At 58.1% G+C, this 121,896-nt stretch overlaps 6 protein-coding genes and 2 long non-coding RNA genes across 29 annotated transcripts; 3 read left to right on the top strand and 5 right to left on the bottom strand.

Moving 5' to 3' along the window:
• Nucleotides 1-1,252: 1,252 nt before the first annotated feature.
• On the top strand, nt 1,253-12,036 carry TLE5 (TLE family member 5, transcriptional modulator). 2 transcript variants are annotated; one of them, XM_054050044.1, is made up of 7 exons: nt 1,253-1,430; nt 4,295-4,392; nt 5,949-6,012; nt 8,609-8,653; nt 10,274-10,336; nt 11,089-11,163; nt 11,788-12,036. In XM_054050044.1, exons 1-7 carry the CDS (start codon nt 1,404-1,406, stop codon nt 12,004-12,006), a joined length of 591 nt encoding a protein of 196 aa, XP_053906019.1. In that variant the 5' UTR covers nt 1,253-1,403; the 3' UTR covers nt 12,007-12,036. The 2 variants fall into 2 exon arrangements, with proteins under 2 accessions (XP_053906019.1, XP_053906018.1); XM_054050043.1 differs by having other exon boundaries at nt 1,256-1,430; nt 11,785-12,036.
• A 5,328-nt stretch (nt 12,037-17,364) lies between these two features.
• Nucleotides 17,365-19,026, bottom strand: LOC128849242 (uncharacterized). The gene is made up of 3 exons (XR_008447261.1): nt 18,883-19,026; nt 17,643-17,992; nt 17,365-17,492 (listed from the first exon to the last, which is right to left on the bottom strand). It is a non-coding gene; the product is annotated as an uncharacterized LOC128849242 (long non-coding RNA).
• On the top strand, nt 17,375-19,001 carry LOC128849241 (uncharacterized). Its single transcript, XR_008447260.1, has 3 exons — nt 17,375-17,499; nt 17,862-18,019; nt 18,462-19,001. It is a non-coding gene; the product is annotated as an uncharacterized LOC128849241 (long non-coding RNA).
• Nucleotides 19,027-22,223: 3,197 nt separating the features above from the next.
• On the top strand, nt 22,224-43,085 carry LOC104056947 (transducin-like enhancer protein 2). Of its 7 annotated transcripts, XM_054049920.1 has the most exons (21): nt 22,806-22,942; nt 23,024-23,100; nt 24,195-24,258; nt 24,820-24,975; nt 25,255-25,299; nt 27,331-27,393; nt 27,675-27,749; nt 28,747-28,939; nt 31,737-31,753; nt 34,913-35,014; nt 35,296-35,340; nt 37,296-37,424; nt 38,448-38,589; nt 39,439-39,599; nt 39,934-40,010; nt 40,770-41,019; nt 41,203-41,450; nt 41,550-41,697; nt 41,773-41,923; nt 42,303-42,379; nt 42,472-43,081. In XM_054049920.1, the coding sequence occupies exons 5-21, from the start codon at nt 25,264-25,266 to the stop codon at nt 42,577-42,579; spliced, it is 2,022 nt and encodes a 673-aa protein (XP_053905895.1). In that variant the 5' UTR covers nt 22,806-22,942; nt 23,024-23,100; nt 24,195-24,258; nt 24,820-24,975; nt 25,255-25,263; the 3' UTR covers nt 42,580-43,081. The 7 variants fall into 7 exon arrangements, 6 of the variants coding, with proteins under 6 accessions (XP_053905893.1, XP_053905891.1, XP_053905892.1 ...); XR_008447249.1 differs by lacking the exon at nt 24,820-24,975 and having other exon boundaries at nt 22,224-22,942; nt 23,021-23,100; nt 41,554-41,697; nt 42,472-43,085; XM_054049918.1 differs by lacking the exon at nt 24,820-24,975 and having other exon boundaries at nt 22,227-22,942; nt 23,021-23,100; nt 28,819-28,939; nt 42,472-43,082.
• Nucleotides 43,086-44,148: 1,063 nt separating this feature from the next.
• LOC104067729 (transducin-like enhancer protein 1) lies at nt 44,149-61,206 on the bottom strand. Of its 5 annotated transcripts, none has more exons than XM_054049923.1 (21): nt 60,843-61,206; nt 59,705-59,830; nt 59,068-59,216; nt 57,877-57,940; nt 57,349-57,393; nt 53,677-53,739; nt 52,457-52,531; nt 50,938-51,133; nt 50,463-50,479; nt 50,015-50,119; nt 49,826-49,870; nt 49,192-49,347; nt 48,454-48,583; nt 48,174-48,358; nt 48,024-48,100; nt 47,433-47,682; nt 46,353-46,600; nt 45,979-46,126; nt 45,753-45,903; nt 45,297-45,373; nt 44,149-44,644 (listed from the first exon to the last, which is right to left on the bottom strand). In XM_054049923.1, the coding sequence occupies exons 2-21, from the start codon at nt 59,726-59,728 to the stop codon at nt 44,537-44,539; spliced, it is 2,313 nt and encodes a 770-aa protein (XP_053905898.1). In that variant the 5' UTR covers nt 59,729-59,830; nt 60,843-61,206; the 3' UTR covers nt 44,149-44,536. The 5 variants fall into 5 exon arrangements, 4 of the variants coding, with proteins under 4 accessions (XP_053905898.1, XP_053905900.1, XP_053905896.1 ...); XM_054049925.1 differs by having other exon boundaries at nt 52,490-52,531; XM_054049921.1 differs by lacking the exons at nt 59,068-59,216; nt 59,705-59,830; nt 60,843-61,206 and having other exon boundaries at nt 57,877-58,487.
• Nucleotides 61,207-64,958: 3,752 nt separating this feature from the next.
• LOC128849298 (phospholipid phosphatase 2-like) lies at nt 64,959-66,431 on the bottom strand. The gene is made up of 3 exons (XM_054050573.1): nt 66,377-66,431; nt 65,818-65,975; nt 64,959-65,489 (listed from the first exon to the last, which is right to left on the bottom strand). Exons 1-3 carry the CDS (start codon nt 66,429-66,431, stop codon nt 65,301-65,303), a joined length of 402 nt encoding a protein of 133 aa, XP_053906548.1. The 3' UTR covers nt 64,959-65,300.
• A 5,975-nt stretch (nt 66,432-72,406) lies between these two features.
• Nucleotides 72,407-79,527, bottom strand: LOC104067713 (phospholipid phosphatase 2). The gene is made up of 6 exons (XM_054050032.1): nt 79,362-79,527; nt 75,091-75,242; nt 74,484-74,761; nt 74,263-74,320; nt 73,944-74,120; nt 72,407-73,482 (listed from the first exon to the last, which is right to left on the bottom strand). Exons 1-6 carry the CDS (start codon nt 79,411-79,413, stop codon nt 73,345-73,347), a joined length of 855 nt encoding a protein of 284 aa, XP_053906007.1. The 5' UTR covers nt 79,414-79,527; the 3' UTR covers nt 72,407-73,344.
• A 4,121-nt stretch (nt 79,528-83,648) lies between these two features.
• Nucleotides 83,649-101,192, bottom strand: MIER2 (MIER family member 2). Of its 11 annotated transcripts, none has more exons than XM_054049959.1 (14): nt 99,840-101,014; nt 99,655-99,754; nt 96,662-96,749; nt 95,801-95,949; nt 94,922-95,107; nt 93,758-93,881; nt 93,000-93,109; nt 92,289-92,358; nt 90,922-91,088; nt 90,094-90,175; nt 89,899-89,993; nt 88,966-89,093; nt 87,571-87,707; nt 83,650-86,753 (listed from the first exon to the last, which is right to left on the bottom strand). In XM_054049959.1, exons 2-14 carry the CDS (start codon nt 99,661-99,663, stop codon nt 86,278-86,280), a joined length of 1,821 nt encoding a protein of 606 aa, XP_053905934.1. In that variant the 5' UTR covers nt 99,664-99,754; nt 99,840-101,014; the 3' UTR covers nt 83,650-86,277. The 11 variants fall into 11 exon arrangements, with proteins under 11 accessions (XP_053905933.1, XP_053905934.1, XP_053905938.1 ...); XM_054049963.1 differs by lacking the exon at nt 99,655-99,754 and having other exon boundaries at nt 99,840-99,926; nt 100,079-101,014; XM_054049964.1 differs by lacking the exon at nt 99,655-99,754 and having other exon boundaries at nt 99,840-99,926; nt 100,306-101,014.
• Between the last annotated feature and the right edge of the window lie 20,704 nt (nt 101,193-121,896).

Here is a 121,896-nt window from a genome sequence, read left to right as displayed (position 1 = left end):
CACAAAGCCTGGAGCATGGAGTGCATCCTGTGCACGGGGCACAGGATTTGGGGTGCAGGGAGCCTGGGATGCGGGGAGTGAGCACAGGATTTGGGGTGTAGGGAGTGGGCACAGAGCCTGGGATGCGGGGAGTGAGCACAGGATTTGGGGTGCAGGGAGTAGACACAGAGCCTGGGATGCGGGGAGCGAACACAGGATTTGGGGTGCAGGGAGTGGGCAGAGAGCCTGGGATGCAGGGAGCACAGGATTTGGGGTGCAGGGAGTGGGCACAGAGCCTGGGATGTGGGGAGCGAGCACAGGATTTGGGGTGCAGGGAGTGGGCAGAGAGCCTGGGATGCAGGGAGCACAGGATTTGGGGTGCAGGGAGTGGGCACAGAACCTGGGATGCGGGGAGCGAGCACAGGATTTGGGGTGCAGGGAGTAGACACAGAGCCTGGGATGCGGGGAGCGAACACAGGATTTGGGGTGCAGGGAGTGGGAAGAGAGCCTGGGATGCAGGGAGCACAGGATTTGGGGTGCAGGGAGTGGGCACAGGATCTATGGTGCCAGCACAGAAATCAGAGTGCAGGGAGCAGGCATAGGGTCTGGGGTGCAGGCGGAGAACTTGGGGTGCAAGGAGAGGGCACATGGCTCCGGGTGCGGGCACAGAAATTGGGGTGTGGGCACAGAGCTCGGGGTGTGGGCACAGAATTCGGGGTGCATGTACAGAACTCGGGGTGCAGGCACAGAACTTGGGGTGTGGGCACAGGGCTTGGGGTGCACGTACAGAACTCGGGGTGCAGGGAGAGGGCAGAGGGCTTAGGGTGCAGGCACAGAACTCGGGGTGTGGGCACAGAATTCGGGGTGCACATACAGAACTTGGGGTGCAGGCACAGGGCGCGGGGTGTGGGCACAGAACTTGGGGTGTGGGCACAGGGCTTGGGGTGCACGTACAGAACTTGGGGTGCAGGGAGAGGGCACAGGGCTCTGGGTGCGGGCACAGAACTCGGGGTGTGGGCACAGAACTCGGGGTGCGGCACAGGATCACGGCTGCCGGCACCGAATTCGGGGTGCGGGCACAGAGTGCCGTGTGTACCCCCCCCCCGTCCTCTCCCCTCCGTCCCCTCCGCCGTTTCGCCGCCCGCCCCCGCTGGCGGCTGCCCGGTTCCCGGTTCCCCGTTCCCCGCAGCCCGGGGGGCTCTGCCCGGTTCCCCGCAGCCCGGGGCGGGCGGGGCGGCAGCGGCGGGGGCGGGGGCGGCCGTGGTCCCGCCCGTCCCGGGGCGGCGGCGGCAGGTGGTGCCGAGCAGCCGCAGGACGGAGCCGGGGCCGCCATTAGACAATAGGCGGCGGCGCGGGGCGAGCGGGGCCGGGGCGGCCGAGCACCGGGGGCTCCGGGCAGCGGCGGCGCCGAGCCGCGGCCTGACATGATGTTTCCACAAAGCCGACACTCGGTACGGGCCGGGAGGGGCCGGGAACGGGGGAGAGAGCGGAGGGAACCGGGGAGAGAGCGGAACGGGGACGGGAGAGACCAGAGGGAACAGGGGAGAGCCTTCAGGAACGGGAGAGACCTGAACAGGAACGGAAGAGACCGGAACGGGAACGGGAGAGAGACCAGAGGGAATGGGGGAGAGACCAGAGGGAATGGAATGGGGGAGAGCCAACGGGAACGGGAGAGAGACCGGAATGGGAATGGGAGAGACCGGAATGGGAACGGGAGAGACCAGAGGGAACGGGGAGAGAGACCGGAGAGAACGGGGGAGAGCCTTCGGTAACGGGAGAGACCTGAACAGGAACGGGAGAGACCAGAGGGAATGGGAGAGAGCCAACGGGAACAGGAGAGAGTGGAACGGGAACAGGAGAGAGACCGGAACAGGAGAGACCAGAGGGAATGGGGGAGAGCCAACAGGAACGGGGAGAGAGACCAGAGAGAACCGGGGAGAGCCTTCGGTAACGGGAGAGACCTGAACAGGAATGGGGGAGACCAGAGGGAACGTGAGGGAGCTGAACGGGAGAGAGTGGAACGGGGACGGGAGAGAGACCGGAACAGGAGAGACCAGAGGGAACGGGGGAGAGCCAACGGGAACAGGAGAGAGACCGGAATGGGAATGGGAGAGACCAGAGGGAATGGGAGAGAGACCAGAGGGAATGGGAGAGAGACCAGAGGGAACGGAGAGCCCAGAGGGAACGGGAGAGACCCAAACGGGAACTGGAGAGAGACCAGAGGGAACGGGAGAGAGCCCAGCAGGAACAGGAGAGATCAGCGGGAATGGGAGAGAGCCCAGCGGGGAATGGGAGAGGGCCCAACGGGAATGGGAGAGACCCAAATGGGAACGGGAGAGAGCCAAACAGGGAACGGGGAAACAGAAGAAACCTGAACAGGAATGGGGAAACGGGAGAGACTCGAACGGGAATGGGAGAGACCCAAATGGGAATGGGAGAGACGCAAACAGGAACGGGGAAACAGGAGAGAGCCCAACGGGAATGGGAGGGACCTGAATGGGAGTGGAAGAGACCCGAATGGAAACCGGAGAGACCCAAACGGGAGTGCGAGAGACCCGAATGGGAATGGAAGAGACCCAAACGGGGAAACGGGAGAGACCTGAATGGGAATGGGAGAGGCCCGAATGGGAGAGACTCAAACAGGGAAACGGGAGAGACCCGCATGGGGAAGTGGGAGAGACCGGAACGGGAGAGACCTGAACAGGAACGGGGAACACTGGGATGAACCTGCCACAAACGGTACCAGGGAATCGGGGACACCAAGAGCGACCTGAATGGGAAGAGGGGAAATGGGAGAGACCCCAACGAGAAAGGGGAAACGGGAGAGACCAGAATGGGGATGGGGAACACCGGGATGAACCCGTCTCAAACGGTACCGGGGGACGAGGGACACTGGGAGTGACCCAAACGGGAACAGGGAAACGGGAGCAACCCAAACGGAAATGGGAGAGACCCGAACGGAAACAGGGGAAACGGGAGAGACTTGAAGAGGAGGAGGGAAATGGGGGACACAGGGATGCAGTCGCCCTGGCCATTACCAGGGGGACTGAGAGACCCTGGGATCAACCCAGCCAGTACCGGGGGAGTGGGAACACCAGGATCAACCTGAACGGGAACAGTGGAGTAGGGACACTAGGATGCACCTGCTCTGACCGGTACCGGGGAACAGGGGGCATTGGGAGGCAGCCGCTCCGACCAGTACTGGGGAATAGGGGACACCGGGATCGCCCTGGCTGGTACTGGGGAAATGGGGGACAGTGGGATGCAGCCTCTCTGGCTGGTACGGGGGAGACCAAGAGCTCCTGGGATCAATCCAACCGGTACTGGGGGAACTGAGAGACCCTGGAATGCACTCGCTTCAGCCGGTAATAGGGGAGAATGGGGACACCGGGATGCACCCACCCTGCCCAGTACCAGGGAATGGGGGACACTGGGATTGCCCTGACCACTATTGGGGAAATGGGGGACACTCTGACCAGTACTGGGGGAAATAGGGGACACTGGGATGCACCTGCTCCAACTGGTACTGGGGACACCAAGAGACCCCAGGATCCCCCCAACCAGTACTGGGGAGACGGAGAGACCCCAGGATCTCCCCAACCAGTACCAGGGGGACCAAGGGAACCTGGGATGCACCTGCTCTGACCGGTACGGGGGGGAAGTGGGGAGCTCCGGGATACACCTGCTCTGACTGGTATTGGGGAGACCCAGAGACCCTGGGACTGCTACCAGGGTCACCAAGGGACCCGGGGTTTGCCCCCACAGATGTCAGGGGGCTGGGGTGACTGAGAGCCCCTGGGATCACCCCAACTGGTACTGTAGAGTTGGGGTGACTTGAGAGCCCCTGGGATCACCCTGACCGGTGCTGTGGCGCTGGGGTGACCACAGCACCCTGAGATGCAGCCATCCCAACTGGTGCCGAGGGGCCTGGGGTGATGGAGAGACCTTGGGATCACCCCAACTGGTACCGAGGGGCTGGGGTGACCGAGAGTCCCCGGGGTCACCCTGACCAGTGCTAGGGTGACCGAGAGACGCGGTGATCTCCCTAGCCTGGAGCCACCCCAGCTGGGGCTGAGGCTCCCCGTGGTGCAGCATCTCCCACCACCACTGCCTGGGATCCCTCTGCCCCAGCTGATGCCAAGGGATGGAGAGGCCAGGGAAGCAGCACCCAGGAAGCATCAGTGACCTTGGGCGCATCCCAAGACAGAGAACCGGGGTGTCCCGCTTGCTCCTGGGCTGCGCTGGCCGAGGCTCAGCCTAGCGTGGGGCGGGCAGGCTCCCTGCTGGCACCCAGCGCTGTCTCCTCTCCATCCAGGGCTCCTCTCACCTGCCGCAGCAGCTGAAGTTCACCACCTCCGACTCCTGCGACCGCATCAAGGATGAGTTCCAGCTCCTGCAAGCCCAGTACCACAGGTACATACTCTGGTGGTCCCAACTTGGGGCTGTCCCACTCTTCCCGTGGCATGACCCCAAAAAATCATTCCGAATGGGAATGCTGAGCGCAGGACCCGGTTGCATAGCTTGGGTCACCTTTGGCTGTGGGTGAGGACCTAAGGCAGGGCATTAATCACATCCACTTGGGAGCCCAGCAAGGAGAATGTGTGGCTTCCCTCTCCAAGCCAAGGTCTTTCCTCTGAGCGCTGCTCAGCCAGGACTGCGCGGAGGTTTGCCAGGCCTCCCATGTCTGGCTGGGAGTGTTCCTCGGTTCTTCTCGCTGGCTGCCATTCTTTTCTTGGACGGCAAATGCTGTAGGGAGCACTCCAATCCAACAGCTTCCGCTTTTCTCTGTGTGAGTGTGTGTGTCTGTGTGGAAATAGTTCTGCTGACCCCAAAGCTGGCTTGTCATGCTCTGTTGCCTTGGCAAGGAGGGGTGTGGCTGAAATAAATGTGAAGCTTTCGGATTAAATCAGCTGGGTGATGCCCTCTGCCGTGGCCTGGCAAGCTGTGAGGTGCCGGATGTGGCGCTTGCCTCGGTGTCGTGCGGCTGCGAGGTGCCTGTCTGCCTTCTCCCAGCCCTGTCTGCCTTCCCCAGCGTGGGCTCTGCTGGGTCACAGGTTTGCCGTGCTGTCGTTCTGGCAGGAGCAGGCAGAAAAACTGCTGGGAAATGGCCATTTCCCGATGTCCCGTGTCTCTAGGCAGTGCCAGCGAGGGAGCAGGGGAGCCCAGGAGAGGGAAGCTTGCCCCTCACCCCCCTTCCACTCCCTTGAACTTAATCTGCTGGAGGAGAAGCAGGTTTTGTGTAGGTGAAGCTGTTTCTTCTTTGAAACATAAAACCACAGCACATGCCGGCTGCAGTTGCTCGGCTGGTGAGTTGGAGTCTCATAAAACACTGAGAGCAGCGGCACTTTCCCTGAAGGGTGTGAAGAACCTGTGAGAGAGGAAAAATCCTTTCTTCTGGAGGGATGTGCTACACTTGAGCCTCCTCCCCACCATCCAGAAATGGAGCTGGCTTTGATTTTGAAGCTGTATTGGAGCATCTTGAGTGCTGCTGACAGGCCTGGGCTAGAAGCTGTCCCCAACTGCCAGTCATCGGCTGAGGAAAGGCAAAAACCCCTCCCTGGGCAGCCCCGTTGGCTTCTGCCCAGCTTTCTGCTTCCCACCAAATCTAGATCCACTAGATCTGGATCCCAGCCTGATCTAGTGGGATGTCCCTACCCATGGTGGGGGAGTTGGAATTAGGTGATCTTTTAAGGTCTCTTCCAACCCAAACTCTTCTATAATTGTATGGTTGCCTGGAGCAGGTCGGTGTCCAGCCTTGTGCTGCTTCTCCTGAACGTGTTGATGGGATTCTGTCTGGGAAAGTGGGAGCAGGCATTGTGGTTCTTGTGGCATGACCCAACTCCAACCCCTTGGAGTCTGGATGGTGGTGTCCTCAAAACCAGCCTGGCTGGGCTTGGAGCAGCTGCTCCATGACGATCAACTCTCTCACCTCCTGTTTGTGGTTTTCTTACTGTTTTCTGGCTTTTCAGCTTGAAGTTGGAATGTGACAAACTAGCCAGCGAGAAATCGGAGATGCAGCGTCACTACGTGATGGTAAGGACCGGCCCCGGCAGCCAAGAGCGCGTGGGTGGTTGTGTGGGTGCAGACGCCAGCGGGGAGCAGGGGTCTGGGTTCTCCTGGCAGGAAGTTTTCTCCCCGTGGAGCTGTAGGTCTCCAGGCAAGGCTGGCGTTGGCTTTTCTGAGTGTAAGGATGCCTTTATATTTTGTGTTGTCTACACGCAGTGGATTGTTGGAATGTGGCAAAGTGGGACGTAGAAAAGCCTGGTGATGGGCTGCCCGCTGGGTGGTGATGGGGTCCTTGGTTTTGCTGCTGTTTAACCTCATTCCCTGCGCCCTGGGTGAAGCAACAGCTTTCACAAACCCAAGAAGGAGCTGCAAGGTGCTGTTGTGCAGTGTCTGGGACTCCAGGAGAGCCATGGCCAGTGAAGGACAAAGCAGAGCTTTGAGAAGTCATGAAGCTGGGAAACCCCACAGCCTGGTGGGAGCTGGGAGCTGGAAGCTGAAGCTGCTGCTGTGCGAGATTTGAACCCTCTGGTGCCACCAGCAGCTTTGCAGAGCCATGGTGCAAAGTGCTGGCACCTCTCACCGATGCATGTGTCCCAGCGCAAAGTGTGCAAATCCCAGGGCACAGCCTGGCAAAGGCAGGAGACGCGGTGCCAGATGCGGGCAGCAGGCTGAGCTGGAACTCTTTGAAGAGAAATCTGCCAAGAAACAGCCATGTTCTTGTAGGCAGGGTGACAGTTTGCCTGCCAGGTAATGCCTCTGTCTTCCCACGCGTGGAAGAGCCCTTGTGGCAGAGATGCCAGGCAAAGCCGTGGGCTGTGCCTTTCCTCTCAAGGAGTTAACAGGAGGTGGTGGTGCTCTCCATAAAGATGAGCCGGTGCCTGCTTGCCAGCTGCCGCACCTGCCCTGGAAAAAAAAAATGAGAGATAAGATGTAGACATTAATACAGCAGCTCTTCAGAAGAGAGCTGGGACTTTAAAATCGGAAATAAGGGAGGTGGCCCCTTCATCCTCGCAATCTGCCTGTGTGTCCAGACTCTGAGGCTGTTTGGGGCTGGGATCAAGGGGAAGAGGTCGCAGCTTTCCTTATGTATTAGTGGGGAAGCTTGCCCTGCTCCCGCGGATAAATGATTGCTTCCAGAGCCTTGCAGCCTGCGTGGAGACTCATCTCCAGGTGTGGCTGAGATGGATTTTTTTTTTTTCCCCTTAATGCTGACAGTCACCAGAATTGATTCAGGTTACCGGCGGTGGCAGAGGGGAAGGGCCATCGCTTGTTGTGCAGCACTCGAGGCTTTGCAGGCGCAGCAGCTCCTGCCTCATCTGCATGGCTGAGCTGGAGTCGCACCGAGCTGCTGTCGCTCCCACAGCAAAGTCACGGGGAAGCGAAGAGGAGAGGCTTTCTGTGAATGTGCAAAGCTGCTCCAGCTGCTCCGATTTTTTGAATAAGTCACAATTAGCAGCTCAGGGGTCGGGCTCCCGCTTCCTGCTCAGTCTTCAGAATGCAAAGAAGCCTCGAGAGCCAGCGGCGGCGTCAGAGCAGACTGAAATCATGGCGATACTGAGATGGGCGCTTTGCAGACTTGTGGCGTCAGTACTGAAACACCAGTGATCTTCTCCTTGAATTAAATGAGCGCAGATGTGGATTTTGCTTTCCCTTCGGAAGGATCAGGATTGCAGCCTGCAAGCTGAGGTTTCTAAACTCTCAAACATCAGCCATCAAACGGCTTCTTCCAGGGAGCAGGAATTAGCTTCTCCTGCCAATAGATTGCTGCTGTGCAGGGCTTTTCTGGGTGGGTTTTTGGGTGGGTTTTTTTTGTTCCGCACAGCTTCTCCCCAAACAGCTGGAGCTGTGTGCAGCTGGATGCGTTCCTTACTAGATGAAGCCCAGTTGTAATCTCTTCCATTTGCTGCCGAGGCAGCCACGTGGGCTTTAGGATATTCGCCAGGCAAAGCTTGTGGAGTCAGGCTGCCTCTTTTGGCTGTGGATATATGGAAGGCTTTGGAGCCTTTTCCCAGGTTTGAAGCTGCATCATTCGCTCTCACCTTAACACAGACTGAATGGTGTCTGCGAGGGGTGTTGCGTGGGGCCCAGTTGCCAAGTTCTTAGGTCTTCGTATGAAGCAGTGTGAGGCCAGAGCAGGGAGTGCCTGCGCTCAGAGCCTCTGTCTTACACCTAAAGAGGGTCTCTGTGTTTGCCTCCTGCTGTCTTTGTTTCCCCTGTAGAAGACCTCGCTAGGTCCTGTAGAAGACCTTGCCTCTTCTCCCAAGGGACAGGGGACAGGACAAGGGGGAATGGCCTAAAGCTCCACCAGGGGAGGGTCAGGGTGGATATCAGAAAAAAATTCTTCACGGAAAGAGTCATGGGGCACTGGAACAGCTGCCCAGGGAGGGGGTCGAGTCGCCTTCCCTGGAGGTGTTTAAGGAACGGGTGGATGAAGTGCTGAGGGACATGGTTTAGGGAGTGTTAGGAATGGTTGGACTCGATGATCCAGTGGGTCCTTTCCAACCTGGTGATTCTATGATTCTATGAAAGCAGTAGTAGTTCCCAGCACTGCTGGATGGAGCCTCTTGACCTCTTGGGGACTTGACTTACAATTTCTTTTGTTCTCTTCTCCCTTGCTCTACAGTATTATGAGATGTCCTACGGGCTGAATATTGAAATGCACAAACAGGTAGGGAGAAGGCATTTCCCAGGGCTCTAATTCCTGGGGAGGGTTGGTTGTCTGCTCTGCTTTGCCCTGTGTCACTTCAGTGGTATTTGGGGAACTAGAAATGCCACGAGTCTGTCAAATGTCAGAGCTGCCTTTGAAGTGCCGGGACCCCCAGCCTCTCGGGACCACAGTGCCGGACTGAGGGCTTCCACCCTGGGCTCTCCTTCTCCCCAGGGCCTAAGCAGGTAGTTAAGAACCAGACAAGGCAGTGCAGGCAGGGTATAGAGCTGCGGAGTCAGTCAGCAGATGTGAACCTGGTGTGGAGGGCAGGAGATGGCTTCCAACCCCTTCTCTCAGGTGCTGGGTGGGTTCCTGGCCCTGCTGCCTTTCCTGGGGTCTAGAAAAGGTTGTTGTGATTGCCCTGACATGAGAAACACCAAGAGGGCTTGTTGTGATCACCCTGACGTGAGAAATGCCTTTGGCTCCTGCCGGGCTCTTGCTGCAGTCAGACCAGCGAGCGCTTCTCTGGGGCTGTGGTTAGGGACAGCCGTGGCAGACCTTCTAAGAAAGCTTCCTTGTGATGGAGAGGCTGCTGCAGCCCGGATAAGTTTGTTCATTACCCTCACTGGTGGTTAAGTTGGTAATTATCCCCTGTGGCTAATTACCTGTGCTCTTAACAATGTGAGCCTCCTCTGAGCCTGACTCTGTCTGGCTTCAGCTTTCAGTCGCAGTCGTCTGTGTGCCGTAGCTCAGTTATAAGCCTCTTAGCACAGTTCTGCTTCCCCACGAAGGCGTTTGGTGCCTCCGATCCCATCACCCTTGTTGGTAAGCCCTCAAGACTGGCTTCCCTGGGAAAACCTGCTTTTTGGTAAAGGATCTGAGCCACGAATCCTTGTTGCCATCCCATTTGTGTCTCCCAGCCCAGTCTGCTGTGGTGCTGGTGGAGCCCTTTTGGCTGGTTTCAGTACATGCCTAAACCTTGTGGCTCTGTATTTCTTTTGACTCCCTTGGAAAGCGATTTTCAAAGGGCTGGGAGCTTTACTCTTTCCCAGGAGAAAAGCATTTAACACCCCAGATTTTGCCACTGGCTTTTAGGAGGCTCATAAAGAAGCTGCCCAGTGCCTGGGGTCCCCCTGAATATCCCCCCGAGTCCTGCAGCGTGGCCATGGGAAGGCTGACAGTGGGCAAGCGCTTGCCTTTGGGGAGGGGGAAGCTGAAGAGCTGCTCTCTGCGGCAGAGCTGGGCTCTCGGCGGTGGCAGCACATCTGTCTGTCTGTGTCCGCACGGCAGATGGAATTCAACACATCCCCACCTGGGTCTATAATAAAATTTCCGCTCTGGTTGCTCCCAGTTTCTTAAATGAGTATCAGAGACCTGGAGAGGGAAGAGAATATTGAAAACTTGCTCTTTGCAAACAGCATTGATTCATTTAACTGAGTAGGGAGGGATCTTGGAGGTGAGGTGACCCCCCCCCCGTGGCACCAGAACACCACGAGTATCTTTTGAGGGGGGACTGTGTTTGCTTAGAGCCGTTCAGGGTCTCAGCCCGGCCTAAGGAGGGGAAAGTGAGGCAGCTGGTGCTGAGGGTGATCGCTCCAAACCCTCCTGATGCCTTTTGTCTCCATTCTTCCCACTTTCCAGGCTGAAATCGTCAAGAGGCTAAATGGGATTTGTGCGCAGGTTCTGCCCTACCTTTCACAAGAGGTGAGTTCTTCGGCTCTGGCTTGGGGGAGCGGAGCCTCCTGCATGAGCAGCTCCTCACTCTTGGTCCCTGCGTGGGGATGAGCCCTTCGAGGCAGTTTTGGCTTGGTGGCATCCAAGCAGCCCCCCAGGTACTGTGCAAGGGCCACCTTGCCTGTCCGTTTCGTTTGTTGGCACCAGTGGACAACGATGGGCTCTGTTCTCCCCTGCTGCTGATCCTGGAGTCATTGTCCGTTCTGGGCTCTTCCACAGCAGCATCTTCCAGCAGCTGCAGTTGGGACCCAGGATGTGTCCCAAGGAGAGTGAGGAGTTTCCCAAGAGCTTCTGATTTTAGGGCTTTCGTTTCTTGGGAGGCTCTCACTCCATGTCAGGTCTGGGTGGGAGAGGGAGGCAGGGTGAGAGGTGTTGCCCACCTTGGAGCCCTTCTGGATGAGGACCACTGGGTCTGTGCAGAGCAAAACAAGGATAGGAGTCAGAGAGGATCGGCTCGACCCTGTGGTGAGGAACTGGAGGGGGACAAGCATGCCTCCTTCCCTGCTTCTCGCTGCTGTGGGCCTCGCTGCCGCAAGGTCCTTGTCACAAATGAAGGACATGTCAGCATCTCCAGCTGTGGGGTGAACCAACCTTGACACCTTGGTCCTAGCAGCTGACGTAGAGTCTGTGTGCGTGTGTCAGGCCCAGCAAAGCTGGCTCCCTGCTTTTCTTCTCTGTGACACTGGAAAATGCCCTGAATTCCTCTGTTCTCTCCACACCAGCATCAGCAGCAAGTCCTGGGAGCCATCGAACGAGCCAAGCAGGTTACGGCGCCAGAACTGAACTCCATCATCCGTGTACGTGATGCGTGGTTAGGTTGGGTTTGGAGGGATGGGAATCGTTGCCTTTGGCCTTCAAGACAGAGCCGGGCAGGGCAGTCGTGACCCAGGATGGGTCTGGTGTGCCAGGAGTCGGCTGCTCCCCGAGTGATGCTGCAGCCAGGCTGGCGCTGCCGGCACGGAGCTGGGTTTGCCTGGACTTGCTATGACGTGGGCTTGGGGACACGTGGATTCCTGCTCTCTCCTTGCACCCTGCTGGAACAGGAGCTTTGGTTTTGAGCAGGAACTGCAGCAGGTCTTTGACATGAAAACACCATCTGTTCTTGGTCAAGGTCGGGAGGGCTTTAACCACATCCTTGGAGCGTGAGGCCGGTTGCCCTGGGGGCTGTGTGTCTTGCTGGAGACACTGTTGGGTCCTCTCTTGAGGCTGTCACAGCCCAAGGGCTCTACAACTTCATTTTTTTCCCCCTTCCCACCCCTCCTCACCCCAAGGCTGCGATGCTTTACAGGACCCTTCCCTGGTTGAAGCTTGCCTGCTGGTGTAGTCTGAGCAGCCCAGGCCCTTGGGTTGGGATCCAAGTGCCCTCAAAATGACAATATTTCTCTCCTGTCTTCTTGTCTGTCCATCGTTCTTTACAGCAGCAGCTTCAAGCTCACCAGCTGTCTCAGCTCCAAGCCCTCGCTCTGCCTCTGACTCCGCTCCCTGTGGGTCTCCAGCCCCCGTCCCTCCCTGCTGTCAGCGCCGGCACCGGGCTCCTCTCGCTCTCGGCCTTGGGCTCCCAGGCTCACCTCTCCAAGGAGGACAAGAACGGCCACGACGGGGATGCCCACCAAGACGATGACGGGGAGAAATCAGATTAAAGTGAACGGGGACGGGGGGGAGGCAGGGGAAAGGGGGCTGTCGGGGGGTGGGGGGCGGGTTAATGCAAGATGCAGTATCTCTCTCTCTAGTTGCTGCGCAGCAGAATCGCGGGGGCTTGCGTTTTGGTGGCAGCTTGCCTGGCCTTTTCCCAAGGGGAGCAGTGCCTGGGCGATACCGCCACCGCCATCCCCGACGACGGGCTGCTCCGCAGCAGTGCAAGCGCCATAGCAGTGACCGTGTGGCCGATCGTGCTCTCCCTGTGCCCAGCCTGGCTTCCCCATCCCCGTTCCATGGCAGAGCCGAGCCAAAGCTTGGCTTGGGCTGCTTTGGGGCCGTTTGCCCTCGGCTTCTCGGTGCCGTGAGGTTCCCCTCCGCCTGCCGCTCCCTCCTTGGTATTTAAAGATGCTCCTTAATCGTAAGGGTTTCTGCACAACTCCCTGCTGGGATTCCCTGCCCCGAAATCATCTCCTCCTTTCCCCAAGCGCTCTTGATCTCGTCGCATCACCCCGTCCTCCCCGCGCTCCTCCTGCACTAATACCAGGCCGGCACCTTTGCTCTTCTGCATGTATCTGTTCTTAACCAGTCCCGTGGCAGCACACGACGCGCTCCGGGCACTGGGATTTTTCCTTGGGCTGGAAGAGGGGAGCCTCCACCACCCGCTTCCCTCCGGCATAGCACCCGGCTTCGGGGGACTCGGGCAGAGTGGGGAGGTAGAGCGAGAGCTTTTCCTGGTCCTCCCCTTGCCCCTGCCCCCGTGTAGAGGATACAGCAGCTTTCTCTGTTCTTATCTCCGTGCGCTAGCGTGTCTTCTAAAACAAGAAAAATGGGAAAAAAAGGAAAAAAAGAATAAAATTAAATAATAATCTGGTGTTTGTATATAGTCCTTTAGAAAGATCTTGTTTTGCTTTTTGTGTTTAATCACTTGACCTATAATAAGAGGAACTGAAAATGCTGTATCAAGGACGTACAAGCTGTGCCTTTCAAATAAAGAAATAAGAAGGTTGGTTAAAACCGTGACTCGCTGTCTGCTTTCTTGCCACCTTTGGGATGAATTTAAAATACTTTCTCTCCCTCTCCTGCCCCCAACCCTGCCCTGAGAAAAGGGAATCGGTGAGGCAGAGTGAGTAGCTTTGCTTGGACTCGGTTTCCCCATATGGCTCCTGCTGGGAATCATGGAATGGGTTGGGTTGGAAGGGATCTCAAAGCCCATCCAGTTCCACCCCCTGCCATGGGCAGGGACACCTCCCACTGGATCAGGGGCTCCAAGCCCCATCCAACCTGGCCTGGAACCCCTCCAGGGATGGGGCAGCCACCCCTGCTCTGGGCAACCCTTTCCAGAGCCTCCCCACCCTCACAGTGAAGAATTTCTTCCTAATGCTTAATGTGAATCTTCCCCTCTCCGGTTCCTAACCCACGTTCTCCCCAGCGGTTGCCCCAGGTCTGCTCTCTGCGGGTACAGTTCCTCTCTCCTGTGGGTGCAGGGGATGAGCTGCTTCTCCGGTATTTGGCCCCTCTGGAAAATCTGGGCTGTGTTGCCCTGGGGCTGCGATTGCTCTAATGGAATTGGTTCTTGATAATTAGAGCTGTCCTCTGCCTTCAGAGCCTGCTCTGCCCTGATAACATCTTCCCCTCCCTATCTCCCAGGCCAGCTGGAGAGGGGAAAAAACCTCCTTCCCTTGGGAAGGAAGCTGTGCCAAGGGGGGGACTTCACTGCCCAGTGAGGTTTGGGGGGCTTTGGTGGTGCCGGTGGGGAGCAGGGGTCACCGTGCCTCTGTTCTGCCGGAGAAGGGAAGGGATCGTCCCCCTGGACTTGGCCCTGGTGAGACCAACACTTCGAATCCTGGGTTCAGTTTTGGGTCCCTCACTCCAAAGAAGACATTGAGGGGTTGGAGCACATCTGGAGAAGGGAATGGAGCTGAGGAAGGGGCTGGAGAACAGGGATATCAGAGGCAGCTGAGGGACCTGGGGCTGTTGAACCTGGAGAAGAGGAGGCTGAGGGGACACCTCGTGGCTCTCTGAAGCTCCCAGAAAGGAGGTTGGAGCCAGGTGGGTGCTGGGTCTTCTCCCAAGTAACAAGTGATAGAATGAGAGGAAACGGCCTCAAGTTGCACCAGGGGAGGTTTAGATTGGATATTGGGAACAATTTCTCTATTGAAAGAGTGGTGAAGCCCTGGCAGAGGCTGCCCAGGGCAGGGGTGGAATCTCCATCCCTGGAGGGGTTCAAAAAACATGTGGTCTTGGCCGCTTTGTGACATGGTTCAGTGTGAATGGTGATGTTGGACTGGATGAGCTTAGAAGGCTTTTCCAACCTCAACAATTCCATGATTCTATGATGGATTTGCTGGACTGGCTCAGCCCAGGACTCGGTCTGGTGCCAAAGTGGTGGTGCTTTGGGCTGGGGCTGCATCTGCTGCAGTAGGTCCAGGGTGGAGTGGCTCAAGGGAAGGTACCCGGTGTGGTACAAATGCCCTCTGAGGCTCCTCTTGGCATCGGCCCCATCCCTGGGGGGACCTTGGAGGAGCTTCTTCTGGTGCAAAGAGGAGATGGAGGGACTGGAGAGGAGCTTGATCCCATGTCCCACTGTCCTGAGAGCACCAGCCAGGCTCGGCACAGCTGTGCTACGGTCTCAGATGAGTGACAGAACCTGTGGGCAGTGGGAGGGTTTGACGATGCTCCCATTCTCTTTGGTGATGCCTCACCAGCACGAGGGCTGCGGCAGAGCTTCCAAAGGATAAAGGTATCTGCAGAGCAGCATGACCCTGGTGGTGGTCTCCAAACTCCGTTTGCTGGGGGTCCCAGCTCTGTCCCGTGCCAACCCAAGTGCCCCACGCAGAGCCCGATGCTCCGATCTGAAAAGGATTTCGCTTGTGTTCTGGGAAGCAGCCACAGCCGCTTGGCCACCACGGGGCACATCCAGAACCCACGGCGAGAGCAGAGCCATGTGGGCTGTTGGGCTCAGCACCTTTGAGGGACCAGAGCTCGAGGCAGACAGCTCCAACACCCATCCCACCACACTTGCGCAGGGGTTCCTGGTCAGGAGAAACGTTCTCGGTAGCTGCAGTCTGACCCCCACAATCCTTCAGCTGCTCCAAAGGCTTTGGCGATGCTGAGCGAGCGGTTTTTCTGCTGTGAAAGGCCAACAGAGCTCCGGGCCAGGAGCTGCTACGCTGCGACAATTGCTAAAACCATCTCTGCTCTGTAAGTGCTGCTGAAAACCCCAGTGGGAACGCGTTGGCTGCGGGGAGGGTTGGAGCTTTTCAAGCGCTTTCACCTCGAGGTCACTTGGTTCAAACTCAGCCCCGGGGGTAGGGGAGAACCCGTAAGTGGATGTTATTCCTGATGGACGGGCAAGAGAGGAGGATTTAGGAGAAATTGGTCTGGGAGGGTTCTCGGGCTGGTGATTTCAGAGGAACAGAGGTCCCTGTTGTTAGAGCTAATTAGCAGCCTCGGATCGGTGGGCAAGGGGTCGGAAAAAGCACGAGGCTGCTGGCTGAGCATCCTTGGCTGCTCCTGACGGGGCTGGGGGTGGCTCTCGAGATGAACCCACTATAAAGACAGATCTTTAGGGCTCTCCAAAGCCCCTGCACCACCCAGCAGATGCTGAGCTGGAGCTCGTGCTCCACTCCCATTTCCCCTGTTGACCCATTCCTGAAATGTGCTGCTTTTGCACCCAAAGCGTTTCTCCAGGCTGTGGGAAGCACCCTGGGAGCATAAATGCATAGAATCGTTAAGGTCAGAAAAGCCCTCTAAGCTCATCCAGTCCAACCGTCAGACCAACACCCCCATCCCTACTAAACCGTGGCCCAAAGTGCCACATCGGTGCGTTTTTTGAACCCCTCCAAGGATGGAGAATCCACCCCTGCCCTGGGCAGCCTCTGCCAGGGCTTCACCACTCTTTCAATAAAGAAATTGTTCCCAATATCCAATCTAAACCTCCCCTGGCGCAACTCGAGGCCATTTCCTTTCATTCTATCATTTGTTACTTGGGAGAAGTCCAGCACCCGCCTGGCTCCAACCTCCTTTCTGGGAGCTGTAGAGAGCCACGAGGTGTCCCCTCAGCCTCCTCTTCTCCAGCCTAAACAGCCCCAGGTCCCAGAACCCCTGTTCCTCAGCCCTTTCCCAGCTCCGTTCCCTTCTCCGGATGCACTCCAGCCCCTCCATGTCCTTCTTGTACTGAGGCTCCCAAAACCAAACCGGGATGGTGGTGTTTATCTGACAGTTGGACTGGATGATCTTTGAGATCTTTTCCAACCTTAAGGATTTTATGATGCTCTGACACCAATCCCTGCCTGCAGCCGCCTCGGGATTGGCAAATTCTGCTGTCTCACAGCTCTTCCCCCTTCCACTCTGTCACTGGAAGGGTCATAAATCAGCATCTCTTCTCCTCCAAGAGGTGACAGGGTGCCCGTTTTCCACTGGGACAAGGCGATTTCCTCACCTGTTTGACTCTCCATCCATCCCCTTCAGCTTTTCCCAGCAGGGCAGATCCCTGCCGCAGACAGGGAGCAGTGGGAATCTCCTCCACCACATCCCCCCCAAACCCTGCTCCCACCCTCCTCATTTTTCAGCCGAGCTTTGCTTGAAACAATGGCACAGTCTGCAAGCCAGGAATGCTTTGCAATGCCGGAGCAGGGCCTCCTTCCCAATCCATCACTAATGCAGGAACGCCAAACCCTTCCTGGCTGCCGCGAGCACGAGATAAAAGCTAAAAGGAGGCATCAATAATTAAAAACCACTCAAAGCCGGTAAGTGCAAACAGGAGCCAACGTCCAGATCGAAGGCAGTGCCAGAGACACGAGTCTGTCAGCTGTGGGGCTGCTCTAAGGGCTCCCACATCCCTCTTGTGGGTGTCCCACCCCAAGTCTACGGCCATGGGGTGGCGAGGTGGCCCTGGAACAGCGGGAAAAGCACTGGGAGCTGCAGGAAGGAGTGCAGCAGCTCTGTAACGAGCTGGGCGCACTGTTTGAGCACGGCAGGAGAGATCCAAGCTCCTGCGTGTCCTTCACCTCCGAGATGCTCAGGAAGAGGTGATGGCACCGGGATCCGAGGGATGAGGACCTGGGTTTTAGTCTCAGGAGCACGACTCAAGGCGCTGGAGAACATTGATTTCTAGGAAAGCTTTGGCTCAGCTCTTACTGACTCACTGCCAGCCCCTTCCCTCAGTTTCTCATCTCATGTTCATTCCAGGACAGACTCCAGCCAGGATAAGGTCCCTGTTTGTGCCAACTGCTGGTACAAATGCCCTGGGAAATTCCTGTTGTCTGAGGGTGCCAGGAAATGAGCTCCACTGAGGTCAAGACTGCTCGTTCAAGTATGCAAGCGAGAAGTTGAAAATGGGATGGTTTGGAACCCTCATGGCCATATTTGCTCCTTGTTTCCATGGGCTGGATGAAAGGGTCGGTTGAGTCCCAGGAGGAAAAGCCTGGATCTTCTAAATCTATGCCTCCAGTCCTAGTTTGCTCCAAGCTGCCGCTTGCGGAGGGCGCTGAAAGGTAAAATCGTTGGGGTAATTCCAGCAGCAGCAACCTGTTTTGCTTGGATGCGGATTCAAATGGAAGTTCCTGAGTATCCCAAAGCCCAGGCTCGTTTGGTTTTTCCGCTGGTTCTTAACAGAAGGGCTGTTTACAGCACTCACCTCTGGCTCCTGGCATGGATTTCAAACACCTTCATCCTTTGGGGCTCTTCCAGGCACTGCCACTACCAGACAGAAGGGCGGTTTCAGGCACGTTCTCCTGCCCTGTGCCTCGAGGGAAGAGTGACTCCCTCCACATCCACAATCCTGTGGCTACAAAGGGTTAACCATGTCTGCTTTTGCCCAAGCAAGCGCTGAAGCAAATTAATCTCTGGGTTCCAGGCTGTCCTGCTCCAGGGCTCACGTCAATCATCAATAGCGGGTGATGAAGACGTGTGTCACATCCATCATTCCGGAGCTGCCTGGTCCAGGTTTACCTGTGTCACTCTCGGAGATGGGAAGGAGCAGAGAAGCTGCCGAAGGAAAACCGGTAGGATTTGGTAAGGAGTTCTGAAAAACGCTGTGAAATATCTTCTTTGCTTCTCCTTCCCCTGAAACACAATCTGAAACGTTGGGAAAAAAAAACCAAAAACACTTTCCTTAAATATAAGATGCTGCATCCCTGGAGGGGTTCCAGGCCAGGTTGGATGGGGCTCGGAGCCCCTGATCCAGTGGGAGGTGTCCCTGCCCATGGCAGTGGGTGGAACTGGATGGGCTTTGAGGTCCCTTCCAATCCAAACCATTCCATGATTCTAAACTTAAACACCCAACTGTCTCAATAGGACAAACAAGCCAAAAATAAATATTCTAAATCTTTATATTTGCATTAAAATATGGATATTCAAACGTGCAGAAATACGATGCGGACACAGGTATATGAAGGAAGGGTTTGTCAAGGACTTTGGAGCAAGGTGGGAGGCTCACGGCTGTCCCTGCTTGCAGTGCAGGTTCTGGTGAGGAAAAGCGATGAGGAAGGTGCAGATGTCAGCCTGAACCGGCAAGGCTGGAAACCATTAAGTTCGGAAAAGCCCTCTAAGCTCATCCAGTCCAACCATCAGCCCAACACCTTCATCCCTACTAAACTATGGCCCAACGTGCCACGTCTACACACTTTTTGAACCCCCTCCAAGGATGGAGGCTCCACCGCTGCCCTGAGCAGCCTCCGCCAGGTCTTTCCAAGCAGGATTGGCCGTTTGCTCCGGGAGCATTTGGGCTGTGGGAAGCCCCCAGTCCCAACTGGGAGCGGATTGGGAGCCTCTGATGCCCAACACCTTGCCCCCGCCCTGGGCGCTGCCGGCACCAGCAAGTAAATAACACAATTAATAAAAGATTAGGATGAAATGTGAGGCATTAAATATTTAACCTCGTGGCTGCCTGCGCGCTGCCCAGGTACAGCTGGTTCCTGCAATATTGAAAGATTATTCCTCACTCGCCCTTCTTCACCCCTCCCGCAAGCGTGGTGACTTCATGGTGGCTTTGGCTGGAGGGTCCTGGGGGGGATGGAGAGGGATTGAGGGGGACAGGGAGGGTCCTGGAGGGGGGTGGAGAGGGATTGAGGGGGACAGGGAAGGTCCTGGAGGGTAATGGAGAGGGATTGAGGGGGACAGGGAGGGTCCTGGAGGGTAATGGAGAGGGATTGAGGGGGACAGGGAGGGATTGAGGGGGACAGGGAGGGTCCTGGGGGAATGGAGAGGGATTGAGGGGGACAGGGAGGGTCCTGGGGGGATGGAGAGGGATTGAGGGGGACAGGGAGGGATTGAGGGGAACAGGGAAGGTCCTGGGGGGATGGAGAGGGATTGAGGGGGACAGGGAGGGTCCTGGGGGGATGGAGAGGGATTGAGGGGGACAGGGAGGGATTGAGGGGAACAGGGAAGGTCCTGGGGGGATGGAGAGGGATTGAGGGGGACAGGGAGGGTCTTGGGGGGGATGGAGAGGGATTGAGGGGGACAGGGAGGGATTGAGGGGGATGGAGAGGGATTGAGGGGGACAGGGAGGGATTGAGGGGGACAGGGAGGGTCCTGGGGGAAGAGGAGGGATTGAGGGGGACAGGGAGGGTCCTGGGGGGATGGAGAGGGATTGAGGGGGACAGGGAGGGTCCTGGGGGGGATGGAGAGGGATTGAGGGGGACAGGGAGGGTCCTGGGGGGAAGAGGAGGGATTGAGGGGGACAGGGAGGGTCCTGGGGAGAGGAGGAGGGATTGAGGGGGACTGTGAAGGATCAAGGGGGAAAGAGAGGGTTGTGGGAGACAGGGAGAGATCGAGGGGGAGAGAGATGGATCAAGAGAGACAGGGAGGGTCCTGGGGGGAACAAGGAGAGATCACGGGCGTCGGGGTACGATGGAGGAGGACGGGGAGGGATTGGGGATACAGGGCGGGTCCTGGGGGGGACGGGAAGGGATCGAGAATCCCCTGTTCCCTCCGGAGACCGCGGGGAGGCGGATGCCGATCCCAGTGCTGCAGCAGCTCCGGGTCCCGTCCCCCTCCTCCACATTTCCCCCGCCCCATCCCCATCCCCATCCCCATCCCCGTCCCCCCTCCCCAATCCCCGCCGCCCCACGTTACTTTGAATGGCAGCCTGCGGCCGCCGCAAAGCCTTATGGGACTTGTAGTCCTCCCGCCCGCGCCTCCCGCCGCGGAAGCACCGGCCGCCAGGCAGCTCCTGGCCAGCCCCACTCGAGAGGGACCACCACAGCCTTCCGTGCCCTCGGCGGGCAGCAGGAGGGCCGAGCCGACCCCGAGAGGCCTTCACGGCGGAGAGTGTTGCGAGGGGGCGAACTACAACTCCCAGCGTGCCCCGCGGTGGCGCCGCTGGGGCTGTGGCAGCCCGCTCGCTTCTCATTGGCCTTTCCGGGATGTGACGTCACGAGCCCATGTGGGAGCGAGGAGAGGCGATTGGCTGATGCTCCCGGGGCTGCAGCCAATGGCAGCGGTGGGCGGTGCCGCGGTCCCGGCGGGGGCGGTTAAGGTGGAGCGGGGTCGGGAGCGCGGCGGGTGTCGTCTCGTCTCTGCTGTCGGTGCCCCCGCGCTGCCCTGCCGGTAGCCCGTGCCATGTCAACTCCAAGAGGCGTGGGGCTGTGGCTGCCGTGCTCCCAGGGATGGGGATACTCCCGGGGCACCGGGGATGCTCCCAGAGATGGGGATGCTCCCGGGGCGCCGGGGATGCTCCCAGGGACAGGGATGCTCCCAGGGACAGGGATGCTCCCGGGGAACCGGGGATGCTCCCAGGGATAGGAATGCTCCCAGGGATGGGGATGCTCCCGGGGCACCGGGGATGCTCCCAGAGATGGGGATGCTCCCGGGGCGCCGGGGATGCTCCCAGGGTTGGGGATGCTCCCAGGGATGGGGATGCTCCCGGGGCGGCGGGGATGCTCCCAGGGACGGGGATGCTCCCGGGGCACCGTGGGTGCTCCCAGGGATAGGGATGCTCCCAGGGATGGGGATGCTCCCGGGGCGCCGGGGATGCTCCCAGGGATAGGGATGCTCCCGGTGTCCCAGGGGTGCTCCCAGGGACAGGGATGGTCCCGGGGATAAGGATGCTCATGGGGCAGGGGTGCTCCGGGGAACGGGGATGATCGGAAAGGACGGGGACGTTCCCTGGGGACGGTTCAGCTTCCAAGGGGATGCTCCTGGGGAACAGGGATGCTTTGGGGGCCGCGGGTGCTCTGGGGAACGGAATATGCTCCCAGGAACCGGGGTCCTCCCGGGGACAAGGATGGTCCCGCGGACAAGGATGGTCCCGGGAATAAGGATGCTTCAGGGAACGGAGGTGCTCTGGGGAACGGCGAATGATCCTGGAGAACGGGGATGCTCCCAGGGGTCCTCCCGAGGATGAGTAGGCTTCTGAGAACAGGGATGCTCCCAGGGACAGGGGTTCTCCCGGAGCCAGGGATCTTTTGAGAGATGCGGATGCTCCCGGGGTCAGGGGTCCTCGCGAGGACAGGGGAGTTCCCGGGAACAGGGACGCTCCCGGGACACGGAGAGTGCTCCCGGGGAGCGAGGGATGCTCCCGGGAACAGATGATGCTTCGGGAGATGGGGACGCTCCCGCTTCGAGGGGTACTCCATGCCCCGAGAATGCTCCGGGGGCACGGGATGCTCCTGGCAACAGGGATGCTCCTGAGGACCGGGGTGTTCCCAGGGGCCATAGGTTCTCCGAGGAATCGGGGTGCTCTCAAGGCAACAGGGATGCTTCTGCAGGCCAGGGGTGCTCCCGGGATCGGAGAACACTCCAGGAGATGGAAATCCTCCCGTGGACTGGCGTGCTTCGAGGACCGGGGGATGCCCCCAAGGTGGCCGAGGATGCTCCACGAGGTGGAGATGCTCCAGGAGATGGAGATGCTCCGGACCAGGGTGCTCCGGGGGGACAGGGGTGGTCCCAGGGAATGCTCCCGAGGGGCTAGGGATGCTCCTGGGGGGCCGGGGATGCTCCCGGGGGCGCAGTGATGCTCCCGGGGGACCGGGGATGCTCCCGAGGGGCTAGGGATGCTCCCGGGAGGGGGGAGATGCTCCCAGAGGCTGGGGATGCTCCCGGGAGTGTTCCCGGCCCAGGAGATGCTCCCCGGGGACACAGGGATGCTCCCGGCCCCGAGGGCTGCCAGCGCGGCTCCTCTCCCGACTCGTCCCGACTCCGTTTCCCACGGAGCCACCGCGCGCACGCGTGGGGCCGCGCTGGGGAGTCCCGGGGCGAGGCCGGGGGGGTCCCGTGGGACTTGGGGGGGGACGGTGTCAGCGCCTCCCGGGTGGCTCGAGATCCCCCCCGGTCTCCAGCATCACCGTGGGAGCGAGGGGCGGTGGCAGCGGGGCTCGCTTGGCTCCCTCTCCTCTCCCCGCCGCCCCCGGCTCCCCAGGGCCCCCCCTCCTGCGCGGCTGCGCCACCTTAAGCGGGAGAACGGGGCGCTCGGAGCCGGGAGCCGGCTCTGCAGCCGGGGTCCCGCCGGTGCCTCCCGCATCCTCCCGGTACCGACCCCCATGGGGGGCGAGCGCAGCATCCCCCGACGGCAGCTGCCTCCGCCCCGCTTCAGCATACGTCGCCTCCTCCAGGGACCCCCGGGAGCTCCGGGGCATCGCCTCCTCCAGGGACTCCCGGAATCTCCGGGGCATCGCCTCCTCCAGGGACCCCCGGGATCTCCGGGGCATCGCCTCCCCCCAGGACCCCCGGGAGCGCCGGGGCATCGCCTCCCCCCAGGACCCCCGGGAGCTCCGGGGCATCGCCTCCTCCAGGGACTCCCGGGAGCTCCGGGGCATCGCCTCCTCCCGAGACCCCCGGGATCTCCAGGGCATCGCCTCCCCCCGGGACTCCCAGGAACTCGGGGGCATCGCCTCCCCCCGGGAACCTCGGGAGCTTCGGGGCATCGCCTCTTCCAGGGACCCCCGGGAGTTCCGGGGCATCCGCACCCCAAGGATGTTCCCGCAGGGTCGGCAGCCGGTAAGTAACGGGGAGGGAGGGGTGGTCACAGTGGAGTCCCAGCCGCCAGCCCCAAAGTCTCTCTTCCAACCCGGGCAGCAGCCGTTCAAGTTCTCTGTGGTGGAAATCTGCGATCGTATCAAGGAGGAATTTCAGTTCCTGCAGGCGCAATACCACGGGTGAGGGGCGGGCGGAGGGGGTGGGGAGAAGAGGGAGCTTGGGGGGCAGGAGGGAGCTGGGACCCCTTGGTTGGGGTGGGAGAGAGGATGGGAGGTGGGGAGAGGAGGGGGCTTCGACAGGAGGGAGTCAGGAGCTCTGGTTGGGGTTAGGGAGGAGGGGGGAGATGGGTGAGGAGGGGGCAGGAGGGAGTCGGAACCCCTTGGTTGGGGTAGGGATGAGAGTGGGAAGCAGGGATAGGAAGAGGATCGGGGGACAGGAGGAGTCAGGACCCCTGGTTGGGTTGTGGGAGAAGGGGGGAGATGGGTGAGGAGGGGGCTTGGGTGGCAGGAGGGAGCTGGGAGCTCTTGGTTGGGGTGGGAGAGGGGATGGGGGGTGGGAGAGGAGGGGGCTTGGGGGGCAGGAGGCGGCTGGGAGCTCTTGGTTGGGGTGGGAGAGGGGATGGGGGTGCAGAGAGGAGGGGGCTTGGGGGGCAGGAGGCGGCTGGGAGCTCTTGGTTGGGGTGGGAGAGGGGATGGGGGTGGGAGAGGAGGGGGCTTGGGGGGCAGGAGGCGGCTGGGAGCTCTTGGTTGGGGTGGGGGCGAGGGAGGGAGGTGGAGTGAGGAGGGTCTTAGGGCACAAGAGGGGGCCAAGAGCCCTGGTTGGGGTGTGGGAAGGGCAGGAGGTGGGAAGAGGAGGGTAGGAGGTGGTTGGGGGTCAGGCTGGGCTGTGGGCAGAGGAGAGCACCCCGAGTAGGGGTGTAACGAGGAGTCCAGGCATATGGGGAGAACCGGGCACGAAGGAGGGGTGAACTGGGGGCAGGAGGAGGACAAAGGGGTGCAGAGCAGGGGGTGAATTGGGGTAGGAAGAGGTGGTGGTGGGGGGGGGTGCCTGGAGAAGAAGGGGAGAGGGGTCAGAGGGGCAGTACGAAGCCGTGAATTGGGGCACCAGGTCCAAACCCAGCAGTTTGTTTGCTCTGGCAGAGAGGGGTACAGGGGCAACGTAGAGGGGACAGCGGTGATGCTGTGGAAACAGAGCATTGGGTGGAAAACAGGAGCTGGGAGAGACAGGGCAGGAGATGTGTGTCCGTGATGCAAAGCCCGGATCCTCTTGGCAGCCTGAAGCTGGAATGTGAGAAGCTGGCGAGCGAGAAGACAGAGATGCAGAGACATTATGTCATGGTGAGCTGCTCCTGCCCTGTCCCCCCAAACCAGACCTGCCCGCAGCCTCCAATGAGGTCCTGGCCTCCAGGGTTTGCCCACCCGAGTGGCCAGTGGCCACTGAGCTCCGCGAGCCACCTTGGCAGGGGATGCCCAACGTGGGGCGAGGGGGGTGGTGGTGGTGTAGGAAGGAGTTAATCATTATTCCTAGCAACGCTGGCTCCTCTGCCGATGGCTGCTGCCACTCGGGTGCTGCTCCAGCCGAGGTTTTGTCTCTGATTTCTTTTCTCCTTTTAATCTTTGGCATTTTGAGAGATCTGCCACGCCTCCATCTCTCCCTCCAAGGAAGGGGGGAGTCTTGGAAGTGGTACCCAAGGGCTGGTGGAGGGGCTGGAAGGCGAAGCCGATGGAAGAAGAAGTGGGGCAGGAGCCCCTTGTAGCTGCCAGTGTGGGGTTGGCAGCTCCTGACCAACCCACCCCGGGGCGTGGGGTGACTCCTGGAAGGACTGGGAGAGAATGGGAACTGCAGAACCAGAGCAGCGTTGCCTTTCCTTCAGCATATGATATTTCTGACCCCTCTAGGGAAAAGGGGAACCCAAATTTTGCCATCCAAAAGCCAAACAGACCTGAACTCAAGCATCCTCTCTCGTGGTGACAGCCCTGTCCATGAGGCCATTAGGCTTTATTGACATAAATATGTTGGAATCCTCAACATAAGAAGGACGTGGACCTGTTGGAGTGAGTCCAGAGGAGGCTACGGAGATGTTCCAAGAGCTGGAGCATCTCCTGTAGGACAGGCTGAGAGAGTTGGGGTTGTTCAGCCTGGAGAAGAGAAGGCTGTGGGGAAACCTTAGAGCAGCTTCCAGGGCTGAAAGGGGCTCCAGGAAAGCTGAGGAGGGGCCATCAGTGGTGGGGGTGATGGGGACCCTCAGCGGCGGCAGTGGAGTTTGATGAGGGGGCGCAGTCCGGTTGCTCTGAGCATCTCCTAACTTGGCTGTGTTGTTCTTTTGCTCTCAGTACTACGAGATGTCCTACGGGCTCAACATCGAGATGCACAAGCAGGTAAGCAAGGTGAGGTCTGGGCCAGCAGGGGATGGCAGGGGCTGAGGATGGCATCTTTGTTGGACAATGATCCCCCTCATCCCCGTGTAGCCGTAACGGCGCAGGAGACGGAGCTCTGTGCGAGGGGCTGGTGAGCAAAGCGGTGCAGCAGTGGTCAGGATGGAGCTCTGGGAGGTGTCTTGGGACTTGGCTTCCTCCTTGCCATCCCAAAGCACCTCTCGGAGCCTGGCTGTGAGCCCTGTGCGTGCAGTGGTTCCCTGGGGCTTGTACCTCCTTGCAGCCCACACTTCCCTGCGTGGTTCCGTGGGGCCCTGGACTCGAGGGAGCAGGGAAGAATTAGCAGGAGCTGGAGCCCAGAGGCAAATGAATTGTCTTTCTTTTCTTTTTCTTTTCTTTTTCTTTTTTTATTTTAATCCTCTTTTCCTTTCCTGAAGCCAGAGGAGTGTTTTCACCCTTCCCTGGTTCCCCTTTTGTTCCAGCGTTAATTTGCTTTCCCTCTTCAGATTTATCAATCCAGTCATCACGGGCTCTCTGCCAGGGAAATTAGTTTGGACCAATGCCTGACAAAGTGGCAAGTCAACTGCCATATTCCTCCAGCTGGCTCAGCCCCTCCGAGTTTGCTCCTTTTGTTAGCAGGGAGTCACAGAGCTTGTGAGCACGTTCCTGTCATCCCACGCGCTCCGAGTTCTGGTGGGATTGGGACCCAGGGGTTGGGATTGAGACCCAGGGGTTGGGATTGAGACCCAGGGGATGGGATTGGGACCCAGGGGTGACCTGAACCACGCAGGATGACAGAGGTGATGGCCAAGTGGTTGGGAAGAGAGGACCCCCTGACCCACCCGGGTCCAGATTCTGGCTCTGCATGAGCAGGAGAGGTTTGGAAGATGGGATGGAGGTCTCTGGCTCCCAGGATCCTGCTTGAGCATCACGGCTGGGGCACCACCTGGGATCTGTGGGTGACAGGGTTCTGGTGGGCACAGGCAAGCTTCCAGGGTGGAGGCAGCCTTGGAGAACAGAAGGTAAAGGTTCCCTTTGTTCTTTGCCGGCTTTGTGCGTGGTTTGACCTCTCAGCGATGCTGTCAGGGATTGTCAGAAACCTGAGATGAGAAAACACTTCAGAGCAGCCAATCCCTCTCTGCCAGTGCCAGGGTGGATTTGCAGTCAGTGGGGATCAGATTTTTCCCAGGGAGATGCAGATTTTCTTCTTGGAGAAGCCAAACTGGAAGCCACAGCCTCATCCCTTGAGAGATGCCACTTACCCCTGGGGGAGAACGGGGCTGTGGGTCTGTCCATAACAGGAGGCTGAGAAGAGGATGCATCAGGTCCTCTGTTTCCTTACTTGCTGGGCAGGGTATAAGGACCGAGACAGGGATGCTCTGTGCTCCGCTCCCTCTCTGGAAGGAGCAGGGAGAGCTGCTGGCTGGCACTGGGCTTCGGTGGGAGCCTGGCTCTGGCTCTTGGGGCCAGCCAGGGCTTTGCTGGCGCGATGCAAAGAAGCCGAATCCATTTGTATGAATTTTACGTCCCCTTTTGCTCTCCCCCAGCTTCGAATCTCGTGATTCGGGAGAGAGAGAGAGAGAGCAAGCAGCATCACCCGTGGCCGAATGCCAGCGCTTGCGGCTCGGCTCTCCTCCTTCCCTGCCAGCCTGTGCCCGCTGGCTGCCAGAGCGGCAGCCCACAAAGCCAAGATGGGTTTGGGCTGAGCAAAGCCAGCTGGGCTGCGAAAGGACTGACAGCGAGGAGCTTGGCTTGGAGCCACCGAGGGATTTTAGGAGTTGGGTTCTCTCCTATGTGCCTGGGGGGATGGGGAGGGGTGGACCTGACAGCCTGGAAGGGTCCCACAGCCCTGGGCAGGGTCCTCCCTTGGCAGCAGCTTGGGAAATCCCAAGCAGGGATGTAGAGAGAAGGGTTTAACTCCTCCACAGAGGCTGCGTGCTCTGCAGGATGATCGGCCAAGCTCTACTCCCCTGGAGGGGACGGACCGGGGCTCAGAACCCTCTTGTCTGTGTTGATACCAGCTTCTTCTCTCAGGCAGAGATTGTCAAGAGGCTGAGTGCCATCTGCGCCCAGATGATTCCCTTTCTGACGCAGGAGGTAAGCAGGAGGCAGGGGATGTGCATGGATGGGACCGCTCGGGCTTCTTTCAAGGCTCTAAGTCATAGAATCAGGGAATGGGTTGGGTTGGAAGGGACCTTAAAGATCATCCAATTCCAGCCCTCAAGTCCAGCCTTAATAAAGGGAGGTTTGGGGAAAGGCGGAAAAATCCGTATTGGGCTGAAGGGGCAGCGCAGCCCTGGGTGACTGAGTTGGTGCTGGGCGCTGCGGTCCCTCCGGCTGAGAGCATGATGTGACCTCCGGATGCTCTCCCTTCCCAGCACCAGCAGCAGGTCCTGCAGGCTGTGGAGCGGGCCAAGCAGGTGACCATGGGGGAACTGAACAGCATCGTCGGGGTGAGTTGCGCTGCCCGGCAGCGGATGGAGGCTTTGTACCTCTCTGGGTTTAGCGATGGGGGAAGGTGTGTCTTTATTGCATTGATAAGCCCAGGGCTGGTCCCCTGCAGTGAGAGGGTTTGCCACTGTGTTCCAAAGGTGGTGGATGGCCTCTGCGATCCTCTCAGAGCACAACAGGGCAGAGATTGGGCTCCTCAGCCCAGCGTGGGGATCCCCTCCACATCTTGGGCTCCTCTGCTCAGTGTGGGGATCCCCTCCACATCTTGGGCGCCTCTGCTCAGCATTGGGGATCCCCTCCACATCTTGGGCTCCTCTGCACAGCGTGGGGATCCCTTCCACATCTTGGGCTCCTCTGCACAGCGTGGGGATCCCTTCCACATCTTGGGCTCCTCTGCCCAGCGTGGGGATCCCCTCCACATCCTGGGCTCCTCTGCACAGCGTGGGGATCCCCTCCACGTCTTGGGCTCCTCTGCTCAGCGTGGGGATCCCCTCCACATCTTGGGCTCCTCTGCCCAGCGTGGGGATCCCCTCCACATCCTGGGCTCCTCTGCACAGCGTGGGGATCCCTTCCACGTCTTGGGCTCCTCTGCACAGCGTGGGGATCCCCTCCACATCCTGGGCTCCTCTGCCCAGCGTGGGGATCCCCTCCACATCTTGGGCTCCTCTGCACAGCGTGGGGATCCCTTCCACGTCTTGGGCTCCTCTGCTCAGCATTGGGATCCCCTCCACATCTTGGGCTCCTCTGCACAGCGTGGGGATCCCCTCCACATCTTGGGCTCCTCTGCTCAGCATTGGGATCCCCTCCTGGGGTACTTGAGGTGCCCTTGGTGCAAGGGGCAGGCGATGTGACCTGGATCATACAGCTCCCTCCCCTCCTGGTCCTTGTGTTCCTCTCATCCCACTGCGCTTCGCAATCCCTGCGGGATGCTGTGGGGTGCTGGGCATGGCTGTGGCTGTCACCTCCCAGGTCCAGGACCATTTGCCCTTTCTCTTCCAGCAGCAGCAGCTTCAGCACCTCTCCCATCACGCATCCCCCATCCCGCTGACATCTCACTCCTCTGGCATGCAGCCTTCTGGCCTGAGCGGGGCCAGCACCACCTCGAGCCTCCTGACCCTCTCAGGGGCACTGATGGCACAGTCACAGATGGTCAACAAGGAGGACAGAGTGGTCCAGGATGGGGAGAACAGAGGTAAGGGGGGAGAAACGCAGCTGGATCAACCCTTCGAAGCCTGGCAGTCACCCCAGAGGTGCACGGGCAGCACTGGCAGGGTTCCTGCTGTCAGCTCTGCCTCTTCTTGCCAGTTACAAGTGGGGTTCCTCAGGGCTCGATACTGGTCCAGCTCTGTTCAATGTCTTTATCAATGACCTGGATGAAGGCATTGAGTGCACCCTTAGCAAGTTTGCAGATGACACTAAGCTGGGAGGAAGTGTGGATCTGCTGGAGGGTAGGGAGGCTCCAAAGGGATCTGAACAGGCTGGAAAGATGGGCTGAGACCAATGGGATGAGGTTTAACAAGGCCAAATGCCGGGTCCTGCACTTGGGGCACAACAACCCTGTGCAGCGCTACAGACTGGGGGAAGAGTGGCTGGAGAGCTGCACGGAGGAGAAGGACCTGGGGGTAATGGTTGACAACCAACACAACATGAGCCAGCAGTGGCCCAGGTGGCCAAGAAGGCCAATGGCATCTTGGCTTGGATCAGAAATGGGGTCACCAGCAGGGCCAGGGAGGGGATTCTCCCTCTGTACTCAGCACTGGTGAGACCGCACCTCGAATACTGTGTTCAGTTCTGGGCCCCTCACCACAAGAAGGATGTTGAGGCTCTGGAGAGTGTCCAGAGAAGAGCAACAAAGCTGGTGAGGGGCTGGAGAACATCTGACGAGGAGCGGCTGAGAGAGCTGGGGGTGTTTAGCCTGGAGAAGAGGAAGCTGAGGGGAGACCTTATTGCTCTCTACAACTGCCTGAAAGGAGGTTGTGGAGAGGAGGGAGCTGGGCTCTTCTCCCAAGGGACAGGGGACAGGACAAGGGGGAATGGCCTCAAGCTGTGTCAGGGGAGGTTTACGTTGGACATCAGGAAAAATTCCTTCATGGAAAGGGTTCTCAAGCACTGGCAGAGGCTGCCCAGGGAGGTGATTGAATCCCCATCCCTGCAGGGGTTTAAAAGACGGGCAGATGTAGTGCTTAGAGATATGACTTAACTAGTGAACAGATATGGTTGGACTTGATGATCTCAAAGGTCTTTTCCAACCTAGTGATTCTATGGAGAAACCCTCCCTATTTACACCGAGGTTCACAACATGTAAAGATCTGGTGCCCAAAGCCAAGACTTTAAAGGGAAAATACTGTCATCAGCCCCCAGTAAGAAGTGTGGGAGCCATGGGTCTGTGGTAAGGAATTTAGGAAGCAGAGCCTTATGGTGTGTGTAGTGCCTTGTTATATAGCAGTAATTCTTCATCCTTATGGGTGCCTCCTCCTATCAGGATCACAAAGTGCTTTACCAACATCATCAATATTTAATCATCATTAAATCAGTGCTCTGAACGCTACTGGCAGGTCTGGGCCAAATTAATAACAACGCTCAGCTTTGCTGGTGGCTCATAGTCTTGAAGTGCTGCGGTGGAAGAGAAGCCACTCTGAGCTCAAGTGCAGGGAGAGGATGAGGGGGTGATGGTTTTCAGCTGAAAGAGGGGAGATTGGGGTGAGATCTTGGGAAGAAATGTTTTGCTGTGAGGGTGGGGAGGCCCTGGCCCAGGTTGCCCAGAGCAGTGGTGGCTGCCCCATCCCTGGAGGGGTTCCAGGCCAGGTTGGATGGGGCTTGGAGCCCCTGATCCAGTGGGAGGTGTCCCTGCCCATGGCAGGGGGTGGCACTGGATGGGCTTTGAGGTCCCTTCCAACCCAACCCATTCCATGATTCTATAATTTCAAGGTGGTGAAAAGAGTGGCAGGAAACTGTTTATGTCCTGAGTTGAATTCTGTCCGTGTAGCTTTAAGGATGGCCTTCCCCCAAGGAGAAAAACAAACTCCAGAAAGAGGATAAAAGCAGGCTGGGCTCTGCCTGCCTTAACCCTTGGAGCCCCGTGCAGGCTGTGCTTCCAGCAGCAGCTCCTGCACAGCCCACAGCTGCTCCCTGGTAGGGGCATCCATGGTAGAGGCAGCGGGGACCTCCAGAAATAATTCTTTTAAGAAGAAAAACATAGTGAAATACTATATGTGGCTCACGTTAATCCCTGGTACTCCGCTACCGTTTTCTGGAGCTGGTGTGGATCAAGCTGAGCCAAGCGCTGGTGGCAGGCACACACTCCCTGCCTTCCCCATTCCCTGCTTCGTGCTGACCATGGCCTTGGAGCAGCTGACTGGTGACTCCCTCATCTCCGACTGGGATGAGGAAACTTTCCTCCACAAGGATGAGTTGTCTCCGAATGCTGCTGCAATCCTTAGGAGTGAAAACCACCCAAAGCGAGTTGCTAGACCCCCAGCCCGTAACCCCATGCTTGGGTCCACAGCATCGCCTGGTGCCTCTTCCCTGGGCTCAGGAAGGTGGATCCGCTTTGTTGTGTGTATCAAAAAGCCTCAGAGGGTTTCCCAGCAGGGATTTTTTTAGCTTGGCTTCCTAAGGAAATAGGATGGGTGTGATTCAGGAGGTCTCAGGTGGCCCGCTCGTCCCCTCCTGGCAGCCTTGGACCCTTTGCCCCAGCCAGGGAAGAGATTCCAAAGTCAGAGGGAATTTCTTGGGAGCAGGTGGGTGGATGGAGATTCCCCTTGCTTCCCAGAGGAAGAGCAATGGGCTCCTCTCCTATGACACACCAGAGAATCCCCACTGCAGATGGGCAAAGTGGGAAATGGTTGGTGGTTTCTCTCAGCCCTGATGTCTTCTCCTCGCAACGTTCCCCTCTCCCTCGTGTGGCACAGCCTCTGCATTAACAATCTCCTCTTCTCTCCTTCTCTGCCTCAATATGGACCTACCCTGATGCTCTCTCTGGGCTCCAGAGCGCACTCCAAGCCGGGTAAGTCACACCATGCTTGGCTTGGGCTGGGCTGGTGGCCTCGGTTGGCCTCGACGCATGGGCAAGTAGCCAGGTTTCCCTCGGCGGGGCCCTTCCCGGCAGCCTGCCAGCTCCCAAAGTCACTCCGAGCAGCTCCAGCCGCAAGAACCGGCTCTTGGGAAGAGCTGCGGGTGCTGGGGGAGCCCGGCTGTGGAGAGGACAACCAGAGCCAGCGGTGGCCTTGGCTTGGGGCAGCTCCCAGCTGGAGCGGGCAGGCACAGGGGTTGTGTCTTCTCCAGCCAGCTCCCTTGGCAAACGCTCCAGAAAGATTTCCAGGAATGTTTTGTTGCCTGACCTTTTCAAAGCAAACAACCCAGAGGTAGTTGAGCTCTTCCCCATCCCAGCCAGGCTGCGAGGCTGCTGTGTTCCAGGGCAAGAAACTGGGGTTCCCTTCACCTGGGGGACCAGCGTGGGTTCGCACAGCTCCTTAGGGAGGGGAGGCAGCTCTGTGGGAAGAGTAGGACCATGTTGATCCCTTGTCCACCACAGCCCAGGTGCCCTGCTCTGCTTCTACTCCTGTTCATTTCTCCCGATGCGTGAGCTCCTTTCCTCCCTCCCCAGCGTGGTGGACGTGTCTCAAGGCTGTGTTTGCACACAAGGTGATGAGGATGACGTGCTCCCAGGACTGGCCTTCCCCTGCGTGTTGAGTTTGCAAGGGCTCAGCACGGCAGGAAGGGAAGGATGAGCTATGAAGCTCAGGATAGGTGGGGAGAGGGGCTTGGGGCAGCTCTGCCCTCTCCTGCAGGCAGCACAGGGGTCCTCATGAGCCTGGGCCAAGCCTCAGGGTTTAAGGAGTTTTGGGGTCACCGCTATTTCTCAGCGGAGCTGATTTCCCGAGGGCTGTAAAGAGCCTCCTTCCAGTCCAGCCCCATCCCTCTGGTGAGCAGCACTGCTCCTGCTGACCCAGCTGAGCCCTACGGGTGGCAAAGCGTGGGCTCCAGCCTCGCTGGTGCACCTGAGCTGGCATCTGCTCCGCTGGCACGTGCATGGCAGAGACAACACCAGAACCCAACCATGGCTGGGGTGGAACAGAGCCCTGCTTGAACTCCAGGGTTCTGCAGGCAGGAGAGGAAATCCAGCTGCAGCGTGGAAGGTGGGAGCAGCTGAGTGGTGAATATGTGTGCGTAGGGATGCAGGGGAGTCCAGGAGAACATCTGAGCAGAGAATACGAGACAAAAGGGCTCTGCTTATTGTAACCCCCATTCCCTTTGCTTTGCTGGCTTGGGGGAGCTGGGTTTGCGCTGGAGTTTTGTAGCTGAAGGTTCTGGGCAACCTCGATCCAGAATAGTTGATGCAAGGATGTGAAGGTGGAGGGCTGCTTCTGAAAGAACCAGCTGTGTCCTTTTCAAGGGGGGGTTCCAGTTTAGGAAACACTGTCCCTAAGCCCAGACTCTGCAAGCCTTGGCTGCACCCTCCCTTTTCAGATACCCTCCAGCCTGTCTCGAGTCTCAGGTCTGTGATTCTCTCCAGCAGCTGCAGTCAACCAGAGCTCCAGGTCCTGGTCCAGGCAGGGGAAGAAGGGGTTAAGGCTTCCCTGCCACTGAGGAGCAATTGGCATTGATCTTCATAGGCTTTCAGTCGGGTGGGAGAGGAGGAGGAGGAGGAGGGAGGGTGCTGTGCTGTGCAGGATGGCTCACCCCTGTGATCCCATATAAATTTGGGGACCCCCTCCGGAGCTTGCAGAGGACAGGGTGGCATCTTTTCTGCTCCCTGGCTGGATGTTGAGGCTCTTCATCCTACCGCGGTGGGAATAATTAACCAAGTGGGAGCCCCTGGGATGGGACATTTTCTCCTGGGAATGTTGGGGAGCCCTGGTTGCTCCAGGAGGAAGGGTAGCCTCACCAGTAGCTGGTATGAGCCCGGTGTTCCACTGGTTTGCAGGAGAGCCAGGGGCTGTGGGTGGGCAGGCACCCGCTTGATCCCTTCTCATCAACTGAGTAGCGAGCGTGGGGGGCAGGAGGGGATTTGCGACATCCCTGCAGCTGCTGGCAGCATCTCGGGGATGGGGCGTTCATCCTGCTCAGCCCCATCCTGCTCCTGCAGTGGCAGGGTTAAGGTGAAGTAAACACAGCTCTGATGGGGATTTTCCGCTCCGCCATGCCTTGTTATCTCCCCAAGAGACAGATCTGCTCTCCAGCCAAGCTGAGGATGCTGCCTCGCTCAGCTCCTGGCCTCCTCCTCCTCCTCCTCCTCATCCCAGCAAGGCTTATCTGCCAGCTGGGGCTGTTGCCCTCCTGCCCCATTGCCCGCCCCTCCCAAAGGGGAGCCTTTGGCTTTGGGGTTTTTATGGGAAGAGCTTTCCTCTTTCCCTTTTTCCCCTGCCCACCAGCCAAGGAGATGCTTTGCCAGGGAGGAGGTGGTGAGGGGCTGCAGGACCACCAAGCGCTCCCTGAGAAAGGGCTGGGGCTTGGCCAGATTTGAGGGAAAGGGTGAGGGCAGCTCACTTTGGAGTCATTCTGGAGCCAAAGCGGGAAAGGGGGGTGATGGCACCTTGGGGCTGCATAGGGGTGCGAGTCCCTGCGCACCTTAAAAACGCATCTGCTTTCCGCCCACATCAGGAGACTGTGGGCAATCAACCCGCAGGGATGGTCCCCATCCTGCTTCCCTTCTCTCTGCCCTGTCAGAGCTGAACGGATGGATTTGGGCTGGAACTCAGGGATCTGGAAACATCTTCTCCAGCCTTGCTTAAAGCGCCAGACTAAACCCTATCTCTGCCCCCAAGGTACACTTGGACCTTAGAGGGCTCCTGGCCAAGAGTGCTGGAGATGCAGTCAGGGGATGCCACAGGGATGCACAGAGCGGGAAAGTAGTGCCCCTTCTCTTTAGTCCTGACCTCTTGGTGGGTGAAGGGGTCCCCAAAACCATGGCACAGGTTGCAGAGAGAGCTGCCTGGATGCCGGACACGGGCTGGATGTCAGACACGGGCTGGATGTCAGACACGGGCTGGATGTCAGACACGGGCTGGATGTCGGACACGGGCTGGATGTCGGACACAGGCTGGGTGCAGCCAGCGGCGCTGGGAGGTCTTTTTTCCATAGAGGAAAGGCAGCTGGCAGGGCTCTGCAGGCTCACTGCTCTCCTGTTGGCTCACACGCCTTCCTCTCCCCCTCTCTGGCTCAGAGCATCTCTGCTTCCCCTCCTGAGAGCTTGCAGGACGAGGAGCGGACAGGAGGCGCGGGGCTGAAGCGGAAGCGGGAGGAGAAGGACCTGCCTGGACATTATGTGAGTGCACCAAAGAGCTTGGCTGGGCGAGAGGGGTCCAGGCTTTGGAAGTGGCCGGGGGCTGTAATTCTGCCAAAAGTAAAAGAGTCAAGAGCCCCAAGGAGGCCACTCGGCCAGAGACTGAATCACTGCGTGCAGAGCCTGGGATTGGTGTGTGAGGAGTGATGCGCGGGGGAAAATGGGGTCTCTCTGCTGGCTGAGGTCTTGTGGGGCAGAGCACAGAGCTCGCTCCAGCCTCTCCCACTCCTGATGGACCCTTTCTGGTTTCTTCCCCTGTGCAGGATAGCGATGGGGATAAAAGTGACTGCAACCTCGTGGTGGATGAGGTAAGTCCCCACCCTTGAAAGTGTGCTGGAGCCTGGCAGGGTGTCCGGCTCAAGCTGTAGTCGTGCCATAGAATATCATATCATGGAATGGATTGGAAGGGATCTTAAAGATCACCCAGTTCTGAGGGATCACCTTCCAAGGGAACATCATCCAGGGACACCTCCCACTGGATCAGGGGCTCCAAGCCCCATCCAACCTGGCCTGGAACCCCTCCAGGGATGGGGCAACCACCACTGCTCTGGGCAACTGTTCCAGAGCCTCCCCACTCTCACAGCAAAACATTTCTCCCTAAGATTTCATCTCAATCTCCCCTCTTTCTACTTAAATCCATTCTCATTCATCCTATCCCTTCACTTCCTGATCCAGAGCCCCTCCCCAGCTTTCCTGGAGCCCCTTTCAGCACTGGAAGCTGCTCTAAGGTCTCCCTGGAGCCTTCTCTTCTCCAGGTTGAACAACCAACCCCAAGTCTCTCAGCCTGGCCTCGTAGCGGAGGTTCTCCAGCCCTCGGATCACCTCCGTGACCTCCTCTGAACTCGCTCTAACAGACCTAGTCATCAGGTTGAAGGCTCTGTTTCCCGAGCTCTGGGGTTTTTCAGGCTCCAGGCCATCGCTGCTGGGCAGGAGCAGCCGGCCGGGATGTGTTTATCCGGGATGCGTCCGTGCCTGCCAAGGCTGCTTCTGAATCGCAACACTCCGAGTTAAAGGTTGTGCCAGCCAGGGCTCAGCTCTGCCAGCCGGAGACTTGGCTCTGCTTCACAAACCCATTTCAGCCCCTGGAGCATCCCATCTGGGGAGGTTGATAAGTTGGGATGAGGGCTCTGAGGAGCTGCTGGCAGCTCACGCGCATAGAGGTGCTGGGAGCAGGTGGGAATGCTGTGATGCTTTTGGCAGGAGGGCTCGCAGCACATTCCCAATCCAGCCCAGGTGGTCTCAGACGGTGCCCGGCCATGGAGCAGCCTTGGTTTTAACACGCTGAGCTCTTGTCCGTGTCTCGGCGCAGGGGTTACACTGAATTTCTGTCTGCTACAAACCCTCCCTGACCACCAAGGCAGATTCCACAGTACTTTGTCCCAGCCCTGGCTGTTCTTGGCAGAGATGATGGGGTTTGGGGGCATCTCTTTTCCTCCCCTGAAACACTGCAGGGAGGGAAAACACTCATGAAGGTTTGTTTGGTTTTTTTTTTTCCTTCCTGAAAATACTTCCCAAGAAAATAGGAGCCCTGAAAGGAACACCAGCAGAGCTCTTGATGAGGGGGTGCAGGGATAGGATGTGGGGGAATGGTTTTAAACTGAAAGAGGGGAGATTGAGATGAGATGTTTGGGAGAAAAGGGGATGCGGGGATAGGATGTGGGGGAATGGTTTTAAGGTGAAAGAGGGGAGATTGAGATGAGATATTTGGGAGAAAAAGGGATGCAGGGATAGGATGTGGGGGAATGGTTTTAGGGTGAAAGAGGGGAGATTGAGATGAGATGTTTGGGAGAAAAGGGGATGCAGGGATAGGACATGGGGGAATGGTTTTAGGGTGAAAGAGGGGAGATTGAGATGAGATGTTTGGAAGAAAAAGGGATGCAGGGATAGGATGTGGGGAAATGGTTTTAAACTGAAAGAGGGGAGATTTAAATTAGATATTTGGAAGAAATGTTTTGCTGTGATGGTGGGAGGCCCTGGAACAGGTTTCTCAGAGCAGTGGCAGCTGCCCCATCCCTGGAGGGGTTCCAGGTCAGGTTCAAAGAACAAAATCAAGAAGGTTTCTCATCCAAGGGCCTCTGGAGCAGAGCTGAGGCCTCTGAGTGGATGCTCCTCCTTGATGCCGCTCGGGCAGAAGCCGGATGAGCAGTTCATATGGGAGCAGGCAGGGAGCTGATGGTGCCCAGGCTTGGCTCTCCAGCCCCACCGCTGTGTCTACCCTCCCACACAGGGGTTCCCACACCCCAGACTCCTTATCTTCCCGCAGGACCCCACCTCGGAGCCCGGCAGCCCCATCAACCTGCTGCCACCATCCTCCCGGGAGATACCCGAGAGCCCTGCCTCCAGCACCTCCAGCCGGAGCACGACACCCCTCAAGCCAAAGGAACGGAATCCGGTAGGGAGGCAAGTGGGGGACCTGGGTGGGCAGCAGGGCTGGGGAACGTGGCTCTGCTTTTCTCCCTTGCTCCTTGGGCAAGGAGATGCCAGCGCTGTGTGATGGGTACCCAGCTCTGGGAGCAGAGGTCCATGCCCTGGGAGGGATGCTCATCATCTTCTAGGCAGAGCCTTGCCTCTGCAGGCATTTTCCATCCGACTGCCTGCAGGATTCCCCAGAGCTGCTCACAGCAATCGATTTTTCTCTCTCTCTTTTTTTTTCCCCCATCCCTTCCTCCTCGCCAAGCGCCAACGCTCAGATTAAAACATCACCCCCTTGCAAAGGAGGAGGGACCTTCCTGCCATCCCTTGACCCTCTCAGCTACCGCAGGGACCCGAGTGCTGCATCCCCACCATCCCGGGGTCAGGAGCTGGCTGGGGGCTGTGGGGAGCAGCGAGTGGTGGCTCGGCACAATCGGATTAGAGCAGACAAAGCGCCCTGAGCAATCTGCCAGCGCAGCACGCAGCTTTGTGCTCTTATTAATTTTTTTTTCTTTTCCCCCCTCCTTTGCTGGTGTCGACAAAAATCCCCAGGCAGGAAAAAAAAAAAAGAAGAAGAAATAGGAGAGGCAAGAAAAAGGAATTAAAGACCTGTGGGGATAAGAGGCTGGTTCGTTCTAGGCATCCTCCTGGTCCTGCTCTCTCAGGATTGCACAAGAGGGAGCGGAAAACCCCATGTAATGGCCCCACGGGGCATCGTGTGGGTGGCTGGAGCTGCAGAGGGGCAGATTGTGGCTATTTGGGGTGACACGAAGCCTGCAATGGGCGTTTGCATCTGAGAAGGAGAGCAGAGACCTAGGGCTCCTTCCACACCTCAGGAAGGGAGCAAAGGGCAAAGGAGTGGGATGGGATTCCCGGGGTGGCTGGGAATCTGTTTGGCTCTGTCTGGGAATGATGCCTCTCGGTACCTCCCTGCCCTCCCGGGGCTGGAGGCTGTTGGGGATGGCTCTCCCAGGCTGAGGCTGCTCTTCCCTCTGCTGCGCAGACCGAGCCTGCCGCCAGCACTCCCACCTCCAAGCCCTCCATTCCCTCGCCAGCCGGAGATTCCCTCACGCCCGGCCCCGGAACCAGCTCGGCCACCCTGCTCCGACAGCCGCCTGCCAAAGCACCGGCCACCGACACCATCAGTGAGTGTCTGGGGACAGCGTGGGGGACGGATGATGCCAGGGGTTGGGGCAAGGGGAGGAGGGATGTGTTCCCTCAGCAGAGCTCCCCATCATCAAACGTGTTGACTATGGCCAATGTGTGCGCCTATGTGCAATTCATGGAACCATAGAATCATGGAATGGTTTGGGTTGGAAGGGACACCAAAGCCCATCTAATTTCAACCCCCCTGCCGTGGCCAAGGACACCTCTCACTGGTCCAAGTTGCTCCAAGCCTCATCCATCCTGGCCTTGAACCCCTCCAGGGATGGGGCAGCCACCATTGCCTTTGCCAGAACTTCACCACTCTTTTGGTCAATAAATTTTTCCTGATATCCAGTTTAAACCTCCCCTGGTGCAACTTGAGGCTGTTTCCTCTCATCCTATCTCTTGTTGGGAGAAAAGACCGACATCCACCTCACCACAACCTCACTTGGCCTGACCAGGGCTGAAAAGGCGTTGGCAGCGGAGATGAGGGCGGCTGTGGGTTAGCGACTGGTCCGTGGGGCATCCTTTGGAGGGACAGAGCCATTTGATAGCCCGTGTTGGATCTGCATCCCGGGGCTGATGGGACTCGGGGGCTGCTCCTCTCCTTTGGTCTTTGGCTTCTAATCCATAACCTGTCTGTTCTCATCCGCTGGCTCGTGCCAGGCTTGGCTGAGCCCTTTGCGGGTGTGATGCTGCCTGGCTTCAGTGCCAGATGCCCTTTTCTCTCAGGTAACGCTCACTCACACCCGTGAGCCACGGCTGCAGAGGTAGGAGGGGTGGCTGAGTGCCACCATTGGCCCAAGGGGATGCAGGAGGCCAGAGCTAACAGGTCTCTCCTTGTGCAGCTCTCCGCAGCCCACTGAGCATCTCCAACCCTTACACGTCCTCCTTTGGGATGGTGCCTCATGCCAGCCTCAACGGGGAGCTCCCAGCCCCCGGCATGTACATGGGCATCCACCTCTCGCCGCAGGTCAGCAGCGCCGTGGTGTACGGCCGGTCCCCGATGGTGAGTTGATGAGGGACAGGTCCGATCTGCCCACACGCGTTGGCTCTGCTGCATGTCCTGGGCATGCACTGTCCGTGAGCTCGAGTTGAGGGGTGCAGGAAGGGCTTCTTTCTGGGGTTTGTAGGATTGGTGAGGGCTGCAGAGCTCCTAGAGAAGTCCCTGCTGCTGTGTAGCTGTGTCTTTAGGAGCCTATTTTAGCATGTGGAGGGGGCAGCAGGCAGAGACCTTGCAAAGAGCTGTCCCAGGGCACCTGGAGAAAGGCTTGAACCCAGCATTTGTGTCCCCTACTCAGGTTCTGGCACTTTGCTCATCATGTGCTCTTCGCTTTGTACAGGTGGCTTTTGAGTCCCATCCTCATTTGAGGACTTCCAGCATCTCATCTTCACTCTCCACCATCCCTGGAGGGAAACCGTAAGTGTGGGGCGGCAGGAGGGCAGCAAAGGGGTTGACCTGGGCAGTGCAGGGTGGGGGATCTCCTTCTCCACAGTTCAACAGCAGCTGAACATGAGCTGGCAGTGGCCCAGGTGACCAAGAAGGTCAAAAGCATCCTGGCTTGGATCAGCCATGGTGTGGCCAGCAGGAGCAGGGAAGGGATCATCCCCCTGGACTCGGCGCTAGGAAGGCTGCACCTGGAATCTTGGGTTCAGTTTTGGGCCCCTCACTCAAAGAAGGACGTTGAGGGGTTGGAGCACATCCAGAGAAGGGAACGGAGCTGGGGAAGGGTCTGGAGCCCAGGGGTTCTGGGAGCAGCTGGAGGACCTGAGGATGTTTAGCCTGGAGAAGAGGAGGCTGAAGGGAGACCTCATCGTTCTCTGCGGCTCCTGGAAAGGAGGTTGGAGCCAGGCAGGTGCTGGGCTCTTCTCCCAAGTAACAAGGGATAGGATGAGAGGAAATGGCCTCAAGTTGTGTCAGGGGAGGTTTAGATTGGATATTAGGAAAAAATTCTCTATTGAAAGAGTGGTGAAGCCCTGGCAAAGGATGTCTGGGGCAATGGTGGAGTCTCCATCTCTGGAGGGGTTCCAAACATATGTGGCTTTGGCACTTTGGGCCATGTTTGAGTAAGAATGGTGGTGTTGGGCTGCTGGTTGGACTGGATGAGCTTGGAGGTCTTTTCCAACTTTAACAATTATGATTCCTGAAGGGATTGTTCTCTCTTCCGTCCCCTTCCAGCGCCTACTCCTTCCACGTCAGCGCTGACGGGCAGATGCAGCCGGTGCCTTTCCCACCCGACGCCCTCATCGGCTCCGGCATTCCCCGCCACGCGCGGCAGCTCCACACCTTGACCCACGGCGAGGTGGTTTGCGCCGTCACCATCAGCAACTCCACACAGCACGTCTACACGGGTGGCAAGGGCTGCGTGAAGGTGTGGGATGTGGGGCAGCCGGGCACCAAGACGGCGGTGGCTCAGCTGGACTGTTTGGTAAGGAGAAGAACAGAAAGGCATTTTGTGGAGGCTGGGAAGGGGAATGTGCCCCCGTCACAATGGAGGGGGACAGAGGGGCCTTTCATATGTGGGATGAGAAAAGAAGATCTGTTTCCCACACCCCCCACCCTGCGCTCATCTGCTCCTTCGCTCGCCCCATTCCCTGCAATCCCAATTCAGAACCGCGACAACTACATCCGCTCCTGCAAGCTGCTCCCCGACGGCCGGAGCCTGATCGTGGGAGGGGAGGCCAGCACCCTCTCCATCTGGGACCTGGCAGCCCCTACGCCCCGCATCAAGGCTGAGCTCACCTCCTCTGCCCCCGCCTGCTACGCCCTGGCCATCAGCCCCGATGCCAAAGTCTGCTTCTCCTGCTGCAGCGACGGCAACATCGTGGTGTGGGACCTGCAGAACCAGACCATGGTGAGGTGAGCGCAGGGCTGGTGGCTCGGGGTAGGAATGTGTGGGGATGTTGGCTCTTAGGGCACTGGCAACCCTGGTGCCCTCTCCGTGCCCCTTTTTCCCAGGCAGTTTCAAGGTCACACGGATGGTGCCAGCTGCATCGACATCTCCAACGATGGCACCAAGCTATGGACAGGGGGGCTGGACAACACGGTGCGGTGCTGGGACCTGCGGGAAGGGCGTCAGCTGCAGCAGCACGACTTCAGCTCCCAGGTGGGCACAGGGTAGAGCCGGCAGCATCCCGCAGCCCACCGGGACCTGCCGTGCCTGATCCTGTCTATCCCACAGATCTTCTCCCTGGGGCACTGCCCGACGGGCGAGTGGCTGGCAGTGGGCATGGAGAGCAGCAACGTGGAGATCCTGCACGTCACCAAACCGGACAAGTACCAGCTGCACCTCCACGAGAGCTGCGTCCTCTCCCTCAAATTCGCCTCGTGCGGTAGGCGCGCCTCGCCCAGCCCCGTGGCTCTCTGCACCCTCCTGGAGGCCACCTTCTCTCCTGGCCACGGAGCCCAGGGCTCGTTGGGAGGGGAGCAGGCAGCGGCTCTGGTAGCCAGCCTGGTCGCGTGGATGCCGGTGGTGTCCCTCAGAGCAGGGGTGTCCATCCCTCCTGGAGCAACACCCACGGCTGCGCTCTCAGCTCTGTCGTCCCAGGACTCCCCTTTGCTGTTTTTGTTAACCAGCCCCTCGGCAGCACCGTGTGCGTCTTGTCCCCACCTTGTTTAACACAACCTGGGCAGGATTTGGTGCAGGAATGGAGCTGGTGGGCCTGGTTTGGTGACACCACGCTCCTATTATCCCTTCTGTCCCTCCCACAGGGAAGTGGTTTGTGAGCACAGGGAAGGACAACCTGCTGAACGCTTGGCGAACGCCCTACGGAGCCAGCATCTTCCAGGTATGGAGGAGGCATGTGGATGAGGGTGGGAGTGGAATGGAAGTGGCTACAACCACCAGCACCACGTCACCATCCATCTCTCTCACGTTCAGTCTAAAGAGTCCTCATCGGTGCTGAGCTGTGACATCTCCGTCAACGACAAATTCATCGTTACGGGCTCTGGCAACAAGAAGGCCACGGTGTACGAGGTGGTGTACTGAGATGCTGTCCATCACCGTTCCTCATCCATAAGGGAAGCCATCAGGGCTTGCCAAAGCTGGTGGGACTGGGGGAGACAGCCCTGCTCTCCCTCCTTCTGCTCCTCTTTTAGCCAAGGGCAGGGCTTCCCCTCCCAAGATTCCTGCCCGACGTGTCACAGCAGTGAAGGGGACTGCTGGAGGTGATGGGCAATGTCCTCGTGGCCAAGCATCCCCCCAAGATGGGCTGGGGCAGGGGTTGGTCCAGGCATCCTAGGACCTATCTGTCCATCAGGGCTGGAGCCGCCGTGAGACCGTGGGTGACTGAGAGAGTGTTGCTCCTGAATTACTGCTACTGATTTAATGGCACCCATTTTTTCTGCTCCAGAAACAGCTGTAAATTATCAGTGATGTATTTAACTGTGTTTTCGAGCCCTTACTAATAAAAAGGAACAAAAGAAGGGCTGCTCTGGTGCTGGGATGAGGGCTGATCTTACTGCAGGACTGATGGAAACCCATCCCTGGGGAGCTGACCGCCGGCCCCAGATCCCCTGAAATCATAGATTTGGGTTGGAAGGGACCTCAAAGCCCATCCAGTTTCAGCCCCTGCCATGGGCAGCGACACCTCCCACCGGATCAGGTTGCTCCAAGCCCCATCCAACCTGGCCTTCAACACCTCCAGGGACAGAGTAGCTATGAAATGATGCCTTCAGCCGTGCCCACGTGGCTGAGGCCTCAACGCTCTCCCACCAGAGCACCTTGAGGTGCAGGACCCTACCACAGGAGGGGTAGAAATGGGAGGTGTACCTACCCCACATCCCCTTGTGGGTACAGAGCGAGGTTTGCCCTGGCTGTGGCTTCTCCAGTTGCCAGGCTGGGCTCATTCCTGGGGAAGGATAATGGCAGCAGCTCAGCTGTGCAAGGGGAGGTCCAGGAGAGGCTCTCCACCTTCTTTTGGCCAACAGCCCTTGGAGAGGCTCCAGCCTGCCACAACCAGCCCAGCTCCATCCCTCCAGCAGCCACAGCCTGGGCTCCAGGCTGGATCCCGTGTGCTGGGCTCGAGGCAGCATCACCTTGCTTCACCACCAGCCCTCACCGCTGCCGGCGGGTTGACTCTGAGTCTCCCTACTTCACCCCATGGCAGCGCTGGCGCAGAGCCAAGACCGATAAGCCGCCTGCTCCCATCTCATTCCCTTCGCAAACCGCTTCCTCCAGCGCCAGCTGCTCCTCCACACCCTGCAGAGCCAGAGGCTCCTCCATCGCCGCCTCGGGGTCTTTCCCCTCGCAACCATCCCTGCTCCGGTTGCTCCTTCTACTATGGATAACATCCACGCAGGGATGAGTCCCGTGGCACCAAACCTGCCCTGATGGCAGGAAAGGGAAAGGAGCAGCGGTCCAAGTGGCTCAACCCTCTCGGTCTCGCCCAGCTCCAGCCCATAGCCAGGGAGAACCGAGGCTGCGTCCAGGATAAGGCAAAACTGTGCTTTTTTTGTTTGTTTTTATTATTAAATACAGCCCAGGAGGGACAGAGGGAGATGAGGACAGAGCCCATCTGCCCCAGAGCCTTAACAAAAAAAAAAAACCAAACCCTCACACAACAAAAATTTAAAACCAAAGAAAATCCTCAATAATAATAATAATAAAAAACCTAAATAAAACAAAACAAACAAACAAAAAACCCCTCCCAGCTGCCCCAGTCCAGATTTAGAAATAAACCATCAAATAAAAGAACAAAACAAGGAGAAAGTCCCCAAGAAATTCACTGCGAGCAGCAGCCGCCACCTCCCAGCCCAGCGAGGTGCTTGGCCACCCACCCAGGGCCACCTCCACCCTTGGCCGCTCTCCTCCGGCTCGGCCACCCCGACCATGGGCTGCGCGTTCTTTGGGAAGTCAGGGCAGGCAGAGTCCACCCGTCCGTCCACGGGGTTGTCCGCCTGTCCGTGTGGCACGGGCCCTCCCGCAGGTCGCACCTCTCTGGTTCTCAGTAAATGACCTCGTAGACTGTGGCTTTCTTGTCCCCTGAGCCGGTCACGATGAACTGGTCATCCGTGGAGACGTCGCAGCTGAGGACTGAGGAGGTCTCCTTCGACTGGAGAGAGGAGGGCAGCGGAGTAAGAGTATGAAGCAGCCCCAGAGCAACGTCCCGCTCCCACCCCTTGGCTCCCGGGGCACTGAATTGTGCCCAGCGAGGCCGAAGGGATGAGTTGGTTGATGGGGCTCAATATCGCCAAGATACATTTCTCCCACCTCTATAAGGACAGGCTGGGAGAGTTTGGGGTTGTTGAGCCTGGAGAAGAGAAGGCTCTGGGGACACCTTAGAGCAGCTTCCGATACTCAAAGGGGCTCCAGGAAAGCTCTGGAGGAGGGGCTCTGGATTAGGGAGTGCAGGGATGCGATGATGGGAATGGTTTTAAGCAGAAAGAGGGGAGATTGAGATGAGATCTTGGGGAGAAATGTTTTGCTGTGAGGGTGGGGAGGCCCTGGCCCAGGTTGCCCAGAGCAGTGGTTGCCCCATCCCTGGAGGGGTTCCAGGCCAGGTTGGATGGGGCTTGGAGCCCCTGATCCAGTGGGAGGTGTCCCTGCCCATGGCAGGGGTGGGACTGGATGGGCTTTGAGATCCCTTCCAACCCAAACCGTTCCATGATTCCACAATTTACTGGGCAGCCCTGGCTCCTGGCAACCTTACCTGGAGGAACTTCTTCCCCCCGCAACTCTGATGGCTGCGCGTGCCTCCTCCATACCTGGAAGATGCTGGCTCCGTAGGGCGTTCGCCAAGCGTTCAGCAGGTTGTCCTTCCCTGTGCTCACAAACCACTTCCCTGTGGGAGGGACAGAAGGGATAATAGGAGCGTGGTGTCACCAAACCAGGCCCACCAGCTCCGTTCCTGCACCAAATCCTGCCCAGGTTGTGTTAAACAAGGTGGGGACAAGACGCACACGGTGCTGCCGAGGGGCTGGTTAACAAAAACAGCAAAGGGGAGTCCTGGGACGACAGAGCTGAGAGCGCAGCCGTGGGTGTTGCTCCAGGAGGGATGGACACCCCTGCTCTGAGGGACACCACCGGCATCCACGCGACCAGGCTGGCTACCAGAGCCGCTGCCTGCTCCCCTCCCAACGAGCCCTGGGCTCCGTGGCCAGGAGAGAAGGTGGCCTCCAGGAGGGTGCAGAGAGCCACGGGGCTGGGCGAGGCGCGCCTACCGCACGAGGCGAATTTGAGGGAGAGGACGCAGCTCTCGTGGAGGTGCAGCTGGTACTTGTCCGGTTTGGTGATGTGCAGGATCTCCACGTTGCTGCTCTCCATGCCCACTGCCAGCCACTCGCCCGTCGGGCAGTACCCCAGGGAGAAGATCTGTGGGAGAGACAGGATCAGGCACGGCAGGTCCCGGTGGGCTGCGGGATGCTGCCGGCTCTACCCTGTGCCCACCTGGGAGCTGAAGTCGTGCTGCTGCAGCTGACGCCCTTCCCGCAGGTCCCAGCACCGCACCGTGTTGTCCAGCCCCCCTGTCCATAGCTTGGTGCCGTCGTTGGAGATGTCGATGCAGCTGGCACCATCCGTGTGACCTTGAAACTGCCTGGGAAAAAGGGGCACGGAGAGGGCACCAGGGTTGCCAGAGCCTGCAGCGCAGAGTATGGACTGGGGCAACACCCAGCAGCAAGGAGATCCCTGCTGCAAGAACAGGGATTGTCCCATGCCTGGGAGTAAGAGCTCAGGGAGGGGTGAGGATGCCCCAAAGGGGATAGAGCTGCCTGAGGAGCCCCCAGAAAACCTCCCCATGCTCCCCCAAGCCCTGCGCTCACCTAACCAGCGTCTGGTTCTGCAGGTCCCACACCACGATGTTGCCGTCGCTGCAGCAGGAGAAGCAGACTTTGGCATCGGGGCTGATGGCCAGGGCGTAGCAGGCGGGGGCAGAGGAGGTGAGCTCGGCCTTGATGCGGGGCGTAGGGGCTGCCAGGTCCCAGATGGAGAGGGTGCTGGCCTCCCCTCCCACGATCAGGCTCCGGCCGTCGGGGAGCAGCTTGCAGGAGCGGATGTAGTTGTCGCGGTTCTGGAGTGCAAGTAGGGAGGACCCAGTTACCCCCTTCCACCTCCAGGGATGGAGACTCCACCAGTGCCAGTGCCTGAGAACCCTTTCCAGGAAGTAATTTTTTCCCAATATCCAATCTAAGCCTCCTCTGGTGCAACTTGAGACCGTTCCCTCTCGTCCTGTCACTTGTTACTTGAGAGAAGAACCCACTTTGCTCCAATCTCCTTTCCAGGAGCTGCAGAGAGTGATGAGGTCTCCCCTCAGCCTCCTCCTCTCCAGCCTAAACAGCGCCAGGTTTCTCAACTGCTCCCAAACCCCCTGGGCACCACCCCCTTCCCCAGCTCCATTTCCATCTCCAGATGCGCTCCAGCCCCTCAATGTCCTTCTTGGAGTGAGGGACCCAAAACCGAACCCAGGATTTGAAGTGTGGCCTCCCCAGTGCTGAATCCAGGGGGATGATGCCTTCCCTGCTCCTGCTGGACACCACCATGGCCAGGAATAGATGTTGGCAAAAGGCATCTCTTACTCCAGGCACCGGCACACAAAGCAGTGCCGAGGGGCAGAGGTGTCAAAGCCCCCAAAGGGCTTGGGATGCCCAGAGCAGATAGGGCAACGCAAGGGAAAACACCAGGAGCACAGAATCACCGTCCACCCCAGGAGCCCCACATCACCCCTGCTTAGAAACACCCATGTAGACTCCCCCAGTGCCCATCATCATTGCTTTCAGACGGCTCCTGCACCCCGGAGGTCTCCAATGGGGATCTCAGACTCTCCTCTCCAACACATCCTGGTGGCACGGTGCAGGGAAACAGGGAAACGAGCCATGCCGGAGCGGCAGCGCACCCTTCCTTACCAAACAGTCCAGCTGAGCCACCGCCGTCTTGGTGCCCGGCTGCCCCACGTCCCACACCTTCACGCAGCCCTTGCCACCCGTGTAGACGTGTCTCGTGGAGTTGCTGATGGTGACGGCGCAAACCACCTCGCCGTGGGTCAAGGTGTGGAGCTGCCGCGCGTGGCGGGGGATGCCGGAGCCGATGAGGGCGTCGGGTGGGAAAGGCACCGGCTGCATCTGCCCGTCAGCGCTGACGTGGAAGGAGTAGGCGCTGGAAGAGGACGGAAGAGTGAACAATCCCTTCAGGAATCATGATTGTTAAAGTTGGAAAAGACCTCCAAGCTCATCCAGTCCAACCAGCAGCCCAACACCACCATTCCTACTCAAACATGGCCCAAAGTGCCAAAGCCACATATGTTTGGAACCCTTTTAGGAATGAGAACCATCCTACGCGGAGAGTGGCCGGCGTTGTGTTGGACGCCGCCAGCGCCACTTGGGGTTGGATTCGTGAGCAGAGCGATGCTTGATGAAGCCCACGCTGGGTCCCAGCCCGGGCTGTGCCCCCCCAGCCCTTGCTCCCCGCATTCCCTCTCCCAACACAACCCTACTTACGGCTTCCCCGAAGTTCCCACTTGCATGCCGGCCGCCAGCCCTGGGACGCGCATATGGGGGTGCGGATCGTAGCCCACCTGGAAGAGACAGCGGGTGAGAGCAGTTCGCCCCCCATGGTCCCCAAAACCCCAGGGGAAGAGGCTCACGCACCAGCGGGGAGCGCCCGTAGCTGCCGGCTCCCACGGCGGCCGCAGCCCCGTTGAGCTGCGGGGACACGAGGTGGAGGCTGGCGTAGGCACCGGTGCCGGCCATGTCCCCGTTAACGGCAGCGTGGGCCATGCCGAAGGCGGCTGAGTAGGGGCTCTGCACTCCCAAGGGGTTCCTCAGGCTCAGGGCTGCCAGGGGAGAGGTTGCATGAAGGGATGGGTTCCAGAGTCCAGGATACATCGCTCAGAGCTGCCCACCCGGGCTCTGGCAGGGCCAAGCTCACCCAGGGGATCCACGGGGGCTTTGGCAGCGATGGGGCGGAATTGTTGGGCACCGCTGGAACCCGAGGCTGCAGCATCGCCCTGGGAAGTGGGGGTGCTGGACTTCAGGCTGGGGGTTCCTGCCTTCTCCACCTGCCGAGAAGAGAAGGGGAGAGCTGACAGCCACGCTACCGCCCTGACGGGGGGGGGGGGGTCTCTTCAGGTCCCCCGCAACGAGCTGGTCCCTGTTTCTCAGCCCTGAGGGCAGCCCAGCCAGCACTGCAAGGGCTGTGGGCTGGGACATAGGATCATTAATGTTGGAAAAGCCCTCTAAGCTCATCCAGCCCAACTGTCAGCCCAACACCACCATCCCTACTAAACCATGGCCCAAAGCACCACACCTACACAGTTTGTGAACCCCTCCAGGGATGGAGACTTCACCACCACCCCGGGCAGCCTCTGCCAGGGCTTCACCACTCCCTCAATAAAGACATTTTCCCTAATATCCAATCCAAACCTCCCTTTGGTGCAACTTGAGGCCATTTCCCCTCATCCTATCCCTTGTCACCTGGGAGGAGGAGACATGAGGGGGGATGTAACGAAGCTGGAGCCCTCCCTGTCCCCCCAGCATCGCCTTTGCTCCATGGGGTTGAACGCATGTGCACTCATCTCTGGCAGCTCCGCCGGACGAGCCCCAGGAGCAGGGATGCGAGCACAACCCTCAGGCAAAGCACCCTGGTTGCCCCACGCGGCGCAGGTACCGTGGGCGCATCCTTGCTCCGAGACGGGGATGTGCTGCTCGAGGAAGCCATGGAGGTCGGGCTGAGCGGTACAGCTTCCTTCTTCCCCAGTGGAACCTTCTCCACTCCGTTCTCCCGGGATGAGTAGGAGTGGACGCTGTGTGGGGAAGAGGGGTCCTGGGGAGGGAGGGAAATGCGCGGGAAGCAGAGCGGGCAGGAACATGGAATGATAGAATAGTTTGGGTTGGAAGGGACCTTAAAGATCATCTAATTCCAACCCCACTGCCATGGGCAGGGACACCTCCCACTGGATCAGGGGCTCCAAGCCCCATCCAACCTGGCCTTGAACACCTCCAGGGATGGCGCAACCACTGCTCTGGGCAATCTGGGCCAGGGCCTCCCCACCCTCATCATGAAGAATTTCTTCCTAACATCCAGCCTAAATCTTCCCCCTTCCAATTTAAAGCCAGGACCTGGATGGCTGGTGGCTCAAATGAGACCAGGCTGGGAGCCTGGATTCATGGGCTCATTGGCGCTACCAGTGAGGGCTGGTGAGCACGACTCAGGGGTCCCCCCTCCCCAGATTGCCCACCTGGGCAGACGGATGGGCAGCGCACATCAACCTCAACCCCCTCCCAGCCACTGCCACACTGACCTCATCCACCACCAAGTTGTCTTCGCTTTTGTCTGCGTCGCTGCCCTGAAAGGTAGAGGGTGGTTGGAGCCAAAGGGGCTGAAGCTTCCATCTGGGAAGCACCGGAGTTGGGGGCCAACTCCGCTTATCACCTTGTAAGAAGAGACAGGGATGCCCCAAGCCCCCCCAAGCCCCCCTTCCTGGGCTCACATAATCTGTAACAAAGTCCTTCTCCTCCACCTTCCTCTTCTTGCTGCTGCTCAGGTACTCGGAGATGGCTCGTGCTCGCTCCCCGTTGGGCAGCGCCAGGGAGCTCTGGGGTAAAAAGACACAGCGTTAAGGGCTGCAAACATGGGGTTAGCGGCACCGACACGGGGCTGTGCCTGGTTCCCGGAGCATGGACAGACCCAGCACAGCTCCCACGCCACCGGTTTGGGCTGCAGCTCCTGCCAAAGGAGCAAGGAGGAGGAGGATGCTGAGGGAGAGACAGTGGGGACCCCCCCCATGGGGGAGAACACCCATCCACAGGGCTCTTCTGGCACTGGGGACCCAGGCAGAGAGCAGGATGGGTCCCCAGCGCAGCTATCCGCTCCCAGAGTCCCAGCCAGAGCCTGTGCAGCTGGTGGAAAACAGTGCAGGAGAAGGAAAAGGTACTTACGGGGCCAGGGTCTCGCTCTGTCACCGTGGCAACGCAGAGGCGCAGCAGGAGAAGGGGAAGGAGGGAAGGAAGGAAGGAAGGAGATGTTGTGCCATCACCAAAAGTCTCCCACTCCTTCCACAAGAGTCAGGGTGCTCGTGGCAGAGCTGGGATAGCACTACAGCAGCAGGATTGTCCTGAGCCCCCCACCATCCGTGACTCTTGAGGCCATCCCACCACCATCCCAGGAGATGCTACTGGCTGGGGGAAGTCTCCACCTAGACCCTTCGAAGCCCGCAAGACCCCGGCTCTTCCAGACTGGTTGGGAACCCCAGGGCATGGAGAAGCCATCCCTCACCCCAGAAAAGTGCCCAAGTGGGAAGGACACATGGAGCAGAAGCAGCCCCGGGGCACAGCATCACCCAGTTCCCAGGGAGGACCCACCAGATCCGACCGACCTCCATCACCACCCCGGCTCCCGTGCCCTCACGCTCACCCCTGGGCTCGGTGTCGTGGGTTCCTCGGTCTTCTTTGGCGAGGAGCTGGGCTTGTGCCCCCAGTGCCCCCGAGAGCGCCAGCAGCCCGGAGGCGCTGCCGATGCCCGCGAGGCCGGTGGGCTGCATCCCGGAGGGGTGAGGGGTAAGCGGGATGGGGGGAGCGTGGTGCGAGAGGTGCTGGGTCTGGAGCTGGTGCTGGAGAGGAGCAGGAGGAGAGAGCAGAGTCAAAGGGCCACGTCAGGACAGCCGCTGGGCACAGCGGGGAAGAGGCGCCTCCTGCCCACCGGCAGCCCTGGGTCGGCTGGGGATGGGACTTGGGTGATGATGCTCCAGGGTGGTCCAGCCAAGATGTGAGGGCCACAACGTGCCTCCTGCCACCACCTCCCACCTTGTTACAAGAGCTGCTGGCACACATCAGGGACATTATCCATAATCCATACAGACGGAGGGGACCCTACTCATAATCCATACGGATGAAGGACCCTACCCATAATCCATATGAATGAGGGACCCTACCCATAAATCCATATGGATGAGGGACTCTACCCATAAATCCATATGAATGAGGGACCCTACCCATAAATCCATATGGATGAGGGGACCCTATCCATAAATCCATATGGAGGGGGGGATCTTACCCATAATTCATGTGGATTGGGGAGGACCTGACCCGTATCCGTACAGATAGGGGACACTACTCATAATCCATATGGATGGGGGATCTTACCCATAATTCATGTGGATTGGGGAGGACCTGACCCGTATCCATACAGATGGGGGACCCTACTCATAATCCATAGGGATGGGGGGATCCTATCCATAAACCATATGAGTAGGGAGGACCTAACCCATATCCATATAGATGGGTGACCCAACCCATATCCACATGGATGGGGGACCCAACACGTATCCATATGGATGAGTGACACAATCCATATCCATACGGATGGGGGACCCAACCCATATCCATACTGATGGGGGACCCAACACGTATCCATATGGATGGGTGACCCAACACGTATCCATACGGATGGGTGACCCAACCCATATTCATACGGATGGGGGACCCAACACGTATCCATACGGATGGGGGACTCAATCTATACGGGTGGGTGACCCAACCCACATCCATACAGATGGGGGACCCTACCCATAATCCACACCTCCGTACCACTGCGGTCTTGAGGGCATAACCAAGGCTTGGGGGTGGTGGTGACCCCCCCTTCCTCCAAGTGAGCCACAGGGCATCAGGACACAGCGACATGAAGCAGCCATCAACCCCACACCCTGTTTTGACCCCTCAAGGACTGCTGGTAGCCCCCCAGAGCAGCCTGGTTTGCCCCCCTCTTCCCCCTTGACTCAGCCAAGGGTGGGAGAAGACCAGTGGGGAAGGGGGCTACAGCCATCCACCGTGTGCTCAGGACAGGACAGCCCAGCCCAGGGAGGTGCCATCGCCTGCGGGAGCCCAGCACCCCAGCCGAGGGGTGTCGGGAAGGGGTGGGCAGAGGGTTGACGTACCCCGATCGCCGCGTTCAGGTCGGTCATAGTCACCTGCTTCGCACGCTCCACGGCCTGAACAACCTGCTGCTGGTGCTGTGGGTGGAGAAAGGCACATCAGCACCAGGAGATGCCACTGCCAACTCCTGTGGCTCCAGCAGGGCTCAGGCAGCCTCGTTTCTTCAGGGCATGGGGCAAAGCCAGCACCCCAACCCAGCCCAAAGCGCAGGGCCCTGGTCCCTGAGCAGGGATGCTCCCAGTGCCCCAAGGGAGCTCTGCCAAGCAGGGATGCTCCCAGTGCCCCAAAGGAGCTCTGCCAAGCAGGGATGCTCCCAGTGCCCCAAGGGAGCTCTGCCAAGCAGGGATGCTCCCAGTGCCCCAAAGGAGCTCTGCCAAGCAGGGATGCTCCCAGTGCCCCAAGGGAGCTCTGCCAAGCAGGGATGCTCCCAGTGCCCCAAAGGAGCTCTGCCAAGCAGGGATGCTCCCAGTGCCCCAAGGGAGCTCAGCACACCCAGTTGGTCCCCAGGCATAGATGCTCCCAGTGCCCCAAAGCAGCTCTGCCAAGCAGGGATGCTCCCAGAGCCCTGAGGGAGCTCAACATGCCCGGTTGGTTCCCACTCCGGGATGCATCCTGTGCCCCAAAGGAGCTCTGCCAAGCAGGGATGCTCCCAGTGCCCTGAGGGAGCTCTGCCAAGCAGGGATGCTCCCAGTGCCCCAAGGGAGCTCTGCCAAGCAAGGATGCTCCCAGTGCCCCAAGGGAGCTCTGCCAAGCAAGGATGCTCCCAGTGCCCCAAAGGAGCTCTTCCAAGCAGGGATGCTCCCAGTGCCCCAAGGGAGCTCTTCCAAGCAGGGATGCTCCCAGTGCCCCAAAGGAGCTCTGCCAAGCAGGGATGCTCCCAGTGCCCCAAGGGAGCTCAGCACACCCAGTTGGTCCCCAGGCATAGATGCTCCCAGTGCCCCAAAGCAGCTCTGCCAAGCAGGGATGCTCCCAGAGCCCTGAGGGAGCTCAACATGCCCGGTTGGTTCCCACTCCGGGATGCATCCTGTGCCCCAAGGGAGCTCTGCACACCTGGTTGATCCCTGCTCAGGGATGCTCTCAGTACCCAGAGGCAGTTCTGCCGAGCGGGGATGCTCCTGTGCCCCAAGGGAGCTGTGCACATCCAGTCTGTCCCTGCTCAGGGATGCTCCCTGTGCCCTAAAGGAGCTCTACACACCCGGTCGGGTCCCGAGGGTTCACCCACCTCCTGAGACAGGAACGGGATGAGCTGGGCACAGATCACGTTGAGACGCTTGGCAATCTCCGTCTAGCAGTGGGAGAAAGGCAGTGCCCGTCAGGGTGAGGGACAGAGCTGCAAGGGGGCAGAGCCCTCCCCATCACCACCCAAACAGCCACGGGGGTGCTGGCTCTTGGCCCCAAGAGCTGCTGCTCTGCACCAAGGAGAAAAAAACCACCCCAACAAGGACCAGGAAAGCTCTCTTTCCTAACACCACTCCATCCAAAGCCATGAGCTCAGCATCCTCCACCCCCATCCTGAGAACCCCAGGGTGGATCCCAGCTCTGCCAGGGATGGGGAGCCCCATGGTCCCTGCTACCGAGGGCCATCCCCAAGCAAGCCCCCAGCCCCACAGGTCATGGCCCCAGCAGGCTCCTCTCTGCCCTCTTCGCAGCCCCCTGCCAGCCCCACGGCTGCTAATTGCAACTCTCCCAGCCTGCAGGAAGCCCTGGAGAGGTGCTCTCCTTACAGCTGCTGTTTTTCTGCAACACTTGAGTGCCACAGGCAATCAGGAGCACCGAGCGCGGGAGCAGCACAGGGTGGGAACGCAGCGGCAGCGTGTCCTGCTCTGCTCCCATCTCACCCCACAGACACGGCTCCCACGCTGCACGTCTCCGGCTACGGGAGAGCACACGGAGCCATCCCTGACCCCACAGAGCATCATCCCTGGAGAGAACCCTCAAGGGAAGCGAGATCAGGTCCCTGCCCCGAGCACCAGTGGGTGACAATGGGAGAGCAGACGCAGCTGGAGGCAACAGCGGAGATGCCCACGCTGCTCGTCATCACACGGAGCTGGGAATCCCACCGCAGCGCAGGAGAAGGGGCTGAGATCAGGACCTTTCCCAAAATCCGGTCCCTCTCTGCTCCTGGGCAGGCAGAGGATGCTCTGGAATATTGTCCCAGCAAGGTGCTGTCTTGAGCTCCAAGGAGCTCCCTACCCACACCAGTGGGGAGGATGAAAGCCTAACCAGAGCCGGCATCGGGGCAGAGAAGGGCGTTGAACCTTGACCCTTCTTGTCAACCCCAGAGGAGACCAGAGGCTGAAGGATCCCGACAGCCAGGATGGAGCTGACCCTGGATGTCCTCATCAGGACCTACGCCTCTGGTGGGGACACTGGGACATTCTGTGCTGCCTTCCAAAGCGGCCACCAACCTCTTTTCTTTTTTTACCAGACCCACAGAGAGCAGAAAGAGCCCGGCACCCGCCCTCGTTTCCCCTTCCGAGGGGAGGGAAAAAAAGAGAAAGAAAAGAAAGCAAGCGGGGGGAGCAAAGAGATTTGGCAGCCGGCAGTTCTGGGAAGGATTTAGCTGTCTCCTGGGGCCGGCAGTGATGGATTCTCTTCCCTAATGCACTGATGGGCAGCAGCTCCTTGGGGAGAGCTGCCTCCAATTCACTCGCACTCGTTAATGTGCAATTTACTGGCACTTTAACGCTCTCAGCATGAAAAATGATCATGCTGTTTGCAGCCCCCCCAGCCACCGGCACCGTCACCTCCCTTCTGGCTCACGGGGAAACGCGTCCAAAGCCAGGCAGATTCGGGGAGGTGGTTTTATAAGAAGCTACAAGCCCCTTTCCACGCCAAAAAAACCAAAACAACAATAAAATATTAACGTCTCCTGCTCATTCCTGCCCTGAGCATCCCCTGCCGAGCCTGTGGCTGCCTGCAAAACCTCTCCCAGCACATCGACAACCCCTAACCCATCACCCTCCAAACAAACCCACGGTGAAACCACCCCACATCCCATCTCTTGGCTCTGCCAGCGCTGCCAGGACCACGGGAACTGGGTGCGTGGGAGCCTCTCGGGGATGCCGAGCGCAAGCGGATGCACCATGCGCTCCGCCGCCTTCACCAGCGGTAAGGCAAAAAGCGCTTCTTTGGGGTGGCAAGCACTCAGGACCGCAGCCCATACCCCTGAGCGGAGCTGGATTTGGGGGAAAAGGAGGTGAATCGGTGACCCACCCTCCCCGCAGAGGCAATAACTCGCAGCTCCCGCGCAGGCGGTTCCCATTTCTCACACAATGGCCGCTGGCTGTCAGAGCAGACTTACGGGCCCTTGTTAAAAGTGCAGACAGCTCGCTGGCGGGCGGCCAACGGCACCTGGAACCGACGGAAAACACGAGCCTGTGCTGGCCATGGAGGGAGAAGCGGCAGCCGGATGAGAAGAGCAAGCAACCCTCCAAGGAAGGGGTACCGGGCTGCATTGGACCCTCAGCATCACCCCTTGCAAAGGCGGTTTCACATCTCCTTCCCGGCTCAGCACGTGGGGAATGGCAGCATGGGGCAGGATGTGGTGTGGGAAATGATGGAATGATGGAAAGGGCAACAAAAAAAAACCCCTCTCGGTGGGAGCAGGCATCAGCCTGCCCTGTGCTGGGCGTCTCCACGCCAGCTCCCACGCAACAGTTGGCAGAGGCGGCAGCGGGGCTCAGGGTGGGAAGGAAGGAGGCCGTGGCTGCAGCACGCCTCGTCAGGCTCCTCCGCAGCCTCGTTAAAAATAAATGAGAGGAAACCTTCTGTCTCAGAGCAGCTGGTGACCCGGAGCGTGGCACAGCGGGAGCGAGGGATGGGGAGGCAGAGAGGGATGGGGACGCAGCGAGGGATGGGGAGGCAGCGAGGGATGGGGAGGCAGCGAGGGATGGGGAGGCAGAGAGGGATGGGGAGGCAGAGAGGGATGGGGACGCAGCGAGGGATGGGGACGCAGCGAGGGATGGGGGCGCAGCGAGGGATGGGGGCGCAGAGAGGGATGGGGGCGCAGCGAGGGATGGGGGCGCAGCGAGGGATGGGGGCGCAGCGAGGGATGGGGGCGCAGCGAGGGATGGGGGCGCAGCGAGGGATGGGGAGGCAGAGAGGGATGGGGGCGCAGCGAGGGATGGGGACGCAGCGAGGGATGGGGACGCAGCGAGGGATGGGGAGGCAGAGAGGGATGGGGGCGCAGAGAGGGATGGGGACGCAGCGAGGGATGGGGACGCAGCGAGGGATGGGGAGGCAGAGAGGGATGGGGGCGCAGAGAGGGATGGGGACGCAGCGAGGGATGGGGACGCAGCGAGGGATGGGGGCGCAGCGAGCGATGGGGACGCAGCGAGGGGAAATGCACACTCCATAAGGAGTCCACAGCCCCCTTCTCCCCACCTTAGGGAGCTCCCAGCTCCCTCACAAGCACAGCCTTCCCTCGGCACTGGGCAGCTGCAAAAGCAGTGAGCCAAAGCTCATCACCCAGCTGTGATGTGACACCAGCATCCTTCGTCCTGCAGGAGCCAGTTTCCTCCACCACCATCCCCAAGCGAGCGCTCAAAAGCCATGCAAACACAAGTCTTCCACCACTGTGCGCTCCTCACTGCAACAAGAGCTTGGCAACCCAGCTGGGAACGCGCTCCCTGAACCCAGCGAGCAAACGGCAGCTCATGCCTGGAGCACAGACGCGTGTGTGGAGAGCTGAGGAGCCAGGACAGGGTGTGACACGGAGCTCCCGAAGCACAGGGTGTCCCTCATAAGCACAGCCTTCCCTCGGCTACAACAGGGAGTCACCTCCCATGCTTGCCCTTGGGCAGGGATGAACCCAAAGGACCCAGATGGTGAGCAGGGATACGGAGTTGGAACAAAGGAGCCAGGACAACGCTCCTGTCCCACCCAGACTCACCTGTTTGTGCATCTCGATGTTGAGGCCATAGGACATCTCGTAGTACTGCAAAGGAGAGAAGGCAGCATCAGCACAGCTGGGGTGGCCAGTGGGACTCACAACTGGAAAGTCCTCTCCAGCCCTGCTGTGAGGGGTCAGCCCAGCCACAAAAGCCCACATTATGGCCAGGCCAGGAGGAGAACACGGTCCCCAGCTCCTTGTCTGGGAGCAGAGGGCTCTCCAGGACACGGCTGCAGCCCACAGAATGGACATGGTCCTCCTTGTGGCTCTTGGAGAGGAGGAAACCCCCACGGGAGCATCTTCACCATCAACCTGCCTGCATGAGCTGCGGCAGCAAGCCCTGCTCGAAGAACCGCAGCTCAGTTTGGGGTAAAATCAGGCAATAACAGCCACGGGAAGCAGATCTCAGGGCTGGCCACACAACCAAAATGCGAGAGGTAGCCAAAGCATCCCAGGGCTGAGCCTCCTTTGATGGTTCAGAGGAAACACCCCCCACCGCCCTCCTCTTTTCAGGTGGAACTCACTAACCATGACATAATGACGCTGGATTTCTGTTTTTTCTGTTGCCAGCTTTTCACATTCTAACTTCAAGCTGTAAAAATAAAGAGGAGAAAGAGAGAGGAAGGGAGGAAAAGAGAGGGAGAGACCCCCTGCTTCCCCCCAGACAAGATCTCCCAGGCTGCACAGAGCAGGAGCCCTCTCAGTGCACCACGTGCTCTCAGATCCAATCCCGTCTCCCAGGACAAGGCAAGAAAACCACCTGAAAGAAGGTGGGAAGGGGTTGATAAAGATGAGACAGACAGCAAAGGGATCCAGGCGCCAGGAAATAAAACGCATGGAGTTTTTAACCCCCTCTCCAGCATCTGCTTCCCAAATGGAGCGAGCTGCAAAGCTTGAGCTGCGATTCAAACCTCGCTGTGCCATGTGGGGAAGGGGAGGTGTTCCTGGCCAGTAGGACTCCAGGTCATCTCAGTGATGCTTCCAGCTCTGCCCAGAAACCAAGCCTTGGATGCCAGTGCCTTCATCCCAGGGCTTTAGGCAGGAGAAGGCTGAGATTCCCCCTCCAACGGTGGCATTTCAAGGTACCAAGGTGGCATTTCAAGGTACCAAGGTGGCATTTCAAGGTACCAAGGTGGCACTTGGCACAGACAGAGCAGTGCCTGCAGCAGCGTTCCCTGCCACCGGCCTCTTGCCATCATCAATTAAAGGCTGGAACGGTTAGAACAGGTTCAGAGGAGGCTACAAAAGATGATCTGATGGCTGAAACACCTCTACTGTGAGGACAGGCTGAGAGAGTTGGGGTTGTTCAGCCTGGAGAAGAGAAGGCTCCAGGGAGACCTTAGAGCAGCTTCCAGGGCTGAAAGGAGCTCCAGGAAAGCTGGGGAGGGACTTTCTCCAAGGACCTGGAGTGATAGGATGAGGGGAAATGGCTCTAAATTGGAAAGGGGAAGATTTAGATTAGACATTAGGAAGAAACTCTTTACGATGAGGGTGGGGAGGCCCTGGCCCAGGTTGCCCAGAGCAGTGGTTGCCCCATCCCTGGAGGTGTCCAAGGCCAGGTTGGATGGGGCTTGGAGCCCCTGATCCAGTGGGAGGTGTCCCTGCCCATGGCAGCGATGGAACTGGATGGGCTTTAAGGTCCTTTCTAACCCAAACCATTCCGTGATTCTAGGAAACGCCCACCACCACGCTGTCCTGAGAAGTCCAGCACCTTCTCACCTGTGGTATTGGTTCTGCAGGAACTGGAATTCCTCCTTGATGCGGTCCAAGGTCTCCGGGTACGTCAGCTTGAGGGACTGGGGGGTGCTGGGGATGGCGCTGGCTGCAACAGCGGCTCCTGAGGCAGCAGAGGGTGCCTGGAGATGGGCCTAGGCAGAGAAGACCACCTTGAGGGTCACTGCAGTGCTCAGAGAGGGTTTCTCACACCCAAGAGGCAATGGCACCCGGAGGAGGTGGCAGAAGGAGCTATCGCAGAAGAAAGCGGTCATAGCCAGGCACTGAGGACAACCCATCTCCACCTTTCCAGCATCGGGTGCAGAAGAGGAGGATTAAGAACCACGCTGGCACGGGGTGCGCAGCCTCCAGCCCTCCCCCCCAGCCCTGGTCCATCCTTGCCCGCGTGTCACACGGCACATCTTTCCACCTGCTCCTCACCGGTCCCACCCTGACTGGGATCCAGCTCCCAGCCTGTCCCAAACCCCACATTCCCGCAGTTCTGGGGCTCAGCATCACTTTGGGAAGAGCGTTCCTGAGCGCGTTCCGGGCCATCCGCACAACTTCCTGAGTCAAACAGCTCTGCTGTGGCCACACGTGCTCTTCCATGACCTCAAGAGACGAGGACGAGCTCCGGACTCACCGGCTGCCGGTTCTGCGGGAACATCTTTGGCACCACACAGGTCCAGGATCTCTTTTTGCCGCTCCGGGCACCGCTGCGGGCTCAGGACAGGGGACCTGGAGGTGCTTCCCAGCTACGGATCAAGCCCTGGGAGAGAAAGGAGGAGTCACTGCAGGGCAGGGCAGAACCCTGGGACACCAGGACAGGGACCACAACAGGGACGGCAGCAGGACCGGCACCAGAACTGGGACCAGCAGAAGGACTGGGACCAGAACTGGGACCAGGACAAGGACCGGCACCAGGACTGGGACCAGAACTGGGACTAGGACAAGGACCAGCAGCAGGACCAGCACCAGAACCAGGACCAGGACAAGCAGCGGCACCAGAACTGGGACCAGAACTGGGACCAGCACCAGGACTGGCACCAGAACTGGGACCAGGACAAGGACCAGCAGCAGGACTGGGACCAGAACTGGGACCAGGACAAGGACCAGCAGTAGGACCAGCACCAGAACCAGGACCAGGACCAGGACAAGGACCAGCAGCAGGACTGGGACCAGAACTGGGACCAGGACAAGGACCAGCAGCAGGACCAGCACAAGGACCGGCACCAGAAATGGGACCAGGACAAGAACCGGCACCACGATAGGTCCCACGACAGGGACCAGGACAAGGACCGGCAGTAGGACCGGGACCGACACCGGGGCTGTCCCTGCCCGCAGATGCCCGGGACCCCCGGCCAAGCCGCTCCTCTCCGCATCCCCGCGGGGGTCTCCGGTGCTCCTGCCGCCCCCCGGCTCCCGGCCCCGCCGCGCCGCGCAGACAATGGCCCCGCCACCGCCCGCAGCCGCGGGGAGGGACCGGCCCCGCCACCGCCCCGGCCCCGAGCGGCACCGGCCCCCGCCCGGCAGGAGCCCAGCGGCGGAGCCCGAACCGGAGCGGCGGAGCCCGAACCGGAGCGGCGGAGCTCGAAACGGGGCGGCGGAGGAGCTCGAACGGGGGCGGCAGACGAGCCCGAACCGGAGCAGCGGACGAGCCCGAACCGGAGCAGCGGACGAGCCCGAACCGGAGCAGCGGACGAGCTCGAACCGGAGCGGCGGAGCACGACCAGAACCGGTGCGTCGGAGCCCGGAGCAGCGCGGCGCGGGATGGGACTCACCGCGCTACAGGACCCGGACCCGGCTCGGGAGAACGATCCGAGCCGGGCCGAGCGGGGCCGGACCGAGATGAGCCGAATGGAGAGGGACCAGAGCGAACCGAGCCGAAGGGAGCTGAAGCGAGCCAGCCGAGTTGAACCGAGCTCAACCGAGCTGAAGCGAGCCAGCCGAGCTGAACGGGCCAGTGGAGCCGAGCCGAATAGAGAAGGACCAAACCGAGCCGAGCTGAATTGAGAAGGACCAGAGCGAGCCGAGCCGAATCAAGCTGAACTGATCCAACCGAGCGGGACCGAGCCGGGCTGGGCTGGGCTGGGCTGGTCCGAGGCGAGCGGGGCTGAACCGAGCCGAGCCGAGCCGAGCCGAGCCGAGCCGCCCCCGCCCCGCCCGCCGCGGCCGCCGCTCTGCGGAGCGCGATCAATGAAGGAGCGCCAGCGCCAGCTCCACGTGGGGCCGGGCCCGTGCGGGCAATCGCCGCAGCCCGCAGCCAATGGGAGCGCCCCGAGCCCACGTGGGGCGCGCAGAGCTGCCTTCCCATTGGTCAGCCCAGGCGGAGCTGTCAATCAAACACGGGGCCAGGGAGGAGGCGGGGGGTGGGGTGGGAGGAGAGGCGGTTAACCCCTGCGGTGCCGGGCGGGAATAAGGTGCGGGGGCACCGAGGGGCATCGGGAGGAGGAGGAGGAGGAAGAGGGGCACGGCCCCTTCCCAGCCCCTCAGCGGGGACCCCCTCTGCTTCTGCCAAATGGAGTCGGGAGGATTGCAGCGAAGGGCTCTCTTCTAGCAAACCCTGAAGCACGCAGTCCTTACCCCCTTCCCCGACCCCCCATCCTCCAACCCCCCCCCCTTTTTTTTCTTTTTTTTTTTTCTTTTAATGAAGAAAAGAAAAGGAATCTGAAATCCTCCTCCCGAGGCTCACCGAGAATTGCCTGAGCCGTGGGATGGCGCGGAAAGGCAGCATCCCTCTCCCCAGGCGCTGGCCTGGGAAGGGGTCTTGGCTCCTGCCCTCTCCCAGGCCCTGGGAGCCCCATTAGAATCCCCCCCCCCTTTTTACCCTGCAGCACAACCCCCCCCATCCCCAGCTCCCTGCCATCAAAATCCCACAAGACACTTTTCCCCAAGGATGCTGCTCCGGCAGGTCCATTGCAGAGCAGATTTCCTTGGGAATACTGCTGCATAAGTGGATACTGGGGAGCTCCTGGTTACCCCTCTCTTCACCCTGCAGCACCCCATTCCCAGCTCCCTGCTGTCACGCACCCCTTGAGGCAGCTTTCCTCAGGGATGCTGCTCTGGGAGATCTCTTTACCTTGGAAAAACTCAAGCATGAGCAGATAGTGGGGTACAGGACCCTGCAGCACCCCATCCCCAGCTCCCTGCCATCAAAATCCCACCGGGCAGCTTTCCCCAGGGTTGCTGCTCCAGCAGGTCCATTGCAAAACAGATTTCCTGGGAAAAAAAAAACTCGACTAAGGGTTGATATTGGGGAAAGGGACTCCCCCCGCCCCACTGCCAGCCCACTTGCCCCAGAGCAGCACCAGTGCTTGCCCATCCTGCTCCTCAGAGCTCCCATTCCCAGCCTGGAAGACACATATCCCACTGGGTTTTCCTCATGGGTTTGTTGCTGGTTTCCTCCTTTTGGGGCGATGATTGATTGTGGGAGGTTTTGGGCTACCTGGAGGTCAATCCAGGCAATAAAACCTGTGAAGAGCAACAGCTGTGAGGGGTCAGCTTTTCCCTCCTGTCCAACCTTAATCCATGAGCAGCCCCTTTTCCTCCCCACCCCAGCTCCATCCTCTCTCAGAACCCACCAGCCCATGGGACAGGCTCATCCTCACACCAGAGCTCACAGGATTTCTGGGATGATCAAAGTGAACTCCTCGGAGCAGAAAGCAAAGCGAATCCAGACACTTCCCCAGCCCCTTTTCCTTTCTCCAGATGGGGTTTGTCCATGGAGACGTTGGCTCTGGACATCCACAGGGGAAATTCCTGCCTGCAGAGTTAAAGTTTGCTGTTAAATGCACCCCTTCAATCCCTTGAGCATAGTTGGCACAGCCTTCCTGGGCAACTGTCTGGGACATGGGGACAGGGCAAAGCTCTGTGTTTAAAACAGGAGAGGAAAAATCCCACAGAATCATCCCAAAACGTAGAACTAGGGAATGCTTTAGTTGGAAGGGACCTCAAAGCCCATCCAGTTCCATCCCCTGCCATGGGCAGGGACACCTCCCACTGGATCAGGGGCTCCAAGCCCCATCCAACCTGGCCTGGAACCCCTCCAGGGATGGGGCAGCCACCACTGCTCTGGACAACCTGTTCCAGGGCCTCCCCACCCTCACAGCAAAACATTTCTTCCTAAGATCTCATCTCAATCTCCACTCTTTCAGCTGAAAACCATTCCCCTCATCCTCTCTCTGCACTCCCTGATCCAGAGCCCCTCCCCAGCTTTCCTGGAGCCCCTTTCAGCCCTGGAAGCTGCTCTAAGGTCTCCCTGCAGCCTTCTCCTCTCCAGGCTGCACAACCCCAACTCTCTCAGCCTGTCCTCCTACAGGAGGTTCTCCAGCCCTCGGATCATCTCCGTGGCCTCCTCTGCACTCGCTCCAACAGCTCCGTGTCCTTCCTGTGCTGAGGACTCCAGAACTGCACACAGGGCTCCAGGTGGGTCTCACAGAGCAGAGCAGAGGGGCAGAACCCCCTCCCTCCCTGCTGGCCACGCTGCTCTGGATGCAGCCCAGGACACAGTTGGTTTCTGAGCTGTGAGCTCACATTGAGCTTCGAGCTTCTCCTCCCCCTGCACCCCAAGTCCTTCTCTCCAGGGCTGCTCCCAATCCATTCTCTACCCAGCCTGGATTTGTTGTCGGGATTGCCCTGACCCTGGAGCAGAACCTTGCCCTTGGCCATCTCCACAGCCACCCAGCCGTGCACACGCACAGGTCAGGAAACAAATGGGGTGACAGAGAGAAAAAGCAGCAATTCACATGTCCAAGTTTGACCTGATTTTCACATTTGCTTTATATTGCGGCCGTTTTGCATCTCCAGGTCATTCCATGATCCCAGATCACCTCTGGCTGTGCTGGGACTTTGGGACCTGGGTTGGAACCCACTTTCACTTCTGTTCCTATCACCCCAGAGCATGTGGCTACTCACACCAGTTCCTAACATGCTGTGGGGCACCACTGGTGGTACCCGGTGAAGGAACATCCCCCTGGGACACAACTCACCTCCAGGCTCCGGTAGACAGAAACAACAAGAAGAACCTCAACAAACCTACTGAAACAGAGCTTGACTGTACAAAGGCCACCCTGGATGTGCCTTGAGGGCTTGGAAGCCCCTGGAGCAATGGGCTATGCTGTCTCCTCAGGCTGTGTGCAGGGTTTTCCAACTGTGAAACAGCTCCTGGTGGCTTTGCAGAGCCAGGGACCATCCCCCAGGTCATTTCCCTTGTTGGTCCTCTGGTGTTTTCTGATGGGAAATCAGAACGTCAACCTGATAAGACCTAATCTCAGATCAGAATCAGTCCCAGATCGGAGAATTCCTCTTCTTCCAGCTCTGCCAGGTGGGAGCCAGGGAGGGAGACCCCACCTCTAAAGCTGGAAAAGGCTGAGGATGCTCCCACCTTTGCTGCACCCGCTCTCGTTCCCGCACCAAGGACCCGTGGGGTTTGTGCTCGGTGGAGGGGAAACGCCTGGGGAGGGAGAGCAGCAGAGGAGCGATCTCCCAACCCTTATTATATTTTAAAATGTAATAACGGTGTGATGTCTATTTTCGGAGATGGAACAGATCCTTTCTGGAAGAGGGCCATAAATCTCAAAGGGAGGGGAAATAATTTGGCCAAGGTCATGTTAAGGCAGCGAGATTGTAAAAGGGGAAAAAAAAGAAACCCAAAGCCTAAACTAATAACAAAAAAAAAAGCCATTGAGAGCTGACCTTGACACCCATCTCCGTAGCCTGGGAACCCCATCATCCCCTCTGCCCCATCGCTTCCCGGCATCACCCCCACACGGATGGGATGGGAAGCGAAGGGAGCAAAGGAGAACAGAGACCCCACAGAGTGGCCTCGGCAGGACCCTGGTGTCCTCACTCTTGGGGAGCTCCTTGTGGCCCCCCAAGAGTCCCTCTCCCCCGGCTGCTGAAGATGCAGTACTTGGGGAACCCTCCGGTGTGAGACAGGCGTGTGTCTTGTGGGAAGACGATGCTCTCAAGGTGGCTCTGGACTATCGCAGGGGGACATTGAGGTCCTCCCCACCAATATCTTTCCCCAGCGTGAGGGCAGGGTGGTGGCAGAGCTCGGCAGCACTGCTAAGCGAGGAAACAAAGCTGCTGGTGGATCCTCCTGCCCTGTCATTGCACTCTCCTGTCCTCACCTGCTTCCAGGTGGGCAGCGGTGGTCTCTCTGTCCCATCCCAGGTTCTGGAGCTTTGGCAGTGCCATCCATCACCTCTGGCTGCCCACATCATCCGTCCTGGCGAGAGTTAGAGCTGGCAGGAGAGAGGTGTGGGCAGCTCGGTTAAGGTTTGGCAGGACCAAACCTGCTGTAGATGTGGATGCAGAGCAAGAGATGCAGGAGGACAAGGCTTGTAGAGGGCGGCCAGGTAGTTGTTGAACTCCGACTTGGAGTAGAGGCGCTCTGTGTAGACCAGGTACGCCTCCCCTGTGGAGATCTGCAGGGACCAACGGGCAAGGGGTGAGGGTCTTGGGCCACCGAGCAGCTCCCAAGGGCTACAGGATGCTCTGACTCCGTGGCAAAGGAGACCTTGGCACACGTTTCCCATAGGAGCTCAGAGAGTTTCTCTCCATCCCTGCAGGAAACCACCCCCATGGGACGTGGGTCTCACCACCCAAAGGGATCTCCTGACCCTCCAGGAGGGCTCAACCGGAGGGTCCTGTTGCCCTGCAGGGTCTGGAGGTGGGCTGAGCTGGAACCCAGCGCCTGGATACGGTATTCCAAGATGTCCCAGCCCCAAAGAATAGGGGACGGTGTTTCCTTACAATGGCAACAGTGCAGGGGATGGTGACCCCAGCCATGAGGCCATGGGTGATGGTGTCCACCTTGTAGGGGTAGCGGATGGAGTCATCATTGCAGTAGAAGCCCCGCTGGTACGGCGAGTTCACCAACGTCAGGTAGGGATGATCCTCCTCCCATGGCCCTCAACACATGGGGTCCATCTGCCTCAGCGGGGAGAGCGGCGTGGGACAAATGTTGGAGGGGGCAGATGAGGGTGAGAAGATGCTGAAGCAGGGGCTGAGCTTTGGTCCAAGGCTTTTGGGGAGGGGTGGTGGAATTTTGTGTCCAGAGCCCAACCTTCCTGCAGCAGCTCCAAGAGGCAGAGCCGGGCTGGCAGCGGGGCGATCCCTGCCGTGGTGGGATCCCAACACAGGCATGCACCCTGCTCCTGGAGGCCTCCAGTTTGGTGGGAACACCACAGGAGGAGCAGGGAAGGATAGGAGCCCAGGAATACCCTCCTCATCTGCTTTTTTTTGTGCAGATCAGGCCTTCCCCTGAGCAAAAGCCAGGGCTGGTGGGGCCAAGCCAGCCATCCCGCAGCACGGCTGGCGCTCGCCGCCTCGCGCTTCCGGAGAGCGCATCCCTGGCAGCACCACATCTCCGCATGGTTCTTGGCAAGCAGCAGAAAACAAACTGCTGCTCGTCCCCTCTGGCTGCTGCTCCAGGCTTTCCTGCCAGCTCCTCCATGCCGGAGCAGAGCTGGGGTTCCATGGCAGGTGGGCTCCGGCAGTACCGGCCACCCCGAATCCGGCGTCTCCAGCCAGAACCAACCATGCACCAGAGCCCGGAGCAGGATGAACCCCACACGTCGCAGGGAGATGGGGCTCAGCGTGGGCTCAGCTCTTGCCTGGCTGCTCTAATGAGAAAGAGGCATCGTTTCCCACCCTCCCGTGGGAGCGCTTTCCCCTCCTCCTTTCTGCCTTTTTATTTTCTTTTTTTTTTTTTTGGCTATTTGATTTCTTCTGGAGACCCCTCCTTCCCTTCCTCCCGGAGATCAAAGGAGCCAAAGTGGCACTGGGCACGTTTCATAGGAATCGGCGATTAAAGGAGGTCGGGGGAGGCAGAGGGGAGGGGATGGGAGGGGAAGGGGGAAAGGGGGAAAAGGGGAAAGGAGGAAAATGGGAAAGGGAAAAGGGGAAAGGAGGAAAATGGGAAAGGGAAAAGGGAAAAGGAGGAAAAGGGAAAAGGGAAAAGGAGGAAAAGGGAAAAGGGGAAAGGAGGAAAAGGGAAAAGGGGAAAGGAGGAAAAGGGGCAAAAGAGGAATAGGGGGAAAAGGGGAGAAAGGGGGCAAGGGAGAAAGGGGGAAAGGAGAAAGGGAGAAAGGGGGAAGGAGGAAAAGGGGAAAGGGAAAAGGGGGAAGGAGAAAAAGGGGAAAGGAGGAAAAGGGGAAAGGAGGAAAAGGGGAAAGGAGGAAAAGGGGAAAGGAGGGAAAGGGAAAAGGAGAAAGGAGGAAAAGGGGAAAGGGAAAAGGGGAAAAGGGGAAAGAGGGAAAGGGGGAAAGGGAAAGATGAAAAAGGGAAAGGGGAAAGAGGGGAAAATGAGTGAAAGGAGAAAAATGGGGAAAGGGAAAAGGGGCAAAAGAGGAATAGGGGGGGAACGGGAGAAAGGGGGAAAAGGAGAAAGAGGGAAAGGGAGAAGGGGGGAAAGGGAGAAAGGGGGAAAGGGGAAAAGGTAGAAGGGGGAAGGGGAAGGAAGGAGAGGAAAAGGGAGAGAAAGGGAGGGAAGGGGAGGATAAGGAGGGAAAGGGGAGGAAGGGAGGGGTATGGGGGGAAGGGTGGGATAGAGGGGGAAGAGGGGGGGAAAAAGGAGGGAAAGGGAAGAAGAAAGAGGAGAAAGAGGGGAAAAAAGAGGAGAAAGGGGAGAAGGGGGGAAGGGAAAGGGGGAAAAAAGCAGATAAAGGGGAAGAAAGCAGGAAAGGGGTAAATGGAGAAAGGGAAAGGGAGAGGGAAAGGGAAAGGGAAAGGAGAGGGGAAGCAGAGGGGGGAAGGGAAAAGGGGGAAAGGAAAAAAGGGAAGGGAGGGAAAGGAAGAGCGAAGGCTGGAGGGAGCAGCCGGGCTCGGTGCGGGGTGGGGCGGGGGCCGCTGCTCGGGCTCCTGCTGCCCCCTGCCGCCCGCCCGGGGCCGGCGAGGGGCACCCCGGGGCTCACAACCGGCCCCGGTACGGCCGGAATCCCGGCTCAGAGCACCCGGCTTTGCCTTTGCCGCACCGAGAAACCCCGAGGGAGTCGGCAGCCTTCCCCCTGCCCTTCCTCGCAGGCTGCGCTGGGGGCTGAGAGCATCCTCAGCGAGGGGCGATGCGCTCCATCCGCGGGCATCGCTCCCTGCCCAGTGCATCCCAGAGCAGCGGCCACCTCGGCCACCCAGAAATCAGTCCCCTTCCCAGATCATCCCAGGAAGGGGCCACCTTGTCCACTCAGGCATTGGTCCCCTTCCCAGTGCATCCATTCATCCACCAATCCACCCAACCATCCATCCATCCATCCATCCATCCATCCATCCATCCATCCATCCGTCCCAGAGCAGCTGCCAAGACATCAGTCCCCTTCCCAGTGCATTCCCAAACCAAGGGGCCACCTCAGCCACTCAGGCATTGGTCCCTTTCCCAGCGCATCCCCAAGTAGGGGTCACCTCAACATCATTCCCAGCACATCCCCAAACAGGGGTCACCTCAGCCACGCAGGCATCAGTGCCTTCCCAGCACATCCCTGAGCAGGAGCCACCTTGGTTGCCCACACATTGGTCTCCTTCTCAACACATCCTCAAGCAGGAGCCACCTTGGTTGCCCACACATTGGTCGCCTTCCCAGTGCATCCCTGAGCAGAAGCCACCATGGTTGCCCACACATTGGTCCCCTTCCCAGCGCATCCCTGAGCAGAAGCCACCTTAGTTGCCCACACATTGGTCTCCTTCTCAGCACATCCCTGAGCAGGAGCCACCTTAGTTGCCCACACATTGGTCCCCTTCTCAACACATCGTCAAGCAGGAGCCACCTTGGTTGCCCACACATTGGTCCTCTTCTCAGCACATCCCTGAGCAGAAGCCACCTTGGTTGCCCACACATTGGTCTCCTTCTCAGCTCATCCCTGAGCAGGAGCCACCTTGGTTGCCCACACATTCACCCCCTTCCCAGTGCATCCTCAAGCAGAAGCCACCTTGGTTGCCCACACATCGGTCCCCTTCCCAGTGCATCCTCAAGCAGGGGCCACCTTGGCCTCCCAGCCGCAGGCTCAGCTGGTGGCAGCCTCCTCCCGTGGCTGCCAGCCAGGGAAGGGGATGTTTGGGAGATGAGTAACATCCTTCCTGGCAAGGCCTTTGCCCGCTCCTGGAAGCGTGCTGCGGGCACCGGGAAGCTCAGCCCCTTCGCCTGCTTCTTGCCCCAACCAGCTGGGGAAAGCAGCCAAGAGCAGGAAGAAACCTGAGGACGGGGCCAGGGCAAAAACGAACCCAGACAGAGCCCGTTCGCACCGCAAATTGGCCGGAGGAATTCCAGATGCCAGGGAGAAGGGAGGGAGGATGCTGCGTGGCAAGGCAGGAGGCAGCCAGGAGGCACAGGTTGGGGGAAGGCAGCCCAGGGCCCCCTCCGGAGAGAGGCTGGAAGCCAGAGCCCGGCTGAGCGCTGCCAGAAGTAGCTTATTTTGGAAAGAAGGCGTCTTGGCTGAGCGCTTGGTGCGTGGAGCTGCTGACGCTAGGGAACAGGATGGCTCTTGGAGAGCAGGTCCCAGCCGTGCCTCGCAGGCTGGTGCTGCTCGTCTTCAGCCCACGGCTGAATCTGCCCCAGCACAGCCAGACCTGGATCCCTGAGGACTCCTGAATCACAGGAGTTTGCTCACCCACCCCCCCGAGTCACAATGCCCGGGACTACAATTCACCCTTCCTGAAGCCGGAATGCAAGAGAAGCTGCTTGGATCCAAGCAGGATGCACAGGGCTCTCCCCAGCCACGACCCACTGGGCTCAATCCAATCACACGCCTTGGGTGGGGAAACTGAGGCACACGAGCTGGTGGGGGGGGGGGCGCTTCCCTCCCGCTAGACCTCACTCCTCCACCGCAGCAGCAGTGCCACGAGCCCCACAAAGCCCCCGCTGGTGCCTTCTCAGCCTCCTCAGCCCTAGAGAGGTTGGCCTGGAGCTAGGGCAGCGCTGGCAGGACGCCACAGCGTTCAGCCGTGACAGGGTTAGCGAAGGCAGGAAGGATTGCAGACTTTGCAGCAGAAACTGGACCTGTTCCGCTTTTCCCAGTGCTCTCTGCTGGTATCCATGGGGCCGAGGCATCGACCCACAGCTCCCTGCCAGCATTCTCCATCCTTCCCGAGAGGATCTGGAAGGATGTCCAGAGGCAGCTCAGGAGCTCCACGCAACTGCAGGTTACTCAGGGCTTGGAGTGTCATGAATTTGCTCAGGTCTCAGCTCCTTTCCCACAGAAGGACACAGCTGGGAAGGGGCAGGCAGGCAGCTTTATCCGCCTGGAGAAGGAGCAGCAGAGCTCCCCGCCGCGCACCAGCCTGCCCTGCCCTTCGGAGCCGCACACTGCAGCATTGTGGTCCAGCTGGTTTTTCCAGAGATGGTTCCAAGGGGTGAAATCAGATCTCAAGGGAAAAGAGCAGGCACGTTCCTGGCTGCACAAGGGAGCTGTCAGGGCAATGCTGGGAACCGGGGCAACTGCTGGGCAACACAATCCAGCCAGAGGGAAACCAAGCGAAGCTCTCAACTTGCTGCCCTCCACTCCAGAAGCTGCTGCTGCTGCTGCTTCACAGACCTTTGTGTGCAAACCCTGCACCAGAAACACACAGCCTCGGCGCTTCCCAGCTTTGTTTTCCACCATGGGATATTAAACAGCCAGCCTGGAGGGTTGGGATGGGGCAAGGACCCTGCTGGGGGACCAGGGAAAGGCTTGTGGGAAGAAAACTCTCAAAGGAAAACAGAAAAGCAGCGTGTGGCGAGGGAGTTCCCTCCGCACAGGGAAGGTATTTTTGGTCAGGACTTGTCTAGACCGGAGCAACCCACACTGCGTAAGCACATCAACACCACGCAGCAAGCCCGGGGCATGCAGGATGCCAGCTGTTCCCAGCCAGGTCAGACCAGGCGGTGCTGACCAAGGGTGGACAAGAGGCTCCGAAGGCTGATCTGACCCCAGCGGTGGCCATCGCATCACCTATAGGGGTTGGGGTGACGTTGGTCACCCTTGGACCCCATCCCCGTGGAGGTGTTCCAGCTCTGCTCATGGTCACTGGGATGGCCGAAGGTGGCCAGAGCTGCCTTTGTGGCACAGGGACCCCTGGAGTCCTGGCTGCTCCCCCCAGTTGGGTTCTACAGGGTACCATGGGCTGGGGAACGGGGTCCAAGGACCCATCCCAGTGACCATGAGCAGAGCTGGAATGCCTCCACGGGGATGGGGTCCAAGGGTGACCAACGTCACCCCAACCCCTACGGGTGATGCGATGGCCACTGCTGGGGTCAGATCAGCCTTCGGAGCCTCTTGTCCACCCTTGGTCAGCACCGCCTGGTCTGACCTGGCCGGGAACAGCTGGCGTCCTGCATGCCCCAGGCTTGCTGCGTGGTGTTGATGTGCTTACGCAGTGTGGGTTGCTCCGGTCTAGACAAGTCCTGACCAAAAATACCCTTGGACCCCGTTCCCCAGCCCTTGGTACCCTGTAGAGCCCAACTGGGGGGAGCAGCCAGGACTCCAGGGGTCCCTGTGCCACAAAGGCAGCTCTGGCCACCTTTTGCCATCCCAGTGACCATGAGCAGAGCTGGAACGTCTCCACGTTGACTTGGAGCTTGGAAGTTGAGCAGGGCAGGTGGAGCAACACAGCCCTTGAGCGTGTTCCTGGGAGCTGCCTCCCAGTGCCCCCCATCGCCGCCCCACAGGACCCACGGCTGCTGCCTGTCCCTACTCCAGCCCTTCGCACGGCAGGAGAGATCCAGGCTGGCTGTGCCAAGGCTCCCTTGATGCTCTGCATTCCCTCAGCTCCAGCTGCCGGAGCAGCCAAGGGAGCTGCAGGCACAAACAGTCACTTTTTCCGAGAGCTTCTCCCTATTTTCCCTTCCCCCTCGCTGGAGAGCGTGGGAGGCTCCTCGGGTCAGGGCGAAGGCAGCGCTGGGACAGGATCTATCCGGGATGGGTCTCGGAGCCCTGCGCTGGCCGTGGCTCTCCTCCCTCCCAAAGAGGCATCCGGCCAAAGAACATCCCTCCCAAAGGCCATATTTCACAGCAGTGCGGGTGAGGAGCGCCTAACCAACCCCATCCCTGCCAGGGTTCCCTCCCCGCGGACGCTCCTGCTCCCATCAGCCCCTCACCGTCCCATCAGGGCCTCGTCAAGTCCAGGTTCCCCAACCCAACCGGGAGACGGGGTTCAGCAGCCCTTTCCCCTCCATCCATGGCACTAAGGGTTGGAACTGGATGAGCTTTAAGGTCCCTTCCAACCCAACCCATTCCATGATTTTATGCTTCAGACCCTATTTCCCTTGGATAAAGGAAACCCCAAACATTTCAGCCCATCGACTCCAAGGCCAGGAGCATCCATGGAGTAAGAGACCAAGCCCGACACAGACATTCTTTAAGGATGATCTAATTTAAAAAAAAAACCACGTTTTTATAAAAACACATCATAATGAAAATGAATGTCGTTTAAAAAGAGACCCGCGGCGCTCCAGCACTGGAGGCAGCCGCATGTCAGCGACGGCACCGCTCCGTGGCCCTTTCCCCACCTTCCCAGGGAGGATGGAGTCTCGCATCCAGCTCCGCATCCCCATTTATTTCCCCTTTACCACAGAAAGCTGCTCCCTTTTCCCCCCCCCTCGCGCCCCCTAAAGCATCAGCTGAAGCTACAGGAGAGACAAAGGCTAAAGCATCCTCTTCACCCCAAGCCACGCGGGGTACAAGAAGCCCTCGCTTCCAGCACGGCCGGAGGAAAAGCCGGCACCCGCGCACCTTTGGTTCCCACCAGCTGCTGGCAGCCAGGGCTGCTTTTAAAGGCAATCAGGGAAGAGAGAAGAGCTCTGGATTGCTTTAATCCTTACCAAAACCATATTGCTAGCCCAGCAGCCGCCCTCCTCCCCCTGTGCTTGGGAGGATTTGCGCTCCTAAGGCTGGATAATTTGACAGGGATAACACACACTTAGCACAGGCAGCTTCAGCCTTCCCAATTCGCTCGGCACCGTTCGCCAACCCGATAAATCCACCCCCACGCGCCACCTTCCCCTCCCTCCCGTCACACGGAGGGCTGGGACGGCAGCCTTGGAGCGTGACTCATGCACAAGAGAGCAAGGATTTCCCCCTTCCCGCGGGAAGGATGCTGGGATCCCCCAAAAACCAGCAAAAGCACAGGGAACCGGGAGCCAGCGGCGCTGCGGGAGCAGAGGTGGGTAGGGATGCCCCACAGGTACCTGCGGCAGCGAGAGGCATCAGAGCCAGGGAGCCAACGGTTCCCACGGAGCCAGCGTCCCTGTCCCCCGTGCCAAGAGCGGAGTGTGGCCGAGGGAAAGGTCTGCAGTCCGGCACGCGTGGTTACGGCTCACGGGGCGCCCCGGTAGCTGTAGTGATTGCGGTCAGGGTCGCTCATGGTGAGCGGCAGGCTGGGCTTACGCTCCGGGTCCTTCTCGTTGCATTGCTGCGGGGGACGCTCCTTAAAGAAGTCGGAGACGTAGCGGACCTGGAAAAGACCAACAGAAGGATAAAAAAGGGTTTGGAGACCCCAAAAGAGCAGCAACCAAAAGGAGGGTTGTTTAGCCTGGAGGAGGCTGAGGGGAGACCTTATTGCTCTCTACAACTGCTGGAGAGGAGGGAGCTGGGCTCTTCTCCCAAGGGACAGGGGACAGGACAAGGGGGAATGGCCTGAAGCTCCACCAGGGGAGGTTCAGGTTGGATATCAGAAAAAAATTCTTCATGGAAAGAGTCATTGGGCACTGGAACAGCTGCCCAGGGAGGGGGTCGAGTCGCCTTCCCTGGAGGTGTTTAAGGAACGTGTGGATGAAGTGCTGAGGGACATGGTTTGGGGAGCATTAGGAATGGTTGGACTCTATGATCCAATGGGTCCTTTCCAACCTCGTGATTCTATGAGAACATCAGGTCGTGGCCAGGGGAACGGTCATGGCCAGGGGAATGGACACTCACGATGAGGACGGCAATGAGAGCCCCTTGGAGCAGCCCCGCCAGCACGTCGCTCCAGTGGTGTTTGTAGTCGGAGACGCGGGTGTAGCCCACGAAGATGGCAAAGGCGATGAGGAAGAACTGGATGGTTGGGCGCAGCAGCCGAGCCCACTTCCCAACCAGCCGGGCTTGCACGTAGAGCTGGGCAGGCAATGGGGGAGCAATCACCCAGTGCAGGGGGCACCAACCGGACTGAAGATGGGGTGCTCAGGGCACCCCTCTGCCCGGAAGGATAGGACCCATGTAGGTTTATCACCTTCCCATAGCACGGTACAGCACTTACCGCCAGGAACATCATGCAGTACATCCCAAAGGAGGAGTGTCCGGAATAGAAGGACAGTCTGTGGGGCAAAAAGGCCTTAAGAGTGAACCCACCTCACCGCCCACAAGCCCCCCACCCTCTCTGCGGGCTCTGCTCTGCAGCAGGAGAGCATCGACCCCCAGCCAGGGCTTATAGGAGCCCAAAGGGTGGAAGAGACGTACCCTGGTGGCCCCACAGCTCACCTGGACTCAGTAACATTCCTGCTCTCCCCCTGGCAGACGTTCTCCAGCTGCACGTAGATGGAGCAGTTCACTTTGGACCAGTCAGGATTGCAGACGGCCAAGAAGTTTGGCCGGAGACGGCCAATCATGTATTTAGCCAGGTCAGTCAGGGACTGGCTGATGGCCCCTCCGAAGAGGAACGTCCCCACCACCTTGTAGAGGGCGGCCAGGTAGTTGTTGAACTCCGACTTGGAGTAGAGGCGCTCTGTGTAGACCAGGTACGCCTCCCCTGTGGAGATCTGCAGGGACCAACGGGCAAGGGGTGAGGGTCTTGGGCCACCAAGCAGCTCCCAAGGGCTACAGGATGCTCTGACTCCGTGGCAAAGGAGACCTTGGCACACATTTCCCATAGGAGCTCAGAGAGTTTCTCTCCATCCCTGCAGGAAACCACCCCCATGGGACGTGGGTCTCACCACCCAAAGGGGATCTCCTGACCCTCCAGGAGGGCTCAACCGGAGGGTCCTGTTGCCCTGCAGGGTCTGGAGGTGGGCTGAGCTGGAACCCAGCGCCTGGATACGGTATTCCAAGATGTCCCAGCCCCAAAGGATAGGGGATGGTGTTTCCTTACAATGGCAACAGTGCAGGGGATGGTGACCCCAGCCATGAGGCCATGGGTGATGGTGTCCGCCTTGTAGGGGTAGCGGATGGAGTCATCATTGCAGTAGAAGCCCCGCTTGTACGGCGAGTTCACCAACGTCAGGATGACGAAGGGCAGGGACGCTGCAAGGCAGAGAAAAGGTAAGGAGTGGAGACATCCACCTGCAGGCTCCACGGAGGCAACCGCACCTTCTCCTTGTCCCTCACCCCCAGGTCTCTGCTCCTCGCTTCTAGGGAGGGCCACCCCTCTGGGGACAACAGTCCCCAGCCAACTGCACCCAGGGCAGGAGGACTCGCACCCGCCAGCGTTGCCGGCCCCGCCGCAGATAGGGTCCTATCGGAGCTTGCTGCTGCCTGCGGTGCCCAGATACCACACCAGACGGCCGCGACCAGGCACCCACAGAGCTGCTCCGCTCCTCCCCAAGTGCCGTCACAAGAGTTTGGGGCTGACCTGGTGGCCTCTCCTCACTCTCTCCAGGTTCTTTCATCCAGGAAGGACTAAGCTCATTATAATTAATAAGCACGGGCATCTTGCAAACCTCTTTTATACAAGGATGAGCCCCAGATGATCTCCTCTGATGGGTCCAGGTGGGACCAAGCATTCCAGAGATGCTCGTGAAGGACCCAGCCCAGGTTTGGCTTCCCACCCTCGCCCTCCTGCAACCCAAGCTCCGGTCAAAAGCCTCTCCTCTCCGCCAGCTCCTGGTAGGGCTCCGGAGAGATGCCGCTGGATCGGTGGAGGTGAGGAGCATTTTCCACCCAGCGTGACCCAACCCTGGCCATGGGCATCTTAGAGCTCAGCCTTGGATGGAATCATTCCTGGGATCAAAAGAGGGTTTTTTTGGGAGAGGGGTCTCAAAATCATCCCCTGAAAGGGGAAACCAAGCAAAGGAGCCACTCGGAATGCAGCCAAGGGAGGGCTGAGGGCACCGCAGGATTTGGGGGATACCCCCCCTCCAAGGAAAGCACAGCCCCCCCCTCACCCCACAATCCACCTTAACCCCGGGCTCCTCTTTCCCGGTGGTTTTTCCGCCTCTCCTTCTCCGGGAACACCTTTGTCCCTGCCCGCACCCTCCTCCTTCTCCCCAGGGTGCACCGGGAGGGGGGGGTGTGGGGGGTGTCCTGCCACCTCCCGTGCTCCCCAAATGAGAGCGAACCCCAATTGTGCCCCCCCCCCCCCCCGATTCTCCCTCCACCTCCTGGAACGGGAATGTGGACCAAGAACCAGGCAACCGGGAGGGGGGGGGACCAGGATGGGGGATAACCGGGCGTGGGGGGGAAACCGGGAAACCGGGAGTGGGGGGGACCGGGCAACCCGGAGGGGAGGGGGGGGGGAGAGAAACCGGACAACCGGGGGCAGGGGGAAAAGGGGAAACCACGAGGGTGGGGAAATGGAGAGGGGAGGGGAACCGGGAGAGGGGGGGAAACTGGGCAACCGGGAGGAGGAACCGGGCAACCGGGAGTGGGGGGGGGGAAACCGGGCAACCGGGAGTGGGGGGGGGAACCGGGCAACCGGGAGTGGGGGGGGGGGGGAAACCGGGCAACCGGGAGTGGGGGGGGGGGGAACCGGGCAACCGGGAGGAGGGGGGGGAAACCGGGCAACCGGGAGGAAGGGGGGGGAAACCGGGCAACCGGGAGGAAGGGGGGGGAAACCGGGCAACCGGGAGGAAGGGGGGGGAAACCGGGCAACCGGGAGGAAGGGGGGGGAAACCGGGCAACCGGGAGGAGGGGGGGGAAAACCGGGCAACCGGGAGTAGGGGGGGGGAACCGGGCAACCGGGAGTGGGGGGGGGGAACCGGGCAACCGGGAGGAGGGGGAGGGGGGAAACCGGGCAACCGGGAGGGGGGGGGAAAACCGGGCAACCGGGAGGGGGGGGGGAAAACCGGGCAACCGGCAGGGGGGGGGGAAAACCGGGCAACCGGGAAACCGGGAGGAGGGGCGGGGGGAAACCGGGCAACCGGGAGGAGGGACGGGGGGAAACCGGGAGGGGGGGGGGGAACCGGGGGCGGGGGGAAAAGGGGAAACCATTAGTGTGGGGAAATCGAGAGGGGAAGAAACCGGGCAACCGGGAGGGGGGACGGGGGGGACCGGGCAACCGGGAGGGCAACCGGGCAACCAGTGGGAAAGGGGAAACCGCGAGGGTGGGGAAATCGAGAGGGGAGGGGAACGGGGCAACCGGGAGAGGTGGGGGGGGGGGAAACCGGGCAACCGGGAGAGGTGGTGAGAAATTGGGCAACCGGGAGGATGGGAGAAATCGGGAGGGGAACCGGGCAACCGGGAATAGGGGGGGGGGGGGGGGGGGGCGAAACCGGGCAACCGGGGGAGGGGGGAAGAGGGAGGGAGAACCGGGAAACCGGGAGGTGTTTTGCTTCTTCTTTTGGGATAATTTCATGCTCCAAAAAAGCCTTCCCTAAAAATAAAAAGGCACCGACCCGGGAGAGGAGGGAAGAGGGACCCAAAGCAAAACAGGAACCGGCCTCTCCCGAGCCCAAGAAAGCAACTCCCAGCCGGAATTCCAGGCTGGAATTACGACCTGGGCCTTTATTTTTAGTCCGTCTTAATTAGGTGCTTCTCGGCGTCACTTTTAGACTCGGAGTTTGCCCTCACCGGGAGGGGGGAAGGGGGGTCAGGGGCTGCGCAGCCCCCGGGACGGGCTCCGATGGGACCCCCGGAGAGCACCGGGCTCGGGATCGGTGTCGGTCCCGCTGAACAACCCCCCCCCCCCTCCATCCCCCGGGGGTTCCTACCGGATAGGGGACCCTATAGGGTCCCTCCTTGGCTGTCCCGGGGTCGGTCCCGCAGCGGCGGTAAATGGGGGGGAAGGGGGGGGCACCGGGCAGAGGGGAACCGGGGGTCCCGATCAACGGCATAGCCCGAACGGAGGGGGAATAGTGGGTGGACGGGGGGGGGGGGGGGCGGGGATCCGGTGCCCCAAACCTCGAAACAGCCCGACCGGGGGGTGATGGGGGGGGCAGGGGGACATGGGGGTGGGAGACACACGACAGAGGGGGGGGTCCGGTGCCCCAAGCCTCGAAACAGCCCAAACAGGGGGTGATGGGGGGACGGGGGGGGGGACACAGGGGGACACAGGGGGATCCGGTGCCCCAAGCCTCGAAACAGCCCAAACAGGGGGTGATGGGGGGACGGGGGGGGACACAGGGGGACACAGGGGGGGATCCGGTGCCCCAAACCTCGAAACAGCCCAACCGGGGGGTGATGGGGGGACAAGGGGGCGGGGGGGGGACACGGGGGGACAGAGGAGGGGAACACAGGAGGACGGGGACGGGGGGGGACGGACATGGGGGGGACACGGGGGGGACACGGTGTCCCAAGCCTCGAAACAGCCCGACCAGGGGGTGATGGGGGGACAGAGGGGGGTACAGGGGGACACAGGGGGGATCCGGTGCCCCAAGCCTCAAAACAGCCCAAACATGGGGCGATGGGGGGGACAGGGGGACAGAGGGGGGGACACGACGGAGGGGGTGGGACGACAGAGGGGGGGGGGGGTCCGGTGCCCCAAGCCTCAAAACAGCCCAAACAGGGGGTGATGGGGGGACAGAGGGGGGAGACATGGGGGGACAGAGGGGGGGACATGGGGAGAAGGGGGGGGACAGAGGGGGGACAGAGGGCGGGGGGGGACAGAAGGGGGGATCCGGTGCCCCAAGCCTCGAAACAGCCCAAACAGGGGGTGATGGGGGGACAGGGGGGGGAGACATGGGGGGACAGAGGGGGGGACATGGGGAGAAGGGGGGGGACAGAGGGGGGACAGAGGGCGGGGGGGGACAGAAGGGGGGATCCGGTGCCCCAAGCCTCGAAACAGCCCAACCTGGAGGGGGGGACGACGGGAGCGGGTGGGTAAAGGGAGGGATAGGGAGGAACCGGGAGGGGACTGGAAGGGACTGGGAGGAAACTGGGAGGGGGGAATCGGGAAAGACCTGATCAGAGGGGAGTCCCGACCGGGGGGGACCGAGAGGAATCGGAGGGGATGGGGGGAACCGGGCAGGGAGGACCCAACAGCCCCAACGGGAGGGACCGGGGGGGGAAACCGAGGAGAACTGGGGGAAAACAGGGAGGGGAACCGGAGTAGGGAGGGGAGGAAGGAAGAGGGAGCGGGATGGGAAGGCAGGAAAGGAACGGAGGAGACCGGGAAGGGAACCGGGAGGAGACGGCGAGACCGGGGAGGGACCCACGGAGGGAACCGGGAGGGAGAAGGGCGGGGGGGGACGCGGTCCCGAGCCTCACCGACGGCCAAGCAGAGCACGTCGAGCACCACGAAGACCTTCCTGCGCTCCATCCCGCTGCCGGTGGCGGCCCCGCGGCTCAGCGCCGCCGCTCACATGGCCCAGAACGGCGCGGGCCCCACCGGGGAGGTAAAGTCCGGGCGGACGGGACGGGACGGGGCGGGACGGGGCGGGACCGGGCCGGGGGCGGGGCCCCCTCCAGTCCCGACCCTCCGAGCCCCCATCCCCTTCCCCGGTCCCCTCCGAGCCCCCATCCCCTTCCCCGGTCCCCCTTCGGTCCCGACCCTTCCGAGCCCCTATCCCCTTCCCCGGACCCCCTCCGGTCCCGACCCTCGGAGCCCCCCATCCCCTTCCCCGGACCCCCTCCGGTCCCGGTCCCCTGCGAGCCCCCATCTCCGGACCCCTTCCAGTCCCGACTCCCCGAGCCCCCATCCCCTTCCCCGGACCCCCTCCGGTCCCGACCCTTCCGAGCCCCCATCCCCTTCCCCGGTCCCCCTCCGAGCCCCCATCCCCTTCCCCGGACTCCCTCCGGTCCCGACCCTCGGAGCCCCCCATCCCCTTCCCCGGACCCCCTCCGGTCCCGGTCCCCTCCGAGCCCCCTTCCCCGGTCCCCCTCCGGTCCCGACTCTCCGAGCCCCCATCCCCTTCCTCGGTCCCCTCCGAGCCCCCATCCCCTTCCCCGGTCCCCCTCCAGTCCCGGTCCCCCCCCTCCAGCCCCTTCCCCTGTCCCCCCTGTCCCCCTCCCCCGCTCCATTCACCCCTCCCGTCGCTGCGGGCAGGGGTCTCCTCCAGTCTGGACCCCCTGAGCCGATTCCTCGGTCTCCGCTCCAGCATCCCCGGCTCCGGTGTCCTCTGTCCCTTCGCTTCGTTCTCCCCTCTCGTCGCTGTGGGCAAAGGTCCCCTCCAGTCCGGGTCCCCTCCGAGCCCCCAGCCCCTTCCCCAGTCCCCTCCGAGCCCCCAGCCCCTTCCCCGGTCCCCTCCGAGCCCCCAGCCCCTTCCCCGGTCCCCCCTCCAGCATCCCCGGTCTCCCCTCCAGCATCTCCGGTCACCCCGTGTCCCCCGTTCTTCTCCCATCACTGTGGACAACGGGACCTCCAGTCTGGACCCCCCGAGCCTGTTCCCCAGTATCCGCTCCAGCATCCCGGCTGCCTTCTGTCCCCCCTCCCGGCTCTGTTCTCCCCTCTCGTTCCTGGCAGCAAAGGGAAAAGGAGCAAAGCTGCATCTGAGAGCCATGTGTCCCTCCAGCCTTGAGCTTCTTTTCCTGGGAAACTAAAAAGAGGAGGGGGAAAAAAAAAACGGGAATGGAAGAATACTGGCCCAGAAATGCACTGTCTGCAGCAGCGATTTAATGCGGAGCAGATACGGGGCTGATGCGTTGCGATGCCGGTTGTTGTTGGGGAGAAGGAAGGTTCCCCTCCCGGAGCCTTTGGATCCAGCGGAGAGCAGAGCAGTTGGATTTAAACACGCAGGAAGGCAAGTGTGTGCTTTCAGCTGTGATTTAACCGCAGAGCGGTGGTTTTCCCCGAGCCTCAGACAAAGTGGGAGCAGCACAGGGTCCCAGAGCTGCCATCGGGGTTGGGGATGTGTGGGGACAGTGGCCCTCGGAGCGGGGATGGGAGCAAAGGGTCGAGCATGGGGACCCACAGCGAGTCCTGATGGGAGAAGGGATGGGAGCAAAGGGTCGAGCATGGGGACCCACAGCGAGTCCTGATGGGAGAAGGGATGGGAGCAAAGGGTCGAGCATGGGGACCCACAGTGAGTCCTGATGGGAGAAGGGATGGGAGCAAAGGGTCGAGCATGGGGACCCACAGCGAGTCCTGATCAGAGAAGGGATGGGAGCAAAACTCAAACATGGGGAGCCACAGCGAGTTCTGATCGGAGAGGGGACAGCCACAGCCCAGCTCTTTGCTCCAGGCCTGACTCCTGGTCAGGAACGGAAGGAAACATAAATACAGAAACCACCCAAATGATAGCTACTGGGCTGGTTTATTTAAGTGCAGGGTGAGTGGCCTGTGGAGAATGTCAAGGCTGTTTGTGGGAAGCCAGCAGAGTTGGAAACCCTCTCGGGCTGCCCTGGCATTTAAGGCGAGGGGCAGGACCACTTGGTGGCTTTTCCCTACTCTGATCCGACCCGATATGACCCAATCCAACCTGCTGCAACCTCCCTGCTGCTGGGGCAGGATTTGTCCCGCACCGTCCTGAATCTTGGCAGCCGAGGTAGAAGTCGCAATTCCCGATTGCTGAGGGGATGCTGGAGGAGAGGAGGTTGTTCAGCACCTTCGGGGTGCCCAGGTGATGTTGTGGAGGAGATGCAGGGTGTACTAAAGTCTCTCTTGCCGCTGGTAAGTCTCTTCTTCTCGTCACAGCTCCCAGCCTTGGCTGCGTTGAGCCACCTTTGTGGCATGGAAGTGCTCTGGGCTGGACCATTGTGGCTGGCATGGAAATGCTCCAGGCTGGACCATCATAGGGGCACGGATGCGGCAGCATGGAGCTCAGCAAAGACAGGATAGAGCCCAGTGGTGGTGCTGGCCCATGCTGTGGGTGCAGCACAGCTCCCTGCCCGCACAGCTTGGCCTCGCAGGGCGGTCACCACGGGCAGGACTTTGCCCCATGCGGTGCCGTCGCTCTTGGATGGTGCCAGGGTGACGGGAGCCTCTCCCAGCAAGGGCCCAGCCTGGCTGCTCAGAGCTCAGCCCTGCGCTCAGGGATGTCACAGGGCTGGGAAGCAGCTCAAGCCCTCGGCTCAGCCCGTGCTCTTTGCTCAGCCAGCGCAGGGCAGAGCCACGCAGGGCGCTGGCGGCAGAGCTCCGGCTGCCTGAGGGGTTCCTGGGGAGGCTTAATGGTGTTTGAGCCCTGCTCATTAGATTTTCTCACACCACCTTTCCATGAGGTCCCACAGGATGCCTGTCCCAGCCCCAGGGTGAGCTCTGGGACTCCATCCCGGGGACTTTGCTGAAGCTCCACTCTGCAGGGAGGACCAGGACCTTCTCCTCCAGTGCTGGAGGTTGGTTCCCATCTCTGCGGCCATCCCTTCACCAGAGCAGGATGGCAGCTTCCCACGAGCCGGAGCAGGAGCTGCTGGGGATGGCCAAGCCCCCTCCCCAGGTCACTGCTTTCTTCCTGTATCCTGGAAATAGAGAGGAACATCCCCCCCCTCGCAGCCTGCTGGGATGAGGAACGCGCAGCAGGGTGTTGGTCCTGCTGATCTCACAGCCCTGGAAACCTCACGCAGGACCGAAAAAAAAGATATTTCAAAGGATGTGGAGGAATGAGCCTTCTCAGGGAAACACCCAACGCAGTTTCTCTCACCTCCAGGATGTTATTTCTGGCTGAAAGCAGGGAGATGTGGATGGGCCACTGCCTCCCACTGCCACGGGCTTTCCAAAGGCTGCCAGAGTTTCAGAGGATTTGGAGCACCTGTAGGAGCAATGAACACCTCCCTGCTCTCCACCCACAATGTCAGGATGGTAAACTCGGCCAAGGACGCCAGGCCTCCTCCCAGCTTGCGCTGGCATTGCTGGTACAAGGCACGGGAAGGTGGGCAGGGCCAGGAATGGAGGAGGAACCCCAAGAACCACCTCCTGGCCCAGAGGCACAAGGAGCCAGGGCAGCTCATGCAAGGTTTGGCCACTGGAGTACCCACACCACCGACTTGGCTCGGGTAGGGCAGACAGAAAGCACGAGCTCTTCCCTGGTCCGAGGATGAAGACCTCCTCAGCAAGCAGAAGCAGCTGAGCTCAACAGCAAGTCAAGTTCAGCTTCTGCCCCAGGACCTCAGAGCTCCTCAGACAGGCAAGAACAGCATCCGGGGTGGAAGGACATGATCCCACGGGGCTCCGGGGACCTTTCCTGGACAAACCCTGCCCTGGATATCCATTCTAGCGACTATGAACCTCTGCTGCCAACAGCTTCTCAAGTGCTGTGCTATGCGTCCCAGGATGAGTTGGGGTGGTTCAGCCTGGAGAAGAAAAGGCTCCAGGGAGACCTTAGAGCAGCTTCCAGTACTGAAAGGGGCTCCAGGAAAGCTGGATCAGAGAGGGCAGGGATGGGACAAGGGGGAACGGTTTTCAGCTGAAAGAGGGGAGATTTAGATTAGATGTTTGGAAGAAATGATCCGAGGGCTCGAGAACCTCCAGTATGAGAAGAGGCTGAGAGAGTTGAGGTTGTTCAGCCTGGAGAAGGCTGTGGGGAGACCTTAGAACAGCTTCCAGTGCTGAAAGGGGCTCCAGGAAAGCTGGGGAGGGGCTCTGGATCAGGGAGTGCAGGGAGAGGACGAGGGGGAATGGTTTTCAGATGAAAGAGGGGAGATTGAGATGAGATCTTAGGGAGAAATGTTTTGCTGTGAGGGTGGGGAGGCCCTGGCCCAGGTTGCCCAGAGCAGTGGTGGCTGCCCCATCCCTGGAGGGGTTCCAGGCCAGGTTGGATGGGGTTTGGAGCCCCTGATCCAGTGGGAGGTGTCCCTGCCCATGGCAGGGAGTGAAACTGGCTGGGCTTTGAAGTCCTTTCCCACCCAAACCATTCCATGATTCTCTGATCCCACTCCTGCCCATGGAGCACTTGCCCAGCTGGGAGAGGATCAGACAGAAAAGTCAAGGACCCCTTCTCTCGCTTCACCATCACGAGGCACAGAATTGCGACATCCGAGTCTCCCAAAACACAACAGGCTTTTGGCTGACTTTCAAATTAGGTTTTTAATTAAATAAATAACATCGAGGGGTCTTCAAGGCAGTATCACTTCACAGTGTAGGGCTTGGGGGGAAAGGGGGGGAAGAGTCCAGCACTGGGAGTGGCTCAAAGTGAATGTGCTTTGTAAGGAGGAAAACAAAAACCCCAACAAAAACCAAACCCAAACCTCCTTCCCAAGCGACTCCCCCTCCCTGTCCCAGCCCTTTCCACCCCTCTCCCTTACAGTTACGTGGAAAAAGCGCCGCAATCATGTTGAAAGACCCCATGCGAATCTGTAAACAACACTGAAGAACATAAATAAGGGACATTTTTGCCTCCCCCAGCCTCCCCTCTCCTTTCGTCAGGGCTTGAAACAAACCAAATAGAAAAAAAAATGGTTTCAGGAAAACTAAGAACGTTCCTGGCTGAAGGAGAGGTGCCAGGGCCTGGCCCTCCCTGGGAGGGCTGCCCGTGTGTTCTCACTCTGCCTCTTCTTCTCCCGTCAGCCAAGGAGCTTCCTCTCTCCCCGAGAAAAGGGGAATCACAGCCTGGGCAGTTCCACTATGGAGCGGGCACTTGTATCAGCTGTTTCCAGCAGCTGGGAGCAGCCGGAGCAGCGACGTCTGGTTACCATGTCCAGCTGACAAAGCGATGCCTGCGCTCAGGGCACCTGGGGGTACCTGGACTCCGCACCTCAGCACAAAGCTAACACAAAAAAAATGAGCCTCGGGCTTCGAAAATGAGAGACAAGGTGTGATCCTGCCATCCTAGGAAGTTGCCTGATGCCGTCTCTGTGCTCCCACTGCAGGGCTGAGTGCAACTCCACAGTGCTGGGGAAAAGGAGGATTTGGGGTCACGGTTTTAGTCATCTTCCACACACCCACGGCAGCCCCAAAACAAGCAAAGAACCTCAATCCAAACCCTTCCCAAATGCAGCAAGTGGCTGGAAGAAGGAAAATCAGCATCAGAGCCTTGCCCAGCACAGCATTCCCTGCATGGGGGAAAAGGGGAAGGAAAACACATGGATTTAAGCCAGTAGCAAACACCCCCAGACCTGGAATACGCATGAGAACTGAAGTGACTCCAGACTCCAGTACACCCACAGGCATCCCACCATGCTGCCCACCATCGGAATCCCCCTCATTACCTCCTCGAAGCACTGAGAATGGCAGCACAGACATGCTTCCTCTCAGAAAACAGAGGGATTTTGTGCGACGCAGACACTGCTGTGCTCTCCTGCCCGGAACTGGTGGCACTGGGGACTCGGTGCCTCCTTCTCCACCTCCTCTTCCTCCCACAGCTAATAAACAGTTTGAATGAACTGGGAAGTTACAGACGTTTTCACTTGCATTTGTCCCCAGTCAGCAGGGATCAAGTCATTCGCCGTCAGTGACAGAAAGGGCAGCACCGCACCCCTCTAAGGGCTCAGCATCGCTTTGTGGGTCCAGAAACTCTCCTGAATCCCAGTACAAGTTCTCCACAGCCCAGCACTACAAGGGAAGGCGAGGAGGACACAGTCCTGCTGCACCACACGCTATCTCTTTCCAAGCCCTGATGCTCCACGCCTGGACCAGGCCCCATCCCACCTGTGGCTGGCGGCAGAGCAAGCTGAAAGACACGCAGAGCTGCGAGAGGTTTGAAAAGGGCAGCACGCGCGCCTGCCGCTCACAGCACAAGAGTGCGGGATCGCTGTTGGGAGGGGAACGGGGACAATGACTTCTATCGTGACGCTCTATCTGTGGGTGAAGGGCAAAGATTCCTCATCTTCCTTTGGCATCGCCAGGTTCATCTCTGTGAGCAAACTGCCCTGCAGCCCGGGTGGAGTGTGCTCCCTGTGGATTCCCTAAGCTCTCAGACCTTCAGATTGCATCCTCCATCCCAGCCCCCCTCAAGTGCCGGTGATACATCCCTGTTCTCAAAGCATCTCTGCACTCAGACTGTCGCACTGGGGCTAAGGGACACCTCCCTGGCCCGAGGGCAGGGGCTCTCCGAACAGCCTGGCGGTCCTTGGGGTGACATGCGGCCAGCGGAACGGGGGGCGATGGACCCCCTCCCCAGCTTTGGTGACTGTCAGAACGCACTGGAGCAGAAAGGTGTTTGGTTTCACTGCAGCCTTGGATCAAGGAGGATGGAAAGACGGATTCTGACCAACAGCTCCAAACTGTCCCTGCGGAACAGTGGAAGTTCCAGGGTTTTACTCAGTCAGGTCCAAGTCCTTGCTGGGTCTGTGACAAGTTTGTGATTGGAGACTCTCACTGCGACAAAGGCTCCGACCGAGCCACAGGCGCTGGGCAAGCCTGGTGAGCAGTCAGAAAACTATTTACATCTCCGATGCCAATGAGGCCAAAATCTGTGACCGATAAGGACACTTGCGCAGGGGCCACCACTGCCTCTGGGGCTCTGTCCAAATCCACAGGGCCAGCAATTAAAGGCAAACCCTCATTAATGTCTACAGGGAGAGTGAAGTCCATGGTTATCGTCTCACCAGAGCTCTGCAACGTCTCCTGCTTCTCCGCTAGTCCTGGTCCTGTTGGTGGCAAAGCAAAAAGCCCTGATCCTGAGGGGCTGACTGTGTGTCGCGTGCAGGAAGCTGAGATGGCGCCCGAGGACGTCTCCTCCGTGGGGTCAAAGGAACAATTCGTCTCCACAGGAGTGCTGCACTCATAGCCTTGCCCCGATTCACTCATGCTGCCCAGGCTGCAGGCTGTGCTCTCCACACTCAGGGGCTCTGCGCGCCGCAGAGGAGGGAAACGTGGAAAAGGAACAGACAGAGAGCAAGAAAAGGTGGGGGACAGGAAGGGAAAGAGAAAGCCAGAGTGAGTCCATAATATACAAACCCCAGAATCCACTTCAATCCCAACTCATCAAAACAGTATTTGTTTGATGGCACAAATGTTTTTCTTTATTACAGCAACTAAGATCCCTGCCAGCGTGTACCGAAGAAAGGCACGATGCCGACGGCAGATGGGAGGCCATCAGTGTTTCTATGGGAATTAAAAGAAATCTCAGAGAGATACTCCAAGATAAGCCAGATCCTAAGTCCTATTCTCTCATGCTGACAGCCCCTGGGAGGTGCCTACACAAAGCCCTCATCAGCAGCGGAACGAACCCATTTCGGGCTCCCTGAGCCTTCTCACAGCCAGCTCTATCTGAAAACCGTTTGCAGGTACAGTGTGACCTCTGGTGCCTCACATCAGCCTCCAGAGAGCTGCCTGTGCCTGTGTCTGTGTGCACTGGAAATACCTCACTCTGTGTCCAAAGTTCCTGCAAATCCTTTAGGCTTCTGAATTACTTTGGCCTCCCCTCCAAGCCCGAAGCAGGAATAGCTCTTTCTAAGTCACTACCGGTGAGGCAGACAAGTTTCCCTTGCTCAAAACCTTTTCAAGGCTGGGATTTGACCCAGGAAGAAAGGAACGCACTGGGAAGGTGCAGAGAGAAGGGTGACAGCTGGATAATAGCAAGAGGAGAAAAGCAAAGGAAGCTCTGTGCAGCCGAGGGAAGGAGGTGAGCCATCCCTGCGCCAGAGAGAAAAGCCAGTTAGTTACCTGCGCTCTCTATTGCCAGCTGATCTTGGCCAAAGTGAGAATCCAGGCAGCTCGTTGCAGAAGGAATCGGTGGGGAGCTCCGAGAACGACTGGCGTTTTCTACTTCACCCCCATCCAAGTCGTTGTCGGTGAAATCCCTGTGGGGAAAAGACAGATAGCACTGCCACCACCTGTTAAGCAGAGGGATGCAGGCAGGGAAAACCGTGATGGGGATTAAAACCTATCAACAAATAAAGTACCAGGACTGCAGAAAACTCACCAGAATGACTGCCTGTCCCTCCTTAGTCTGCAAAGCCCAGTTTAGACTGCACTGAGGTGACTGCAGTGAACTCAGCGTGGCTAAGACCAGGCCGTGATAAATGAGAATGGCCTCTGGAGCTTTCCAAAACAAAGAGCTCTGCCCCTCAGCTTTCTTTGAGCCTCAGCTCGTTCCATCATGAAATAAATGGTCAAATGCTCTCCCCAGAGAACAACCAACTTCACAGAGAGACTGCAGTGAGTTGGGACAACGTCAGTGTGCCAGCAAAGAGCAAGTGATGAGGAAATACTTGCCCACCCTGTGGGGGATTTGAGATTTCAGGTATTTTCCTGTCTTGCATCAGCGTAAAGAAGTCTAAAACTTCATCTAACATTTTTAATTGATTCAACTTAAATAGTTCATTTTGACTTTTCAAAAGCTGAAAGAGGGGAGATTGAAATGAGATCTGAGGAAGAAATGTTTTACTGCAAGGGAATGGAGGCCATGGCCCAGGTTGTCCAGAGCAGTGGTGGCTGCCCCATCCCTGGAGGGGTTCCAAGGCTAGATTGGATGGGGCTTGGAGCCCCTGATCCAGTGGGAGGTGTCCCTGCCCACAGCAGAGGGTGGAACTGGATGGGCTTTGAGGTCCCTTCCAACCCAAACCATTCCATGATTCTAAAACACTTCAGCTTCAAGCTCTTTGAAAAGTATTTTCTGTAATTAGCATACATTTAAAAGCGAAGAATTCGCCTCAAAGGGTGGCAGGAGGGAAAGAAATTAATTTAAGTTCCAAACCACCAGAAACAGCGTCTTATTGAGTTTAAAAAGCTCCTTTCCCAAAACCTGATTGAACTGCATTATTTGCTGAGATCAACCCTGCATCCCTGACCCCAGCTTTACTTTTTGAGGCTGCATTCGTCTGAAACAAAACAGTATTTTCTGACATGAGAAAGCCCACCCCCAAGCAAATGATTGCTTTATCTTCCCTCCCCACACTCTTTACGTTCTGAGAACATCCAGCACGTGCCCCTCCATGCTCCCACCCAAGAAACCTTCTAGAGCAGAAAGCGCGGCCTTTTAAGCAGACGTGCTTTGCAGCAGGAATCTTCACTGGGAGGTTAATATTACTAATTTTAGTGTGAGAATATTCCACGCACGTGGCTCCAGGGTGGAGGACGTACTTCTTCCTTCCTAAACGAGTCTGCTGAGTGAAGCAGTCATAGCGTTCTGATTTTTTCCACATGTAGTAATACTCCACACACTCGCCCACTGACCGAGTACGGACCTGAGGAGAAAGAGCGTGGTCAGAAAGGCAGGCATCAAGATGTATCTCACGGAGCAGGGGCTATTCTCCCGATTAATCAGCACAGAAAGTGAAGTGCATTACAGTAGTTTACATTATTGCTATGGACACATCTATGCTGCAGAACAGAAGCACATACTGAGATTTCCGAGGTGGGAATCGGCCAGAGAAAGAACTCCCCACAGCGCACAACTGTTCTTGCAGACCCCGGTGTGGGTTCACACACAGTACATTCGTGCAGGACTTTCCTGCGCTTCCAGTAGCACACTTAACATCAAGACAGCAAACCTGCATCCATTTTCACTGGCCAGCGTCAACATGCCCACAATTAAATCAGCGGTAGAACTGGACTCTCTGGTTCTGCCAACTCCCAGCACAGCAGCATATGTCCTTGGGCCCAGCTCTCCCTACGACAGCATCTTTCATTCCAGAGGACCCCAGGGGACTTTACAAAACATCCACATGCTCAACTCACTCATTCACAGAAGTACTGCAAGGGCTGAGAGTTTGGAAAGAACTTTTGATACTCCAGAAAGGGCTAATCAGTAATTAACTGACATCACTCATGCAGGTCAGTGTTGTTTGTGACTTCTCCCACCTGGAAAATAAGGCAGAGTAGGGCAGTGAACAGCCCATCACCTGCTACCATGAGTCAACACAAAGCCTGGGATTGGAACTCGGCAGTCCTGAACTTCCTGCATCAGCCGAGGCTTAGAACGTACCTCTGGAACAACGCATGTGCCTCCTTCTCTTTGTCTTAGTGCGATGCAGGGGTGAGTGTCCTTACCTTGTTTGCTTGGATAAGATGGAAGTTTTTCCCATGGACCCTGAAGCCGTGTTCAAAATTTCTACACTCTTCCTCACTCCAAGCACAAAGTTCATCTAGAGCGGAGAGAAAGAGGAGTTGGAGGTGTACAGGATCTAGAAAGAGTTACACGTGCCTTGCTGTTTGGGGTAGAATCCAGACAGGACGGTTTCTCACCTCTGATGACCTTCACATTGAACCGTAGCCTCCGCAGCGCCTCTTCTGCATTAAAGTTGCATTTAACCAGCTCATATAAAGCCTAGGAAACAGAAAGGAATTATTGATGGCACCTACCTGCACAACCCACCCTGCCCAGCTCTCTCAGAAAACTCAGTTTGCTCAGGAGCCGCTTCGCCACTAAGCTCAGCCTGGCCATCAGCACAGACTATTCCATGTTTCCAGGCACCAGAGAGCAAACTCGGTGACTGATGAGATGCAGTTCCAGCAGCAGCTCCACAGATTGCAGGCGTGCCTCTGCTCCTGCAGGCTTATCGTGAGGAGCTAACCTGGCTGGCTTAGAGGAAACACAACTGCTCTGAAGCTTCTCAGCCAAATGTTTGACCTCCTGCTGGCTTCAGAGAGAAACTAGACAGTGCCATAGAGGACAGGTCCAAAAGGATGTTCCTGCTGCAAGCTCTGGTTCCGAGAGTTTGGGATACTGCAAGAATACAGGCAAAACAGTACCCATTCTCTACCTGCCCAGTCTGTTACAGGCTTTGCACAAACATCCATGACTGTGCTGGGAGAAGAGTACCAAGCTGGGCAGGCCTGTGGTTACATCCACTACAGCCTTTTCCAGTCTTCCCAAAGAAGGGAACAGCCTTCTGAGACGGCAGCTGAGCAGCACACTCTCACTTGGGCAGGAAGCAGGAGCAGAAGCTCAGAGGAGTGGGGTCTCACTCTCTTTTAAGTGGGTCTCTCACTCAGGATCTCAACAGGAAAGCCTGTGCTCTTACACCAGAGCCCTTAGCATTTCTGTGGGCCGTGAGAAGCCCTCACACTTACCTGTTCGTTGTCCTTCACCATCTCTCCTTCTGGCAGGCCGCTGCTAGACAATTCCTCCCATCGCCGCTTCACTGCACAGTACAGGAACTCTTCCACCTCTCTCTCTGGGAGCACGTTTGGGTCCCAAAGCAGCTGGTCTTCATTCTCGTAGGCTAAAAGAAAAAGCACTGAAATAAGCTAATCAAACAGAAAATTCTGCTGCTTTTGAGACATGGTCTGCATGTACGTGCATGGGAGAGACTGGAGGAGGGAGCAAATCTTTGCTTGGTATCCCAACCTGGCACTAGAGCTGACAACCCTCCCAGTTTTGGAGACAGATAAGCTTCATACTCTTTATACCACTTTTAGAGTCCTCAGCACAGGCTCAGCTTGCTTCCACTTCTTCAGAAGGGTTGTTTGACAAAAGCGTTGTTACCACGTTCCCAAAGACTGTTCCTTTGATTCATTAATCCCTGCAACTAAAAATCCTTGGGTTCTAAGGTTTTTCCAGCACACAGAAAACAGGAATGTGAGGTGAAGGCAGCCTGAAGCTACAATCCTGGCCTAGGCTCAAGACCCTCTCCCTGTCCTAGACACAAAACTAAGCTGCCGCAAGGCTGTCCCTCCCCTGTGAGAGCGTGTAACGCTCCTCCATAAGCTGCTGCACCTACACAAAACAGCAACACCACACTGCATCCCCTAAGTTATTCTTGCTCCTTTCGGCCTTTGAGGCTCTTGGCCCATGAGAACATGACACAACGATGCAGAGAGAGGTGGAAGTAAAATAACAGCACAGAGGAAAGCACGATGACAGACTCCGCAGTAAAAAAATAATCAGAGATACTGAGATTTTTCTATTCAGACAAAAACATAAGCACCCTCTGTGCTTGACTCGTTTCTACAGGCAAAGGAACAGGCTCTTCTGCCCTGTAGAATCATAGAATGGTTTTGGTTGGAAAAGACCTGTCAGATCATCAAGTCAACCGCAGTTCCAGCTCTGCTAAGTCCACCACTAGACGATGTTCCCAGGTATTACATCCACTCGCCTTTTACCAGCGATGGCAACTCAACTACCTCCCTGGGCAGCCTCTTCCAATGCTTCACAACTCTTTCAGTAAAGAAATTCCTCCTAATATCCAACCTAAATCTCCCCTGGCGCAACTCAAGGCCATTTCCCCTTATTTTGCCACTGGCTACCAGGGAGAAGAAACCAACCTCTACCCCTGGAGGTGTTCAAAAAATGTGTGGGCCATGGTACTTTGGCACACGGTTTATTAGGGATGGTGGTGCTGGGCTGACGGTTGGACTGGATGATCTTGGAGGTCTTTTCCAACCTTAATGATTCCATGATTCTATCCAAACAAGACACAAAAAGCAGGCTGCCTTACCTTTTTCACCATGCCTGCTTATGTGGAGGATGGGAACAGTGGCTTGGTACTGAGGTCCGACCATGATCTCCTGAAATATCAGCACAGAAATGAGGGTAAATTGAAAGAGAAAATGCTCCACATTGGCACTGAGGTGTAATCTGTGATTTAGGGGCTACGACACCGCAGGGCCGATTTATATATTGATAGTCCCCACTGTCACTATTACTTCTAGGGAACCCTGACTGTTTTATAGGATAACTAAAAAGATTTACTATCAGCTAGACAATACTTTGGGAACCTGAGGCATTTACATAGTTTTAATGTTAAAGATATATGGCAAACAGCTAAGGCTGGAGATAAAGAAATGCAGCAGCTCTCCCACAACCTTCACAAACAGGATGGATTTGGAAGTCTGCTCCCCTCTTTTGCATGCTGGTTCCCCCTCAGCCAATCCAGCTGGGAATATTGCATAGCATTTCACCTTTATAGTGAACTGGAGCTTTAATTTACCAAGGCACAGCAGCATTTTCCATAAGCAGAAAATAATTTCAGATACGGATTTCAACATGTATTAAAACCCCCTCTTGTAGCCCACACCTACCATCACCTTCCTCATAACACAAGGCGCTGAGCAAAGGAAAAGAAACGAAACAACATTTTGCGGGGAAATATCACAGTGCCCCGGACGCACTGTATTAGCTCCGCTTTCCAACGCGCTCACATCATTACCTTCTTACAGTCGTTGGATGGGATGGAATCCTCCTCTGAATCCTCAGCCATGGAGGAGGCACAGGGAGATGAACATGGCTCTTTGTCTTCATCAGCAAGGAAGCTGTTTGCTTTGTAGGAAAGGAAAAGATCTGTAGTTATGAAATGGTTTTTTTTCCCCTATTGCTCTACACTCCCTCTCCTTTCCTTCATTTTCTGTCCTAACGTTACTTCCAGCGTGGTCTGCAGTGACAACATACCCCTATTTTAATTTTCTCCTTCTAAATAAAAGAATTTGCACACCTGCCACAGGGGTGACGCACTGGGGAGCACCGACCCCTTCGTTCTGTGGGCTAACAGGAGTAATAAGATCACTTCACGATGAGTCTCTCACACACTTAGGATTCCCAAGCATTCCAGCATTTAGGAACTACCACAACATATCACACCACAGGTACTACTAAATAACTTCTAGAGATGTCAGAGCAGGCTCCGATCTTTCAGACTGCAATTACAGGTAGCAAAACAATTCTCCCTTTCTCACTGTTACAGCTCAAAACAGTTTTCCGCTCTTCCCACTGCTCATATCCGCTCTATCAAGTCCTGACCAGTGCTCGGCACCACCACGGGCACTCGGGCTGATTTGCAGCCCACAGGAGGAGAGCGGGGGAAAAACTGATGTCAGGCAACTAAGTGACAAAATAAATCGAAATATTCTTGCCTCATCCTGCACACCACATCAAATGAAAAACAATTACTTAGAAATTAGCGACACATACAGCCAGGTTGGTTTGGGAATAGGTCCGATGCATCGTGGGATGTGACGGATGGAGTCAGATCATCAGCTGAAGACTGTGTCTCCTCCTCTTCTTCCCCTGAAAGCAAATCCTTCGCTATTTGTTCCTTTTAACAACAACAAGAAAGCGAAAAATATTTTTAAATTAAAGAAAATATATGAGAGGGGGTGAGGCCTAGAGCAAAGCATTTCTGCCAAGGGTGGCTGCATCCACAAATCTCCTCACCCTCCCATAGCTTGTCCAAAGACAGAATCCTCTCACACTCCCCACCAACCCTAGATTATCTTCCCTACGAGCAGTTCCATGAGTGTCAAGAGTGGTTTCCTCTGGAAGCCAGAGAGAGGACAAACAGCCTTTTCTGTTGAGCTCCACTTACAGCAAATATCTCAAAGATCCTGGGAGGGAAAAAAAAAAGGCTTTCTAAAGACTTTAGCTAGAACTATGACTGAGAGAGTTGGGGTTGTTCAGCCCAGAGAAGAGAAGGCTCCAGGGGACCTTAGAGCAGCTTCCAGTACCAAAAGGAGCTCCAGGAAAGCCGGGGAGGGGCTCTTTATCAGGGAGGACAGGGATAGGATGAGGGGAACGGTTTTCAACTGAAAGAGGGGAGATTGAGATGGAATCCTAGGAAGAAATGTTTTCCTGTGAGGCTGGTGAGGCCCTGGCCCAGGTTGCCCAGAGTAGTGGTGGCTGTCCCATCCCTGGAGCTGTTGAAGGCCAGGTTGGATTGGGCTTGGAGCAATTGGATCCAGTGGGAGGTGTCCCTGCCCATGGCAGGGAGTGGAGCTGGATGGGCTTTAAGGTCCTTCCCAACTCAAACCATCCCATAATGCTATGAACAGGAGAAGTGATAGCTTCAGCTGGGAAGATACAAACCTTCCATGACTCCCTCCAGATCCACATCTATACGCAAAGATTTGTGACTCAAATTCCATGAGCAGTTTCTACAGTGGTCTTTCAAAAACAGTAATCCTTTCTCCAGTCTCCTCTAACCTCTTTAAATTCATATTCCTGCACCTGGTGTTCCTCGCTGGGACACTGGAACTTGGCAGGCCCCTTCCCTTGGCATGAGCCAAACCCCACCTGATGTCTCAAGCTCCCGGACAGCACAATAACTGAGCACACATCCAAGCAGAGAGCTGTTCTTACCTTATCCAGAGTCATATCTGGGAGGTTTGGAGTAATATCATTGCTCTCACTGTCCTGCTCCGAGATAGGATCGGATGCCTCATAGCCATAAAGTGCAAGCAGCTCCTCAAATGGCATTTCACTGCTCTGAGCGAGAGGAGGACAAAGCTTCATCAGGAATGGAACAATCACCGAGTACAGCACCAGCTGCAGTGAACACAGAGATAGGCAGAGGCAGTCAAGGCAGCTCTGCTCTTCTGGGGTCTCTGAATGGCCTTGGGAAGCGCGGTGTAAGGAAGGAGGCACTGTATGTCAGGACCCACCACCTCCTCTTCTTCTCCAAGGTATGGAGAAGCCAGGAACTTCCACTCCAAAGCAATACAGTCAAGTGCATTTTTCAAAGATATTTATTTTTCATACTAGATTTCATAGTGGTCAGAATACACCAGATGGCACAACTGGAGGAAGGGAAAGAGCAAATTACTACATGTGTCTTGTGTCTGAACTGAAGAGACAGTCTCTGTCACTAGGAAAAGGCTTTGTGTTCCATGACACCACCTGCAGGAGGACCACATCACCTCATCTCCGTGTTCTTCTGCTGTGAAATGGGCAACGCACACCCCACAGCTAAAGGCTCTGCAGCTTGGTGAGCAAAAACCACCCATTAGGGCAGCTACTGGGCAGAAGAAGGCTCCAAACTTCACTGCTCTCATTTGTTGTCACCAACTCCTTCCTGTCCAAACTCAAATCTAAGACCCATTAACCACTGGACCTAAACCCAGTACACTGCCAGCTGAGCAAGCGAGTCAGCTTCTCACAATGATCTTTGGTACCAATTCTGGCAAAGCAAACAAGAAAATCCAGCAGGCAATTTCCCTCCCCGTCCCCTGCTGCCATTACCTGAGAGGCACTGAAACTCTTCTCCAGCTCCTCTATCGATTTCTGCTTCTCCTGAGTATCATCATCTTCCCTTTCCTCCCGTACGCCGTAGTTCTGTGACAGGATTTCTGCTAGGTTCAGTCGGTGATCGGCTGAGCCCATTGACACAACTGCAGGAAGGAGAAGTTCTTGGATATTAGCATTTGGAACAGGCTGTCCAGAGAAGTCACAGCTGCCCCATCCCTGGAGGTGTTCCAAGGCCAGGTTGGATGGGGCTTTGAGCAATCTGATCCAGTGAAAGGCATCCCTGTCCACGGCAGGGGGGTAGAACTGGATGTGCTTTAAAGTCCCTTCCAACCCAAACTATTCCATGATTCTATAATTCTATCACCCTGGACCAAATCTTCAGATGCAACACAACATGGGATGACCCCTCTTTGTGTGCATGCAGCTATCACAAGCCAGAGGAAGAGACGGGGTAGGGAAGAGCGAGGGGGGCTGAAGAACACGAGTCAGAGCGCTAAACTGCGTGGTTGTCTGCACATTCAAGTCCCTGCACTGACTGCAAGCTGCATCTGAAGGTTTTCTGAGTGTTTGTGTGCCTCTCCTGACTGGATTCGTTAGTGCCACAGCATGCGAACGCATACTAAGCCTCCCCTTCATCCAAGGCAATGAGGATAATCACCCTTTATCACAAGAACAGGTGAAGGGACGCTTGTAGGAGTTTTGGCATCTTTAAGACTTTTCTCTTCTGTCAAATGGCAAGGGAATGAACCAAGAGGTTCAGAAGTTGTTGGAAGGAAAGGGAATGGTGAGGCTGATCGCTGAAGCCTCACTTCCTCTGGAAAGAAGACAAACAAAGAAGAATTAAACTGTGGGTACCTGCTGTACTCGGAAGGCCAGGCTCTCCAGGACATAAACTGCGGGCTGGGTATGGCACCACCCTCGGGCTCTGCCGGCCAACCGAGGCCTTCAAGAAAAGAGAAAAACACAGCTGAGACATCTCTCCTTGAAAATGCAACGCACCTCCAGCCGCTCAACCCCACCAGCAAATGCAAGTAACTTCATTTCAAAGCAAAAGTTAACAAAACCCACCCAGGGCAGCATCAGAAACTGCATTGTGCATAAAGAGCTCCAGTCAACTGTCTTTAACAGCTCTTCCAGGCTTCCTCTCCTACAGATTCACCACCTTCCCCTCAGTCTCTAACTGCCCAAGGCAGCGTTTCCATTCTATCTTTTCTGTCTTCAGCACACCACTATTTCTCCTTGCACCTCATATCCTTAAGGCTTACATTTTTCTGTAGAAGGATTTCGACCCTAAGCCATTATCCTGAACACACACATCCTGCTTGTCAGAAGACAACATTGCCATGAAATGCCCCACTCCTTGGAGAGGCAATCAACCGGCCGCAACACACTGGCTTCTCCCTGATGCCTCACTGCATCCAGGAGGCTCGGAGGGGTGAGGAAAGAAATCTAGAGCCGAGCCGGCAGCAAAAGAAGCTGGTAGGGCTGGGAAGGTGCGAGACGGTGAGACAGGGAGACACAGAGAACAGGCAGTGGGTTTCTGGCATTCAGTACTCAATCAGGTGTTCATGGAGCAGGATGGGCTGAGGCCTGAAAAACAACCCCAGATGGCTGCTGCTCCTTGGGCTGCTGCATGGAGAAGTGCTGCTCATCAAGTTCAGCGGAGGCAGGGAGCAAGCAGGTTATTAAGCAGTGCCTTCAGGTGACTGAGAGCATCTGACCGCAGAAGAAAATCATAGTGTCAGTCTCCCGGCCACTAGTGGCATCTGTTTGTGATCCTTGGCCATGAACAATGGCAGCCACACATTATTGCTCACTTAGTCACTGGAGCCAGGACATCCACACAGCGGCAGGACGAGGCTCGTGCGACCTACTTAAAACACTGTAAAGCTTCACCCCAAAATTCATCCTCTTGTAGCACAGCAAAGTACAGCCCAAACAAGCAACCCCAGGCTTTGGGCTCTGAGTTAGTGCCTTCAGGGATTAACACATCTACTGCAAATTCCATCACAGCCCGAGAGGCAGCTGTTTCCTTGGTACAACCACTGCTACGATACCAGTGGGCCTGGAAAGATGTTGCCATGTGAGAGAAGGACCAGGAAGGAGGGAATGGATCTATGAAGCAGCTCTGGAATTCCTGCTCCTTCCTCCACCAGGACTGCTAAAAGGAGGACACTTCTGGTCCAACTGGAGCACATACTGTGCTCCAACTCTGCATCCCCGAGTGCCTGATGATGAGCGGGAGGAAAACCCCAGTGGAGACCACTTTGCCTGGCTGCTGGTAGAGCCCAGGGACTGTGCACGCTATGAAAAGAGAGTTATGGGATAATAACAGAAGCAGATAGAAAGGATGCGGACAGCTGAATTATGAGGATGGGCATAGCAGGAAACAGCTTTGTAACTTAGCTAAGTGTCAATGTCACTTTGTTGGACTTTGCTGGAATGCGACCAAGTACAAAACCCTCCCAGATGAATCCTCCCAAGCAAAAATCACCATTCTATGAAGGAGATAAGGGTGAGGTCTGCACTTCCTCCAGTCTGGAGCACTCTGCAGAACTCTCTTTCCCCAAGACAATGATTCAGATAGTACCTCCTTCACACAGGATCAATAAGGAGCCACACATGAAGGACTTTGAACACAAAGATTGAAACTGTTCACAGTGGATGAGCTCGTTTGGAAACATGTCAGGAATACTTTGGGAACGATGAGATCTTACGCTAACAACTGGGTGCTGAAATGAAGAGTAACGGCCAGTACAACAGGACAGCAATCCGGTAACTCATCACAAGTTTACTTCTCCAAAGACATAAGGTGGCATTTGAGCGAGAACTGCTGCAAGCTGCAACCACCCTGAAATAAGCAGCACTGCTGTGTTTGGGCCGAGGAGAAACAAGCGATGGGAAAAGTAACCAGCCCATTCTACACCCAAATTCAATGTGTGTGAAGACAAATGATCCCTCAGGTTATTTACAAATCCAGAAGACCAGAGAAACAAGAGTCAAAGGAGGAGATGGGGGAAGAAAGGCAAGTCTGGTTTAAACTAAATATGGCAGAGAACATTTCTGATTTCAGTGACTGTTGACGTGGAGTTATTTACTTTGAAGGCAAGGTAGCTGCAGTTTGACACTTCAAACCCAAACGGCGCACAAAAGGCAGAACACACAACAGTGTCATTTGCATCCGAACACCAGAGCAACCCATAGGCACTACCAGGCACCTACAGACCCAGAGCGGATCTTGGTCAAGGTGAGGATGTTCCCAACACAGGTGACAGCTTTGGCCACCACAGAAGGTCACAGTGCTGAGATCCATTTATTCTGATAGTGCAGCATGATGCTGGAAAAATGCCTCCTGTATCCATGGGCCATTGAACTGGTAGGGGAAAGGGACAATAAATTCCTTTAATTCTGCTTTAAGTTTGCCAGCAGCTCCTTTTCTTCCATCAGTCTCTGCTTTTTGGGCACAAGACTCACTCTCCTCTTTTGAATCACGCAAACATCAAACAATCACTTGCTCTTTGCATTTCTGGATGACTCCAGTGTTCCCTCCTTAATTCTGGATTGCAGTTTGGAAACATATGGAACAAAGCAACAGCTGTGTTTTAGGAAATGCAAGCAGAGGAAAAGCCTGAGCTTTTTGCCCCAACAAAGCTGTCCCCTGTGCAAGGTGAACTGTGTTTCTCCAGAGAACTGCCACGGAAAATGCTGCAGGCTGATGCCGCTCTTGCAAGAAAGTGAGGAAAGAAGTTTTCCTTTCCCAGTGTTAAAACTTCAGCAGCTAACATGGTTTCCTGAGCTTTATAACTGTGTTTCAGATTCAGCAAAGGAAATGTTCCTTGCTCCTTTACCTTGTCCATCTACTTCAGGTGGGTCCATTTCTACAAACTCCAGCTGTAGCTAGAGGGAAGCAGTATGGACGGCCACGAATTCACCCTGTAAGGTATGCACCTGGAAAAGCAGGGAATGAACAGAGGACCAGACACATAGGGAATCTCCTGCACTGCTCAGGAAAACCAGAGCCCAGCTCACGCACCGTTGTGATGGCACCAGAGACGCTTTGCAGTTCAAATCACATCTGCGAGACAGGGACAGATCCTGGATCTTCCCAGGAGGAAGAGACCTGTGTGAACAATGTCAATGCGGTGCAGTAAAGCTTTCGCACAGATGAATGTGGCACTTTGGTGCTCCACCAAAGGCGGCAGCCAACACCAGACCACTCCAGATGGGACAGTGGTGGCCAGACAGACCCTTCCTCGCAGAACACTGAAATACCCTGAGTGCAAAGCCCTGCCGTCGAACAGAAGTTGTCTCAGCTTGTGGTGTTCCTGTGGCGGAGCAGCCAGCTACCTCGATGTCTTCCCAGCATCCTTTTCCCACGTCGTGGTCACTCCAAGGTTCTCATCATGGAAATGAAGGGTGGACATGCCACCATCGCCGTTACAGCAAGACAGGAATGTTTTAAGGGTGTTAAAGACCCAACAGGCAATGGCAACACTTACCATAAGTGTGCTGGTGAAATGGCCATCACGTTTTGTCATGACGCACAGGGAGAGAAAGCAGGAGCATCCCAGCCTGGCATCAGACACAATTCCCCTTGCCCACCTGACCCGCAGTGAGACAACTCCCCAGTCTCAACTGAAGCATTCCCACCACCTTCCCCAGTCCCCTGCTATTCCCACATTCCCTTCCTGTTTTCCTGCTGCCCAGATCCCACCACACACCTCACAGAATCATAGAATCACCAGGTCAGAAAAAAGACCTCTTTGATCACTGAGTCCAACCGTTCCTATCTGCCACTAAACCATGTCCCTGAGCATCTCGTCTGCCCGTCTTTTAAATCCCTCCAGGAATGGGGACTCCATCCTCTCCCTGCGCAGCCTCTGCCAGGCCTCCATGAGCTTTCCTGTGAAAAATTTTACCCCGATACCCATTCTGACCCTCCCCTGGCGCAGCTTGAGGCCATTCCCAATGTCCTGTCCCCTGTCACTTGGGAGAAGAGCCCAGCTCCCTCTTCTCTACAATCCCCTTTCCTCGCTCTGCTGGGAGTCCCTGCCAGCAGCCCCACATCCCTCTCACCCTGGGCCTCCAGGGCCTGACACTTCTCTCTCCCGGCGCCCTGCCTGCCCCGGGCCCGGGAGCCCTCGCCGGGCCCTGCCCGCCCCGTGGGGGGAAGGGCCCCTCACCAGGCCCCAGGCGTCGCGCTCCAGCCCAGCCCGGCCCGGCGCCCCAGCGAGTCCCCCCCCGCCTCGCAGCCGCAGCCCCGCGCTGCCGAGGTTCGGGGACTCCGGTGCCGCCTCCCGGCCAGGGCGGGCGCGGGGCCCGAGGCGCGGCGCGGCGGCTCCACTCACCTCCGCCATGGCCGAGCGCGAGCGGCGGGCGGGGCGGGGCCCCGAGACCCGGATGCGGTCGCGGGCTCTGATTGGCTGCTGCGCGTAGGGGGCGTGGCCAAAAACGAGGCGGGGATCGAATGGGGGCGGGGTCATGGGGAGGTGGAGCCTAGGCGAGAGCTGATTGGCTGTGCCGCTGCGGGGCTCAAACGTCAGAGGGTGATGATTGGCTACGGTGTGGTGAGGGCGTGGCCTAAGGGGCGGGTGGAGCCCCAGTGGAGGGCGGGACAGCGTCGGGGGCGGAGCCTGAGCGAACGCTGATTGGCTGCTGTACCGTAGGGGAGGGTCGGAGGCGGGCGCTGATTGGCTGCGCCGCGGCAGGGGCGGGGCCGCCGCAGGGCAGGGGCGCGCTCGGGGCCGGGGCCGGGGCCGGGGCCGGGGCCGGGGTTTAGGGCGTCCGGGAACCGGGGTCGTGGTCAGCTCCGCTTCGGGGCCGGTGTTGGGCAGAGCTGCGCGGCTCCCAGCGCCCGCAGAGCCCGGGGGGGCGGGCACAGCCAGCGGGACCCCCAGCCCTGTGGCAGCCCTTGGCCCCGTGGCAGCCCCCAGCCCTATGGCAGCCCTTGGCCCCATGGCAGCCCCCAGCCCTAGAGCAGACCTTGGCCCCATGGCAGCCCCCAGCCCTAGAGCAGCCCTTGGCCCCATGGCAGCCTCCAGCCCTGTAGCGGCCCTTGGCCCCATGGCAGCCCCCACCCCATAGGCCCTATAGCAGCCCTTGGCCCCATGGCAGCCCCCAGCCCTAGAGCAGCCCTTGGCCCCATGGCAGCCCCCAGCCCTAGAGCAGCCCTTGGCCCCGTGGCAGCCCCCAGCCCTAGAGCAGCCCTTGGCCCCATGGCAGCCCCCAGCCCTAGAGCAGCCCTTGGCCCCGTGGCAGCCCCCAGCCCTAGAGCAGCCCTTGGCCCCATGGCAGCCCCCACCCCATAGGCCCTATAGCAGCCCTTGGCCCCATGGCAGCCCCCAGCCCTAGAGCAGCCCTTGGCCCCGTGGCAGCCCCCAGCCCTAGAGCAGCCCTTGGCCCCATGGCAGCCCTATAGGCCCTATAGCGGCCCTCGGCCCCATGGCAGTCCCCAGCCCTAGAGCAGCCCTTGGCCCCATGGCAGCCCTATAGGCCCTATAGCGGCTCTCGGCCCCATGGCAGTCCCCAGCTCCACATCAGCTCCAGAGCATTGTAGGAAGGGGCTTAATGGTGGTGGTCCCCTCCACCAGCCATGGGGCGGTCAAGGGCCTGGGAGTGTTCAGTTCTGGGCCCGTTGCTCCAAGAAGAACATTGAGGCTCTGGAGTGTGTCCAGAGAAGAGCCACAAAGCTGGTGAGGGGCTGGAGAACGTCTGACGAGGAGCGGCTGAGAGAGCTGGGGTTGTTTAGCCTGGAGAAGAGGAGGCTGAGGGGAGACCTTATTGCTCTCTACAACTGCCTGAAAGGAGGTTGTGGAGAGGAGGGAGCTGGGCTCTTCTCCCAAGGGACAGAGGACAGGACAAGGGGGGATGGCCTCAAGCTGCGCCAGGGGAGGGTCAGGCTGGACATCAGGAAAAAGATTTTCAGAGAAAAGGGTCATTGGGCACCGGAACAGCTGCCTGGGGAGGATGGAGTCACCATCCCTGGTGGTAATTAAAAGCCGGGTAGACGAGGTACTCAGGGACATGGTTTAGTGGCAGATAGGAATAGTTGGACTCTATGATCTAAGAGGTCTTTTCCAACCTTGTGAGTCCATGATTCTCTTCAACTGATGATGAGCCTCATCTTCCAGAGCGCAACCCTCCAGCCCTTCATCCTCCTTTATTGCTGCACATCTCCAGGGCAAACAGTCCTGATGGAGTCCCTTCCATCCCTTGGGGTCCCACAACCATGCCAGGCACTTCCTCGAGGCGGCCGGTGCTTCCTTGACATGAGCATTAACGAGCTGCCAATGCAACTGGTGGGAGCTGCATTTGCCACCAGATCTTATGCTTCAGTCAAGCCCAGTAGGTCCTCAACCAGCTCGAGCTGATGCCTCATGAGCTGTGACTGCGTCTTCTGCTGAGAGCAGCGATCCAACACGGAGCTGGACAGTGGGAGCTTTCCTAGCGCGCAGCCGGCAGGAGCAGCCTGGTAATTTGTTCTGCGTTGACTATCATTTTTGAGCTTGGGAAGCAAAGTGCTATCAAGTGCTTCCGAAGTGGTGGTGGCCCTCGAGCTGAGGACCAGAGCTCTTCAGCAGGCCTTTATTCCCTTGCACAGATCCATCTAGCTCTTCGCAAAGGACTTGGAGATTGCAGATGCGGTTTATTCAATTAAAAAAATTGCCTCGTCCCCAGCTTTCAGAGAAAGATCCACAGAAACCGATGCTCTCTGCCTCGCTCCCAACTGTGCATTCAGGTGTTTTGCCACCGTGAAAAGCAGTGAGGCCTGGATGGTGGAGGAGAAGCTCAATATGAGCTGACAACGTGGGCTTGCAGCCCAGGAACCCAAATATATACTGGGCTGCATCCCCAGGAGGGGATTCTGTCCCTCTGGTGAGATCCCACCTGGAGCCCTGTGTCCAGCTCTGGAGTCCTCAGCACAGGGAGGACATGGAGCTGTTGGAGTGAGTCCAGAGGACACCACAGAGATGATCCGAGGGCTGGAGAACCTCCTGTATGAGGACAGGCTGAGAGAGTTGAGGTTGTTCAGCCTGGAGAAGAAAAGATTCCAGGGAGACCTTAGAGCAGCTTCCAGTGCTGAAAGGGGCTGCAGGAAAGCTGGGGAGGGGCTTTTTAAGAGCAGGGATAGGATGAGGGGAAAGGGTTCTCAGCTGGAAGAGGGGAGATCGAGATGAGATCTTGGGAAGAAACGTTTTGCTGTGAGGGTGGGGAGGCCCTGGAACAGGTTGCCCAGAGCAGTGGTGGCTGCCCCATCCCTGGAGGGGTTCCAGGCCAGGTTGGATGGGGCTTGGAGCCCCTGAGCCAGCAGGAGGTGTCCCTGCCCATGGAAAGCCATTCCCCTTCATCCTATCCCTGCATTCCCTGATCCAGAGCCCCTCCTCAGCTTTCCTGGAGCCCTGTTCAGGACTGGAAGCTGTTCTAAGGTCTCCCTGGAGGCTTCTCTTTTCCAGGTTGAACAACCCCAACTCTCTCAGCCTGTCCTCATAGGGATTTTAATAGGAGAAACCTTCTCTCAGTATCTGGAAAGAGGTGACCACTGCCAGGGAAGGAGAGATTTTTGCCTAGAGGTGTCCTGCCCCGAGGCAGGCGTCTGCAGAGGGAAGGATGGTGCAGAGGAGGTGACAGAATTGGGTGTGGAAACTTTGCTTACGAAGAGGCACTGGGTTTCCTGGTGGCGGTGGCTGTTAGCAGAGAGAAGAACAGCGTTAACACCAAAATAGTTACGAACAACACTTGGGAGAAGCATCAGTTTTCATGAATGCTAGATGGAGCTGTGCTACTCACAAATAACATCCTGGTTTATGTTGGCAGATGAGTGTTTATGCTTCTAAAACCTGCTCTCTTCTCCAGGTCTACCGGTGCTTACTGAACACACACAATTTACGCAGCCCTTTCCGGGTTCCTCGGGGCAGTTTTTTCCCCCACGTAAGGCCACTAGACGGGATGGGTGGGTTGAAGTGACGCATGGTGGCTGTGGAGTTTCCATTTCGTTCCTGTTATCCTCCCTTCTTCCCTCCCTCCCTCTTAACCTCCCGAACCTCCACTTCAAGTCATCACAACCCACTAATATAATTTATTTATGGCCAAAATACTTATTATGCAACAGTCCCTGCAGGCTCACGGAAAGATGTGCAGTATCTACAGATTTACGTGGGTGCTTCTCTGCCTGATGGTTCTGTTGACCATCAAAACCCATTACAGCTCTTCGGCCAGGCTTTCAGAGCACAGCTTGGTGCTCCAGGACCTCTTCATAACCATAACTTCCCCACCCAGTTCTGTCACCTCCTCTGCACCATCCTTTGCTCTGCAAACGCCTTCCTCGGGGAGGGAACCCTCCGGGCAACAACATCTCCTTCCTTGGCAGGGGTCAATTCTTTCCCGATACTGAGAGAAGGTTTTTCCTATTAAAATCCCTATGAGGACAGGCTGAGAGAGTTGGGGTTGTTCAGCTTGGAAAAGAGAAGGCTTCAAGGAGACCTTAGAACAGCTTCCAGTCCTGAACAGGGCTCCAGGAAAGCTGGGGAGGGGCTCTGGATCAGGGAGTGCAGGGATAGGATGAGGGGGAATGGTTTTCCCTGGGCAGGGACACCTCCTGCTGGATCAGGGGCTCCAAACCTCATCCAACCTGGCCTGGAACCCCTCCAGGGATGGGGCAACCACCACTGCTCTGGGAAACCTGGGCCAGGGCCTCCCCACCCTCACAGCAAAACATTTCTTCCCAAGATCTCATCTCAATCTCCCCTCTTTCAGCTCAAAACCGTTCCTCCTTGTCCTGTCCCTTCACTCCCTAATCCAGAGCCCCTCCCCAGCTTTCCTGGAGCCCCTTTCAGCACTGGAAGCTGCTCTAAGGTCTCCTCGCAGCCTTCTCTTCTCCAGGCTGAACAACCCCAACTCTCTCAGCCTGTCCTCATACAGGAGGTGCTCCAGCGCTCGGATCATCTCCTCCGCACTCGCTCCAACAGCTCCATGTCCTTCCTGTGCTGAGGACTCCAGAACTGCACACAGGGCTCCAGGTGGGTCTCACAGAGTGGAGCAGAAGGGCAGAATCCCCTCCGTCCCTGCTGGTCCCTCTGCTCTGGATTCACCTTCAATACCCTCCTGACAAACTATTGATTTTATGATGTTGCCATGGGAGTGGGGAATTCGGTGCAGCCGCCAGCCAGGCTTGCATGCTAGGGATCGGCCCTGCAAGTCAGATAATATCCAGGCTGCCATCCAGTGTGCAAAACTATGGGATGGCATTGCAGGTACACAGGCAGGAAGATATAAGCTGACAGCAGTTCGAATAGCCGGGTCGAGGGTTTGCAGTTACTCAGCCTTCGCGCACACAGTCTGCCACGTAAACCAGCCGTGGGATGGTAAATCCGTTTGAGATGTCGACTTTCTGAAAAGGCCAGCGCCAAGAGAACAGACAAGGCTCGTTCTCTGTTTCCTAGCACACCCCACTGGTGTGATAACAGCTGGAGTTAGAGCTGAGGGAAATGGCAAAGCCACACAAAGCATCTCCTGCAACGCAGAGGGACGCGTTACCGGTTCACTGGCACATCACGCGATACCTTATTTACCTTCGCAGACTGCAGTGTCCCCAACAGACCCTTTGCTTTGGTGCTGGTGGGACTGATCCTGCATTTGATGAAGACCCTGAGGGCTCGTTCCTATCCCATGATGTCCCTACCCTGTTGCCTGCACTGAAGTGCAAGGGGCAGCTGCAACTGCTGCGTGCAAAGAAAAACAGCAGAAACGTGCTGGCATATACACGGATGGATGCAGAGGCATCCAGAGCTACCTCAGTCCCTGCTTCCCTTCCACTCGTGCCAGCATCACTCCCCAAGAGCCGAAAGCACAGCCCTGGCTGGGCTCCGTTGAGCAGAATCTGATTCCAAACCTTTCTGAAGAGAGGAGGCATGGGACAAGACTGATAAGAAGCACAGATTGTGCCGACACGGCTAAGAGAGTCCAAAGTCCTCCTGGTTTATCTCTACGTTTCATCCTGCCTTTGCAGAGCTCCGATGAAGCCCCAGGCTCAGGGGAGACGCTGCTACAGGGCTGCTCGTGTCCCTCCAATCCCATTGCCTGGCTCCAGCCAGGAGCACGCGTGGCCCTGGCAAAGCAGTCACCTCCTTGCGGAAGGGTCTTAACGAAGCTCTGAGGTGTCCCCATCCTGGACTGCTCAGCTCCAGCTGCTCTCCAGAGTCACCCCTTGGTGCTGGGGGTTGATCCTATACGAGAAGAGGCTGAGAGAGTTGGGGTTGTTCAGCCTGGAGAAGAGAAGGCTCCCAGGAGACCTTTGAGCACCAGTTTAAAAGCTGTGATGGGTGAAGATAATCCCTGTTCCCTCGTGAGCACTGCCCACAAATATTTCTTTCTGGTGTCAAGTAATTAAAAGCAGGTGCTTGACGAAGACTACGTGGAGGCCAGCCCTGCCTGGGCTTGGATCTCGTGTCCTGGGGCAATGCAGCCCCTGGAATTGCTCCATCTACCCAGCTGGGGGTCTTTACCCCCTTCCAGCCTTTGAGTTGGCACTGCCAGCCCTTGGCCCATGCACACACGTGTTTATACGTGCCGGCACTCACGCGTGTGCCTGGTACCCCCCACAAATTCCCCCCACCTCGCCCTGCTGCAAGGGGACCTGCTGGGGACTTCAGGAGGGAGGTAAATGAAGCAGCGCTGAGGAACTCATTAATTCCAGCGCCTGTCAGCCTTGCAGGATGACAAAAGCCTGCATCCTTCTGGAGCAGGGACAGCGCGAAAAGGGAGCCTGGGTGGTTGCCAGACACCTTTCCCATTGCTCTTCCTCCACCCTGAACCCCTCCATCCTGGCATGAGCTTTGCATCCAGCCCTTTCTGCCCCCCCCCGAGGGTCAGGAGAGCATGAGGGACCCCACGATGGGCGGCTTTGCAGGGTGGGCTGGGGTCTCTGCATGCCTGGGTTATGAGCTGGGTTCTTGCAGGCATTGGGTTCGTGGTGGCTGCAAGGCTCCAGAGGTGGAGGGGGCTCTGCCGTGGTTCAGTGAGTGCATGAGGGTGGCCAGCATGCAGAGCACATGGGGTATACGCCATCCAGAGGGACCTGAGCAGGCTGGAGAGGTGGGGCTGTGAGAACCTCATGAAGTTCAACAGTGCCAAGAGTAAGGTCCTGCTCCTGCCAGGGTCAGGGCAATCCCAAGCACAAAGACAGGCGTGGTGAAGAATGCATTGGAGCAGCCCTGGAGAGAAGGACTTGGGGTACTGGGGGAGGAGAAGCTCAACAGGAGCCAGCAATGTGTGCTCACAGCCCAGAAACCAACCGTGTCCTGGGCTGCATCCAGAGCAGAGGGATCAGCAGGGAGGGAGGGGATTCTGCCCCTTTGGTTGGACCCACCTGGAGCCCTGTGTCCAGTTCTGGAGTCCTCAGTACAGGGAGGACATGGAGCTGTTGGAGCGAGTGCAGAGGAGACCATGGAGGTGATCCAAGGGCTGGAGAACCTCCTGTATGAGGACAGGCTGAGAGAGTTGGGGTTGTTCAGCCTGGAGAAGAGAAGGCTGCGAGGAGACCTTAGAGCAGCTTCCAGTGCTGAACGGGGCTCCAGGAAAGCTGGGGAGGGGCTATGGATCAGGGAGTGAAGGGACAGGACAAGGAGGAATGGTTTTGAGCTGAAAGAGGGGAGATTGAGTTGAGGTCTTAGGAAGAAATGTTTTGCTGTGAGGGTGGGGAGGCCCTGGCCCAGGTTGCCCAGAGCAGTGGTGGCTGCCCCATCCCTGGAGGTGTTCCAGGCCAGGTTGGATGGAGCTTTGGAGCCCCTGATCCAGTGGAAGGTGTCCCTGCCCATGGCAGGGAATAGAACTGGATGGGCTATAAGTTCCCCTCCAACCCAAACCATTCCACAATTCTGTGATTCTGAGTCCCCACCCTCCTGGGCCCCATCCTGCCTGTGTGCAAGCGTATGCTCCCGCACAGGGAGTCACATCTATGGGGTGTCAGCATGTGCTGCTCCAGGTGCCGGAGCACAGCTGAGGCTCCGGCTGCATAGCGTGCCTGGCACAGCTCCTAATGGATTCAGCAGTGCCCTTCACATCAAACAGCCACATGAAAAGGTGTTTTTCAGCCCCATCTTTATTCAACGCTCCAAACATGCCGCTCCTGCACCTCAGCCTTGCAAACATCTTGTTCACAGCTGCAGCTTCAAAAGGACCAAGGGAAAAGGAGGTGGAGGCTGTCAGGTGCAACACAAAGCTGGGAACACAGTGGGGCTGCCTTGTGTCACCATCCTCCATCAGGGAGATGCAGAGACCCCCCTGGAGAACCCCCCCAGCTCCTCTCGCTGGGATGCCCACAGCCAGGCATGCTGCTGGGACCTACGTGTCCCCAGCCACCCCACAAGGCGATGTGAGATGTCTCTAACAAGGTCTGGTGCTGGCGGCATCACGCTGCCGAGCTGAGGGGTGGAGGTGGATGGAGGTCCAGGGGGGGTCTGTCCTACTGGGAGCTGCCTCTGCCCCCTCCTCTTCCTCTCTGCTCTGCTTTCAGCCCAGCTCCATCCATCTTTCCGGGCTGAAACCCAATTACCATCACAGGGAGGGGGATGGTGCAGCTGCAGAGATGCCCATTAGCTCCGGGGAATGGAGATGGAACGATAGGAGCTCTAATGGCTTCTCCACCAAACCCTGATGTCAGCCTGTCTGCACAGGGGCCATGAGCCTGGCGGGCCATTATGGGATGGGGGGAACCTCCAGCTGTGCCATTCTCCCACTTGTGTCATTTGTCCGTCTGTCTGTCTCTGCCAGCTGGACAGATAGCCCGCTGCATGGTTTAGTGGCAGATAGGAATGGTTGGACTCGATGATCCAAGAGGTCTTTTCCAACCCGGTGATTCTACCATTCTATGGTGGAGAGCCTCCAAGGAGAATACAGAGGAGGTTCCCATGAGGACCTCCTGCGCTGGGCTGACGTCTGCAGCGGTGACATCATGGTTTGCACCCCTTGGCAGGGATCTCAGTGAAGATTTTGAACCACGCACGTTGAAAGGATGACTTTGCACACCTTAAAGCCTCTCCAGCACGGCAGGAGCTGCCCCAAAGCGTGGCCCAACCACAGCAGCTGTAAGGAACCCAGAGCTGTTCCCTGCACACTGGTCCCACTGGTTAGAAAGACCTTTGACGATGGAGCCTGCCGGTCTCCGAAGTTTAATTAACCCCGTCTCCCTCCTGCAGCCTTCCCTTCCTCTGCTCAAATGCCACAACTGATCTTACGCAGATGCTAATCTGCAGAAGAGGAGTGGGGGGGGGGAAGATTCCACATTTAATTGCAGGACATAAAGATATTACAGGGTCATTAAAACACCATGAATATGGAAATGAAATCCACAGGCATCCATGCAGATAATGGCAGGGAAAAGGGAGCTGCAGGTGAAGCTGAAAGGTGGAAAGGTCGGCTCTGTCTGGATGCATCATTAACCCTCTGCTCCAGGCAATCTCCAAGGGGTGGTGAGGGGTGGGAGGGGGATTCTTGGGGGTCTCGGCTGTTCTGGCCTCACCTTACCCCATCCACAGCAGGAGGAGGGGGTGCTGGAGCTGAGTGCCGAGGGCTGATCCTTGCTATAGGCTCTGGAGCCTGGCTGCAGGAGCCCCAGAGGTGGCTCAGGACCTCCTGAGCCTGGATGGCAGCTGGGGACCCTGGAGTCAGAGCTGTGCCATCAGTGGATGGCATTCCAGCCTGGTGTTATGCCCGCTCTGCCCACACCCTTGCACTGCCACCCAGCCCAGGCACACAGGCTGAAGATGGGCTCCTAAAACCACTCCAAAGCCTGAGTCAAATGCGGTGAGAAAGGAGGGAGCTGGGACTCACCTGTGAGCCAGAGCCGTGGGACCCAACAGCAAAGGATGGAGCTGGATGGGAGCTTTCACTCATCCCGGTAACTCCGGCTCCCTCCTTCACCGCCTGCTGCCACTTTGGCACTGACGAGCTGCTGAGAGGGGGGGAAAAAAATTAATAGGGACCTCACTAATTAGAGCTGAGCCACTGGGAAAGGGAGATGGGGCTGCACAGGGTGTCCCCATCCGGAGAATGGGGGGGGCTCTGGCATTCCTGCCACCGCAGCCAGGAAAGGGGGTGCAGTGGCACAGGTTGGTGGGGGCTGTTGGCTGTTTCTGGGGCTCTGCGCTGCCCCTCTCTGTGCAGTCCTGGAGGAGCTGCAGCCTCAGGGTGCACAGCTTGGAGGTGTCCCAACCCCTTTGCTGGGAGCTGCCGGCGTCCCACGCTCCCAGGACACAGCCAGAGCCAGGAGAGCGGAGCGAGGAGGAGGAAAGAGAGCCCAGGGTGCATTGAAACCATCCTGAATTTCTACCACTGCTGGTATCCAAGCTTCTCCAACCAGCTGCTGCCTGAAGGGAGGGCACGGGGATGCTAAACCACCTCCAGACCCCCCCAAAACACGGCACTGCTGGCACTTTCCTTGCTGGGCTGCCAGAGCGCCACTGCTCTCCCAGCAGCAGCTTTTGCCTCTGGGGAGAGCACTCGCAGGAGAAAAAAAGCAGATTAGAGCTATCGCTGCATCTCCATGCGCAGAGCTAAATGTCAGCTGGCGTCTGACACAGCACAGGAAAGGGGGGGGGGACACGAGGAGACCACCCCATCATCTCTCACCAGGTGGGCACCTTTTGGGGCACAGGTAGTGGGGCTGGCAGCTGGACACCAGCCTGTCCCCGAGAGCAGAGAGGGGAGATGGGTGGCACTGGGGTCGCCCTGCCTCGTCCGGCTGGCACAATCCCAGCTGCAGCCCCAGAAACTTTCCTCCTCTGGTTCCCATGGAAACGAGGAATCATCTTCTCCCCAAAGCCGAGGCGGTGGCGGGGCTGTGGGGCTGGCGGTGGGCACGGACAAGGCAGCGAGCAATGCCTGCGCTCACCTGCCCAAGCCAAGCCCTTGCGGCTGGAATCCCATAGGATGCTGGAATGCTGTGGGATGACCCCTTGGTGGGTGCTGCTGGTGTGGTGCAGCTGTGCATCCAGCACAGGGCGTGTGTGTCTGCAGAACGAGAGCCCCACGGCAGAGCTGGGGGGTCCGCATAGACCCCCTTGCGCTGCCGGAGACCCACGCGGCGCGGTGGCTTTCTACCCCTCGGCAGATCAAGATGGGTGGAGAGGAGCCGAGGAGGAAAAACGTCTCCTTCTGAGCATACCTTGGCATTCTCCACACCTCAACCAGAGAAAACAAGCGGCTTGCTGGGAAAATTACCTGGCAGGGTGACCAGGGAGCACTGGCTCTTGCCCCAGCTCCAGCCAACCCCGTGGCGTGAGCCCCTGGGGTGATGGCCACGCGGGAGGAGAGCAGCTCCGCTTTTGGCTCAGGCTTGGAAGGACCCTTGGGAAGTGATTTGTGACCAGTCCATCAGCAATCAGAAGGTTTCAGCAGTCTGCTTGCCTCCCGCAGGAAGATGATGGCCTGACGCCTGCTCTGATGAGAGGAAAAGCTTTCGCCGTCTGCCAGCCGCAATGGGGTCCGCGTTCCCCGTGCAGGCACAAAGCCACTGTCCCCACAGCCAGGGGTCATGGCTGGTGGAACCCAGAAGCTGCCCCCACCTTCTCGTGGGCTGTTGGGAGCAGACAGCAACGCCACTGAAATCCTGGAGCTGAGTTCCAGGAGCTTTTCCGTGGGATAAATGTGGAGGAGACAGGTTTAGACAACAATGACTAAAACGAAGCTTCGTCAAGAATTAACTCCAAGCAGGGGAATGTTCCAGGCGCTGCCATTTGCTGTCGGTAAAAATAAACCTGCAGGTTAAACACAGCCTTTTCCTCTCTGGGGGTTCACGTGCTGTGGATCGGAGAGCTTCCTCGAGTTGAGATGATTAAAACAGAGCGCAAGCTCAAGGGGTGTGACACAGGGTGGAGAGTGCTCCTGGGTGGCCTCCAGAGCATCCTCCCCTCTGCAGCAGCCTGGGATCGGTGTGTGGCGATGCCTGCGCCTGTCCCAGCCACGGGCTGGAGGGAAACAGAGCTACGTGGCCACGCCGGGGTCAGTAGAGCCCTGGGAAGCTGCTGGGACCATGCAGGTGGTGACACTGGTGGCGCTGGCACTGGTGTCTCGAAGGGAGGCAGCTGGAGGTGCAGGCTGGCAGCTTCCCCGCAGCCTTCATCTGCTTCGCCTGCCTCCCAGCCAGGGTGGTCCAGGTGTGATGCTGGCCAAAGCGGCCACCAACATCCATCCCGTGGGATGGGAGCAGGTGCTGCTGGAGATGCTCCCCTTCCCGCTGCTGCTCTCACACCCTGGTGGGATCCAGCGCTGCAGTGCAGGACTGAAAATCCTCCTGGGATAGAGTGGTGGGCTCTTCTTCCAAGTGATGGATAGTAGGATGTGGCCCCGAGTCGCACCAGGGCAGCTTCAGATTGGATAGTAGGAAAAAATCCTTCATCGAAAGGGTTCTTGGGCACTGGCAGAGGCTGCCGAGGGCAGTGGTGGTGTCCCCATCCCAAGAGGGGCTTGAAAGATGAGTGAATGACGTGTTTAGAGATGGTTTAGTAGCGGACAGGTATGATTTGACTTAATGATCTCAAAGATTTCTCCCAACCAAATGATTCTATGGCATAGTGCAAAGACCCCAACCCACCAACCTCATGGCATCGTGGGCTTGTAGAGGGTCCCCAGGGTCCTACAGCGCTGAGGGATGAAGTGGGACCAGGACCACTTCATCCTTGCTGCTGCTGGTGGCCAGCGAGTGTCCCTCAGCATCCAGAGCTGGTGGCCAGCGAGTGTCACTCAACATCCAGAGCTGGTGGCCAGCGAGTGTCCCTCGGCATCCAGACCTGGTGGCCAATGAGTGTCCCTCAGCATCCAGAGCTGGTAGCCAATGAGTGTCACTCAACATCCAGAGCTGGTGGCCAACGAGTGTCCCTCAGCATCCAGAGCTGGTGGCCAGCGAGTGTCCCTCAGCATCCAGAGCTGGTGGCCAACGAGCATCACTCAGCATCCAGAGCTGGTGGCCAGCGAGTGTCCCTCAGCATCCAGAGCTGGTGGCCAACGAGCATCACTCAGCATCCAGAGCTGGTGGCCAGCGATGTCCCTCAGCACCCAGACCTGGTGGCCAATGAGTGTCACTCAGCATCCAGAGCTGGTGGCCAATGAGTGTCCCTCAGCATCCAGAGCTGGTGGCCAGCAAGTGTCACTCAGCATCCAGAGCTGGTGGCCAGCGATGTCCCTCAGCACCCAGACCTGGTGGCCAGCAAGTGTCACTCAGCATCCAGACCTGGCGGCCAACAAGTGTGCCTCAGCATCCAGACCTGGTGGCCAACGAGCATCACTCAGCATCCAGACCTGGTGGCCAGCGAGCGTCCCTCAGCATCCAGACCTAGAAGCACCGGATGGTGTTTGAGTCTCTGGAGACCTGTGGGGGCCCATCCCTACGCCTCCAACCAATACACCCCATCTCCTGGGGACGACTCCTTCCCTCCACCCGCCACTCGCGCTGGGCTTTTAATTAGCGCTCCGCTGTATAATCAGAGAGCAGGAGCCCAGAATGGAAATGTACAGGTGTCCCCTTGATCCAGTTTCCATGGTTGCCGCATCGAGGTGGGGGCTACAGTTTTTGTGGGGTTTTTTTTTTGTCCTTAATTTAATAATTTTATTACAGTGGCTTCAATCCGTAGGCAAAAGAAGGAAGGGGGAGAAGGTGGGGGAATAAAAAATGCAGGATGAGAAGGCCACATTCCCATGGCTGGGCTTATTTGCTGTCATTCTTTTTGTCTTATTAGCAAGTGCCGGTTTCCAAGATGCTCAGAGTCAAAGAGCTCAGTAACGAGATCCCAACCCTCTCTTGGCTGGGAAGAACATCCAGGCAGCTGCACAAATGTCACTCCATTGGGAAAATTGGCCTCTGCAGCACTGGGAGGACAGCACTGAGCTGTACCGCCGTGTCCCCATCATCCCTGCCCCATCCAGCCTGCCTGGGGGGGTTGCCCCCAGCCTCCTGATCCAGTGGAATATATCCCTGCCCATGGCACGGGGGGGTTGGAATTAGATGATCTTTAAGGTTCTTTGCAACTCAAACCTTTCTATGGCTCTGTCCCTCACTGGAACGGCAAATCCCCCCCCTGGTCCCAGCCTGCAACAGGACCCTGTCCAGCCCCAAACAGAGATTGGGGGACCCTGGGCTCAATCCCCCACTATTCCTGGGATCTACAGCACAGGAAAGACCTGAGGGGAGGTCCTGCAGCCTCTCCAGGGACTCGAGCTCATGCTCAGGGTCTCCCAGCACTATGCTTGATCCAACCTGCCCTGTTCTCACCCAGCAGCACTCCGGCTCCAGGCGACAGCATCAGAAACTCTCCTTATTTGCTCCGAATTAGTCTGGATCTTCCCCGACAACACCAGTACAGTGTAAATGGGTCCATTGGAACTGTGGATTTCTTTGGTTGGAAAAGATCTTTGAGATCATCAAGTCTAAACATACCTCCCGGCTACTAAACCACCTCTGAGCACCTTCTTTTAAATCCCTCCAGGGATGGGGATTCAACCGCTTCCCTGGGCAAATTGGTCCATCTGCCACCGGTAAACGATGTAGCTCCAACCCTGCCTGTGCGAGCAGGCAAAATCCACTTTGTTTATCGGGTGGAAGGGCAGGTTTTGCACAGTGAAGGTTAAAAATAACCCCCAAACAGCACAGGAAAAAAAAATCTGCTCTCCCCCTGCCACGCTGTGCATTTTGCCAAGCACATAGAAGAAATCCCCTCTCCTCCTTGTGCTGGCAACGTCCCGCGCTGTGGCAGGCAAACACACGCGCCGAGCCACGGACCTCTTAGTCACCACTAAATGTTCTTTTCTTTCCCGATTTGTTTCCCCGAAGCTTGATGTTTTCCTTTCCTGCTGCCCCGGCCTCGTTAGGCTGCAATTAAAACCAGGAATCAAAGCTGCATGGTGCAATTAAAACGACGCGCGGGATGCCACGGGGAAGCAGGCAGACGATGCTCGGCTCTGCTCGCCCACCCAGATGTCCCCACCACCCTGCCTGGCCCTGGGGGGGTCCCTTCCTGGGACCTCCCCATCGTGGGGGGGTGATGACGGGATTAGGTGAGAGGATGGGTGCAGGCTGAGCTCAGCCCAACTCCACCATAAAGGTCTTTGTGTTGCTCATGGCATCATCAGCTCCGGCGGCTGAAGGATGCGCCGAGATGCATCCACTGTTGAAGCAAGATGAATTTTCCCAGCTGTGAGGATCGTTAAATATACGGAGCGGCTCGGAGGGGAGGGGAGAATCCAGCTCTGCTCAGTGTATTTATACTGAGATGAAATCTCCCCCCTGCCAGGGCAGCGCCGTGACCATCCATGCATGGGACCTCCAGCTCCCACAGCCAGAGGGACACGGCGACAGCTGTTCACTGCACCGTTCTCCATGGTTTTCCCCTCAGGATAGATTTGCGGAGGTGGCTCCTACCAGCAGGGACTCAAACCATCATAGAGTCATGGAATGGGTTGGGTTGGAAGGGACCTCCAAGCCCATCCAGTTCCACCCCCTGCCATGGGCAGGGACACCTCCCGCTGGATCAGGGGCTCCAAGCCCCATCCAACCTGGCCTGGAACCCCTCCAGGGATGGGGCAGCCACCACTGCTCTGGGCAACCTGTTCCAGTGCCTCCCCACCCTCATCATGAAGAATGTCTTCCTAAAGTCTACCCGTTCAGCCCTGGAAGCTGCTCTAAGTTCTCCCCAGAGCCTTCTCTTCTCCAGGCTGAACAACCCCACCTCTCTCAGCCTGTCCTCGTAGCAGAGGTGCTCCAGCCCTCATCCTGGTTATATCCCCATCCCAGTGAAGGGCTTGCGGGACAGCCCGCACTGCTGGCACCCCACTCCCAGCCAAGAACACGCAGCTCCGGGTGCTGCACCCACCTCCAAGGTTGGATGACACCATTTGGGGCCACGGGACCCAGGCAGGTGCCTGGTTTGTGCGCTGCGAGGCGTGAGCCAGACACGCAGCGCCCGCAGCAGAGCACCCAGAGGCCAAATCCTGCTGCTGAGGGGCTGCATCACCACCGTGCTGAGCCCCCTTGCAGCATAGGACCAGCCTACCCCACCAGAACCCAAGCCACCAGCACAGCACAATGCGGCTTTAAATTGGAAGGAGGAAGATTTAGAGTAGACGTTAGGAAGAAATTCTTTGCAGTGAGGGTGGGAAAGCGCAGGTTGCTCAGAGCAGTGGTGGCTGCCCCATCCCTGGAGGGGTTCAAGGCCAGGTTGGATTGGGCTTGGAGCAACCGGATTCAGTGGGAGATGTCCCTGCCCGTGGCAGGGGGTGGAATTGGATCATCTTTACAATCCCTTCCAACCCAACCCATTCCACTTTTCTACCACCTGCAGCCAGCAGTGCCCCAGAGTTTGTTCCATGTCTGAAGAACTGGGGAGCAGAGATCCCCAAGAGGGCAGGGCTGAGCCCACCAAAGGGCTGAATCCTGGTACTATCTTCAGCCACAGGGATGCCAGAACCTCCAAGCATCCCCGAGGCACCATCCCACAACCCATCTCTCCGCCGCCGGGGTATTTGCCCCCCACCCCCCCCAGCCACCCCGCATGGAGGCAGCCCCGGCGTTGGAAATATATAGCAACAAGTGAGCGCAGGCAGCAGAAGTAGCAAAGCATATGGTAGGTGTTGGAGTTTATTCCTGTCGCTGAGTGTCAGCAGCGACAGACGGCTGGGGGTGGCGAAGCGAGAGATTTTAGTAGGTACCCGTGCAACACCACCCTACGGACGCTACAGCTGCGCCGAGGGTGGAGACCTCACCGCCCCCCACCATGTGCCATTCATGGGGGGGGCACCGGCATGCGCGGCAAGCGGCGCGGCGATGCTCTCTTGGTGCTGGTGAGGTGAAGTTTGGGGTAGGCTGAGCCACCTCCCCGCAGCACCCTGGGGATGCTCAGCATCGGTGGCGCCTGAAGCACGTGGATCCCCACCAGGGTGTGCAAAAAACACAGGTAATTTGGCCCCTTTTGAGCAGGCAATTTGGCCCCTCCCAAACAAGCAGAGCCCCATGAACTCCATCCATCCCAGTTGAACATCACCTGTCTGATCAGGAGGAGGATCCAGGGGTGGCTGATGGCTTCTCCATCCGTTGTCGCTCCGCAGGCTCGGCTGGCCCTGGGGTTTGCCAGCGCAAGCGGTGACCCTGCTGTCACCAAGGACTGGCAGGGAGCTGCCTGCTCAGCCCAGCCTGGCTCCGCAGCACCTGGAGGAGGGGGGAATTGGCCCAGGGGCCAGACCTGCTCCCACCACCCCGACGCCTCTGCCAGGAGACGCTGCGGGCAGGCAGCCAGCGGTGGTGGGAGGGGAACAGATTGGCCGCAAAAAAGCGCGTCAGTCCCCCGAGCAGCAGCTTCGAGCAGGATCTCCTGCTTGTCTGAGCCCACTGAGCGAGGGTTTGGGGGATGGGGTATCCCCTGCACAGCTCCTCTCGGGGCTCAGACTGGGTGGGATGCTGAGCTTGTCTCCCACCAGTGGGTCCTTCATCTGCTGCCTGGACCAGGATGGGGAGCAGGAATTGCCTCCCCCGTGGCCGTGAAGAAGAGGAGCTGCCAAGAAGAGGGTGATGCTTTGCTGGCGGTTGGGATGCCATCAGCTTCCCCCTGTCCTTAAAACCCAAATCTCCGATCTGCTCAGCGAGGGGCTCTGGGAATAACAGGGAGAGGAAGCAGGAGACACAGGATTAAGGCTGATGCTCTGTCTCCCACCCCAGTGACAAGCAGAGACGCAGTCAGTGCCGTTTAAGGACGCTTTACCAGCATCCTCTCCAGGTTCCACTCTAAGGATGGGGGGCTGGAAGAGGTGAACCCCCTTTCCAGCAGAAGCTCCGCTGCCTACGGAGCTCCCATTAACTGCTGGTGCTCAGCAGCTCCAGCAACACCAGAGCTTCATCCCAACCCCCTGAGCATCATCCCAACCCCCCCCAATTCCACAGGGTGGGCAAGGAACCACCCCAGCAAGCACTGGCCCAGGCACGCATCCTTCCCTGGCCCAGGTGAAATAAATACTCGCTAAGCAGCAGTTCACCTGCTGCTCTCGCTCCTGCTAATTGCAGTGTTCTTACCTCACACTGATGTGCTTGATAAGATTAGTGATTACAGAAATCTCATACGGCAATTGGATTGAATTGGGAGCTGCGCGAGGAAAATTGGACTGAGCCGCAAATAGGAATTAATTATAACCTGGCAGCAGCGAGAGGCGAGGCTTGGAATATATATTTTGATGTGCTGCCCAGCGTAACCTCTGGCTTTGTTGCAGGTGTGGGGGATGCTGAGGGCTTTGTAGTCTCAGCAAGGACACCCTCACTGCCGTGCAGGCGATCAAAGGGCTCAGGTAGGGGTTGTCAGAGTGATGGGTGCTGGGGCTCCAGCGTGGCTGGTGGCATCTCCCCGGCGAGCTCAGCTTTCCGGAGCTCCCTGCCCTCGCTGTTCTCCTCCTGGCAGCGGGCTGTCATCTCCATTACCATGGCAATGCCAGACGAGCTCCCTGCGGCGCGTCCAGCGCGATCTCCGGGCGCTGTATCCTCCAGGCAGTCTCGGCGATGGCAGATATGACCCCACACTCAGCTTATGCCCCATACCCGTCATCCCTCACCAAGACAAACACCCCCGGAGCAGGCAGGGGTGGTAGCCCTGGTGGCCATGGGGCTACCACCAACCCTCTCTGATGGAGGAAGATCAAGATGCATCCCCTTGCTTGGGGTTTTGGGGTCCTGGTGGGGAAGCAGAGGGAGAAGCAGAGCTTTTTGCCATCTCAGGACCCCGGCTCTGGCCAGGTGTCCCCATCGTGGTGGGACCCTCGTGCCGTGCAGCCGTTCCAGGCTCAGCCAGAGCCCCCCCCCCCGTTGCACCGGAGCCGGGAGCACGAGTGCCAGCCCACAGCCCCAAATGCCGGATCGATTGGCACCCGGCTGCACTGATATTAAAGCGCTTGCCAGCAGCTGCCGGCGTTTAACAAATCCTCCTGTCTGCTTTGTTTATGCCATATTTTTTTTCTTTCCCTCCCCTCCCACCTGGGCCTATTTGATGCTTTGGACATTTTGCAAACAGTTTGAAGGCGGCATTTAAACCTGTAGCAAGCAGCGAGCGACGAGCAGGTCACTGGAGACAGAGAGGAGAGGCAGGGAGAGATCCCTCAGCCTGCAAAGCATCCTCTTCCCTTGCCCTTCATCCCTGTATCCGCGCACTCCCACATGCTCCGAACGCCCACCCCGGCCCCAAAGGCTGAGCCAAGCCCATGGCTTGCATTAATTTCTCCTCTTCCAGACGAGATGGGGAGGGAGAACTCCAAAGCAGCGCTTCCTTTCCCTGGCTACGGAGGCAGGATCTGGCCCCCGGCTCCAGGTCCTTGTTGGATTGCCAGCCTCAAAGTAAAAGAGCAAAGCTCAGATGGAAAACGAAATTACACCAAACGCGCGCCCCGAGGCTGGCAGTGACATCCTTGCCCTGGGGATACCCTGGAGGCTGCTGCTTCCACAGTGTTGGCTTTTAATGAACCTCCGAGCGCCGCAGGGTTGACAAGGAGCCTCAGGACATCCCTGCTTCTCACTGACCCCTCCAGCCCAGGGGATCCGTGTCCCCTAGGGAAGCAGGGACCGTCATCCAGCATGGCACAACCAGCACCCAGCCCGGAATGCAGGAGCACAGAGCGGGGGAATCGCTCTCCTCTGGCTTTGTCTTTCGCCTGATGTGACTACAAGGGATTGTGGGATTCAATTAAGTTCTGTTTTCCTCCCAGTAACAGTGGGAGTCTCTCCTCTCTGCTTTAAACCCGACATGCTGCCATGGAAGACAAATGCTTGCAATAAAGTAAAAGAGTGTGCGTGCCGGGGGAGGCTGATGCTCGCCTGCAGCCAGGGCTGCCCAGGCCACGCTCACTGCTTCCCTGCTGCAATCCCATTCCGGCATGCAGAGCATCCTACCAGCCATCCCTGGATGCCCAGAGCTGGTACCCAGCTGGACCGGAGCAGGACCTCAGCAGAGGACCCTGCCTGGTCGGTGATGGGCACAACGTTGATTCACCATCCAAGGTCCAGATCGTGTCCAGGAAGGGAGGAGGGGCTGCCTGCATATCTTTCCCAGGAATTGGGGTCTTGCAAGAGCAGCTGCTGCCAAACCTGTGGCTCTCGTGTGCTTTGCAGCACTGTCACTCCTCTGCAGGGCAGCGATGGTTGCAGGGCTCTCATCCCAGGAGGAAAGTGGGGTTTTTTTCTCCTCTTGGAGGTTTTCCTGTGCCATCCGATGGCTGGATGCGCTTGCTTGTTCACTAGCGTGGGCAACCACATCCTAGGGGAACCACCAAAGTCATCCTCACCGGCGGGGAGCCCGTGGTGGGCAGCAGTTTCACACCTCAGCACAGAGCCTGGAGCGCACGGGGTGCTCACAGCCCCCCTAAAATCCACGGCATAGACCCCAGGAAACTCTGCGGTGGCTTCGCATGTGTCATGCCCACCTCCGGCACCGAGCAGCCCCCTGGCACCGGCACAGCTGGGGATGCGGGTAGGAGAGAGCCCCCCCCCCAGCTCTGCCCCCGCCGCTGGACCAGGCGGCGTTGCCAGGCAACGGGGAGATGCTTTTTCTGACCAAAATGGTAAAACAGCAGCTGAGTCAGGTGCGGGGAGTTGGGGGGGGGCATGGCCCAGGGTGGGGGATGAAGCTGCCCGGGGGGTCACTTAGGGCTCCCCTAGACCTGAAAATTTGGAGTCAACAACCAGCCGTTGCTGCCCCACTCAGCCAAAAGCCGTTCCAGCCCCAGCCCCTGAGCATCTTCTGGCAACAATGCTGCAAACTCAGACCCCCCCTGCCCGGCTAGAGGGTGGGGAAGGGATAGGGTGTCCTTCTCTGCAGACAGCAATGTTGGTTTCCTCCCTGGGAAACCCTCCCTGGGGAGTCCCAGCCTCACCACATGCCCCATCTGAGATGGAGCCCCCGATTTGCCCTCTCCCTCCCTCGCCAGCCACCACGCACGCAGCTAAATAAGCTCCAGGCAATTTTCTCAGAAGTTGAGCCCTTGCGTTGAGGGAACACAGGACTAAAAATAGCCAAGGTCTGTGTGTGCATCTGCCCAGGTGAATCTTGCTATGGAGATAAGGTTAACAGAGGCAGCAG

Source organism: Cuculus canorus, chromosome 27 (genome assembly GCF_017976375.1).
Source record: "Cuculus canorus isolate bCucCan1 chromosome 27, bCucCan1.pri, whole genome shotgun sequence".
In the NCBI taxonomy this organism is placed as follows: domain Eukaryota; kingdom Metazoa; phylum Chordata; class Aves; order Cuculiformes; family Cuculidae; genus Cuculus; species Cuculus canorus.
This window is presented reverse-complemented; position numbering and strand designations above follow the sequence as displayed.

Excerpts from the sequence above, each read along its gene's own strand:
- TLE5 (XM_054050043.1), top strand. The coding sequence starts at position 1,404 with ATGATGTTTCCACAAAGCCGACACTCG. Across the intron at positions 6,013-8,608 it reads TGCAGCGTCACTACGTGATG|TATTATGAGATGTCCTACGG; the intron begins GTAAGGACCGGC and ends CTTGCTCTACAG. Across the intron at positions 10,337-11,088 it reads TGCCCTACCTTTCACAAGAG|CATCAGCAGCAAGTCCTGGG; the intron begins GTGAGTTCTTCG and ends TCTCCACACCAG.
- LOC104056947 (XM_054049915.1), top strand. The coding sequence starts at position 22,919 with ATGTTCCCGCAGGGTCGGCAGCCG. Across the intron at positions 27,750-28,746 it reads AACTGAACAGCATCGTCGGG|CAGCAGCAGCTTCAGCACCT; the intron begins GTGAGTTGCGCT and ends TTTCTCTTCCAG. Across the intron at positions 35,341-37,295 it reads GCAACCTCGTGGTGGATGAG|GACCCCACCTCGGAGCCCGG; the intron begins GTAAGTCCCCAC and ends ATCTTCCCGCAG.
- LOC104067729 (XM_054049921.1), bottom strand. The coding sequence starts at position 58,272 with ATGGCACAGCGAGGTTTGAATCGCAGCTCAAGCTTTGCAGCTCGCTCC. Across the intron at positions 57,394-57,876 it reads TCCAGCGTCATTATGTCATG|TACTACGAGATGTCCTATGG; the intron begins GTTAGTGAGTTC and ends TCTCCTTTGCAG. Across the intron at positions 48,101-48,173 it reads GCTACGGGCGCTCCCCGCTG|GTGGGCTACGATCCGCACCC; the intron begins GTGCGTGAGCCT and ends TGTCTCTTCCAG.
- LOC128849298 (XM_054050573.1), bottom strand. The coding sequence starts at position 66,431 with ATGTGGTGCTGCCAGGGATGCGCTCTCCGGAAGCGCGAGGCGGCGAGC. Across the intron at positions 65,976-66,376 it reads CGAGGCGGCGAGCGCCAGCC|GGCCATGGGAGGAGGATCAT; the intron begins GTGCTGCGGGAT and ends CCATGTGTTGAG. Across the intron at positions 65,490-65,817 it reads TCCCCTGCACTGTTGCCATT|ATCTCCACAGGGGAGGCGTA; the intron begins GTAAGGAAACAC and ends TGGTCCCTGCAG.
- LOC104067713 (XM_054050032.1), bottom strand. The coding sequence starts at position 79,413 with ATGGAGCGCAGGAAGGTCTTCGTGGTGCTCGACGTGCTCTGCTTGGCC. Across the intron at positions 75,243-79,361 it reads CGTGCTCTGCTTGGCCGTCG|CGTCCCTGCCCTTCGTCATC; the intron begins GTGAGGCTCGGG and ends TCTGCCTTGCAG. Across the intron at positions 74,121-74,262 it reads ACTGCATGATGTTCCTGGCG|CTCTACGTGCAAGCCCGGCT; the intron begins GTAAGTGCTGTA and ends TTGCCTGCCCAG.
- MIER2 (XM_054049956.1), bottom strand. The coding sequence starts at position 100,344 with ATGACAAAACGTGATGGCCATTTCACCAGCACACTTATG. Across the intron at positions 93,882-94,921 it reads CAGATATGACTCTGGATAAG|GAACAAATAGCGAAGGATTT; the intron begins GTAAGAACAGCT and ends TGTTGTTAAAAG. Across the intron at positions 91,089-92,288 it reads AAGCAGGCATGGTGAAAAAG|TGCTTTTTCTTTTAGCCTAC; the intron begins GTAAGGCAGCCT and ends AGCTTATTTCAG.